At 39.7% G+C, this 144,179-nt stretch overlaps 1 protein-coding gene and 1 long non-coding RNA gene across 2 annotated transcripts; one reads left to right on the top strand and one right to left on the bottom strand.

Annotated features, from left to right (window-relative positions):
* Positions 1–39,545: 39,545 nt before the first annotated feature.
* Positions 39,546–138,560, top strand: LOC110562215 (disintegrin and metalloproteinase domain-containing protein 28). The gene is made up of 36 exons (XM_060391372.1): positions 39,546–39,597; positions 45,838–45,941; positions 49,240–49,316; positions 50,017–50,095; positions 51,259–51,335; positions 52,809–53,001; positions 55,138–55,209; positions 56,207–56,278; positions 57,690–57,859; positions 61,115–61,199; positions 62,563–62,693; positions 65,839–66,016; positions 68,562–68,651; positions 70,350–70,545; positions 75,287–75,389; positions 77,589–77,748; positions 80,075–80,155; positions 80,482–80,560; positions 89,261–89,369; positions 90,221–90,299; positions 91,028–91,096; positions 92,302–92,348; positions 115,281–115,414; positions 117,241–117,359; positions 118,609–118,685; positions 120,146–120,224; positions 121,019–121,095; positions 123,514–123,700; positions 123,907–123,966; positions 125,143–125,214; positions 125,472–125,638; positions 126,017–126,098; positions 126,735–126,865; positions 128,087–128,261; positions 136,316–136,401; positions 137,582–138,560. Exons 1-36 carry the CDS (start codon positions 39,546–39,548, stop codon positions 137,586–137,588), a joined length of 3,756 nt encoding a protein of 1,251 aa, XP_060247355.1. The 3' UTR covers positions 137,589–138,560.
* On the bottom strand, positions 88,302–110,948 carry LOC132656498 (uncharacterized). The gene is made up of 2 exons (XR_009594245.1): positions 110,762–110,948; positions 88,302–89,341 (listed from the first exon to the last, which is right to left on the bottom strand). It is a non-coding gene; the product is annotated as an uncharacterized LOC132656498 (long non-coding RNA).
* Positions 138,561–144,179: the final 5,619 nt, after the last annotated feature.

Genomic DNA, 144,179 nt, shown 5'->3' with positions numbered 1-144,179 from the left:
TGAGAGTACAAAACTATGGAAACTAGTATGGCAGTGCTTCATAAAATGAGAGTGCAACCACCGTATGGTCCAAATACACCTCTCCTGGGTGTATTCCTGAGGAAATAGAAGTCAACATTCCCCAGAGAATCTTGTACATCTCCGTATACTGTAGTGCTGTCACAGAAGCATGGATGCATCTTAGATGCTTATTAGCAGGGACAGAGTAAAGCAGGTGTGACACGCCACACTGGAATTTTATGCAGCTGGGAAAAATCAAATCAAATCATGAAATGCAAAGGAAAATAGGTGAAACTGGAGACCAACGTAAGCGAATAAGGTAAACTCCGACAAATATTGCATGCTTTCTTTCCACGTAGAATCTAGATTTAAGCCCAAAACCTTTCTGTGGAAAGGGTGTGTTACAAAAGAGGAGCAAGAGAGAGTAATGAGGTGAAAAGACAAATATCAAATATTGTATCCCCTGTGCAAAATCCAGAGTGAAACACACACACACACACACACACACACACACACACACACACGTACACACACATGCACACACACTCATATGCAAACTAAAATTACAGATTTTTTAAATGCAAAAAAAGAAACCCGTTATTTCATACAATGAACACACTAACCACATAAATCCATCATGGGAAATAAATATATGGAGGTCCAGGAGATGGCTCAGTGGGTAAAACACTTGCCAGGCATGTGTAAGGACTCAGGTTCAGCCCTCAGGGTGCATATAAAGCCAGAAGTGAAAGCACATTTGTAATCCCAGCATTCTTATGGCAAGAGGGCAGGTAGAGACAACAGCATCTGGCAGAAACCAGTGTAACCTCCTAAGAATCCAGCAACAAGTTCCCCATAACAAAGAGGACATGTCCTGAGAAAAAGCACATGGGAAAACAAGCTATCTTGGTTTAGGGACAATAGTAAAATTAGGTCTTCAGTATCATGTGAGACATACATACAGACATGCTTTTTAGAGGAATCACAACAAAAAAGTGACTGTTAACAATTTGAATATAACAAGGCCCAAGAGACCCACACTTTGAACACTTGTTCCTCAACTGGTGCCACTATTTTGAGCAGTTATGGGAACTCTGGAAGAAATTAGTCCTAGTGTATGGAAGTAGATCAGCAGGAGTGGGCTTTGGATGGTTATGTCAGCCCCGGGTCCTTATCTTGCTTTCTGGTTCCCGGTCTCCAGTGCAGTGAACATTTGCTCACATCCCTCCAAGCTTTGTTGCTCTGACATCCCTTCCTCACGACAGACTGAAACCACAAGTCAGCCTCTCCTTCTTGATCTGTTCCTTTTGGTCATTTTGATGACAGCAAGGTAAGAATGTCAGTACCGTAATGCAGACTAAGGCTGTGTGGCCCTGGGGTGCTTTGCTCTAGATATTACCACGTGCCACCAAATATCATGTCTCCATTTTGTGTTTAATCTTACTCTGTTTGCAGGAGAAATTCTCCTACCTAGTCAAAATCAGGATCAGAATACACAGCAGACTTGGATTCAAATAGAGCTTCTAGATTAAAAAGTGACTCTGGGCTTAATAGAAAGGGGGTGGGATCTTAGACCCATAGAGAAGGTCATAAATGTACTTATTACCATTTCAGAAATAATCTTTCCTCTCTTAGCTGGAGAGGTTTAAAACCACTGCTTTGGAAGAACACCAAATAATTATCTTATCTAGCATACATTTTTGTGGCCCTAGGGATAATATGTCATTATGGTGAATCTCTAAATACCTTAAGGTTAATAAGCAAACTAAAAGGCTGATTATTAAACAATGTATGGCTTTATTTCTGCACAGATAACACCTTTATAACAGTATAAACTATGTGAAGCTATGGGTTTCATAGGACTAAACGTTGGCAGATTATCAAGCATGACGAAAAGAAATTGTTTACTTTGTCATGATTTTTTGTTTATGAGCTAAATACATGGATGTGTGATATAAAAATCTATACATAATCTGTAAATTGTAATAGGACCACAAATTATTTCTCTTTTATTTATTTCAAAAATTCACTAGGTTATTGATAAAAGTATGACATAAGCATTTGTTCCTCAGTCAACTCTCCATTTCAAAAAATTGTTATGTTTAAAAATAATCATAGAGTTTAGAAATAGAAAACTTCCAACCTTAATAAATTATTAAGCTTAAAGTATATTTAGACATGTAAATAAGGTAATATATGATTATTTAGATATGTAAATAAGGTAATATATGTCACTGTAGATAATGTTTAAGCATTTTTATTAAGTTTGATAAATTTCACTAATGAGATTCACTATTTCTTAGAGTCATTTTTAAAGCTATACAATGACACAAAGTGTTGATCTATTTACATATATGAACCCAAACCTAAGAATAACCTACTGGTTAGTCAGAGTTCTCAACAGAGCAAGAATCAACAGGAAGTTGTAGACTCCCAAATATAAGCATAGATGGAAGAGGAGGTTTACTAAGTACTTTGGCTGTGATTACGAAGGTCCCAAAGTTCCATAACATGCTGTTCATTAGCTGAAGAACAAGGAAAGCTGGTAGTACAATTTGTTCAAGGGTAGAGGGCTGAGAACCTTGGCCCTATAGCTGAGGCAGAGGGAACAGGTATAATTCCTGAAAACAGATAATGGACATCAGAGAACAGGAGAAGATGGATGTCCCAGCTCAGGAGGCTGAGTTTGTCCTTTCTCTATCCTTTGGTGTCCCCTAACATTAAGGAAGGGGGGAGGATCTTATTTACTCAGTCTATTGATTGTGGTGCTAACGTTTTCCAGGAAACCCTCACAGATACGCACAGAAATACTGCTTGACCCATTATCTGAGCGTCCTTTTTCCGAATCGTGACACGACATAAAATTAACATCCACACACAGAAGGGTTTGCAGCCGTCCCTCCGTCCATCAGTGTGTGCAAACACTGTTGCCTTGACATTGCTAGGTATCCAGAAACCACACCCGGAACAAGAAAAGAGAGAATAGTGTTGAGGTGTTAATGTGCTGAGTGATACAAGAGGTTCTCATATACATTATTGTGGAAAGGGGGCTTCAAAAATTCTGTAAGTTTTCTGTTAGCTGTTTTCTAACTCAAACCCTCTGTACTAGCCAGTACGACATATTGCTGATAACAGCGGCCATGCAGCTCTGATACTCAGGACAACATTTCAACTCAATTGCTTTTTCCTAATGATAAGGGTTTCTTGATGACTTATGGCTTTAATTTTAAGATCTGCTATTTAGTTATAGGTTATCCTGTATCGACATTGAATATGGAATCCTTAATGGCAATAATTCTTAAATGCATTTCTCTCTGTGTGTGTTTCTGTGTGTGTGTGTGTTCCCTCCACCTGTGCAGGTGTGTTTGAGATGACGGACCCTCTAAAGCACAGACTCCAAATCCAGAGCTTTGAAGGTATCTTCAGCTAGGCTGATGATCAGAGTTATGGAAGAGCAGGATAAAAAAATGGAGAGTTTCTCTATTAAGAGCATGGGATTTTCTCAGAAATAAAAGAAGGTGTGAGTCTGTTCAGTTCAGGGAGCCTTTGGAGCACAGCGAAGGGCAGGTAAAACTGTATTTAGGTCCATACATTATAGTGAACTTCCGGACAACAGAAGAAGAAAAAAAGGTTTTCTAAACACCCAGAAAGGAAAAACAAATTCTCTGCAAAGAATATATTTAGCATTAGCATATACTTGCATATATATATATATATATATATATATATATATATATATATATATATGTATATATTTCTGAGAGAAAAATACAAGAATTCTGTTAGGAAAGATGGAAAAATGCAAGTAATGATGGTGACCACGTGAATAGGTAAACATGTGGAAAATATAAATGAGCATTAGCTGTTCAAAGTAACAATTTTAATATATAATGTTCATGAGCCATTAACTTGATATAAAGTAAAGGGTAGATAACTGTATGAAAAACAATCGAAGATTCTTAGATATTTGGGGAGAAGGATAGAAATTATGATTGACACTAGCTCCTGTGTTAGGATATATGTGCTACAAACTTGGGCCAATTAGCTAGCAGTGGAAATAGAACGCATAAATATCAAATTAGTGGCTTGGAAGAAATAATATAAATAAGAAAGCTTCCCTGAAAACATCATCATAAGCCTAAATACAAAATAATGTTAGCCGAACACCTGGCAAGTTTGATAGAAAGAAACAATAGAGTGCCTGTTTAAAAGTAGATGGGAAAAAAAAAAGCATAAAAATTCACCCTGAAAAAAAAAAAGCAAAAGAAAACTGGGAAAGTTATAGCACTATTAGGAGAAATATTTCAAGGCCATAAAACCATCACCTTCAAGCCACGTGTTGTCCTCCAGGGATGATGTGGCTACTGTCCTTTTGATTACCCTGCTGGAGAGCAGCACAAGATTGGACCCATTAGCATTTCATCATGGAGCAGAAAGGAGCCCTTTGGGAATGTTAGTGGTTGCTAGGGGAGGGCTCTTTTCTTCGTGGTATCATTGCCCATGTGCAGTCCATGCTCACATAAATAACCCCGGCTGAACTTGTTGCTTCTCCACACTGCACTTACATGGAAGAGTCCATTTGTTTCTGTTGTTGGTACACTCTGTGGTGAGGAGTACAGAAAAGCCCATACTTTGTAGAAAGGCCAGCACGACAAGGTGCAAATTTATTCCCAAGAATAAAACTTTAACCTGTACATCGAAAAGATGACAGGATTACCGAAAAAATAATGTACAAAAGTATCACCATGGTGACAGGATTAGAGCATGTTCCTGAGAAGATAAAAGGATCTGTCGATTGATATTCAATTGCACAATTCCAGCAGGCTCAATGCAGTTTAAACTGGATATAAAAACGCAAATTCTCCAACTACAGAGTGTCCATTCTGCTGAGCAGATGGTCCCATGGGTTAGAGTGCATACTTAGCAAATATGAGCACCTGAGTAAAAATCGCCACTCAAAGAAGCCAGGCATGGCTGCATTTTAACAATAATATTTTACATTTATTCTTTGGAAAATCCATACATGTACACAATATATTTTGATCATTTCCACCTCCAAGTCTTCTCCCTCCAACTCTTCTCAGGACACCCAACCTAGCTCCTGTCCAACCTCATGTCCTCAATAACTTCCTGAGTCCCTTTAGTGCTTAAACATGGGTATGATGACATCTACAAGGGCATGAACAACCTGCCATTGGCCACACCTCCCTCTTGGAATAGAACCTTCAGTGGTTCTATGGATGAGTCTCCCCACCTGCACAGCTGTACTGAACAGCTAATAGTGAGGTCACAGTGGACAGTCTACACAGAAGCTTTAAGCATTCAAATGCATCTCCTGGAGAAGGTGGCCTTTGATAATCCCAAACTCCTTAGGTTTTGAGTCCTCTGCAAAAACCAGCAAGCTATAACTGTGATTGGTTGAGCTGGTATAATATTGACAGCATTTGGAAATCACATTCATTGTGACCCAGTGCAGAAGGCATTCTGTCAGATAATCCAGGGGACCTGGGGGTAAACTGAGGATGAGGAAGCACAAAGCTCTTGAAGGGCAAAGAACATAGACTAGGGAGAGGCTGGGGCTCAGCTTTACAAGAAATCCTGGCTCTGTCAAATTGTGGCTTAGATCTCTAAATCTTAAGCTGAAAATGGAGGTATGGGATAGAGAGAGAAGGAGAGGGAAAGGAGGAAGAGAGGGAGAAGAAGGAGGCCAGAAAGGGGGAGAGGGAAAGGAAGAGAGAGCTGGAAGTGAAAGAAGATGGAAAGATGGAGAAAAGAATTATTCCTGACATTTTCCTTCACCCAGAGTCAGCCTCCTCATAGTCACAACCTCTTCTCACTCTTACATTCCTTGTTTTTAGACTCTATGCCATGCCCAATTCCAGGGTAAAATGCTATCATATGCCAGTGACAGGCCCTGCTCTGTTTGCTATAACCAAGAGTTTCCTCTTTGTCACCTGCATGTTATATTCTCTCTCTTTCTCTCTCTGTCTCCCTGTCTCCCTCTCAGAATTCTCAGAAAGCAGTTGTGTGTTTTTAGAGAAATATTTTATTTTAAATTGTGTGTGTGTGTGTGTGTGTGTGTGTGTGTGTGTGTGTGTTGGGATGGCTCTGTGCACTTGAGTGTAGGCACCAGCAGAGTCCTTAAGAGAGTGTCAGACCTCTTGAAGATGGAGTTACAGGTGGGTGCTAACCTCCCAGAACGAGTAATGAGAATCTAACCCAGGCCCTCTGAAAGAGCAGTAAGCACTCTTAAATGCTAAGTCATTATTCCAGCACCCATACTATAGAATTCTAATAATTTTGTAACTAGTAGACAGCTGCTACTACTACGATTACCTTCTGCTGCGTAAAAACTAGCCAGGCTTGAACCTACCTAGCCTCTGTGGTTAACTGAGATTGTCCATTTCAGGGTGATTTAGACACATACTAGCTCTCTCACCATCTGTGCGGTTATCTCTGGATCCCAAGGTCAGCCCCTCCACATCTTGTCCTTTGATGTATTCGCATTATCTTTTCTTTGACACTCTACATGCAGGTTAATTCTTATTTCTATATGTTTCATTTGTCAAAGATAACTTCCCATGCATACTATCAAGCTTTTACCCATCTTTTGCCTTTATTGTTGCATTGACAATTGTCCAGTGATGTTTTGATTCCTGTCTTATGGATCTCCAGGCATTCTCCACAGGTGCTGCTCTAAGAGTTACCTATACTCTCTTGGCCTTGAACAATTCCTCTTTAGCTCTCTGCTAACAGAGACCACTTTTATTCATGTAACAAAAATGTTCGGCGTCAGAGTTAACACTATGGCTGAGCTGAACCAGTTTGTGGGGCTCCTCCATTTCTTTTAGTAGTTGTTTCTCATAGAAGTTTTTATTTGGTGTGGGGGTGTCCGAGAGGCACGGTGAGTGTGTGGAGCATAGCTCAACAAGGAGGGGTCAGCGTGGCAGCCCTTGCAGCAGCAGAGAGATTAATGCCCCCAGGTTCTTGTGGAAACAAGAGGTTGACTCGATTATGTCTGTTTTGACAAGAAACTGAAACCTTCAGTTAGAGAGATGTATCAATGTTCTGGTCAACATTAAAAGGAGGTTCATTTTATGCTACAGCTTGGAGCTGTATCCTCTGAAGATGTGCGTGCTCAGTAGGCTTGATGCCCGGCTTGCAGTGCTCCTGGGATGTGGTCAAACTACTGAGAGATGGAGTCTAGAGAAAGAAAAATGATTTAATACATGTGCCCATAGGAAGTATTGGTACTGTGATATTCTCTCTCTCTCTCTCTCTCTCTCTCTCTCTCTCTCTCTCTCCTCCCTCCCTCCCTCTCTCTCCTTCCCAGCTGACAAGAGGTAAGGAGAGCTTTTGGTTTACTAATTATGCCTATGACTTAGGTCTGTTGTAAATTTCTCCTTTCCGGAGTTCATAGATGCAATAGCACAGGAAAGCTGTTTCAGAGTTTACAGGGTTTCTAAGAACATTTTTGGCTTTCAGTAGATACATCTACCTACTGAATGTTTCTATTTTGTGATATTTCACTGAGATCACATTTTCCTATTAGACCCTTGAGTGGAGGCTTTTTAAATATCATTTAGGTCCTGGTTTAAATTACCACATCTCTGCAGCAAGTGGGGTAAATTAAATTATTACATTTTTAACTTTGCCAGATCATGTATCCAAAACTTTTGGTGGGAATAGAGGGAGGGATTCTCTATAGGGCAAGTTTTCTCTTGTGCTGAAAAGTTTTTTTTTTTTTTAATGTAGCTATTATGGCACCCTAATTATAACCTAACTAGTCTCTCGACTAACCTCATTAGCAGCCTGCTGGGATATCACCCGATTTTAATGAGAAACTTCAGAAATAAGTTGAAAATAGGAGTCTCTGTGTCCTCCCAAGAGTCAGAAAGTCAGCTTCCAACAGTTGCTCCCCCAGACTTCTTCCCATTGATGCTCGGTTTTCAGCACTAAAAGAGGTTTTAGTGGTTCCAGGTTGCTGACACTAAAACCTCTTTTAGTGTCAGCACACATTTCCACTTAATTTTACTCACTGGGATAGTTTTCCCCAAAGGATTTTGACAACAATAGAAATGATTTTTATTTTACATTAAATATTTTCAAATGATTTTCACTGATGGTCTTTTTCTTAATTGGTTTTTGTTGTTGTTGTTTGTTTGCTTTTTCAAGACAAGGTTTCACGGTGTAGCCTTGGCTATCCTGGACTCACTTCGTAGAGCAGGCTGACCTTGAACTCACATAGATCCACCTGCCTCTGCCTCCCTGAATGCTGGGATTACAGGCGTGTGCCATTGTGCCTGGATTCTTTTCCTAAATTTCTAATGGCTGATTCTAAAATTTTTAAATTGGATTTCTTTTTATTTTTTTTTTCTTTTCCAATTCCAGTCTAACAACAAAGTCTTTCACTAAGGTCCTATGTCAGAATAAGCGAGTTTATGTTAGAGTCACCAACAAGTGGTCAGTGGACTGAGATAGCTACAATACACTTTTTATCCACTGTACCTGCTCTTGCCTGGGTGGCAGCAGAGCTTGTTGCATGGGGTGACGTGCTTACTCCTAAGCCAGGTACTAAACCTTCAGTTCCTATGGCAGAGGGATTTTGAAAGGGGGACATTTTCACTGGCCCTCAAAGCTCTGGGTAGGAAATGACAGACATGACTTTCAATTCATTTCATTATGCTAACTGAGTCGGGGAGACATGATCTTTAATGTCCCACAGGGCTGAAGGAGTGAGCGTGAGTATTTATGGACTTATTCTAATAGCTACCACATTTCCTATCATTTTTAACCTTTGCAGTCACGCCAACCGAAACCTCTAAATATTTTCTTCTTTTCCACAACACAAAATGCCAATGGCTTCTCCTTCCAGCTCAAAAATTGTTTATTGTATTTTCCTCCAACTACTTTTTCCCTTTTTTTTTTTTTTTTTTGCCATGACTTAAGTGCAGTAGATTCTTAAATTCACATCCTGGTTCGTATTTCATCTCATCTTTTCCCTCTGCCCTGAACTGACCCTATGATTGTGCTCAGATACTGACATACCCTCTCAGGCATCATTTGTTTACTCTGCATCAGCACCTGTCTTCTTCTTTTTTTAATAGAACATGTGGATAAGAACACTCCAGCCTTCAGGGAAGTCCCAGATTAGCTGGAAGGAGAAAGGTCAGACATTTCCAGTATAATGAGCTACATGTTCTAACTTGTGAGGTATATGATAGACAGTCTTGTAACACTCAGGAAGCTAGGGTGCAAATATCAGGGGGAGTCTGTGGGACAGCCTGCCTTACAGAGTGAGACCCTGCCTCCCCTTCCCCCCCACAAAAGAATTATAATTCCAATGTAAAAGAAGCAAAGCTTTAGAAATCTAGCCAACTCAAAATTATTATTTTTATAAAACTCTTCTTAAAATATAACAATTAATAATGTTAGCTTTTGAAACTTGGAATGAAATCTTATGTGTGGTCACTTTTCTGGTGAAAATAGTTCCACAGATGTTCGTACAGTCCATCAGATCTCTAGGGGAAAACCATCACAAAGAAGAAGGACCACGCTGCTGAACATTTTTTTTTTTTTCAGTTTAAATAGCATGTGTATATTTCCCAGCTGAGAAAAAAAAAATCAAATCTGGAAGTATGAAATGACAGATGTCAAGATTTAGTTTTTCTTAATTTTTTCTCAGTTGATTAAAAATGTAACAATTTGTTCTTATTGCTGTCAGAAACCCTCTCAGTTTGGAGCAAGTGGGCCTGGGGGAGTTGTCAGAGGAACTGGGAGGAGTGGAGGGAGGGAAGGATGTATGTGGTTGGGATATAGAAGAGAAGAATAAATAGAAAAAAACACTCTCTATCCATTTCAATGACAACGCATTTCTTTGAAAGGTACATGTGGTGAACCTGACTGAAACATTATACATGCTCATATGGATCAACCCATTTCATGGTTTCTATAAAAAAATATCTAACATGTATATTGTTGTATATCTGTTACAAATTATGAAAAATCCATATGGAAGCCATTCATGATGGTACATGTGTGTAATCCAGGAACACGGGAAGCAGTATAGAGGATTGCTATGAGTTTGAGGCCATTCTGGTGTACATAGCGAGTTCCAGGCCAGTCAAGGCTAAATAGTGAGGCCTTATCTCAAAAGTATTTTTAAAATGAAGTCTATATAGAATATAAATAAGATGAGTAAAGGTTATTTAAAGATACTTGTAGACTGGGAAGTTGGCCCAGTTGTCAAGTTAGAGCTATTACTGCCTTTGTAGAAGACTCCAATTTGGTTCCCAGGAGCAAAGTCCAGAGAGACAGGACTCCCAACAACCTGGTAACTCTAGTCCCAGGGCCTCTAATGCCCTCTCCTGGCCTCCATGGGCAACTGCACTCACACGCACATATACTAGTACAGACACATACTCATACACATAATTCAAAATTCTTTAAAAGAGAGAGACTTAGATGAGAGATTTGTATATGTTATTGGTTGCATATGGACAGCTTTATCTTGCGGCAGCTTGGTTTTCCAGCATTAAGGTTTGTGAATCGCTGTTTCTAAGTCATGTTTGGGTGGTAATAAGAAGCCCACACAACAGCACTTCTTTCTTGAGTTGTCAGGGTCTCCAAGTCAAATCCTTCATATGCATCTGTGTGCATGAAAGAAGAAGAGACACAGAATGAAGTAGGGAGAAAGAAAGGGAGGAAGGAAGGGAGGGAACAGTTACTGCAGTCAGTGTAAGTCGGAGTCAATCTTTACTTTTTCTAGGAAATCAGACCAGATAGTTGAGCTAAGTACCAAGATAAATAAAATAAAACCTATTAAAAAGTTAATATTTCTGAAAATCAGAGAACACGGATGAGGAGAAAAGATAGCTCATGAAGAATGACATGAAGTTCCTGTTTGTTTGGACACAGAGTCTCTGAATTCTGTGTTTTCATGAAACAAAGCTCAGTTTACAGAGGACACCAATTCTCTACCACTTTTAGACAACCCCCTTTAAAAACAGACATACGAAGAACCTGAAAACTATTTAGAAACCATATTAAAATTACCTCCCGAAACTTAAAGATAATCAGGTATTTGGTGAAATTAGAGGGCAAATTTATTAGGAGTAAGTCTATAAAGAGGCAGCTGTCTTCCGACATCCCAGTTGTGAGGCAGAAGAAACAAAGTGCTCTGAAGAACAACAAGAGCAGCAAAAAGACTACAGGCTTTTTGTTAGCAGGTGTGATGGCTAAAGTTGTCACCATGACAGAGTCTAGAATCCAGAGATATAATAAACCCTGAGTATAACTGCGAGGGAGTTTCTAGATTAGGTTAACTGAGGTGTGTGTGGGGGGATTCTTTCTAAATGTGGGCATCCTCTGTCCACTAGCTGGGGACCCCGATGAATAAAAAGGGAAAGTGAGCTACGAACCAATGTTTACTTCTCTGCTTCATGACTGTGGATGCAATGTGGCCTCCTCTGTTGCCCTGTACCTGTAAGTCCAAACAAACCTCTCCTTTCCTGAGGTTTGGTAGGGGTTTTGTGTTACAGAAACAAGTAGCTAATACGGCAGATGATACCCTAAATGAGGAGACATCTTAATCACACACTATTTCTTGTGAAATGCCTGAGGTGACTAAGGCACAGACCTATTTGTGTAGAGTCACCAAATCTGCCTTCCCTGTCACCATACTTCTCTACCAAACTGCGTTGGCCATGCCATTTTCTTTGTGCAATAAAGATCTATTTAACTTTTAAAATACAAGTTCAAATTTTGTTTTTGTTTTATTTTTACTTACTTTTTATTTTTATTTTTTGGTGGGGTCAGTCTTAGCCATATTGATGGACAACAAATAATCCACGTTAAAATTAGAATGGATTTGTTTAAAAATAAAATTTTGCTTAAAAATTACACGGATTATTTACGTTTTTTTTTAAAGAATGATGTTCGTTGGAAAGTGATATGGTCAGCTTGACACCTTATAGCCAGACACATCGTTTATGCAGCTCTATTTTCGTTTTCTCTTGGGTCTGAGCCGTGTGTTTCCCTCCCCTAATTTATGAATCTCCTAATTTAACCCGTTTCAGCTTGGGGCTCTTGACCTCTCCGGTTATTGTCTCTGAGGAAACCAGGAAGGATCACGCATCAGCGTTTCTGAGGAAGAATAATGAATGGGCACTTGGAGTGAGTAAGAGCTAGCCTTCCACTCTCTCCCACCTAGGCCACGTGTTTGCCTTGTGCCTCATTTCCCACAACTGGAAGCTCCCAGCTGAATAATCATCTCCGAACACGCTGAGCTAATTGAAGAAAGGTGCTATGTAAACACTAGGTACTGTTATTATGGTCATTTTCCCAGACCTTGGGCTTCCCACCCACTTCCTGTAAAATGACCCGGCAGCCTCAGCCTCTTCTGAGCGGGTGCAGGGCGAGAGCCGCGCCTCTGCTGCTCCCTAGTGGTTTCCCTCAGTTCTCGCCTGAGTGCTGGGGCCTGACAAATTATTCTCCTACAACAGGCTAGTTTTGAAGGAAGAAAGTTACACAAACGCTGTCTCAATAGTTTTTAGGTCTCCAGTTCCTACATCCTCCTACGTCCAGTCGCAGGGCACAGGAGGCATACAGGAGCATGCCGTCACATCAGCTTAACGTGACCCTGAAGACTGAAGCCAGTGTCTCACATGTGACAGGCGACCACGTTACCAACTGAGTTAAATCCCGGGACCTAGATTAATATTTCTATTTTTTTAAGGTCTAGTCTAGTTTTTAATTTTACTTGTGCGTGTGTATGCGCGTGTGGCTGAGTCGGTGTTGTTAAGGTATGTGCATGCCAGTCGGTGTAGGTGCAGGATGAGGTCAGGAGAGAGCTCCTGGAACTGGAGGAACAGCCAGTTATGAGCCCCTTTTCTTCAGTTCTCAAAACTCCTATCCCCGCAGAAGCTGCAATTACTCTTCTGTGAAAATGCTGTTCAGAACGCAGTGTGCATACAGACATTTCCTTCTTGGTAACCCAGCTACTACGAATGCAAATGTTTCTATCCTTAAATGAGAAAGAACCTACATCACAGACCGTTTTAGGGATTGGGGGGTGCTTGGAGGAATGATGTTTGCTGGGGCTTTATCTTCTCTCAAATCTACCACGATCCAGATGGGTGAGATCTATGCTCTTAACAAGAGAAGCTATTGGTTCCCACTGATCATTAATTCTTAAAAGGAAAGCATTGAAATGAACGGTGTTTAAATCTATTCATAAATTTCATCAGGCAAGGCTCTTCATTTCCCATAAAGGACAATGCAGCCGTTGTGGCTTAGGGCTCAGGAGACCGACCCTTGCTCTGTTAGTTTGTGTTGATTTCTCCCAAAGGTCCTGATACCTCTTTGGAGAACATTAGAACATCTTGGAAAACAGCTTAAAGATCACTGGCCTGGTTCTCTCTCTCTCTCTCTCCCTCCTTTTTTTTTTTTTTTTTTTTTTACTTAAGACCCAAATAAAATGATTCATATATCTGTGTCCATCGGTCTTTAATTCTTACTTTTTTTCTATTAGCATTTAGTAAATTGGTTTCACTTCAATAGTCAGTGATACAGACAATGAAGCAGAAATAGAAATCGTCAAAGTCCCCTCTTTGCTCATCCTTTTGAAATTCCTGACACTGTACAGCTAACTCAACGCTGTATGCTGGGAAACCACAAACCAGCGAGCTGAAAAAAGGCCTTGTAGTACACCACAATATACACAGCTCACTAGATGATGGTCAAGTGTGGCCAAGTGCTGAGTGAGATCCAGCTATTTGGGATTTTACAGCTGTTCAAAGGATAGAGAATGGCAGGTTCTGTACACCCTGAGCCTCAAAGTGGGCAGCAAGAACCAGAGGCTGGTAAAACCATTTAATAAGCCCAGAGGGGGACTGGGCCAGGTAGTGTGGGGCTGTGTGGGCAGAGGAGGGACAGGGGATTTGGATGTATGAACTCTCCTGATGAATCAAAGAAGGAGTGTGCAGGCGCAGGCTATCTGGTGCCCAAACCCATTGGTTTCTTTCCCTAAATGACAATATCAAGAAAACAATGGATCCAGTCATCATGTTTAACAGATGAAAGAGGGGGTTATATTTGCTACCATTTAAGTTTCAATCTTTACCTCGAGCACATAATTTTTGGAAGATAGTTCTGTTTTAACCGTAGGTATATAACGTAAAGCGTTCGTAAAATATATTCAAACATGAGTGAGTTTATTTTATGACTACTTTCTCCCTGCCAGGTACACATGCCTAAAGCACTGCAATTTTTAGGTCAGCTCCACTGTATACAGACAGCGTCAGTTACCAGGTACCAACCACCCAAGAAGTGAAATCCAACTTTTCAAGATGTAAAATCAACTTAAAAAAAAAAAAAGTCCATTCCCTATCCCTATTCACGTACCACCTTCAGGGACGAAGCTCACCTAGGCATGTAAGAGGCAAGATGGAAGTGACAGAACCGTGGATCTATTTTATTTGCTGTGAGAATTCTAAAAATCCTGTTCCCCAGATAACATAGTCAGTTTGAACGCCTTGCTCAGCTTACGTCGCCATGGTTACGTTTTTCATTTCATAACCTGGCTCACACGCCTCTGGATGGGAGTGGACCAAGAACAGGAAACACTCCTCTACACACCCTGTTTCCTCCCAGCTCAGCACCAGGAAGTGCTGAGGACGTGAAGGTGTCAATTCAAGTCAGCGCCTGGTAATTGCTAACATCAGTTAAGTTAGTTCCCCGCCTTGCCTTGGCAAAGTATTGTGCTCCCAACTGAGAAAACACACACACACACACACACACACACACACACACACAAAACAGACGAACAACAACAACAGAAAACAGTGGTGGAAAGTCAACTCACATTAAATCACTGTAGTTAGGCCAAAAGAAAGGTACTAGAAAGATATTTGAAATTTTTTTTCAAAGTCCACAAATGAAAAATATTTTAGTACATTTGGGATTCAAATATATTCAAATAAATGCTTTTTTTTCTAGGAGAAATGAATATATAAATATTTAAAAGGAGAATAGTGAGTTATTATTCCATACACATTAAATACCTAGCAGGAGAATCAAGAAATTTCTGGGGCCTAATCTGGTAGCTCATGTCTGAAATCGCAGGACTCAGAAGGTGGCTGACACAGGAGGATTGCCAGTAGCTCAAGGCCAGCCCAGGTTACAAAATGCATACTAGGCTAGCCTTGGTTACAGAGTAAGATCGTCACAAGCAAGAAAAAAAAAAAAAAAAGAATGAGTTAAAAATAAACAAACAATAGCAACAACAACAAATAAAGAGATTGGATAAGTGTTTAGAACTCATTTTATTATAATACTTATACATGAAACTGGTAAATATTTTTATGAAAGCATTAACAGCTCATAATGCAAATGGAAAATATCCTATGAAACCTGTTTTAGAAAACCATTTAATAATTGGAACTTATCTTGGAAAAAAAAATAAGGCTGAAAGGCAAATTACTGGGAAAATACCCTCATGGGGCCAAGTCTTCATGGAACCTGGAAGACTTGCTTCCTGGCCTTTGGGGGTTCAAGTGATAAAATATTTTTTGAGAACACTTCTGTTTGTGCTTTGAGTTGTGGTTTGGATTTGAGGCTTTTCAGTTGCCACTCTCTGTTTAGATGGCTCACTATGAGAAGAAAGAAGTTTACCTCAAAACTCGTAAGCATTTCTAACTTTCACTCCCTCGAATCCACAGGTATCTCCACCTGTAACCCTTGATGTCCAGTGGGTCTCTGTCATTGGGCACCTTAACAGCCCATGCCTGGCAGCCAGCCCTCAAGTGTGTGAGTGTCTTTATTTAGAAAAATCATTGGCCGTACTGAGGCTGCCACGTAATGAGCCTTCAACTTTACCAACTTCCTCGGTGGGAAAGTTGGTGGGTGTGAGCGTTTCCCCTTGGTAATTTATGCTTTAGTTTATTGGTAATCTTGAACAGACAATTGCTCCTACCCCATATCTGCTTTTCTTCCCTCGGGGGTACCCAGGCTTGTTGAGTTGTGCACTGGGCTGGACTGGAGAGGGAAGCTTAGACAGAGTGGGTGGGTGCAATCAGGATCTCGGTAGGTGTGAAGGGGGAGAAACGGCCTTCTGAGAAACAGTTCTCTTTATTAGGAGGAACAAAGGCTTATATTTAAACCTTTGGGGAGTGCGGTGAGGCCTTCAGGGCCAAGGATGCCGAGAATGCCTTATTTGCATGAAGAACGACTGCAGGTGCTTGCTGGATTTGTGCTACAGGGAGAGAGGAAGTTTAACCGTAACCTGGTGACCTGGCTGTGACTACCTCAAGGGCAGCAGAAACGGGGATCAAAAGGCTACATGTACTGGGACATGCAGGCTCAGAGCAGTGAGGATGCAGTCTTACTCTTGCCTCTTGAGCAGTGAGGATGCAGTCTTACTCTTACCTCTTGAGCAGTGAGGATGCAGTCTTACTCTTACCTCTTTTCGTTTGGGGATTTGGACAAGTCTCCACCTCACTCTTGCTCCAGGGAGGCTCCCCCAGTCGCACGGCTTTCCATCCCCATATCCCATTCATAACACTAAATATCTAAGAAAACATTATTTCAAGCAAAAGACTAGAGTTTATGTCATTAAAAAAAGGACAGTTAGGGGATGTGGTGATGAAAGTGGTCCTGGCAATTAGCATCACATACATTTCCAGCTTTGTACAGAGATTGTCACATATGGCCTACCCCACTCATCTAGCCTATTTCTTTATTTGCCTATATATGCCATCTTATTGATGTTCTTCACTTATCTGTAAACAATTACTTGGATCTCTTCAATTCTAAGGTTTTCTTTCATTTAGTGTGTGTGTGTGTGTGTGTGTGTGTGTGTGCCAGAGTATGTGTGGGAGGCAGAGAACAACTCAGGTCCTCAGTCTTGGCAATAAGTTCCCTTATCCCTTGACTCATCTTCCCAGGCTTCTCTTTCTTATAGATTACCTGTGCTACTGAAAACATTCTGGTTCTGCTTTTCTGAGAATGTTTTGGTTTCTCATACATTTTTGATGGGTCTCTCAGATGCAAAATTATTTATTGGTGGTCTTTTTTTTTTTTCTTTCAATACTTTGGATGTGCTAACCTCATCTCCTAGCCTTCTCTGTTTTGATGAGGGGAAAAAAAGGGATGGCAATTTCATTAACAAGAACTTGTCCACGGTAAGTTAAAAATAACTTTTCATCCAAATTCAGCTTTTGTCTTGGGTATACAGCTCACGATATTTTAAAATTTGCTCTTGAGAAATGACTGAGATTTTTGGATAGTAACATTTATGATTTTTGTTAAGTTTGGGGAGGGGTTAGATCCCTACATCTTCCACTATTTTATTGATTAACTTATGATAATGAGAATAAAGAACTCTAAAACTTGGCATTCAGCTAAAGTCACAGTGGTGAGTGGGTCATTCTGATGGGAGTTTTGAAACCCAGAATGCCAACCCAACTATGCATAGAAGGACTGAAGGATTGGGCTAGAGGCCATTTATGTTCTTTGTCTTGCTCTTTGTCTCTGTCCTGAGAATGTAAGTGAGGATAAACTAAAAAGAATTGGGAAAAGTTGTTTGGTGAAGGAAATCTCAAGACGACATAGCATTCAGGCTGTGGCATGCTCGCTGCACTTACCTAGATTCACCATGCTATACATATGAGGTGTAAAGGGAAGGCATGAAAACATGCAGTCTGGTGAAGAGAGCAGGATGAACCTACTTGAAGCTGAAGACATGGTGGGTTTGGAATAAGTGCCTGCAATTATTAAAATGTTTTCCAATATAGTCGTGCTAGATTCTTTTCTATAAACTTGACACAACTCAAGTTATCATAAAGGAGGCAAAGTCAACTCAGAAAATGCCTCCATAAGATCTAGTGGTAGGATATTTTCTTAATTAGGAGTTTATGGGGAAAGGCCCAGCCCATTGTGGGTGGTGCCATCCCTGGGCTGGTGGTCCTGGGTTCTATAAGAAAGCAAGCTAGGCAAGCCACGAGGAGCAAGCCAAGTAAGCAGCGTTCCCCCATGTTCTGCATCAGCTCCTGCCTCCAGGTTCCAGCCCTGTTTGAGTTCTTGTCCTGACTTCCTTCAGTAACCAACAGATACATGGAAGTGTAAGCCAAATAATAACCCCAAGTTGCTGTGGCCACTGTGTCTCATCACAGCAATAGTAACCCTAACTAAGACAGGAGTATTGCTCCAAATACATATCTGAGCTCAGCTACCTATGTGAGCCTGTATCCCGTGTGTGTGTCAGTCCTTGTGCTGTCTTCAGAGGATTCCAGAATAAAGTTTATCACAGTTAACCATGTCAATAATGTCAGACTTCACTAAAAGGAATTGTTTTTATGTATGCGTGTATATCTGTGTGAGTGGATGCCATGAGAGTGCCCATGGAGGGAAGAAGACCTCAGATGCCCTGAGCTGGTGTCAGGTAGTTGTGAGTCACCCGATCTGTGTGCTGGGAATTACACTCTCAGCCTCCGGAAGAGCGGCAAGTGCTCCTAACCACTGAGCCATTCCTCCAGCCCATAAACATATTCCTTTAAAGTGAGACAAATGTAATTTGTCTTAAGTATAAAGCCCACTGTCACCCACAGTATATGAAAAAGTCATTCTTGTCTATATTGAGATGGAACTAATAAAATACAGTGAAGGCACAGTAACTGGGTCCTATTAATACTTTTAATTTTTGAATCAATAAATTATAAGCTTTATTTGGGACTCAGGAACCAATAAATAAATTGTATTTCATTTAAACAGTTATTTAACGTATTATACCCCTTCACCACTTGGTATGTTATATAAGCCTAAAAGTAAAAGATAATGTTTTCCCCACCAAAGATAATGTTTTTAATTTTAATTTTTATTTCTTCATTTTTCATCCCAGTTGCAGCCCCCTCCCTCCTCGCCTCCAGGTCCCACCCTCCCTTCCTGCTTCTCCATCCCTCCTCCCCTACTCCTCAGAGAAGGGTTCCCCCATCCATCCACCCCAGAATATCAAGTTGCATCAGGACTGAATCCATCCTCTTCCCCTGTATCCTGGCAAGGTAGCCTTGTCAGGGGAAAGTCATCAAAAAGCAGGTAACAGAGTCCTTGTCAGAGTCAACCTCCTTTTGCCTTTCTAGGGCGCCTATAAGATGAGGACCGAGCTGCCCATCGGCTACATCTGTGTAGGGGGACTAGGTTCAGTCCGTGAAAGATTTCCCATCCTCACGAACTGGCAGGATTAACATAGTAAAAATGGCCATTTTATCAAAAGCAACCTACAGGCTCAATGCAATTCCTAACAAAATACAAACACAATACTGTAAAAACCTTAAAAGAACCATTCTCAACTTCATATGGAAAAACAAACAAACAAAAACAGAATAGCCAAAAGCATCCTATACAACAGATCCTCTGGAGGTATCTTCATCTCTGACTTCAAGTAAAGGATCATTTGAAGGTGCTTACATTTCTCTTTCCTTGGTGCGTCTCATAAATATTTGCACACTAGGTGGCAGCAACGTGTGGAAGATCTGACTGGTGCTAGCAACGTGGTGGCCACTTCTGCCCAAAGTCAGATTGTTCACCCCGTGCCCCTGCTGTTGTCCCCACCACTTTCTGTCACTGAGAATACCCTCTGCTATTGGCCCCGCCCCGGGAGTTTCCATCAGTGAGCAGGCACTTCCCAGCAGGCGCCCACAGAGACCCTTTAAGGACTCACCAGCCTAACCGACATGCTGTTGGGAGTTTCAGACGCTTTCAGTAGCCCATGTTACCTCGCGGGAGACTTACATTCGGCTTCGCATGCTTGCCCTTTGGTGATTTATTTTTATAGGTATATCATGAGCTTTTGGTGATAAGGATGTTTCTTAGATGCTTTGAATATGTTTTTGAGGCAGTGTTCTCTGTGAACTCCATAAACTCAACTCAGAATCTGCCCATCTCCATCTATTGTCTACTAGTTTTCTATCGTCTTTTTCTGTTTTCAATAAAATGGCTCCAACTATCCTGTCACCCCTTATTAAAATAAACTTGTAGTTTCCACAAATGAAGGATGTGTCTTCATCTGATGTTCATTGCATTCTGTTGTCATATTCTTGCTCGATAAAAGTTGGACTGAAAGTCCAGGCCACTCTGCCTCTCACATTAATGAAACTGTGATGGCTCCTAAGCAAAATTTCAAACATGTTTGCCCTTAGAAGATGCTCAGTCTGTATGCTCTCTGCTACCCATGCAGTGTGGACATCCTCCTCTGCTCCAGATGACGTTGTTTCTGCCTATTGTCTTTGCTTTAACACAGTTCTAATCTCTCCTTTCATCACATCTATGGCCAGCATGCCTCCAGATGCTCCCAGTAACTGCTGTATCATTTTGGGGGTGGACAGAGTTTCCTTTCAGCAAGGGGTGTAAGCAAATCTTGGGATCTGTTTCTTTTTCTCTGTGGTTTGAACTAAATATTACAACTGCTCCTAAAAGCATCCAGAAGCAGGATATAGGGTCTGCTGACTGACTCTGAGCTACCCAAGGTCATTCTTATAGATGGAGGGGACTAATCTTTTGTAAGCCACAAGCTAGAATAATGGCACTGAGGGGGTCTCTGAATACTTTATGCAAAAGAAGAGGGAAAGGAACGCCTAGGTCAGCCAGGTAACTGTATCCTCTCTACTATGCCTCTGGTTGCTCAACATACTCCCTGTCAGTTACTTTTTCATGTTTGCTAACCTCTCCCCCTTTACATTAAATCCAGTAGGATTTAAAAATGATGTTTTTCCTAGTATCAGGACCTTTCTTGAGGAATCATATCCAACATGATTCCTGAACTTTACTACCCAGGAACATAGCATGTTCACGAAGCATGTGGTTACTGAAGAGAAGAGTTTTCAACAGTGCAAATAATGGATCTTAAGTTATTTGAATTGGGAAGAACTGGGTCAACAAAGTAGAAGTACCTTGTAGGTATTTAATTCCCAATCTGTTCAAGCTGAACAGGATGGACTGGTCAGTGCTGCTCCTGTCGTTTTAGTGGATTTAGGGTCAGATTTTCTTCCCTGGAAGCACTGGATCCACTCCAGCCTGTTATCCTCAATGACTTCAAATGGTTCTGCCAGAGCTCTGCCTTCGACATCTGTAGACATCCTACACAGACATCCACTAACCGGGAATGGAGTCATTGCCTGTATCCTCCCCAGACCAATCAAAGCAGCCAGGGCTTCATGTAAACCCTTAGAAGAGATAATTCCAAGTTACTAAAAAGAGTATCTACTAAGAGCTTTCGTGCTCAGTATTGATTTTATCACTTTGTACTTCCAAGTTTGAGGGAAAAAAAAAAGGTCATTTCTGAAACCTAGGATATGAAGACTAACAGCTAAAACCACAGCTCAAAGTAATATAAGGTGCTAAGTCTACAGCAATAATTCCCAAGTGGAAGAATGTTCCCTTATGGGCAATGTGTAGAATCTATGTTGATATCCATAAATGGAGAATGGTGATAGTGCTGACATCTAGAGGTGGATGGCAAGAGGCACAGCTTAATAGTCAACAAAACACAGATATCTCCAACAAAGAATAACTCCACAGCTGTGTATTATGAGGCAGAAAACAAAATGGCCCTTTCTTAGGACTGCCTTTGAGTTGTCCATGCTCTGTAACTAAACCTTCCTCACACCTCTGTATGTAATCTGGAAAACTGATTAGTTAGAAAAGGCTGACTCTGGTGAACTTTGCTCTATTTTCAGTGAGTAGGTATTTGTTCACATCTAACCAGGAAAAGTCACACACACTCAGATTACAAGCAAGCACCACCACCCTTGGTGGTGCATATGCTGAGACTTGAACTCAGGTCCTCATACTTGAATGACAAGCACATTCCGGACTGAGCTCCCTTCCCAGCCCCTCGGTTGTTATTTGTATAGCTTTTCACTTTAATCTTGTTTCATAGCTTAATGTTTCAGGTTATTCAACCGGTCACTCATTTTCCTCCTTGGGACATAGGAAAAAGTAAAGTCAGAGCCTTGTCCAGTCATATTAGGGTGCTGTATGAGAAAAGTAATTCCCTTCCTTGAAGAGCCCAAGATCTGAGAAGTAGGCTTGAGGGTGGGGTTTTCCAGGAAAATGTGTTTAATGGAAGTCTCCCAGGTGTTACCAGAGGGGAGCTGAAGACATGTGAGTCCAAACAACAAATTATGCGTGGAATAAGCTAGAACCCTCTGAGTGGCATCAAATCACCTGGAGAGGCTTCTATGGGGATGGAGCTTTAGTACAGACCATACTGAGACCAAGGAGATATCTTTTCAAGTGTCAGTGATGCTCTTGCTCATTTGCATTTGAGAAGCTGGGACCTGGGATGGGGGTGGGGATTGGTAAATACTGACTTATATACAAAGTACCCATGTGTCTTGCCATCCCTGGAGAAGGGGTACAGAGTCTAAGAGACTTGAGACACATTGCTGGCATTGAGTGCTACACAGGTACATGGTAATTTATATCCACTTCCGTCTGCTCTTCAGCCTGGGGCCAGCCCTTCACTGCTCCCATTCCTGGCTCAAAGTGCAGTGCAGTCTTAGTGTATCCATTTTGAGTATCCCCTTATTATATTTTCCTTGGATCATTCTAAAGGCAACACAGAGGAAGAGATTAATCTTTTAAAATTTTCACAAAAAAAAATATATATACCTATGTTTTCCCCATAAAAACCTATGCCAGAAAAACAACAATTTCCAGCCTGTGAAGCTTCCAATTGCTGGCATCTGTGTTGTGGGAACTGGGTGGACTCGGAGTGGTTTCACTACTCACACTATTCGCTGCTGGTGGCTGTAAAGCTATAAGACATTCACAATATAATCCTCAGAAGGTTGGCTGAAACATCATAACAAGACTTCAGCACTCAAAAATGTTCTTGTCCACAGTCCATGTACAGCTGGCGCACATGCCTACTTGCCTGACTCATGTAACGTTCTGAGTGGGATCCCTAGTTCTTAAAGCAAAACAAAAACAAAAATAAGACATGCCTTCCTATTTCTATTTTCTGTTAATGAATCTCTATTAAAACATATTTTGTTGGGTTCTGGGCCAGTAATTCTGTTAGCATACTTTTTTTACACTATTATATTTTCATTTCTTATGCCTCTTTCTCTGTACTCCACCCTGATTCCTTCCAACCCAGGTAGGAGAAAGGTAAGTGGGAAGAGCGGGCAGAGTTCTCTTTAGCTACTTCCTGCTCGTTAGGATTGTTGGGTTCCTTGGGGCAAGTCCAATCTTCATTTCAGGATATCTTCAACTTCTTCTTGTCAAACTGCAACAACAGCAACCAGGAGCAGCGGGGGGGGGGGGGGGAAGTACCGCAGCCTTCTTCCTTCTTGGAGTCCCCCTCTTCTTTTTGGGCTCTGGTATTTATTCCCACTCCAGAGTCCTCAGATTTAAACTATCTGTAGCTGGCAAAGAGGCCCTCTCAGACCCTGCATGAGGCAAATAGTCTGCTGCTGTGGACAGTCTAAATCAGCCCCATATCCCACACCTGGGATCAAAACAACAACAACAAAATGTTTACAATAACATAATGAGTTTTTAAAGACACCAAACGTTCCACTCCACCACTCAGTCTGTAAAAACGCCTGCAGTTCAAGGACAAGTTCCTGAGTCCAGTCTTCAGCATGTACATTAAAAAGCCAGCTGTGGTGTCATTCATGTGTAACCCCAGCATTAGCCAGCAGAGACAGGAGGATCCCCGGCTTTACTGGTCAGCCAGCTGAGCTCAATTGTCAGGCTTCAAACTCCAATGAGAGATCCTGACTGGCAAGGATGTCTCCTTCACAAACATGTGCACACTTGTTTTGATAGAAGCTTCTTAGAGAAGAAAACAAGAATTTGACTCCACTCTGGTAGAACTTTTTTGCTGGTTTTAGTTAGAGCAGCGGTGCTCAGCCTTCCTTCTGCTGCAGCTCTTTAATACAGTTCCTCATGCTCTGGTGACCCCTTCCCCCCACAACCATATGATCATTTTCTTTGCTACTTTATAACTGTAATTTTCTACTGTTATGGATCTTAATATAAATATGGGATATTTGACCCTCAAAGGGATCACAACCCTCAAATTAAGAAATGCTGAGTTAGATCTTGTTTTGATCCCAAGACATCCCGTTGATTAAAAAAAAAAAAAATTCTAACTTAACGTGAAAACTTAGGAAATGTGTTACTGAATTTTTATTAGTGTGAATTTCTAGAGGGCTTTCTTGTTGTTCTTTTCGCTTTTGTGGGGTAGGAAAGTCTAGGATGTGCTTGTGTGGATGTGAGTGTTCTCTAATGCCTGTGGGAGATATTGGTAGGGATAAAACAGAAAATTGTCAAAAGAAATAAATGATAGACATATTTTATACTGACATCATGAGGGATGGTGTCACTTAAAGTGAAGAAATGTCTTGGCTAACAAGTGCAAAGACCGATGTATCAGTGGGTACTGTCAACGCCTAACCCTCTGGGGGGCTTCATTTACCCGAGGAGGCTCTGTATGCAGAGACACTGGACACTCATGATAGCTATGGTGTGCCAGCAGCCACTAAAAGAAAAAAAAAAACTCATTCAAATTCACTGGAGAAAATGCATAATTTACATATTACTTCCAAAATACCACATACAAGTTTTGTTTTTTTAATGATTCACTAACTAAATGGGTTGCTTTAACTCACTGAATCCTCTCACTAAGTTAATGAGACAAGTTCCATATCATCTCTGTGAGGCACAGAGAAATTACACATTCTAGCTAGAGTGGGCCTCTATGGTCAGATGGGCACTGGAAGTCAGAACAATATTTTTCAAGCATGACATAAACTTACTGAAGCAAAGTTGAAGGAAACAATGGGAGCCTCTTTGTTTCTTTTTAACCAATTATCTGTAGGATGAGTTCAATTGTAACAGAATAGAGGTGGGGATTTTGGTGGGAAGACAGCCAGGAGTCTTTTGAGCAGAGCCCATAATTTTCATCTGTTCTGCAGGGAGGCTCCAGAAGCCTCCCAAACAATATAGGCTATCCCCATTGCTCCTGGTTGCCTACCATAAGTGCATGGTTAAGACTATTGCTGAAGAACCCACAAACTGAGGTTATAGTCATCAAGAAATCAAAGTAGAACTAACCTGAAATCTTCCTCCCTTTTGGTTGGCTTTCATAGGGCCAGAGGGTGTTATGTAAGCAAAAGTTCATCAGTGTTCTTACTCAGCTCTAGACTCCAGATATTATAAAAATGATCGCTCAGGCAAAATGTGCCCTCTGATACAATGGTGCCATGATTGTTATGGGGCAAACAACCCCATTTTGGCTAGATTTGAGGCCTTCCTTTTAGAAGAGAAGTCATGCGTACTATTATAAACTTGGTCAAAAGGTGATGTCTGGAGGGTCATTGGTCTTAGGGGGAGACCTAGTAGGTTTGTTTTTGTTTTGTTTTGTTTTGTTTTGCTACATGGTCATATTGTCAGATTGATAAATAAATATTTATGTTTGTATCTATGAATCTTTTCTCTTCTCAGTTGTGATCAGAAAAGCTCCTTTGTATGGTGGGTACTGATTAATGCAGAGACTTGTAACTGGTTAAAATTCTTAGAATAAGTAGCTGGTGCATGCTCAGTCTAAATGGGACATCTGTTTTATTCAATGCTCATAGACCATGGAAGAAGAGGGGGTGGGGAAAAAAACCAGAGGATGGGGAGGAGAGCTATGAAACACTGCCTTCTGGATAGACACGGCCACTCTACCCATGAACACACAGTATTTATGCTCGGCTGAAAGTGACTTGTGCAAAATCAATGCAGTTAAAATTCCAGTACTGGGGAGGGTCTCACAAGGTCTCAACACTAGCTGAAGAGCTGTTGACAATAGATCGCTGCTGCAAGGGAACAGAGAATTATTTTACGTTGGTGACAAGGCCACTGGTAGGTTGTCCACGCTGTGGTGGATGGCCACATGCATCGTGGCATCACTAACTGGATTCAGTGGGTTATAAAAGATATTAAAAAGGTTGTGAATTTAGGAAGAAAACATGATCTAAGGGTCCAGGAAGAATTCAGGAGTGTGAAGAATGAGTAAGGTCAAAATATATCTTAAACATGTAAAATAAATAATGATTAGAAAAGTATCTGTTTTGTGGATTTAAGGGAAAACATAAAATGCCAAACATGTGCTACAGGTGGGAATTGGCAAGTCTTTTAGCAAGGCTGCCAGGGTCCTGTTACTCATTGTTTCTTGAAGGCGAAGTGCTGACATGAAAAGTGAAAGTAAGCAAGTGGGGTGAGATTCAACTCCCATCTGCCTCCCTAGCTGGAAATGTTACAGCTCTAAGTAATGGGAGCCAGGTGTGGCTGCAGGACCCTGCAAAATCAGTCTGTTGACAGCGGAGCTGGAGAGACATTGATAGGCCGGATCAGAGCGGTGTGGGTCGCTGTGATGAGCTGGAAGCCGGGATCGAATGCCTCACATTTTCAAATGCTTCTTTTAGTAATCCTTTGTTCCTTCTACTTATGATACTCATGTAGTAATTTATCATTTTTCAGGCTATCAGTTGGGGTCACTTTTAGATGGTAACGTATCAGCACTGTTTCCAACAACATATTAAAGCTAACTGAAACCGACAGTGTGCGTGTTTGTGTGTGTTAAATAGAAAAGTATTTTGAAAACATTATAAATATGGTGTAAGTATTAGCATGGAATGAATTACAAGGAATGATTTCATTCACTTGCACTATGTTTGTAGGAAGAAAGGAGCGAATTGACTACAGTCTGACATACAACTGGCAAGTCAAATATTTACTGTGCTATATATTTCTTTCATAGTTCTATCACACCCAGTCTTCACCATATATTTTGACATATTTTAAATGTGAAGCCTCAATAAGAACTATTTTTATTTCTAGTTCATTTATAGTCTCTAGTACATTGCCTATAAATAATATAACAAATAATAGTAAATTCCAAATTTTGCTCTCCCTGTGCTAGCTAAAAAGATCATTAAAATCAGAGACAAGTCCTCATACCTGATCACTTCATTTCTTTTGTTGTTCTTTTTACCTTTATTTCTGGCCCAATAAAGTATTTCGTGTGTTATGAGTAAGTCTAAGAAACAGAAATTTCAAAGTATCAATTCAAGACTTCTATGAGATTTATAGTAAAGTGATTGAATTTAAAATTTCACATTTATTTATTTAGTGTCTGTATGTGTGTGTGTACTATCAAGGGTGTATTCTACAAATTTAAGTCAAATTAGATTAAGAACTCCTGGCAATAAAGTCTTGTAAGATTGCATATGGCCATGTAAATCTTAGGGTTCTTATAACATATGTAATTTGTAGAAATATTGAGTGATATGGCTAAGCTCAGCACATAAGATAATTCTAATACAGAAAGCTACCTTCTTAGTGCCAGGAGGGAAATTTCATTTCATCTCCAGAAGGTAACATATTTTATCCTTGTGCCGCTGGCTCCAAGTTGTGGAATTGATATGTTCTAAGTGTGTATTTTTGTATGCCTGTATGTGTATATGTACATATGTACTAAGTACATATATGCATATGTGCATATAAATATTCATGTGTGCATCTTATAAGAAGAAGCACTGCCATTAAGTTTGTTGTCACCTTAGAGTGACAGGTAAGTGTGTCTATTGCTGTTTCTCTTTTGGAACATATTTAACAACAACTTCTGAAATGTAACAGAAGATCAGAAAAAGGTATGCTTGGCTGTCTCTCCTGTCGGTTAATTTTATCAAACTCTCCAGACTGAGGACTGACCTCTTTCTGGAATCATCCACAAATTCCAAAAGGAAGATTTAAAGTCATCTTCAGGCTGGAGATAGCTCGGCATTCAAGATCGCTTGTCCTTGCAGAAGATCTGTATTCAGTTCCAAGATTGGATACCCTCATCTGACCTTAGTGGCCACCAGGCCACGTGGCACAGACCTCCATGCAGACAAAACAATCGTGTGCACAAAATAAATACATTTAAGAAAGCCCATGACTTAAGATAATTTCATCTGGCTGTCCTGATGTCCAGAGAGAATTTATGACAAACAGGTTAAGTAAGGCATCAGAAATTTTACGGTCACTTCCCTGAAGCAGAGCCCTAAATCTTTAAGTCAAAATGGACCCCACATTCCTGACTTCCTCTGTGTCTATGTTTTTGAAAACTTCTGAATAATTACAGTTGAGAAAGAGGACGTTCTAGGAAATGGGTGAAATGATCCAAGACCGGTCTCCTGGTCTACTGGGTCTTCCTGATGGAGGAAACAGAGTGGGAGTCTTGCTGGCAGCCAGCCCTCACCCTGTCCCCGCCTGGCTGGTTTGCAGGAGTGAGGGCATTAATTACAGCCTGGTTATGGCAGGCCTCCTCCTGTGTTACTGCTTGCCTTTGAAACACAGAGTCAGTATACTTTCCAGTACAGTGATTTTGTGATGGGTCCACAGGCGACACTACCCACATAAAAGCCTTGTTTTGTTTTCTTAAGTTTTTTATTTATATGAGATGGAGTGTACAGCACTTTTCTCATGCTTTAAAGTGTTTTATGAACCAAAGGAGACTTCACTGTTACTTACCCAGACACTAAGGGAAACTGAGTCATGTTATAAAGCTTCATATATATACATGTGTTTGTATGTCATAAAGTTCATATTTTCATCCTCTTCGGCAATAATACCCTCCTTCTTAACCCCATTCAAGTTCAGACTCTCAGGGTTATCATAGTTTGTTTCATCCTCTTCAAAACTCATCTCAAGAAGAAGAAGAAAAAGAAGAAAAACTTTAAAAATGCTTTCCCAGTTGAGATACAGATGTCCATTAAGGCAGCTACCTACTTTTTCCTGTAGAGCTAAGATGCGGGTCAGAGGCAGAACAGCTGATTCCCACTTTGGTGATAAGAAAATGTTCAGCGGTGGCACACACCTTCAATCCCAGCATTCGGGAGGCAAAGGCAGGTGAATCTCTGTGAGTCCGAGGTCAGCCTGGTCTATAGAGTGAGTCCAGGACATCCAAGGGGCCAGGGCTACACAGAGAAACCCTGTCTCAAGAAAAAAATAAATAATAATAATAGAGAAGAAAGAAAAGAAAAGAAAGAAAGGAAGGAAGGAAGGAAAGAAGAAAGAAAGAAAGATCTCCAATATGCCTTGTCTCTTTGCCTCTTAACCATTATAAATGGGGTTTATTCGGTTTCTGTATTTGTGCATTAATCTTATATACAATATCTGTGAGAAACTGAGGCATAGAGAAAAGGTTTGCCCTTCAGTGTTGCACGACACCAGGTAACCTAATGAAGGATGGAATGAATGCTGGAGCTCAGGCATTTGATTGTGGGACAAGAGAGACATCTGATGTTAGTTTTACATGTATTAAAACAGACATGCCAATAAAGAAAATCCAGAGGAAACATGTCTGCTAAAGTTCTAGGGAAAAAGCAAAAGATGGTTCATGGTACGTTGAAGCATTTAACAAGGGACATATAATCAAAAGCATGCACAGAACTTAAGGGAACAAATCGATGCATGAGTTTGGTAAAAATAGGGAAGCTTTATCTTCAATAAACTCAGTGTGGGATTCACAGCACGAATCCACAGAGAAGGCTGCTGTCTGGAAAGGCACCCAGCTCCAGGAAGAAGAAATGTAGCCAGCTCATAGAGTCCTCGCATGGAAAGTGCACATGGAAAATCCGCTGGCCACCTTCTCACACCATCTCCCTATCCTCTTCCTGGGCCTCCATTGGTCAACCCCTGTAAGCCAGGAACAAAGTCCATCTCTTCAGGCTGGTAGGAACCAGCAGAATGGAGCAGATTATTCAGTGGATCCGAACAAACAAGAGCCACACTCCAGAGGGTATTGTGATTTTAAAAAGGGGCGTCCAAAGTAGGAAAAAACAATGAAGAAACTAGCAAATATAGTATTAATAGAAACTAAGGATACAGAAGCAGGATCTCAGCCCCAGGGGGTGAGGGTAGAACACAGAAAGGGAAAGTCCAGTCTCAGAGCAACTTTCCTAGCATGGGGTAGGCACTGTGACAGTGAAGAGGGAATTCATCAGCCACACAGCAACCGTGGTGATAGAGGGGCCTCCCAGTGGACAAGAGAAAACTCAGCCTTCACCATTCTCCAGCTGTCAGCTCCTCTCTGAAGTCCAGAGCCATTTTCACACTTGTCCTACAGGATGTCAATTTCTTCCAAATTGTTTAGAGATTCTATCCTAGCAAATGTTTGATCAATGACTTGAATTAAAGTATGTGTGATACAAAATTGACTACCAATATTTAGTCTATTAGGGAAGCGAATTTGACCTCAATATCATTTTGATGATGGAAGGATGAGGATATGTGCAGTCAGGTATTTGTAGAGAAATGCTAATGGTCAAATCTCTGAAATGGACAGGTAAACTCTTCTGGCCACTTGCACAGCTGAAAATCTGCCTGAAAAGTTGATGAAATATCTTTAGTAGACTTAAATTATGATGTTAAGAAAAATATAATAAAAAAGAACAACATAATAAATTTAATATGGATTAAATATTATGATCAAATCTAAGAATGTGTTTGTTTGAAAAGAATTCACTTAAATATATATTTAGAATTTCTTATTTTGTATGAGTTGTCTCTGAAATGATCTTTAAGCAGGTAAGGCATAATCATTTTCAGGGGCTAATTGAGCTAGTAGGCAAAAGTTAGAGGAAGGCTTACTTTTAAAATAAATAGTTTTATATCATATGTATACATTATTAAAAACTCTTCTATAAAATAAGAATTTTGAATTTCTTCAGTGGGGTAGGGAAAAATACACCAGATATAACACAATTTTATCCAGTTCATCTTAAATCCAGCTAGCCTTCCATTCTAAAACTAGCCTCCTTTCCTTTCTCCCTCCCTCCCTACTTCCCTTCTTTCTTCTCTTCCTTCATTTTGTGCTTTCACCTTTTCATCTCTCTTTCCTTCTTGGAGTCTTCCAAACTATAAACATTTAACTAGAGGAAAATATTAGCTTGACATTTCTCTCATTCTTCAGACCTTGGCTTTACAAGCAACATACATTTATGAACAGTCTCTGCTCAAATGCGCCATTATCTCTCTGTGAAATGGTCCTTGCGAAAGACATCTGTGACCACTTCATGCTCAGTTTCTGGTTCTGAAGTTAGTTTGTTGAGGATATTTGCTGCAGCTGAACACTTATTTAGGTAGAAACTCTCTTCTGTAGATCCTCTCCCTAACTTCTCATCCTGCTGACTTATTTATTTTTAGGTGTTTGCTCAAGGTTTGGTTCAAGGCTTGGTTTCCCCTCATTGTATTCTTTGAGTGAATGCAGTTGCTGCATGCTGTCACGAGAGTGGTTACAGCATGTTCATCTTCACACCCTACAAATTTCTGTACTTGGCTGGTGGGAGAATATTGGTGAAAATGTTATGTACATCTTTTCTGTTTTTCACCTCAAGTGGTGGGAAAAAAAGCCCATCAACTTATAAGGAGAGTGTTATATATATTCTCTACATTAATAAATACTTCAAAGAGACCCAAATCAACAGTGGAGGGATGTGCCTGTGTACATATGTGGTAATTACAGATAATTACATGCAAAATAGTCACAGCTCACAGAAGACTGTGAACTCCAGAAGTTGAAGTTCAGGTCCACAGGAGATCCTCACTCAGGGGAGTCTGTTTTGTTGTGCTAAGGGCCTTTAGCTAACTAGTTGAGGCCCACTTACAAGGCAGAGCATATTCTTGCTTTACTCATAGACCACGAGTTAAGTCTTAACCTCGAGCTAAGACACCATCACATGTCCGTACAGAAGAATAGTTGACCAAATGTCTCAACATCAAGACTCAACCAAGTTGACATGTGAGACTAAAAACCACAGTTTCATGTGTCAAGTTCTTAACTTTAATTTCTTTTTTCAAACTCTTCTCTCAGTTCTTAATGCCCGGCTGCATTTATTTTCTCTGCTATCAAACCACTTTCAAAGATGGCTTTATTATTGCTCAATTCAAAATAAGTTCAATTCATGTGTATGCAAATGTCTGTCATTCATGCACAGTACTTGCATCAATATCACCCAGTGACAGGAGTGATTGCTAAACTTTGGAGAAAGTAGAGACATGAATCAGCAGGGATGACCCACTCTTCTATTTCAAGTCTCTCAGATTTGCTGACAGTCCTGTACCTACGTAGACACACATGACTCATAAACAGGTAAGAACAGAATGCAAAACATGTGGAATAAAGGTTTACGTGCTGAGTTTATGATTACAAAGAAGAATGCTTGGGGAAAAAAAAAGTAGAACCAAAAAGTCACCAATCACAAGCTACTGAATCACAAAAGAAATTCAGGGAAAGGGCTGTGAGCCTTTTACTAGCAAAAATAATTATAGCACTACGGGTTCTTATTCAAATATAGGTTCCACCTGTGGTAAGCTGAGACTATTTGATTTTCAGCTTAGTAAATACAATTTTAAAAAAGAAAGCCGTGAGACTGTGTTATCAGCTTTCAGTTACCTATATTTGAACAAGGTGATACTTTCTTGCTTAGAGTCTAACTTATGATCAGCCACCAAGCCCTCAAGCTCTGGATTAGAAGGCTAAGTATATAACTATGCCATGCACCTTTGGGTCCCCTGTAGTTGGATGTGACTTCTCCCATTGTACAGGGATGTTCTGAGTATGCTCAGGCTGACACATCACTTATATCTTGGCAGAACAGTGCTACCTAGAGTGAGGGCACATGTTGCCCATCCACAGAGATGTGATAGATATATCTGTGTCCCCTCCCTTCCCTCTTATATGGTAGTGAGACACAATTGAGTCAATTTTATGAGTTTCATGTTTTTTGTTTTTTTGTATTTTTGGATCAGGAGTTAGGAAGGTGGCCTAACCACAAGTCGCATTCCCTCCCCACTCTGTTCCCACAGATGTGGTTGTCTGGTCAAAGAGCTCTCCTCACTTCCTGCTTATTCATGTGTGCCTGGATTCCATTCCGTTTCATCTACAGAACCACTCAGGTAAGCCCATCACAGGAACTGGGCTTCACCTCCCTCTCTGATGCCAAGAGTCTTCTTCCCACAGGTCTGGTTGTTCAGAGTTGCCAAGGTGGCTGGGTGGTCCTGCATGGCATACGGTGTCCTCTTCCCTAGAAGGTGGGAATATGGGTCATGTACTGGGTCGCTCTCATCTGCCCATCTGTAGAAGGTCACGTACTCAATTGTCTTCTTAATCTCTTCCTCACCAACAGGACACATGTGAACACATAAAATGGTGAAGTGTTATCGTGTACTGAGCAACCTGTCATCCACCTTAGTGAAGGGATAGGGGTTCAGCTCTTCCGGTTCAGGACATGAAGCAGTTGGTCAAAAGTCAAGACAAGGTCTTTCCTTCATCTAAATTCTTAAGTGATTAATTTTGAAGAGTATCTTTAAATAAGATAAGCATACAGAGAAGACAACACAGTAATATATTTATTTAACCATAGATAATCTCTAAGTCTTGAGAAGTCAACCCAAGCTGGGTCAATCTTTTCTTTGTCATTATTTTCCTACTTCCAGATTCTCGGAACTAGTGCAAATTTAATGATGCATTTAACTCTCACTTGATTTACAGGCTCATTCATGTGTTTGAATACAAGGTCTCAAGCTTCTGCCTTTGCTTTGGAAGTTTGGCAGACCTTTAGGATTTAGGGCTCCAACATAGATGTTAGAGAGGTATAGCCTACTCCCACTTCCTGCTTGGGTTCCCTCTACTACATGATCTGGTAAGATGGGAAAAAAAATCACACCACCGTCTCTCATTGTTATGGCTACTCCGGTCACTGCACCTTTCCTGCTAGGATGAACTGGACACTCTATGAACCATGAACCGCAATAAATGTCAATTTTTTAGGTTGTTTCTGACAGGGATTGCGTCACTGCAACAGGAAAAACAAACAACATAGACCTTGAACACTCTTCCCTCCCCTCACTTCTCTGGGTCTTTCTCCAACATTTTATTTCTTGAGATGGGCACCAGGAAGGAAAACAAGAAGCAAAGGGACACTGTATCCTATTGCAGATGCTCTGCTCCAAGCCGGCCTTTCATAAAACACAATTAAACGCAGCAGCTTCTTAGGTTAGATATGTGGCAGAATGAATCCACAGCCTCGGTTTCTCTCTCTCTCTCTCTCTCTCTCTCTCTCTCTCTCTCTCTCTCTCTCTCTCCTGGTTGGTGTTAGCAGGGTGTTTTCTCTAGCAGGAACATTCCAGCCAGCATCCCTGAAGGACTGTTTCATGATGACCTCTCAGTGAACTGTGCTCCCTCAGTGAGGGGCACAAGAGCTGGACAGACCCACTCGTAGATGCCTCCATCTCCTACAGTGCCCCTGAGCCTCGATTTCTTCATATCTTATGGAGGTTTTCAATATCATAATGCTTTCGTTAGCATTGTGGTATGGAACTGGAGAGATAACTCAGCAACTAAGGGTGCTTGTTGTTCTTGCAGGAGGACCTGTGTTTAATTCTCAATATCTACACCCCCCAAACTCACAGCCTCCTTTAACTCAAACCCCAACTCATCCAATGCCTCCTTCTGGCTGTGGGAGAGGTGTGAAGAAGGCTATGCATTCATCGTGTCACGCAGGGCTCTGGAATTTCTTAACTCTCCCAAAGATCCACTTTGACAACTTCTGTCATTATTCTTTCCCCTCACTTCTTTTCCTCATTGTATTTTTTTTTTTTAATTCTAAGTTTAGCTTGGCCTGGAACTCTACTCTGACAGTATTTTATGCTGTGACTGCAGAACACTTAATCATTGCTCTAGGAGTAAAGCTAGTTTGTCCTATGTCAGAGCAATGCTGGGGAATGTTACTCCTGCGGATGACTTGGCACCATTCGGAACACTACTATGATCTCATATCACAGGCTTGCGTGCTGAACCAAGAAAGCAATGGTGCCCAATTCCCCGATACTTACAGATGACAACATATTCTTGTTCAGGACAGTTGGTGATCAGGTCCCCATGTCACATGCTATGTAAGGATTATGGTCCTTGAAGTATAGTATGGAAGAAATTTCATAAAATATGTTTAATTTTTTTGTTTTTCATCTTCCTCCTCTTCTTTCCTCTTCCTCCTCCTTATCACCACCACCACACCACCAGTAAGAGCAGCAGCAGCATTCTTTAGCTCAGGCTGGCCAAGAACTCACCATGAAACACAAACTTGCTTCAGACTTATAGCAATCTTCCTGCCATAGTCTCCTGAGTGCTGGTGTTATAGGTAGGTTGAAAATTCTTGAAATGTTTAGTAAAGAAGATATTGCCCAGTCCACGGAGATAATAGGTATTGATCCCAGCCAATGATGTTGAAATCTAACTGAAGTAGCACTTCCTTATGTATAGAAGCATAGTTCAAGACAGCCCATACAATAAGACATGAAAGTAGAAGTCAAAGTGTCTAGGAGAACAAAGATGAGTGACAGAGCAGGGTGAAAAACCTGGGCCTCCATTTTCTTTGCTGCTACAGGAGGCAGAAAGAACCCAGGAAGATGTATCCTAAATATCCTGTTCACGAAAGGAATGTTCAGAGTGGCTCCTGAGTACAGCACCTTATCTTGTTTTCTTCAGAGTATTTCTTTTACCTGCTATCTTGTTACAACCAGATGCTAAGCCTTGATGCTTTCAGAGGTTTTGTCTCTAATGTTCAAAATGTGATCGCTAAGGCTGATTGCAGTAGTTGGTTCACAGTAATATTAAATAAGCATCAAGTGACAAGACCATGTGTCTTTTAAATTTCATCTTTACCATACCTAGCTGCTAACCCTTCCTATTTTTGCTCCGTAAGTACTTAGTAAATATATCCCTTTCCTTCCATACATTTTTTTTGCTTCTGCCCTTGTTCAGACTCCTCTTTCTTTTTTATTTGTAGCTAGTTCCCTTTCTTTGCTGTAGTCTAGCTTCAGCCATTCCGTCATGATTTGAACGGATTGTTCTTATGTTCAAAACTTTGATGCAATGTTATGCTCTTCCTTATTGTACTGTGGTGTTTCATATCTACCATATAATGATATGTCTCTGCTCTTAACATACTCTTCCTCCTACCATTTATTTTGCGTTCTTCAAGAATTTAACCAACCATGCCGACAAAATATGTAAGTAATAACACTGTTTATATTAACAAAAGACGGACAAAACCAATGTGGCCATTAAAACATATCCATTCATCATTCCATATGCTTATGTGGTTCATCTTCTAGCAAGTACTGAAGAAGTAGATAGTTAAAAACTCATTTGGATATTGGTAAAAAAAAATTAAAATGTTTACTATTAAAGGGCTTTATAAATAAAACTAAACTCTGAAGATTGACCCCAGACTGTGAAAATTATAGCTGGAAACAAGTCTGGTCAAAAAGCATGGATGACCGCAGGAAATCTGAAGGCTACTGAAAAGCAATTGACAGTTTAAATGGGCCCCACATCTTACCATGCAAACTGTAGTCACCCAACCCCATACTTCTCCAGAGTGCTCTTCCAACATAGACAAGCAGATGCACAAGCTAACCCAGCCACAGTCTTTATTTCCTACGGTGCCAAGGTTCAACATGAGCCATTTTATTCTTAGCAGGATCTACTGCTCTGGGTTTTCTGATAATGACAAAATACGACCAATTGTAAAATAATGCATTGTAATATGCCCTTTTCAGAGTTTCTCACAGTTGCTTCTTTGCTGAGCACATTGCTCTTTCCTCCAGGAAGTTCCCCTTGCACAGATGATGAACTCTGACCTCTGTCCATAGCTCTATTCTAGAACTAATAAAGAGGTATTATAATGGCACAGGGTACATGATCACATTCACTTTCTATAATTCCATGGCAGTGGTCTTGTTTATCTCTCTTACCAGACTGGAAGAATCTCAAAACAGTGAGTGGATCTTTTAATTGTGATCTTAAAGTATGACACACACTAATGTGACTGTAATTAATTAGTATAACTACTACACTAATTAATGTGTAGTAAAATGACTGGAGAGAAAAATAAAATGAACATAGCATTGAACTAACTTCTTTTTTTGTAATTTTTATTTTCTTTTAATATTAGTTACAGTTTGTTAACTTTGTATCCCTGCTATATCCCAGTCCCTCTTTCCCTCTCAACCCCACCCTCCCACCCTCATCTCCTCCCTGCCCCTTTCCAAGTCCACTGATAAGGGAGAACCTCCTCCCCTTACATCTGATTCTGATTTATCAGGTGTCTTCAGGACTGGCTACAAAGTCCTCCTCTGTGGCCTAGCGAGGCTACTCCTCCCTGGGGGAAGGGGGATGTCAAAGAGCCCACTTCTAATGACTCTTTATACCCATAGAATAATGCATCTCTCAACCCTCATCACACAAGTTTCTGCGTGCTGTAGATTGTAATTAACAGAGATCTACAACTGAGCAAAGTGCAGAGAATAAGATACTGAAAACTTCTCCACTCTGAATGGGACATGTATATCAAACCCCCTACGTTCAGGCTCAGGGATCAGTTTAGAAAAGGAAGACGGAAGTGTAAGAGCGGAAGTGGTGGATGATTGCAATGAAACTGTGTCTTCCAGACATAGCAGGGCCCATGTGAACTCATGTGATTGTAACAGTATGCACAAGACCCGTGCAAATTCAAGCCCAGCCAAAATCCCAGCATAATGAACACAGATGAGCAGGAATTCTCTCCCGTAGCTGATGAACCATTGACAATTGCTAGCTGCTGGGAGAGGGAGAGTCAGTTTTCTTAGTTGAAGGCCAACATCCCAGAAAATATGGTCACATACTGGATTCAATGGGTTTAAAAAAAATAGAGGCAATAAAGTCAGATGAGTAGGAACAGAATGGATCATGGAGGAGCTGTGAGAAGGGATAAATATGGTTAAAAATCATTGCATAAAATTCCAAAAGAACTAATTTAAGAAGTGAATATATCCTTCCTGTTGCCCAGTAATGAGAAAGCTGTAGAACATGGGTTGAAGAGACGAGATACCTACCAGTAGACCCTAAGTCTCCATTTTGAAATGTTCTGCAATTGGATCACCATCCTCTTGTGTGGTGTTTACATGACTCCAGAAAGGCAGTCCTTTTTACTGAAATCTCCCCAGTCACAAAAATGTGCTTCATATTGAAAATGATGCATGACCCATGTGTCCTAGCCATGGAATTTATAATAACAATTTCTTCTCGGAGCTATTTCTACTCCATAGGCATCTTATCATTGGAAATAAGACTGCGTTTGAGAGTCAGATAATGAAGTGAGAAACATGAAGGTGTGTGACCAAGAGCTTAGACGGAATCGAGTTCAAATTCCACCCCTTCTATTTTCTGTATGAGTAATGTGAGCAAACAGCCTAATCCTCTTAATCTACACAATGGAGACAACGAATCTTAATCTTGTGGACGCTTTAATGTTTTTAAACTTCATTTTTTTTTTTACATACAAAATGGAGGCAAAGTGGTATTTGAAAGACAAATGTGTCAGTGGGACTGATAAAGCAAGAATAATAGATTAGTAGGGTACCTAACATTTAATAAGAAACTAAATACAGTGTTTTAGTTATAGAGCCCGACTTCTGCACACATCCAACTTAGTCTCATAACAGCAGTGAGAGCCTGGGACCCTGCTCTTCCTCCATCCTTAAGTCATCTTCTCCGATTTACCTAGGCCACCAGTTAGGGTACAAACACTGTGGTGGTCTGGAAAGCCTTGTACTTATGGTATCAGAAATTATTTCAGGGGAAGGGAATCCTCTTGAGGTGGATTCAGTTGGCAAAATGCTTGCTAGGCACGCGTGAAACTCTGTATTTGATGTTCTTGCATCACTGCATAGAATTGAGCATGAAGGTATACCCTGCAAGCCCAGTACTCAGGGGTTAGAGACAGGTGAACCAGGAGTTCGTGTACGTCCTGAGCTACACATCTTATTTCAGGATAGTCTAAGCTTCTTGTGAGCATTGTTGCGTGAGGATACAGTGCGAGGTCGTTGGAAATCAGAATTTCACAGAGATACTAGATGTAACTAGAAATCCCTCTATAAAACAAATGCGCATATGTAAAAGAATAATATTCTCCGTAACTTTTTATTGATTTAGCTGAAAATTAGAAATCTACATATTTAAGTCTTACATATAACACATGTACACACAATATGCCTGGCTGTATGCTACACAGCACGTGCATATTCCAAATGTGTATGATATACAGCCTGGTACATTTATCAAGATATATGTCAAGGCAGTTACCTCATTGTGACCTATTGAGCTACAATAACACATTGAAAACTTGCTATTTTACTTTCGAATGGGGAACACAGAGAAGAAAGAGAGGGAAACAATAGCTCCTAATACAGGAAATTTTAGAGCCAGCCAAGAAGTGGCCAGGACTTCCGCCTGCTGTGCCATTGTGGCAGGACCACAGCTCCCAAGTTGTGCAACACCTTCAGTAAACACTTGCTGAAGCGTACACAATGAGGCTGGGAGTGTTGTTCTGTCTCCCTTAAGAGGAGGCTGGGGCAGAAGCAAGCTCACCTGTGTGAGCGGAGGCAGGCACTGCTCCTGGGATCGCAGCATGCAGCAATGGAGTCTTCTGGTGCTCTCTTTCCTCCTTTCTCCAGTTCCAGGTAGGCGTTAACCCTTCTCTGGGTTCTGTTCAGCATGTCATGGGACTGCCTGTTCATCCATCTGCTTCTTTTCTGATGGTATATAATACACTGGGTAGCTGTTTGTTTTTGTCTTTTGTTTTGCGTTTTTCTTCCCCCTATGACCAGTTTTTCTAACCATCTAGACTGGTTTTACTCTCTGGTCTGAGAATTGTAATGGATGTTCAGGAGAGTAATCAAAGGTTTTCCTGAAACACTTATATGTCAGCTCTGATATCTTTAAAAGAGAAAGGGAAGCTCTCACACATTTAAACCACAAATGTGATCTTTGAGTCCAAAACCAAAATCTCTCAAAACTAATCGTGTTAATCTTTAGTTCCATAAAACAGTAGATTTGACTGGTTATGGCCACTAAGACGTGGGGAAAGGATCTGTTCTTAAAATTGGGGCCAGTTCAGCAACTTAACATTACTTTGAGCTGCACATTTTTATGATTAAAAGTAATAGATACAGTTAATTGTCAGGATTTTGTGCCCAGACTTATAATTATAAAGCATTGTGATGTTACTGGGGAGAAGTTTCAGTTCAATGTGGCTTCATAGTCCACTGCCGTTTCACTGGCAAACATGTAAGAATTTAGACATGTTCTAGCAAGCGTGTCTTCCCATTTTATAAATTCTCAGCTCAGTTTCGCATGCCTTGGATCTGATGACACATTTCTGTGGCTTGTTCTATGTCTAAAGCTTGAATCTTCATGCTAGCTAGCAAATGTTTTCTTGAACCATAGACTATTTGCTGGGATACAGGAATGAAAAAATTCTAAACAAAATTGAAGCCATCAATCATAAAAGGGTTGTCCTCTTCCCTAATCTACTCTGCCTTTTTTATTTCTAAAAATTTACTTCCCCTTTGTTTTCCAGACTTGTAAAAATCATACTTAATATCTGTAAATATTTAGTATACTAATATATTCTTAAATACATGATCCCTTGACTTCAAATTCCTAGAGTCACAGATTTCAAAGAGTAGGAAGTCTTCCCTTTATAGAAATTTCTTTATAGGAATTCTTTCTTTACACTTTCTGAAAACACTATCCCCAGGACTGTGGGAGACACCACTCTCAATAGAAGCAGAAGGACTACTGGGGATCAAGGAGAGAAAGGATCAGGGAGATCCAGTAACAGGCTCATGGTTAATGGTGGGACCTATGCATGCTACTGCCTTTTCACTCAAATCAGACACCAAACTGTTTCTGCTCCTCCAACTCTCCATCAGCAACCTGACAGCAAGAGATGTAAAGCCTTGTGTTTGAGCCTAAAAGTGTGACATTATTCCAAGCATGTGCTACTAGGAGTTCTGATTGCTCTCTAGTAAGGGGACATTAACTGACTAAGGCATCATCCTGCCCACTGAAGGACCCTTGCTACACCACCCATGAAGACTGGTTTCCCAGACAGAATGCAAGAAACGAAGTGAAGTTTTGTCTTCTTATCTTGTCCTCTTCATTTCTCCCTCCCCGTCATCAATTCACTATTCACGTGCCTCTGATGTTAACTTTTACGTGGTTCCACTGGAAGTAAAGGTGATATGTACAGTAGGTCTAGATGTTTGTAATGAGCTTCTCCATCCCCTGAGGAAAGTGACATGGGATTTCATCATAGGAAAAGTAAAAAACAAATATTTAAAAGGACATGGAAGGTGTTTGGGAAAAGAGAAAGTAAATTAACGCATTGACAAAGGCAAGTCTCCATCCTGTTTCATGAATACGTCCAGAGAAATAGTGGCTTCAAAAATAATTTGATTTCAAAGCAGCAACTATTTCTGGCCTTTATAAAAAGTATACTTTGGAAAAAGTATGTCAGGGTGCACAATTTAACCTATTTAGCCAAATAATAACTTATTAGAATATGAGTTCTTGTCTCCCCCATACTCAATTTTACTGAATAACATTGAGAAGTGCAAGCATCTAGGGGACAGAGAATCAGTGCCATTGCACAAACTTGCACTGAAAGCTGAATGTCTCATTTGAAAAGACAATCCAGAAACAATTTTCAGTAGATTTGGAGGGAAATGAAGATGCCAATATTATGTACAAATGTCGCAAAATGGACCAGAAAGAACAAAATTCTAGACCAAGGTCATCTTCATCAGTCTCATTAATGAGCTTTGCTTGATTTTAAACTAATGAACAATTAAAAGAATCCAGTCCACAGCTGCACACTCACACACATTTCTAGCTCAAACCAAACTTACCGTTTTCTCTCTCAACCCATTTCTGCCAGTCAAAAAACTAACCCAACACATGAGTTCTGTGGGAGAGAGAAAGCAAACAAGTATTAAAATAAATTAATAGAAACATATTGTGTTTCGCCTTGTATTTGCGTAATCCCTGGATGGCAGTTAGCTCTGTTTGTGTCACTGGCTTCCTAATAATTAACGTGATTTCATTCACCAGGGAGGAGGTTGCCCCATCTCCATCAAATGGGAGTTCGTTGAGGCAAACAATACCTGTGTCTACTCCATTCCTTTCTGCGCTGTGGAAATCCTGACATCTCAGATATCCTATTTCAAGGGCCTTCTCGCTTTCAGGAGAATCAGAGCCTTCGAGGAGAAATCTTATCTGTTTTCTTTAGAGAACTGAATTGTGTTGCAAGGATTTGAAACGAACTGGAAACTTACTAATTCATATCGCTAAGAGAAGTTGCTAAAGGCTTAAAAAAGAAATTGTTTGTTTGTTTTGGTTTCCACTTGGAAGTGTTTCCTCACCAAAGATTGTGTTGGGAATAAATTCTGTAGCTTATATGTTTTGACTCTGTTTTTAAGAACTAGTTGGTGACTTCTGGTTTTATGAAACATTGGGCTTGAGACTAACTCAAGTGTGGGTTCAACATATACAACACAGAAAACAGCTTGCTGTTGGATAGGGTCACCTAGTTTCCTGTTCACTTTTTTTCTCAAAGAGGAGTGGGGTTACTCTAATGTTTTGTTTTCATAGGAAGGGCCAGGTGGGTGTTGTCACCACTGAAAGGAAACTTCAGTTGATTTTCTGATAGAATCGCACATGTTGTGGATGAACCCTATGACACATTCTTTTTTTTGTCATTTTAATAAAACTCAAAAAGTTTATGTGTAGGGGTGTTTTATTTTTCTGCATGTACATCTGCTTGTAGAGGCCAGAAGAAGGATTGGATCTTAGAGACAGTCTCTAGGTGGGTGCTGGGAATTAAACTAGGGTCCTTTGGAAGAGTAACAAACACTGAGCCATTTCTCCATCCCTCCAAAATGGTATTAAAAATATTTCTACTTTTTAATTGTGTGTGTGTGTCTGACTGTGTGCATATGTGCATAGAGTGCAGATGTCTACGTAGACCAGAAGAAGGCACCAGATGCCCCAGGGCTGGAGTTTCAGGCAGCTGCGAACCACCTAAGGTGTGTGCTAGAAAGTGAACTTTGCATCCTCTGGAAGAGCAGGAAGTACTTTTAACCACTGAGCTATCTGTGCAGCCCCGCTCCTCCTTAGTATGGCATTTAAAGAAAAGGAAATTATTGAGGCTGCAGCATCAGTGAGAGGTGGCTTTATGACCCAATGTCTATGGTGCTAATTGCCCTGATTAGGCACCTTAATACCCCAGGTAGCATGCTGGCACCTTATGGTGTGTTTGTTCTGTGTTCCTGAATTAAAGGAGGCAGCAGGGAATTGTGCCCATGCCCTTAGCTCATTTTTGGCAAGAGCTGTTTCTCACCTCTTGGCATCTCACTGCTATGAAGTAATCCTGAAATTTTTAACAGGAGAGAATGACCATCCCACATTTTAGAACTTTAAAGCATTTTTGTAAACCATACTATTACTTTCCTTCGACAGCATTTAAAGTTAATTGCATATATATTTAATAAAGATTTGTATTAAATTCCATGAAAATAAAGAGTGCAGTGATTACCTCATGACTACAAGAAATGAGCAACTCATCTTCATGAACTGGGCTTAGTGATGCATGCCTATAAGCCCAGAGTTTGAGAAGTAGAAGAATCTTGAATTTGCAGTTAGCCTAGTGACTCCCTGGCAAACAAAGGACAAACAAAAAGACAAAAAAATAAATAAAGAAAAGAAAAGAAAAACTTTGTACAATTGCTACAGAAGTGTGACAATGGCTTTTTGTCGTATCTGATGAGAATGCATCTTTTTTTTTTTTTTTGTCATACACATTTTATTGTTGTTATTTTTTTTTCAATGCAGTTTATTCAGGAACATTGAACAATCCTCGGACCCCGGGGAAAGCCAGCCCACAGCTTAAATAGCCTCTGGGTAGCCAACCCAGGCGTGCCACGGGGGCAATGTAGATAGGTCCACATACATGGAAGCAAGCCAGATCCTCGGCCTTAGCCAAATGTGGAGTTGTTCGTGACAGAGAGCCCTCACCATCGGGAAGGTGGAAGGCAGAAACCAGCTCCATCTTTAAGGCATAGCATTCCGCAGCTCTCTACAGTTCCCCCTTTTTGTTTTAGACGCATCAGGCAAGAGTAGAGGTCTGATCTCTGATATTAGAAATAAATAATGCATCTTAATGAGCATGGCCCTTTTGAAGACACTATAGTGGTTTGTGTTTATTTGTATAATACAGACTATGTGACACATCTTAGACACAGCTTAATCTGCCACCACTTTTGCTTAATTAATTAATTAAAAAATTCCAAATCCAAAATTAAGGTATTAAAGCATAGCACTATCTCTCTAAATATTATTTATTTATATACATTCAAAATTCTATGGATGTGAATATTTTACCTGTATGTATGTCTGGTGGCCAAGGAGGCCAGAAGATAACATCAGGTCCCCAAACTGGAGTTACCCACAAATGTGAGTAGTCATGTGGGTATTGAGAATAGAACCTGGGCCTTCTGAAAAAGCAACCAGTGCTCTTAACTCCTGAGCCATCTCTTCAGCTCTAGCCTTGTTTCTGAAACATTTCCTAGAGCAAACCCTAAGCCATAGCAAGGAAGGTTCTTTCTTTCACTCCCTTAATTGTCATTTGACTTTGAATGCATCCTTAGAGCTTAATGAGCTTTTCTAACCTCCCAGGTTAAATTATTCTTGTGCTATCAAATAAATTAAAAACCAAATTAAAAAGGTGGCATCACTAGAATTTTCTCTTTTTTTTTGCTTCAGTTCTCAGAAAAATAAAACCAAGTAACTTTTATGCTCTGAGAAATCACTAGGCTAAGCTATCCTTCTAAGTTGATCCATGGCAACTATGCTCGATGAGCACCTAGTTATGTCTGCTACTGAGTGGAACACAGTAGTATGGGTTTATATAACCATTAGCGCTTGGTCTGAGTATCCAATGAGGAACAATTACCTTCAGAGAAGCTCCAAAACACAACACAGAGAAGAAAAAGCTTTTCCAAACCCTGCTGCGAGCGTCCTGCCTCTTCCCTCCAAGTTTGAATAAGTCTTCATCCCAAGGGTCTTCATCCCTTTAACTGCCTGTAGCACCTTGAGAAATATTAAAAATCACATTCCCTCCAGAGCTACCCACAGAGAGCTGAGGTCAGAACACGAAGACAACCAAAAGAAAAATTAAGAATCCAGTTTAAAATATTGGGAAGTCCTGGATTTCTCTTTAGCCTAATTTCCAGAAACGTCTTGGACATGAGCCTCCCCAGTGAATTGGTTGTCTGAGTTGAATTTCTTTCTCTCAGTTTGACCCCAGCCTCCAAGTAGTCCTTCCCTGGTCAGTGACTCTGTTTATATCCCCTTCCTCTCTCATTTTCATAATTTTTTTTCTATGCCCCAAATGAAGGCCTATTAATATTGCTCATGCCGGCCCTTTCTATGAGCCTAGCACCAGAGCCTTGAAAATTCCAAGGAGTATATGTTCAATCAGAAATGGTATGTGTCTGCTTCCATTCTCAAAGCAGTGTGGTCTGGAGAATAATCCACTTCCAGGAGAACTGGATTCTACCTAGACTTTACCTTGTCTCTTCTCCTGCTAGGTAGCTGCTGCCCAGATCCCAAAGAGCAAAGGGAAAATTGACAAGAAATACTGCCACCAGAGAGGCCCTTGAAAATATCTCCTTGAGAAATATTAAATGTCAGACACTAAACACTTTGGGCTGGATGGGTTGCTAGTATTATCCAGCTCTCATTGTGTCTGGAACCATTGACATAAATCACTGAAGGCCCCTGTGGGACATCAGCCATTGGAGTGAGCATGGTGGCCATTATTGAACAGCTATGTCTTCTCTTCCTTTTTTTCTCCCCAGCAAGTGCAGTAAAAGAACTCCCTGAGGGCAAAAAATATGAAGTGGTTTATCCTGTGAGACTTCATCCATTGAGTAAAAGAGAGACCAGAGAGTCAGAGCAAAAGGTTAGTACATCTATGATGGTCTTCGTTCTTGTACACGCATCCTCTGTGTATGCCTGTGTACATGTGTATACATGTGGGAACATGTGGGGGGAGGTCATAGGTCATTCTTACATTGCTTGTCTTGCTATCCATTTTGTCAAGACTGAGTCTCTCAATGGACTGGAACACATTCACTCAGAACTAGGCTGGCCAGGAAGTCCCAAGATCTACCTGTCTTCATTTCTTCTTGGCTGGGATTAGAATCATGGACCATCATGTCAGGCTTTGAGAATAGGTGGGTTCTGGGTGTAGAACTCAAGTCCTCGTGCTTGCACGGCAAGCATATCATCAAACTGAGCCATCTTTCCAGGTAGCTCTTCTAGGTTTTCAATGACTCTCCCCTGGCAACTCCTCTGGTATTTTAGATTATACATAATTTGGAAACAAACAATGTTAATGATTATATTAGTTTGTTTCCAAAGCTTTTATTCTTCACTAGAACCCAAAGTTCTATTGGCTCCATTTTATACATTAAGGTTCTGAGAAGCAAAATGCATAGTCCCTGGTCATGGAGTTCAGACTTTGATATTTGATAGTAATCCGTGCTGTATGCTTTCAAATAATTACATATAACTTACCTTATCTTATTTCCTTATCTGCTATCTATCCACACATACATAATTATCACCTTAAATTAGAACCAGAAAATAAAAATTGCAAATAAAACAAATTGACATTTTTATCTGCAATTTATATCTTTCCTATGTAGACAGCATTAAAATTTGTATAATTTTTGTACTGTAATGAAAAAAACACATTGTCAGCCAACACTAGCTTAAATTTTTTAATTAGTTGCAAGAGTAAAGCTAAAACATGATATCCAGATTGGGGCATGATGATGCACACTTGTAATTCCCAAGGGTTTGTCTGTATGTCTGTGAGGTGGTATAGTGAGTTCTAGGCCATCCCTGGCTATGTTTAAAGGATCTACCTGCAGAGTAGAACCTAGTGTTCCACAACAACACTATTCTAATTACCTACATCTGCAGAGTCAGGAACATAGAGATAAGTGAGACATTACTGATAACTGGAATAATATAAAATGCAACCAGTTGGGAGTGCCGAGCCCCCTACCAAAATTTTCTTCATGGAGTTTCTTCCAACATCAGTTAGTGCTAGCGGACCTTTAGTAGAATCCATTTCTCAAAATATCTTCATCAGAAAAAAATCCCCCTAACTCTTATGAAATCCATCTACGCCAGTCATCTTCAACAACACTTTCTTCAAATAATTCCTTGCGGCATCAAAAATGTCAGGTGCATCTTTTTCCTGAGTGTGTTGAGGAAAAGTTGAATGCAGGTAAAGGTTTTATCACACCGGTGAAGTTATTTCCTCACAAATCACGCTTTTAGTTGAAAGTTATATTGTGGTATGAAACCACGGATTGCTTAGTGGCTGTGGTAGATGGTCGATTAGTTTTAAAATTATTTACGTGCGTGTGCCATGTGTCTGTGTGTATGCATGAGCATGTGTGGGTAGATGGCTGTAAAGGCAAAAGAGGTCATCAGATCCCTTGGAGATGGGGTTCCAGGTGCTTGCGGTGTTAGGAGTCTAACTGAGGTCCTCAGAAAGAGCAGCACCTGCTCTTAAGGAATAAGCCATTTATCCAGCTTCACAATGCTGAGTTTTGAGTGGTTTTGAAGAGGGATGTGTTTGACGTGATGGGCTTAGTTTTACTGGAAACACACTGCTTATCTGGGTGACCTCCTAACAGCTACAGGAGATCTACGTTAGCCTGGTGCAAGGTGACCTACTGTGAAGGGTGAATGCATGCTTGCATCTTAGTTTGCTGGTTTTCCTGTTGGAAACCCAGACTTTAAATAATCCTTTGCCTTCAACTATACATAATAATGGCGATGCTCATACAGTACAGAAGATGGAAGATTTCACATATGCAAAGTGAAGTAGGCTGCGAATGAGTGCTCTGTGTTCAAGGCTGTGATTTCTCTGCCTGTTGTAGCCACTGTGTCACATGCGTTCTGACCCTTTTTTAAGGGTTGTCTTGGTTTCTGTGAGTGGGCTTTTTCACCTCTTCTTTGCAACACTAGCTATTTGATAATTTGTGTGGTGTTGTCTTTTCCTCTCCACACCAATATTTGTTTCTCTACACCTATGGATTCCCTGCTACTTTAAATGTTTACACACACACACACACACACACACACACACACACACTTTGGTATCTCTCCTTCCCCCACTTGATCATCTCATGGTTTCTGTGAAGCCAATGTGCCATATTTAAGTGCAGACTAATAGAATCATTTCCAGAAATCACACTTCATGACTTAGACAGTTTAGTTCTTGATTCTAAAAATGTTGATTTTTACACAGGTAGAGTGGTGTGAATATACTTGCCTGGATGGATGGATGGATGGATGCATGGATGGATGGATGGATGGATGGATGGATGGATGGCTGTTCGTATGTATGTGTGTATGCATGTATGTGTGTGTGTGTGTGTGTGTGTAAATGCAACCTTTCCTTTCAGTATGAAGGAAATTTAAAAAATTCCATTGATTGATTGAGTGTGTGTGTGTGTGTGTGTGTGTGTAAGTACAAACACGTGTGGGTTCTCATGCTTATTTGGAACTCGGGATTGAAAGGCAGGAACTGTATCTCACCTTCAACCACATGGACGCTCAAGTTTTCAGGCAAGTGCCTTCCCACTGAGCCACCCACTGAGCTGGCCTTAGTTAAAGGTGCTTTAACTAAGCACCTTTGATATATCCCTAACCTTACCCCACTGCTCCACACTCCATCTCCTAACCTGTGTTCAGGAATATAAATATTTATAGCCAGAAACTATTGCTGACCAAAATAAAACCTTGCCAAACATATCAAGGCTTACATAAAGATATCAGAGAAGGGACACCAGAATGTGGCTCAGTGGTAGAGTCCTCAGCCAGCATTTGTAAGACCCTAGGATCAATTTCCAGCACACACACATACACACACACACACCCATGCTTGCACACACAAAAACACATACATGCAGATATACATATACACGCACACACGTGACACACATACTGCACATATACATACGAATATGTACTCATACACACATATGCACACATAGGCCCATATACACACAGAAGGGAGATAAGTTGTCTGTTCAGTTGGCAGATTAATCTGTTGCATAAAGTCTAGACAAACAGTTGGTCCCACTGCTAGAGAAAAGCAAGCGTTCCTTGCTAAGATTAAATCGACAGAAACTGCCACCTTTGGATTAACAGTAAGCCTTTGTGTATTTCTGCAGGAAGCATTTGAAACTGAGCTAAAGTACAAAATGACAGTTAACGGAGAGGTTGCAGTGCTTTATTTAAAAAAGAACAAGTGAGTATGTGTCTGTCTGCTATTTCCCTCCTCAACGAGAAGTTAAAATGTGGACAGTGGCTGGCAAAGCTGCCCTCAGTTTTAGTGCTTCCAAAACTTGACCCACCATTCTTCACTCCTAAGAGACAGACTCCAGGAGTCCGTGAATTATTTTTTTCTCTTCAAGTAGTAGGAACACTTTAGGTAAAATAATAGTTTACTAGGCCTTTGCTGCTCTATAAAGAAAAAAAAAAAAAAAAAACAATGAGGTGCCAGGAGACAGACTTGATTATTTTACCAAACGATGGAGTGGTTCCAATATAACTTGTATGTTTGTCTGTGTCTTGAAGAGGGCCTTACAGGACTGTCCCCTGGAAAGGGCTGGGGCAAGGGTAGCTCTATGCCTTATGCAGAACTGGTTGCAAGGGCTCGCTTCTATTACTTTTGACCTCAGTTCTGCATCTCAAGTTTCTCCTGGAAATAGCAACCAGGTCCCCTGTGAAAAAGGGCTTGTTCCACAGCCCTCTGGAATGGCTCCAACACCCTTCCCCCTGCTGCCCGGCCAAATGAGCAGCGCTTTCCTGTGTACACTTGTCTGAACATAGGAGAAGCTGAGGAGCTGAAACTGGTCTGAGCAGCCTGGGAAGTCTTCTTTGTTTTCGGACTTCACAGTTGACATGTGTAAATGTGTAAACCATGCTCTTCCCCTTTCTTTCTCCAGCAATCTCCTTGCACCAGACTACTCGGAAACATACTATAATTCCAGAGGAAAACAGGTCACCACAAGCCCACAAATCATGGTATGACAACCTCATAGGTCCCTTGATAATGGATTTGTGCCCTGCAGACCTAAATATAGTCTTTGCCAGGCAAATAGGACTGAAACTGTTTTACAGCCTTGCTGCTATTTTATTTGGTTTTGTTCTGCTTTGTTTTCCCCAGCAGCAATAATTTTTTAATAAATCTTCTCACATTATTATATTTGTCTAAGAATGATGAAGGATGACCCCAATAACCTGTTCTAGCTTTTCAGGAAAGCAGGCAGGAGGAGCATACGGTTCCTTTAGAGTTGTTTTCTGCCCACGGACCCTATAATGAGAACAGCTAAGCATGTCTGTTAACTTTTTGCTATCACACCTCCAAATTATGTTGTGATCTATCACACTCAAGGCTACTTCTTAACCATCAGTTGTAGCACTGATGTTGCCCTAAGTAACTCCATTCTTGATCTATCTCCTGAGCTCCCCCTTGCTCCCATGGAGCCCCTAACTTTGTAGCCAAGAATCCTCTTCTGGGCTCCCTTCTCTGCGGCAAACCTTCACATGTTTTTTGGTTCAGCAGGCCAACACCACATCTCTTCCAAGATAGAAGGGCATGACATGGAACAGTCACATGAAGCAATAGCTCTGGTACTTTGCTCCAGATAGAATCATGACGTGTAGTGCAGGTTCATTGAAATAAAGTTTGACTCTTTGGACAAACAAGCTGAATGACCCATAGGTTTATAAAAGGGTGGAGCAGTGGTCAGTCCTAATTGAAAAAAATATATATATATAATGAGCAATGCATTTTTGAAGAAGAAAAATAAAGGCCAGATCTTTGGAGAGTCAGATTTTAAACTTAGCTAACTAAAATAAAATTTTTTAAAAATAGTGCTCAACTGTTTTGTACTATTTCAGCAACACTAATATAATATATGGAATACACTATACATAGTGTGCAATGCTATACAGTAGACTATATATAATATACAAACTGTATAATATAAGCATTGGGGGGTCATTAACTATCATCAAATTGTAACACACAAAAATGCTTGTATTTAATTTTTTATAAAAAGTCCCTAGCATTTTATAAAAGTTAGAGAAGAGTGGTCCCATTCCAGGATTTCAGATTCTAATTGGTCATGGAGTCTAAGAATGTTGAAGAATTTCCTTTACAAAATATCGTTTGTTTCCCTTAGGATAGCTGTTATTACCAAGGACATATCATAAATGAGAAAGTTTCCGAAGCCAGCATCAGCACGTGTCAAGGTCTTCGGTGAGACTTCAGGATTCATATCCCACTGACGCAGAGCTCACGTTTGATAAGTCTGAAGACCCTCGAGTATAATCAGTTATAGAATATAGTTAAGTGTGATTACTAAAGGCTACAAAATTTTGAAATTTCACATCAAAGCACCATTTTTTTAAAGCATAGAAATTATACAACTGAACTCTTCAGTTTTTATTCTTTTGCTTGTTTAAAAATGAGGATTTTGGGGGGACTCAAATTTATAGTCAGACTCTCTGAGGGGGTGTGGCTCCTCTTCTTTCTCTCCTTATCTTTATTTCCCTTTAGGTTTATTCTTAAAAACAACAACAAAACATATACACCTTTTCTGCCTGTTAGTGACTCCCCGTATGTCTGTCTATCCTATGGTAGCTCATCAACACCAAGAACTGATGAATTGCCTTTGTATACCTTAAAGAATCTAAACCTCTGTGTGTTCTAAACCAAGCAAACTGATCATCTCCTAAATCCATTATTTTTCCTGTGTTCTTGACCTCACTGATGGGATAATCAAGTGATAACTTACCCAGTTAGTAATCATGAAGTCTGTGAAGACTGCTTGTCTCGCCCTCCAGCCTCCATCTCCTTAACAAGCCCCAGGGGCTGTATATTCTAGTGATTTCCTGTTTGTTCACTGCATCTGCCTCTACTGTGAAACATCCTACCTCAGCTACGTAGTTGAAGTATGTGAAACAAACACCCACAGTTGCTGTCTTCCAGTTTTAAACCCTATATACTCATGCATTCCCACTTCATACTAATTACATAGAATTACATACTTATGAACTTGCTAGACAATTACATATACATTTTTTTTTTACTTCTACACACCCATTTTCTTCGTTTTGAATATAAGGTTCATAAAGAAAGAGACTACAGATCTCCTTTACCCTCTGCTTCTAATTCAGTGCTTCATTTAGAAGAAGTCTCCTTAAACATAATGCAAACTGATTTTAAACCACAGGAACCCTAGATTAATTAAGGAAGGAAAATGCAGCTGGATTTGCAATCAGCCATTAACAGGGAAGAACAGAGCCGGGTGGCCAATGAGTGGGCTCAGATGTTGGTACCAGGTTTTGTGAAGGAGTTGGAAATCTTTGCTGACCACACACTTCGTCTGCTTTCTTTCCACCCCGTAGAATTCTTCTATCGGCCATTATATCTTTGTATATTACAGACTGAAAAGTGAGGCTACTTAATTCAATGATTTTGGGGGGTTCACAGCTAGAATTTTAATTCCATATTAGACTCCAAAGCATCCCCAACTTTCACGGCCCATGCCATGTAGGAACAGGATGAAGACAGGGGGCTGATTCAGAAAACATTGTTAGTATCAGAAGCACATAAACTGGATTATTTTCTTGTAATATGATTAAACAGGTCGTGAGGACTTTGAGGACTCTGTGCAACTCCCAAAGCAATACCGTTTTGTTAAGGAGCTCTAATGTTCATGTTCCCCAGAGGCTACTTCAGTCAAGGCGATGAAAGGTATTTTATCAAACCTTTGAGCTCAGAGAACCTCGATGAACAGGCTCATGCCCTCCTCAAGGATGACCCCAGTGAAGTTCAAGAGAACAGCAGCTGTGGAGTGGATGAGGTGTCATGGCTACAAGGGCTGCATCAGAATGTGGTCCCACCTGCCACCAGACTGATTGTACGTAGAGTTTTGTGGTTACCTGTACTTTTGTTTTGTGTCCTAACTTGGGTTCTGATCTTTTTGCTTTTCTTCTTTTCATGTGTATGTGTGTTGTATGTACATGCATATTGCGTACAGATGAATCTATCTGTGCTTGTGGAAACCCAAGATTGATGTTAAATGCTTTCCTCAAATGATCCCCACCTTATCTATTGAGGCACAGTTTCCCAATGAACATAGAACTTGCCATTTTGGATGGCCTGGCTAGCCAGCTTGTTGTGGCTTGTTATAGGAATTCACTGTCTCCGCCCTTTCTGTATTTGGATTAGAGGCAGGCCATGACACCCACCAATCTTTTACAGTGGATTTGGGCAGCTGCATCCAGCACTCACATTTTCACAGGGAGGGTTTTCATCTACTCAGCTACCTTTCCGGCCCTTGGTTCTAATTTTGGCAGTGTGCTTGCTTCACATTTTATAGCCACTACTGAAACTAATAGTTTATAATTTTACTAATGGTAAAACATTGCTGTACATTAATAATTTATTTACTGAGAATCTGTGCCTAAACTATTATCATCAACAATATGCAAGGGCTAAAAAGAAGCCTGAAATATAATATGTGACAGCTAGGAAGAGACAGAAGGTCACAGTACTCTCTAAATCTCACAATGCACACTCTTCTTGTGAGATGTAACTGTAATGGATTTCTCCTTAGAAATGTCCAGTGTACAAGGGATGGAGTAACACAAGCACACAAACAACACAAGCACAGGATCTACCTGTAGGGAGATAGAACATTCTTTCCTGTATGGAATCCTGTTTTGACGACAGAAGAAAAGACAACCCCAGCTGTTTTCAGCTGTGTGGTACGCATTAAAATGTTTCTGTTGTTTTACTTTCATTGCTTGATTATCACTTTCAAGTGTTCTCAGAATCTGTAAGCACCAGGCAGACTTGGTTCTAAGAAAACTCTGAGGTTGTCCTCTTTGCCATGGATTTGAAGTTTACTGTCTGTATCTAGGAACCCAAGAGGACTAGTCCTGGTTACATGTTTCTTTCAATATCATTCTGGTTCTGTTGGCACCAGCCTCTGGACTTCTATCTCAATTATTTGGGGACTGTGTAGGAATAACCATGCTTTCCTGGTTGGTCATTTGATATTAAAAGTCTTGGCCAAACTGTTCACTGCCTTTTGCTATGGAATTCTTCCCAGGCAATCTCATCTTATCCTACCCATTCTCTCCTTCAGTGGAACTCTGTAGGGCTGGGGTGTAGCTCAGTAGAATTCTTTCTAGGGTGTGTGAAACCCTCATGTCCACACCAGGTGCTTTGTAAGCCATTTGCAATAGTGTGTGCTTGTAATCCCCAGCACTAGGAAAGCAGAGGCAGGAGGCTCATGTGTGATGAATGCAAAGCCAGCCTGGGATACATGAGTCCTTGTTTGTAAAAAAAAAAAGGGGGGGGGGACTAGGTGGGAGGAAATGAGGGAGGGGGCTATAGCAGGGATACAAAGTGAATAAACTGTAATTAATACAAAAAATAAATTTAAAAGAAACACCGTGACAAAAAAAAAAACCCACAGAAGTTGGTATTTTACTTTTTTTCTTTTCTGAATTATATTGCAATTGGTTTTCACTTCTTGGATTCCTGTTTTTATGAGTATTGTGTATAGTCGAAGTCTTTAAAAAGCCTTTTTCTAATTGCCTATTTAAAATCACTATCTGACCACCCAGCCAATCACTCACTGAATCCACCCCACAGTTCTAATTACACTTGATGCTTGTGTGTTTATGTTTGTCTCTTATGATCTGCTAAGCTAATGGACCATTGTAGACTTATCTATCCTGGGCTCCAGAGTGCTATGAGGGCATAGAAAGTGTTAGTAAATATTTTGTTCCTATGGATAATGGGAGGTAAGTATAAACCTCACTGGATAACAGATGAGTCTATCAACATATTTGTTTCTAATGATGGAATCATATAAGACCATCACTTTCCTTCATTTTCTAACATTCCGAGCCTTGTTTGTATGCATACCTGGATGTTGTGGTAGAGTTAAAATAGTAATATTGTCTGTCTTGATTCTCAGATACAATCCAACCTATTAACAGTGAGAGATACTGTCTTAGTCATGCTCTTCCTTCTATTTCAGAAGTTGAATGATGCGATGGTTCAAGAACCTAAGAAATACATAGAATATTATTTGGTCCTGGATAATGGTGAGGTAATTACAACAGATAATGCATCTCACAAGATTAACTTATTATATGAGATAGAAATGTCTAGATCCATTTTGAAGTATCAAGAATATGAAGCATATGGAGAAACTATTCTAAGTCTACAAAATTGATATTTATAATGAAACAATGAAACTGACAGATGTTTCTTCTCAGACATAAGCAAATGACAAATACACACAAATAATATTTTTGGCCCTATATTACTCTTTTTTTTTTTTTACTATCTTTAGAGATCCAAATTATTTTCTTTTTAAACTCATTTGTGATGTCATCCTTGATAGTTCATTTGTAATGTTGGATTTGTTCTCTGGAGGGATCATCATATAGACAAAATCCCAGTGGATGGGTTCTTTGGAGAATGGCAGAGCTTGGTGATAGGCACCATCTTTTCTAGGAACACATTTTCCAATTTTGAGTTCCTAAACAAGTTATCTCTGTGTGTTTAATGCCAAAAAAGAAAAACAATTTCGATATCAAAACGATCTGGAAATTAATTATCTCAGAATTCAAATCTCTGGTCTTGTGTTGGGCTCATCCACTATGCAGTGATTTAAAGATAGTAAATCATGCTTTGTACTGATTAAGAAACCGTGACAATCAAATTAAAACATATTTAGAATAATCACTCACTTTATTTTATCGTGGTTTTGCTCCAGACAGAGTTTTGCGATGCAGCCAATACTGTCCTTACTCATGGCCCTCTTATGCTGGGTTGGCCTTCCACTGCTCAGAGTATAGGTATGCCAACATGCGTGGCTGAATTTCCAGGAGCTGTATGCTGACCTGCTATTTCAAGGGGAAAAACATGATGTTATTACCAAAATTTGTTAATTTACCTGAAAAAATGACTCAATTTGCTTTTATTTTTGAAATATTAATAACTAGTAATTATAATCACTCTACAATAAGTTAAATTGTCTTTTTATCTTTTGATTATGTTAATTTCTATCATGCTAATTCTGTCTTTTTATTGTCTTCTAGTTTAAGAAGTACAATAAAAATCTTACTGAAATAAGAAAGATAGTGTTTGAGATGACCAATTACGTCAACATGGTAAGATATAGTTCATTAAACGTCACGTCAAATGCTTTGTGAAGAGCTGTCTTTGAGTGTTTCTGTGGATGAACATGAATCTAGGATGGGAAGGAAAGCAAGTCTCTTGAGGTTAAGGTGCTAGGCCTCTGAGGAATGACCATGAATTTTACTATTTCACTAGATATTAATACTATGTGTTCTTAGAACCAAAATATAACAAGTCAAGTTTTTTTTTCATTTTTAAAATTATTTTTATTATTATTACAGTTTATTCTCTTTGCATCCCAGTCATAGCCTCTTCCTTCATCTCCTCCTGGTCCTACCCTCCCTCCCTCTTCCTCCCCTATACCGCTCCCCTAGTCCACTGATAGGGGAAGTCCTCATCCCCTACTGTCTGACCCTAGCCTGTCAGGTTCTATCAGGACTGCCTGGATCCTGTTTCTCTGTGGGCATGCTAGGTTGGGCAATTGGATGGAACTAGAAAAGATCATCGTGAGTGAGGTAACCCAAAGACATGCAAGGTATATATTAGCCATATAATATAGGACAAACCTACTAAAATCTACAGATCTAAAGAAGCTAAACAACAAGGAGGACCCTAGGGAAGATGCTTAATTCTCATTTAGATAGACACTGGAAGATTCCAAGATAGACACTGGAAGAGGTAGAACAGAGGGAACAGGATGGGAGTCTACCACAGATGTCCTCTAAAAGACTCCATCCAGCAGGGGATAGAAGCAAATACAGAGACTCACAGCCAAACTTTGGACAGAGCACAGGGAGTCTTCTGGCAGAAAGGGGATATAGAAGGACCTGGTGGGAACAGGCGTCTGACAAGGAGACCGACAAAGTCAAAAAAGCTTGGCCCAGGAGGGAGATGCAGAAATTGATGTATCAACCAAAGGCCATGCATACAGAGGACCTAGATGCCCTGCTCAGATGGGCAGCTCAGTCTCCATGAGGGTTTCCTAGTAAGGGGAGCAGGGGCAGTCACTGGCTTGTACTCATTGCCTGCTCTTTGATCACCTTTCCCTGGGGGAGCAAGATAGCTAGCCCATAAATCAAGCTTTATTTTGAAGGATTTTGTTTCCCAAAATCCGCTTAAGAAAATACTGATAATCAAATTCTGGTAGGAAATAATTTCAAGGAGTTAATTAAGACAAGAAACAAATAGGCCTGTCATCACTGGAACTGTAACACCTTTCTTACTCACATTATTTCAGTCAATCTCTAAACAACCCTCAAGAAGTTACTTAAATGTAATGTAAAAAAAAAACAAAACATTTTACCTGGAGAAGTACAAAAATGCTCAAGGTGATAAAGGAAATGACACACATTACTGTTTCTGAAAAATAAAGTGCAGTGGAAATATTAAAAGATTATTTCACTACTACAATTGATTGCTTTGCATTGTATTCTTTCTGGACAGCTTTACAAAAAGCTTAATGCCCATGTGGCATTAGTTGGAATTGAAATTTGGACTGACGGAGATAAGATAAAGATAACACCAGACCCCAACACCACCCTGGAGAACTTCTCTAAATGGAGGGGAAGTGATCTGCTAAAACGAAAGCATCATGATATTGCTCAGTTAATCTCGTATGTACTCCTTTCTCTTTGCACAATGAGAGTGAGATCTTGGGGTGTAGGTAAGATGTAAGGATCTCCACACAAGGTTGTTGTTGTTGTTTTTAAATACGCTCTGATGGGTCCTTGTTGAATATGTTTTTGCTTTGTCTCCAAGTATTGGCTTTTTAAAACCTAAAAATGAAAACAAGGCAATCATTTATCAGAATTCTGTTTTATTTGGGTCTGCACAAAAGAAGGACAAATTTACTTCATGAAACAAAGGAATTAAGACTGTTTAAAAGAGATGATTGACTTCAGCCTTGAGTTAGGGGAAACTTCTAGATTCAAAGTAAGATTGAGTATTATGTTAAAATCCCCCAACTTAAAACTGTTCTGCTGAAAGGCCATTTAATAACAAGAGCTAAAGCAAATAAGAGGTAAAAGAAGCTGTGGGCTTTGGTGTATAAGATCAAGAATATGCCTCTGCCCAGGTTCATAGTTTCAATGGGTGTCAGACAGGAGGAAGCTGCTGGTGTGGACCTGAAATGGCTAGAGAGTTTGCTTCCTCAGGGAACAGTGCATGACAGGGAAGTGAGTGGTCCTGTCGAAGTAATTTATGTTTTGGATTGATCACAACAGATCAATTAAAAAACTGTGTGTTTAATATAAGCCTAATTCATATATATGTGTGTGTACATATATACATATATATGTATATATACATATTATTATATCATATGTGACATCTGGGCTAGTCACTAAGTTCCTGGATGGGAGATTTACTGTTCCATTTATAAGTTGCAGATCTTAGCATTTACTAGACAGATTAATACACCACACACACACACACACACACACACACACACACACACGACACCTGGCCTAGTGTGGCTAGAACAGGCCCGGCTGTGTTCTTCTATAGAAAATCTTTCATGTGGACAGCACGGACATCTGCTCAGCACAGTAGGATCTTTAAAAAGGTTTTAGCTTCTCTCCTACCTGGCTCATTGTGACACACAGCCTTAAGGTCAACACACCACCACAGTGGATGTTTGCTTGCTCTTGACCACAGTGGCTGTATGCCCCTGACCTAAATAATTTCATGATCTTAACTAAAATTCCGCACCACCCATTTCCAAGGCTGCTCATCGGTCTGTGAGCACTACAGGATGGCTCACTGAAACACATGGCTGGAGACCAGCAGGCATAACTCCAGCTTGGAAGAGCCCCTGCTTTATTGAGACACACTTCGGGGTGGAGCCTTCTTTGAGGAGGAACTTAGTGAGTTCCTGAGCTATGACCTTAGCAGCTAGAAAAACCTACATGAGTTGAACTCCTCTCAGACTGGCTCCAAAGTCAGTCAAATTGCTGTGTATTCATACACTATAGAGCAACGGCGTAGAAAGATGAAAATCGTAGACAAGATTTAAATGTGTAGATAAATGTTAATGTGATACTGAGAACGGACTTTTTTGAAGAGATCAGAGCAAACAGAAACACCACACACACACACACACACACACACACCACACTAATTTCCTGGATGGGAGGTTAGCTGTTGCATTTATAAGTTGTAAATCTTACCATTTACTAGACAACTTAACACAATACCTATGTTCAAGGACAACCAGATAAAAGTAGGAAAGTCCTATTCATAGAGAACAGAAGCCAAGATAGGTACTTACAGAGGGTGGAAGGTTTATTTTTATAATTGCTATCAGTTGATACCATACAAATGTAGAATCAAGTATCAAATTATATGTAGTATGAGTTTAAAATAGTTTACCAATGTGAAGAATGTTTAAATATGCCAAAATACAGAAGTATAATTTCTAAAAAAAATATGTAAAAATCAGATTAACTAAAAATGATTCATCCAACAGGGGATCAAAGCAGATGCTGAGACTCACAGCCAAACTTTGGGCAGAGCACAGGGAGTCTTATGGAGGAAGAGAAGGGTGGGATTAGAGGGACATGGAGGGGACAGAAGCCCCACAAGGAGATCAACAAAACTAAAAGATCTGAGCCCAGGGGATCCTGCAGAGACTGGTGCACCAATGGAGAACCATGCATGGAGAGGACCTAGACCCCCTACTCAGATGTGGCCAATTGGTGGCTCAGTCACCATGTGGATCTTTGAGTGAGGGGAGCAGGGGCTGCCTCTATCATGAACTCAGTTGACTGCTCTCTGATCACTCGCCCCTTATGATGTAGCCTTAACAGGCCAAGAGGAAGAGGCTCCAAGCAGTCCTGATGAGACTTAACAAGCTATAGGCAGATGTCAATAGTGGAAAACTAACCCTTTCAGTGAACTAGAGGAAGGGGATGAAGGGAAGAGGAAGAGAGGGTGGGACTGGGGAAAGTTGAGGGCAGGGGCTTCAATTGGGATTATATAATGAACAAAGTGTGAAGAAAAAAATGAAAATTTTAAAAATTTAAAAAATGCCATCTTATGCAAAAAATAAATAAAAATAAAAAGATAAAATATACAGGAAATGGAAAGTGAGAGGGAAATTTTATTAATTTTCTCATATTTCATGTTATAATCAATATTTTACCCCTTTGATGTTGTTTAGTAAGACAACACAAGTTGAATCAACTGGAGGAATTAAAAATTTGACAAGCACTTAAAATTTCTCTAAGTGAACAAGGGTCAAAGCCTTGTGCAGAGAGCAAAAGACATCAGCAAAGGAAGGCATGTCACCACTGCTAATTTGAAATAAAGAAACTCCAAAAGCAAAATTAAATTCACCAAAAGCCGTTAGCAAACAAATGCAATTGGTCTAAACCTGTTTGTGTTCAATAGCAGAATACATAATAACATAAATACTTTAAAAATCTTATTCTAACACAAACACTATATAAAGAACCTAAGAAGAAGTAGTTAAAGTATGAGAAAGATATAATTTTTTAAAAAAACACACAATTTAGCTCCTAACCAAACAATTATATACCAGGGAACATTTATTAGGACCAAGGACAAAACAACAATAACAAAACAACAACAAAAACCAGAACAAAAAAACAGTTTCTTTTATTGACGAGGGATAAGGGATAAATTTAAAAGAAAATTTATAATAGTCATGAACTTTTAAATCCAAATGCTTGGATTTCAAGTCTGTGGAAGACAGTATTGGGAAAGGCCCCTTTTAATATTTTAAAACCTTAGGAAATACTTAAGTGATGGTTGGCAATTTAAATTTCTCCATTGCTTGTTTAGAGTTCTAAATTAATTGTTTGGTTTTTTTTTTCTCCCTCTTAAATATGTTTCTTTCTTCCTTGCAGCTCAACAGATTTTTCTGGATCAACAGTTGGCTTAGCTTTCATGTCTTCGATGTGTTCCCCTTATCATTCTGTTGGCGTCATTCAGGTCTGTTTGAAGATTACCTGTTGGTTAAGTTACATGCAACTGCCAAATTTTCCAACCCCATCTATAGAGAAGATTGTTAGGGCTGTCCTACAGACTGTTTCTTGGTAAATACAGTAAATTAGTGGCAAATGGTGACCTAATCTTACATTCTGGAATAAATCCAATGTATTCATAAACTATTATAGCAATTTACCGTGCTAATGCATCTTCAGGATCTCTGCAGCAGTATCTGCCCACAATTTTATCTTTGTGTAACATGATTGCTGTAGGTTTTGTTGCTACAGTAAACTTGACCACCTTCAGGGAGTTGGAATATATATTCCCAACTCTGATTTTCTGCATTATCTGAGCAGAGCTGGTGCTTATTTCTTCCAAGATGTTTAACCCAATTAACCAGTAAAACTGTGTGGGGCTGTAGTTTTCTTTTGGAAAGAATTTTGGAATCAAATTTTATTGATTCATTCAACTCTTTGGACTGCTCAGACTATCTATACTTGAGCAACCTTGGTAATTTCATCATTCAGAAAATATGTCCATTTATTTAAGTGGGCAGAAGTTAATTGATAATATTCATCACAATATTTTCCACATGGAGCTAACTTATAAGCACATGCCTTCTCTTATTTATGATATTTATCATATGTGCCTTTTCATTTTTGTTGTGGACAATTTCTGGAGGCCTTTATCAAGTTCTTTGATTTTAAATACCATGGTCACTTTCAGTGTTTTTTTTTTTCTCCCCTCTAAACTTCATTGATTTCTGCCCTCTTATTAATAATTATCTTTCTTCTATTTATATTAAATTTAATTTGTTCTTTTTTTAATGCAGTCAGTGCTGTATCAATACATTGATAGATGTTGTAATTTTTTCACTTTAAATACTTCATAAATTTTCTTTTGGGAAATGAAAAGTAGGCATTGGAATACATTTACAAAGTTACTGGTTTGTTCATTTTATCTTTCAATTACATCTTTTTGCTTCAAGGGGTTTGAAGCTCTGTCATTAGGTCTTTACATAAGTATAATCATTGTCTCCCTGAAGAACTGACCCTTTTATCACATCACTGTCCTCACAAATGTTCATCCCTGAAGTACGGATTATTCTGGAGCCTACTTTGTCTAATGTTGTCTAATGTCGGCATGGTTACACCAGGTGTTTCAATGATAAATCTCTTTCCTTGTTCATGTTTTTTTGGTATTTGTGTGTGTGTGTGTGTGTGTGTGTGTGTGTGTGTGTGTGAAAGAGAGAGAGAGAGAGAGAGAGAGAGAGAGAGAGAGAGAGATCTTCAGTGGAACTCAACACCAGGAAAAGTGTGTCAGCATGAGAAGCACATGATGCCATTTTCCCTGTCATTTCCAATAGGACCACAGTAACTACCATCTTCGAGTCGCAGGGACAATGGCCCATGAAATGGGCCACAACCTTGGCATGATCCATGACTACGTGAGTTGCAAGTGTCCATCTGAAGTCTGTGTAATGGAGCAGTCACTAAGGTGAGGGTGCTGGGGCTATGCTGTGTGTCCCCAGTTTTGATGTACTGGGATTGGTACTAACCTCAGGGTCATACTCAACAACTTGCTCAAGATTTTATGTCTTAGAATTAGAAGAATTTTAATAAAATTGGCAAGGTTACATTTTTATGTCTTTGATATTCATGGCACCCAATAATAAGCAAAGAAAAGTGTCACCGGGACAATGGTTTGTATGGAAAAGCAATCCAAAAGCAAGGGATAACCCAGATTTTAGGAGCCACCATGAAGCAGCAGGACCCCCAAAGCACCAGTTGTGCTCCTGGAGTGACAAACAGCTCACAGAGGTTCTCAGCTCTGGACTCAGACACAGTGACAACAGCCTTGGTGACACTTCCTATGAATGCTGAGTAGGCAACAGCAGATAAACCATTCACAAAGCTAAATGGTATTGGCCACCAGACATTGCTGTAAGTTTTAAAAGTTCATTGATTTCACTTAATTCTATCTAATTAATAAGTAATTGAGTATTTGATGCTTTTGATGGTGGGTCTGTGACATATCAGCTTACCTACACACATACACACACATATATAAATTATTTATTTACATGTGTATGGTTGTTTTTGTCTGCCTGTACGTCTGTGTACAACTTCTATGTGGTGCCGTTAGAGACCAGAAGAGGGCATTATATTTCCTCAGACAGGAATTACAGATGGTTGCGAGCTGCCATGTAGGTGTTTACTGTCAAGCCAGGATACTCTGGAAGAGCAGCCAGGGGTGATCTTAACTGCTGAGCCAACTTTCCAAACCCTGTACTGAATTTTAAAGATCTTGTCATACTAGAAACACATTTTTCTCTTTGAAGTTGGGACAGCTCATCATTTTATCTTGTGTTACCTACATGGCACATGGCACCAAAATATACTTAGATTTTTGCCAAGTTTTTCTTATACTCAGAATGGGTGATTACAAAGAATGAGGGTTTGAAGAAAAATTTCATGATGTCCCTCATCAGAAGAATAAATTGAGAAAACGTGGTACATTTACACTATGAGATCTTTCTCAGCTGTTAAAAAAAAAAAAGACCTCAGAAATTGGAGAAAATAAGAAACAGGACAGGAACATAACACAGAGGATATTTGACAGACTCTACCCAGTAGGATATTAAAGCAGTTGCTGAGACTCATACCCAAACTTTGGGCAGAGTACAGGAATCTTATGAAAGAAGGGGGAGATGAAAGACCTGGAGGGGACTGGAGCTCCACAAGCAGAGCAACAGAAGTCTAGGTCCAGGGGTCTTTTCTGAGACTGATACTCCAACCAAGGACCATTCATGGAGATAATCTAGAACCCCTGTTCAGATGTAGCCCATGGCAGCTCAGTCTCCAAGTGGGTTCCCAAGTAAGGAGAACAGGGACTGTCTCTGACATGAACTCAGTGGCTGGCTCTTTCATCACCTAGCCCTGAGGGGGCAGCAGCCTTACCAGACCACAGAGAAAGACAATGCAGCCAGTCCTGATGAGACCTGATAGGGTAGGGTCAGAGGGAAGGGGAGGAAGATCTCCCCTAACAGTGGACTTGGAAAAGGGCTTGGGAGGAAATGAGGGAGAGAGGGTGGGTTGGAAAGGAGTGAGGGAGGGGGCTACAGCTGGGATAGAAAGTGAATAAATTATAATAAATGAAAAAATTTTAAACATTTTTTTAAATGCTGGCAATAAAAGACATCATGAAATTTACAGTCAAAGCAATGAAACTAGGAAAAATAAATCATCTTGAATGAGGTAACTCTGATTTAGAAAGACAAATATAATTAGCCATCATCAGAGAAACTTCCTTCTGCAGCAGAGGGGAACATATAAAGAGACCTTATGGCCAGACACATAGTGAGAAATATTGGAACATTCAGCCCTCAATGGAATCCAATTCCTCCTCTCAGAGCTCTGGGAACCCATGGAAGAGGAGACGGGGAGTTAGAGACAAGGAGGGTAGAAGACACCAAGAAAACAAGGCTCTTTAGATCAGCATGAACAAAGCTCCTCTGAATTCACGGAGTGGAGCAATATGCATACACCCTGCATGGGTCTACACCCAAGTCCTCTGCATATAGATTTTGGTTTCCAGTTTGGTGTTTTTATGTAATTCCCCAGTGCGCAAACAAATGGGTCCATGATTCTTGCGCCTTCTCTTGGGCTCTTTTCTTTCTGTTGGTTTGTCTAGTCCAACTTGATGTAATAATTTTTGCTTTATCATATTATATTTTGTTATATTTTAGTATTATCTCTTAGAAACCTGTTCTTTTCTAATGAAAGACAGAAAGGGGAGTGTATCTGGCTAGGAGGGAAGGTGGAGAGGGACTAGGAGAGGCAAGAGAAACCATAATCACACCATATTGAATATATTATGTAAGGGAAAATCTATTTTAAATAAAAGAGAAGAAAGAGAAAAGAAGGAAAATATATTTTTCAATAAAAGGGGGGAAAAGAACGAAAGAATTTCTCATGGGAAAAAAAATGAAAAGATATTTATATCCCTGTCTTGGTGGGAAATTTTCTAAGCAAGCTTATCTTGAATAAATCACATTCTTATCCTCTCTCTCTGCACACACACACACACAGATACACACACAGTGCCTCTTTTCTGTTCTCACCTATCTGCTCACACTATTAGGTTATTTTTTTCATGTTCCTTCTACCCAAAATATTCAGCTTCCCTCCAGTTGCAGTTTGTGTTATTTCTCCCAGATATTATTTCATGCTTAAACCTCACCGTCATTTATGAGAGGAAAAGAATGTCAATTGATACTTATTAAGAGGCTATGAATGCTTAGCTCTATGAATAAATATGTAAATATGATTCTGTTATTCCAAAATAGCCCACAGATTAGAAAGATGAAAAGAGCAGGCCAAAAGTGGTTTTTGTTCTCAGTAGAAGTGGTCTGCATGCTACAGGTTGAGAACAGTCATGTTTCCCCATTAAGCTGAGATATTTACAAACACACAAGTGGGTGAATTTTGAAAGGTTGATGTCCTCATATCTTAACCCCTGATCAGTGCATTGGATCTGATCTCTGGGGTCATTTATGAGTATCATGGTAGCTGATATGGGCCATTACTTCCCTTGCGGAAAGCATGATTGTACTGGTTGTTCTTCTTCTCTATCTACATAGGTTCCATATGCCTACAGACTTCAGCTCCTGCAGCCGTGTCAACTACGAGCAGTTTCTTCAAGACAAATCATCCCATTGCCTCTTTAATATCCCATCGCCTTCAGACATCATATCCACCCCGGTGTGCGGGAACCAGGTAGTAGAAATGAATGAGGACTGTGACTGCGGCACCCCCAAGGTAAGCCTAGCTAAGAACATAAAGCATACAAGATTATGTGGTCCAACAACATAAAACTGAACCTTTGCGGGGGGTGGGGGCGCTTTTAATAGGTAAGTAGTTTTCAGGCTAGTATGAGAGGGTTTGCAGAGTTTAATATTTCTTTATCGTCCTCACTAGATTAATTTTCATCCTGACTGTGTGTCATCCTTTGCCAATACGGACTTTGGGGTCTTCATCCCTAACATTCTGTTTGAAATTATTCAGCTAGCCCAAGCAACTGTGGACCCGTGAGTGTCACTTTAGGTGTAGTGCTATGGCGGTATTTAGAGCATGTCAATCATTTGCTTCCCTAAACTCACAAGCTGACCAGAGCAAGAGTCAAAATCTAGACCCAGGTCTTGTTTACTGACTCCCACACCCACTTTCAGAAGGGATTACCATGTTACACACCCCATATCTGTCAAGACTCAGAAGTTGTTGACATCACAGTGTCTGTCCTGATTGCATCTGATTCACAGGCCAGCCTAATGTAAATAGGGTTCTGCCCTAACCCCTTTTATTGCACTTAGCAGGAGTGATGGATGGATTCCTTCTGGGGGTTGGCTTTGCAATGACCTTAGAATAAGATTAAAGCTTTATTTGGTCTGTCTGCAAAGATGCTCTTCCCCTGATGATGCTGATATTTAAATGAAAGGCAGTAGTTTTAACTCTGAAAACATCATAATGCTTAAAATTTAGCTTTTCAATAGGAATCTTGACAGGTGCAAGATGAAAGTTGCCTGAGCACTTTCTCAGAAAATTGAAAATAGCACTACCTCAAAATTCAGCTATGCCACTCCTGGGCATATATCCAAAAATGTGCCCAACCATTCAACAAGGACATTTGCCCAACTATGTTCATGGCAGCTTTATTTGAAATAGCCAGAATCAGGAAACAACCTAGAATGGATACCAAAATTATGGCACATTTACACAACGGAATGCTACTCAGCTATTAAAAACCAGGAAATCATGAATTTTGCAGGCAAATGGATAGAACTAGAAAAGATCATCCTGAGTGAGGTAACCCAGAAACAGAAAGTCATGCATGGTATAGTTAGCCGTACTAAAATCTACAGGCCTAAAGAAGCTAAACAGGAAGGAGTAGCCTAGGGAAGATGCTCATTCAGAAGGGAAAACGGGATAGACACTGGAAATGGTAGAAGAGAGGAAACAGGATGGGAGTCTGCCACAGCTGTCCTCTAAAAGACTCCAACCAGCAGGGGATTGAAGTAGATGCAGAGACTCACAACCAAACTTTGGGCAGAGCACAGGGAGTCTTATGGAAAAAGCAAGGGATAGAAGGACACTGAGGGGACCGGAGCCCCACAAGGAGACCAACAAAGCTAAAAAAAATCTGAGCCCAGGGGGTCATGCAGGGACTGATGCACCAACCAAGGACTATGCATAGAGAGGGCCAAGACTCCCTGCTCAGATATAGCTGATTGGCAGCTTAGTCTCCATGTAGGCCCTTGATTAAGGGGAGCAGAGGCTGACTCTGTCATGAACTCGGTTGCCTGCTCTTTGATCACTTGCCTCTGAAGATGCAGCCTTGCCAGGCAACAGAGGAAGAGGATCCAGGAAGTCCTGATGAGACTTGATAAGTTATATATAGGAAGATGGCAGAGGAGAATTCCCCCTTTCAGTGGACTAGGGGAAGGGGATATGGGGGACAAGGGAGAGAGGGTGGGACTGGGAGGAATTGAGGGAGGGGACTTCAATTGGGATGCATAATAAATAAATTAGAAAGAAAGAAAGGAAGGAAGGAAGGAAGGAAGGAAGGAAGGAAGGAAGGAAGGAAGGAAGAAAAATAAAGTTGCCTGAGGTTCTAGGTAAACTCTTGAGGTCTTGTTTATCAATAGGAATCATGACAGCTGTAATGGAAGTTGCCCAAGGTTCTAAGTTCTCCTGCAGCTGTGCAGAAAAGGTTTGGATCTCTCAAAAACAAAAAGCCAAGACCAAAAGAAATTATACTGCTTTCATGGGACACCAGCCGTTTGACATTGCAATACGATGTCCCTTAAAAATGTGTTGAACCACATTAGTAGATATTCTTGGGATACACGGCAGAACTGAATTAATAGCCAGAGAAAGCATGTCGAAGACCAAATTAATAACATTCAGTATCTCTAGTGAGGATGGAAATGAGTTGAAGATGAGACGGAAGCATAGCTGATGCATTGGCTTAATTAAGTTGGATTTTTCTGAAAACTATGATTTCCTTTTGTTTTTCTTCATATTTTATCATGAAAATAAAAACTATTAGCGTTCATATGAAATACCTGAGGAAAACCTATTTGTTTAAAGGGATAAAAAGAAAATATCCAGTAAAATATGTATAAGAAGAAGTCAGGTAAAAGCAAGCCACCAGCTGTCCAAACTCCTCCTAATGTCTTGGGTTACCTTTAGTGTAATGAAGGAGAATTTTAAATGCTACCAAGTAATGTGAACATGTGACAAATAAACTTTATTATGAATTTTTTTACTAAATATACTGCTTTCATCTGTGGCTAATGTTTTCTAGGAATGTACCAACAAATGCTGTGATGCAAAGACCTGTAAAATTAAAGCAGGTTTCCAGTGTGCCCTGGGAGAATGCTGTGAGAAATGTCGAGTAAGATGCATGTATACCATTTTTATACTTTTGATTATTTTCCATATTAATGTTTTAGTGATCATGTTAAGCCAAACAGGAACACATGGAGCTCCATTAAAAAAAAAAAAAAAAAAAAAAAAGAAGGGGGTTGACTGTGCGGACCACAGAGGAAAGCCATGAATCATCAGTGGTGGGAAAATGGGAGGCTGTCGGCTAATGGCCACCAACTGGCAGTTACATGGGATGAATGGAGCTGGGGGTGTAGTGTGCGGCAGGCAGGAGTGTGTTGCCCAGAGGATATGCAAAATTAATGGCTACGATGGTGGAAGTTTGCCGAGAGTAGACTCCAGGTGTTCTCTCTAAAATTATACACATACATACACAAAGGTATTGATGCTAATTTGCTGACCATAATAATTGTTTCACTATACAGATGTACACACACACAGCACACACACATACACACACACACACATACATACACCCCAAAATGCCATGTTGTTTACCTTAAACTCACACAGTATAATTTTTAAGAAATTAAAAAATGTCACTATTTAGTAGGCAAACCAACATGAGCAAACATGACCGACTCCAAGGCCCTTGGTAGTTTGTCCCTTCTGCTGGGTCTTCTACTGGTGGCCTCCTTTGACCACATCACATGAACTGATCGCATCTACCTGTATTGACGGATCTGTTAGAAAAGTATTTTGAATCGACTGGGGCTTTTCCCAAATTTAAGACCACATTATTTAGATCTAAATTACCCTCACTACACGGAGAAAATAAAAAGAGCAGAAGTCTACATTGGAGGGACCAGAGTACACTTCATGTGAAAGGAGTGTTTTTGCTTTCTGGAAAATAGAATGAATTGATTTCAGATTTAGAGATTTAGAAAAGAAAGAATGGCTAAATGATAAGAGAGGGGAGCAAAGAAGGGACTTGGTGTGGTTCCTGGTAAGAGAACCAAGCTGCTTGGAACTGTGGGAACTACATTTGGAGTCTCCGTAAACTCCTCCGGCTGTAGCATGGTCTAGCCTGTAACTGGTATTAAAACAGGTGGAATTTGTTTGGTGCTTGAGATGGCCTGGGCCTACTCATACAACTAGTAAATGACGGACCTCCTCTGATTTGCTGAGGTGTCAGAAGAGTTCATTTTATCAAGGTTGCTCTAAGGAAGTAAGGGCAAAATGTACAGTACTTTTGCAAAAGAGTTCATGTAGCCAGAGGGCACTTGGTTATTTCTTTGTTCACATAAAACATTCCATAGCAAGAATTGACAAGAAATGCCTGAATCTGCAATGAAAAGGACTGAGGAAACTTGATGCCTGGGAAAGTCTTGAGGTATGCAGATCTGGTGTTTGCAAAGCTGTCTCCCTTTCACTTCACTAGCAAATCCTAAAGTTGCAGACTTAAATCATGACAAAGAAGCGTTCAACAAAGGGAGAGATCCAACTCCCTGCTTTCCATCTGAGACATTGCCTACCATGCCTCTTATTTTCACTTAAGTTCTTTTAGTGTTTGTCTTGCAAATTCAAAATATTAATTGTTTAAAGACTTAAAGGATTGGCCAACATCAAAACAGGTGACACGACATGGGTGCAGTGCAAAAATAAATAAAGTAGAATTATGTCCCAGAAGACCAAATGGATTGCTTGCGCTAAAAGATCAGAACAAAGGGCAGGATGGCACATACCTTCTATTTTTGTTTCCTTGCAGTTTAAAAAGCCTGGGGTTGTGTGCAGAATGGCAAAAGATGAGTGTGATCTGCCTGAAATGTGTGATGGTAAATCCAGCCACTGTCCCGTTGACAGATTCAGAGTCAATGGCTTCCCTTGCCAAAATGGGCACGGTTACTGCTTGAAGGGCCGCTGTCCCACCCTGCTGCAGCAGTGCCTGGACATGTGGGGCCCAGGTAAGGAGCTGTAGCAGGTGCTTTCCTTGCTGCTGTGACAAAGGAAACTTAGAGACTTAACAAAAGGAAGGTTCATTTTGGCTCCTAGTTTCAGAAGTCAGGGGTGATTGAGGAAGTTGGTTATATTGTCTCCCCAACCAGGAAGCAGAAGAAGATGAGCCCTGCTCAGTTCAGCTTTCCCTTTTTTAGGCACTCTAAGACTACAGCTCTTGGATGATGCCACCCAGACCCAAGGTTGGCTTTCCCTCCTCAGTTAAACATTTCTGGAAACACCTTCATACATTTTCCCAGAACTGTGTTTCCATAGTGATTCCCACACCCATCAGGTTGGCAATGAGGATAAGTGTCACCAGAGCAAATTCCTCTCCATGTCTACATCATCCCAGTGATAGTGTTTGACCTTGGCCAAAGGACCAAACTGTCCCATTCTTTCCAGAAATCATGTCGCTTCTCAAAATTATAAATAAGTAAATTTTAAAGTTTTAATTGGAAAGTTTCATCCATAAGTATACTGTATTTACTACAATTCCATCTCTTCCTTTATCTAACTCCTCCCACCACCCCAACACACTCAGATTCATGACCTTTTTCCCTATAATTATCATTGCTACAACAACACACACACACACACACACACACACACACACACACCTACTGAGTCCATTTAGTGTTGCTCATACTTATACCTGTGTTTAGAGCTGACCACTTGGGATTTGCATAACTTACCAAATCCACAGCTATTGGCTCTTGCGATTTTTCATCTAGGGGTGGGATCTTGTGGAGTTTCCTATTCCTATTGTGTTTTGAATGGTATGATCATCATGCAGGTCTTGTTTAGGTAATGGCATGGTTAAGGTTTCATGGGGTCATCTCTAGGAGACACTACCTTGCAGCAGACACCTTGGTCTTCTGGCTCTTACATCTTATCTGTGTTTCCAGAGCCTGAGGTGTGGGGCTGCTTTGTAGCTGTGGTAACTAGGAATAGGGACCCATGACCATGCATTCTCTGCATTTTGGCCATATTTGATTATATTTCCATCTCTATCTGTTGCAAAAAACAAAACAAAACAAAAAAGCTTCTTTGATACAAAGGTGAGAGCTACAGTCATTTGGGGGTATATGGATAAGTGTTTAGAATAAAGTTAGGAGCTGTATTTATTTAGAACAAATGGTAATAGTAATTTCTCCTCTAGTGTCTATGAGCTCTCCAGCCATGGATTACTGGTAGTACCAGGCATAAATTCCCTTGCATCGTACTAGTTATTAAGTTTAATTAGATAGCTGATGGTTAACTCCAAGATATAAATGCCACTATTGCACCCTGGGAGAAATCTTCTTGGGCTGATTACTGTGGTCAAAGAGTAACAGCTGTGTGGAACTATTCTCCCTTGGCAGTTTGCAAAGCACTTTCTGGTGCCTCTGAGGGAAGGATTCTAGGATATAGGGACACATGTTGTATAATCTCACTTAAATATGTGTTTCTGCGTGTAATTATGTAACACTGAGTGATAACACTTGTTTCCAGGAGCCTTAGACTATTTAAGAAATGCCCTGGCGACCATTTACAGAAACTTCTCTTGAATTGTAGCTCGCAGGCATCCCATAGACCTGGCCCCTATTACAGGCCATTGTCACTACCCTTGACTGCCTACCCGATCTTGAAGGTAACACCCTATTGCTGCGGACACCACACACCTCAGACACAGAAAGTGGAGGTATCAAGCTGGACAAGGGCATTTTAAGACTAAACTATTAGAAGTATCAAATAAAGATAAGGCTAATTAAAATTTCCTTTCAGACTGACAATTTCTTGCTTTAATATATGTTGATGCTCTCACTGTTTGAGACATGCTTCTCAAAAGTTTTTTTTTTTCTTTTCTTAATTTCAAATTCATCTGTACACACAGGAATGGCAGTGGCATTGGTGAATAGGCCGTAAGCCCATTTGGGGACAAAAAATAAGTAGAGACCCTGGAAATGCAAAATAGCACTGAAGATGCTTGAGAACTTTTCCAGGATCACTTTTGTTCACTGGAAGATTAGTGGCCACACTAAGGAAATCATAGCATGGGCTTTAAAATAAAGTGTGACGTAAAGACAGCTGAAAACATTATGCCCAAAGTTAAACTTCATACAAAAGCTCGATTAGAAAGTCAGCTTTAGAGTATACAAGTGTGCTCAGGCCCGTGTAAAATCTATAAAAAAGTTGAAATCCTAGAAAGAAATGGTATCAAACTGCTTATTGGGGTATAGGTAGGAAATAGGGAGCCACTGATCAAAGGTTACAGAATTTTACAAAATGAAAAAAAGCAACATTTAAAAAAAAAAAACAGTCATTTGTCCCTCCTGAATGGCAAGGGTACACTACCATGTATTGAATTGCTGTGGCCTGACTCTCCATGCTTCCAGCCTCCTACTTAAATGGCACAGGGAATGTTTGGTTGAGAAAAGGTAAAGTTAAATATTCCTAATGACATTTCAAGAATGTCATTGCATGCCAGAAACTTCTCATAATTCCTAAAGATACACTTCAATCAAATCTGAGGACAGAAATTAAAAAAAAAAAAAATCTGTTATCTACAAAATATCCAGAAAAACAAGACACCACAAGATCCTGTAAATAATTCTGGATAAGCTCCTCTACACCCAGCAAGTATAGACTTGCTGGGTAAGATACATTCCAAGGAGCAATGCCTTTAAGCCATCTAGAGGTGCTCCCTGTGTGCTGGAGTTTGGCTTTAGCCATCCTGCAGACACTTTCCGAGAGCTGGTATTCTAAACTTAAAGGTACTAACAAACCTGCTTCTCTGATTAATCTCCTGTATCCTTGCCTCGCTTCCTTAGATGACAGAAACCCAAGATAAGAAAACCCTACATGCATAAACAAAACTCACCATGCCTCTCTATTACCTAGAAATACATGAGTATCGTTGTGTTTAGTTTTATTATTTATTATTATTATTATTATTCTAACTGACTCTATTCCAAGTCCTGTTACCCCCTCATTCAGGGATCTACTATGTTTTATCCATAGTTCCTTTTCAGTGCCTGACTTAGCTGATATGAAAATTATCTGTTGAATTAATATCGGGCATATTTATTGGATAAGGGATGGAGAAGACCATTAACTTTTTTATTCAATGGTAGCCACCATAAAATTACTAGAAAAGCAGATTTGTCTTCAAACTCTGTGATTCATAAAAAAAAAACACAGTTATTTTAAATTAATCTGAAAAAGTCTGAACGTGATTTCATAATAAAAGATCACATTTTTAGCTTCAAGATATTCCTGCAAATCAAAACTCACCAAACTGAAAATGTGATTATGATATGAGCATATGTTTCTTAATAGAAAACAAATGAAAGTGTCCAACCAAGAAAAACCAAAACTGTTTTCACTCCATAACTCTACTGTAAGTATTAATGAACATAAATGAATCTTTGACCTTCTGCATTTGTGAGTTGGCAAAGACTCGCTGCAGGTGTTAGGAGAGGTGGGACAGGTCATTCACTTAAAGCCACACATTGCTGGCAAAATATGGATTAGTGAAATGTTTACAGAGGTGAAAATTTGGAAAACTAGACACACAGCCAAAGACACCGCTTTGCCCTCTTTTCCCCTAGTTGCTGATTTTAGAAATATTTATCAATGAGAATTTTTCTTCCACCATTTTTATGGCAATAAATAATTGAAGAGGAATTTAAAATCAAAGAATAAAGATAGATCAGACAAATGACAGTGCATTAATCTAATGCCAGCCCTGCTTCTCTTGTATGGTAGAATATTTAAGGTCTGAAAAAAGCACAGGATGTTACTGGTTGAGCATAGGTAGCTATGAAGATGCCTGATGGTAGGTACATAAATGATACTTTCAAAAATATTAGAATTAGTAACCCAGAAGTTAGGGATTTTGATTGTGATGTTTTGTTTGTTCATGAGTTTTGTTATAATGTTACTAAGATCCAAATAATAAGGAAATATAGTCATAAATGTTTTTATCATCTTGAATATTAAAACGTGAAATTCATTAAATATTGCAAGTTTATAAATAAATATTACAGTTGTTCTTGAAAACAAAGCAAACTCATTATAAATTTTTGTTGGTTTTACTTTTGTTAATTCTCCATCAGAGGTTTACCTAAGGCTTGCCAGTGTTTAAAAATTATTCATCATTGAGGGAGGAAGCTTATAGTCAGGCATGGGGCTGGCTTTAACTTTGGAGAGGTGAGTGAATCTGGCTTAGGTATTGTTCTGTGTGACTTGGGTTGAGTTTCCACTTCCTTATTGATAACCTGAAGAAGACAGTAAGAACAGCTAATATTTATTGCCCACATACTACTGAACAGGCCCAATTCTCATTGGCTTACTTTTATATCAAATATAACATATGTATTATATATTTAAATATCTCATCAAACCTATGAGTTATAGTGTTGTGGTATACTATATAATGAGTAGAAGGTATGTGTTTAAAGTCTATATAAAACAGAAAAATAATTTTATATTTGGGGTTGGGTCCTATTCTGTAGCTATCGCAAGGTATATTTGAAAATACCTCAAATTATTTAAAAAAAAGGGGGGGCTATCCAAATCATTTCCAGTCTCAAGGATTTTGGACAAGGGATATTCGGTCTGTCCTTCTAATGCTAACTTTATATTTTGTTAATACTCCATACTATTACATTTCTTCTCTATTTTTTTTCCTCCAAATATACCGCTTTCATCTGTGCCTAATCCCAGGAACCAAAGTTGCAAATAAGTCATGTTACCAGCAGAATGAAGGAGGGTCAAGGTATGGCTACTGTCACATAGAGAACAACACACATATGCCCTGCAAAGCTAAGTAAGTGGCCATATTGTTTGAATCTCCTCCCATTAATCCCCACCAGAACAATGGCAAATTTCCTCCTATATTTGCTGGTTTATTCTATTTCAAGAGAAAGTGATTTCCAGGCTGGAGAGATAGTTGAGAAATTGAGAGCAGTGGCTGCTTTCACAGAAAACCTAGGTTCAATTCCAAGCGTCCACATGGGGATTTCCAACCACCCGTAGCTACAGTTCCAGGGGGGACTGGAGCCCTCTTCCGGCTTCCTTGGGCACCCAGCATTCAAGTGGTACACATATATACATGCAGGCAAAACATTCATATACACACAAATAAAATAAACTAGAGGACATATATAATTATATTTAAATTTGTCATGACATTTGCATGAGAAATACTATACTAAGAAAAGTGAACAGCAATTCACCCAAAGAACTCATCTGAATATCAGTATTGAGAGCCTGAAAAAAAAGAATAAAAACCATACCAGATGAACTTTAGATTTTTGTATACGTTTTTATTCTGCAACTTTAAGACTAGGAAAGCCAAGGCTCTGTTACACAGAGAAACCCTGTCTCGGAAAACAAACAAAACAAAACAAAACAAAAAATTAGTTGTGATGTAGAGACCCATTGAAGGGATCTGGGCCTCAAGGACAAACTGTATAGTGTGACCTTTCCTTTATAGGGACTCAGAGCAGATTAAAAAATAAAACACTTACAGAAAAGGCAATACACAGGGCTCAGCAAAAGCATACATTGGGTGTAAATAGGAAAGTGCAGGGACTCTCCATCCCTCCTGTATCACCTGTGAGTGTCCTTTTTACCTTTATAACTGTGTTAACAGAAGATAATGGCTAACATGATGCTCAGACATTTCATCCTCCTTCTTACACTACCTAGCCCCCTAGTACTCACTGCCTGTGGTGGGCAGTTATTTCCACATTTCCTGAGCCCGGCACCATCTTTACAGGTTTGTTCTGAATCACTGTCTGATTCCCAAAAAGCCCCTGAAAAGCCAAGTTCAGAACAGTGGCATCCTCCTAAGTTTTCCATCCATATCTTCTCTAACCCTGAGGAAGAACAGAAAAGTCGCATCCTCTCTTTTCTGGATTATATGTTCACTGGCCTCTAAATTGTGCATAAAGCAATTGACTATGGATTTATTGGCTTTGGCCTTTCTTACATTTTCTGCTGGTTATTTAATGGCGTCCCTGGGTGTTGAACAGTTCCCTGCCAGCAGATTTGGATGGACAACTCTGAGGATCACAGTTAATGCTTGGAAATGGCAGGAGACCTCTGGCTTTGAGTAGATCATTCTGTTGTGGAAAGCTGAGGCTTTTATTCTTTTAGAGTTTATCTGAGGAAAGTTCAATAACAAAAATAAAAATAAATGGCTAAGTACCTGTGTGAGATCAGAGATCTGCTTTTTTATATCTTCTAGCTCCATCCCCAAGCACTTCTCTTAGTCAGCAATGGCTTCACCAGCTCCGTCTATCACATTTAGTCCTAATTTGCTTTCTATTTCTGTGATGAAGCTCCGTGACCAAAAGCAACTTTTGGACAAATGGATTTATATGGCTTAACCTTCTATGTCACAGTCCATCTCTGAGGCAAGTCGGAGCAGGAACAGAGGCAGAGGCCATGGGGGAGTTTTAATTACTGCCTCATTCCCCGTGACTTGCTCAGTTTGCTTTCTTATACATCCTAGCACTACCTGTAAAATGGCACTGTCCGGAGTGAAGCTGGGCCCTCCTACATCAATAATTAATCAAGAAACTACCGTACAGTTATGCCCACAAACCAGTCTGATGAACAATTCCTCAACTAAGGTTCTCTCTTCCTAGCTGACTCTGGTTTGGGTCAAGTTGACTAAAACTAATTGTCATCAAAATTGAGGGGGGAAATGCCCAGCAATGGGGCATGCTTCCTTATTCAAGGCCACTTCTACAATTTGGGCTCTTCCCCCATTAGCAATAACTTACACAATTGGCAAAAATGAATTGTAAATGGATCTGTATTTGAGAAACAACACTTTTGATAATATCTGAGAGTCTTGTTAATACAGAATAAGGACACTGTACATAGGTATAACTACAAGTCACTGCTATAAGAGAAATATTATTCATTAAATATTAATAGCCAAGGCTGGTGTGCATTTGCGTAGAACTGAAATTTGAATGCTAGGATAACATTTGTAATTTGTTGTCCTTTGTAGAGATGCCATGTGTGGGAAGTTGTTCTGTGAAGGTGGGTCACGTGATCTGCCTTGGAAAGGACTTACAGTGTCTTTCCTGACATGTAAATTATTTGATCCTGAAGACACCAGTCTAGGAGTAGACATGGTGGCCAATGGAACCAAGTGTGGAAATAAAAAGGCAAGTTGAAATTGTGCTTCCAAAATTCATTATCCCACAGACGTACCTCGATTTTAACTCAATACTGTTTATTACAATTTCTGTAACCATAGTCCATATGCTGCTAGGATGATATAGGTTGTCGAGGAACAAAAGAAAAACTAAAAGAGACTGGAACAGTTAGGGCAATTGTTAACTCACACAGTGGTAAGTTCAGAAATGCAACAATCTGCATGGTGAGTTTGGTGATGGAATGCCACCATCAAGGACCAAAGTTGTCTATCCTTGACCTCTGCCATCTCCAACACGCTGCTCTGCCATTTATGCTCATCCAGCATGGCAGAAGCAGGGCACATAAGGGTGTCCTTTGTGCTCCTTTTCTTAAGAAGAGGGAAGCTTCTCCTGAAGCATCGCATGACCACCAACATGGCATGAGTTTTCATTGTGCAGAGTTTTATCACCCAGTTGCTTGTAGTGTACGTGACAAAGGACAGGGAAGTAAGACGGTTGACTTATGTTCCTTTGAGCTTTCTAAGACGAAGAAAGGACTTGGTCAGCCCAGGAAGCACAGAAATACCTACTCCATTAATAAAGTCAGGTGTCTGTAGCCATCTTTCATGTATGTCAAACAAGTCAAATTAGCAATGGCTCTTGAACTTTATGTCAATATATTTGGATTTTTTCCTGTTCAAAGTTTCCCTTTTGCTTTTAACGGAGCATTTTATTCAAGTACAATCCTACCAGGAAGCTCAAGTGTAAGGAAAGAACGAGAACAGTGCCACCCTCCACACTTGTGACCATCTCCTGTCTTCCATGGAGCACCATGTTCACAACATCCTGTTTTGCCTTTCATTTATTCATCCCTGCACCCATCCCTCTGACAGCATTCACTAAGTGCCCAGCATGTTTTAGAATCATGCTATCAAACTTTATAAATATTTGGTTAGGGCTTTCTTTCTTTTTTATTATTATTTGAGACTTTCAGACATGTGTATAGTGAATTGTGATCCGATAAAACCCTATTTCTCCCTTCAACTCTCCCAATATCCTTTCCACTGCTCCTTCTTATAACATCATTTTTATCCCCCTCACCTTCATCCTCCTCCTCCTGCTCATGTGTGCAAGGTGTAGAAACATCCACTGGAGCATGAAGCCTACCAGTTATCACACTCAAAGAAGAAAATTCTCTCTACTCTCCAGCAGCCATCATTTGCCAATAGCTCTTTATTAAAGGGCAGGGCTTAGAGATCATCTATGAAAAAAACTGTGGCTGGTTTGATCTTATATTGGTCTTGTTCGAGAAACTGAACCAACGACACCACATATACACAAAAGAAATTTATATCCATCTATAGAGACACTTAAACACCCATGCCAATTGCCATTCTATGCACAATTGCTAGGACATGGAATAAACATGGATGTCTATGAACAGATGAAAGGATAGGAATGATGCTGCATGTATAAAATAATTATTAGCTGTAAAGAAAAATGAAAGCACAAAATTTGCAATGTTAAATGTATAGAACTAAAACAAGTTATTGTATAGGATCCAGGTTTTGTTCCCAGCACCCATTCAGCTCACAATTGTATGTAACTCCATTTCCAGGGAATCTCACACTCCCTTCTGGCCTCTGCCAGCACTACCACAAACACATGGATAAAAATAGTAACAGTAAATTTTAAATCAACATAGCAGGATATCTGCACATATGAACTCAAAGCTATTACGACATCATGAAAGACCTGTGTAAGACCTGTATAAGTTCGAGCAAAATCCCAAGAGATAGAAGGAAGGTAGCTACAGAGCCCCACTCCTATGAGGTACCACTGGAATTTGGTAGCTACTGCATGGAAGTGTCAATTTTCTCTAAAACACACTCCCTGGAAAGTTGAGCACACTCTAGTAGAAGGTCATGTATCTAAGAATTTTTTATTCTAATTTGCAGAGCACAAATTAGTCCCGATTTTTTTTTTGTTTTGTTTTGTTTTAAAGATGCAAAGTTGAGTGGGTAAGAAAGGGGCTGGACCTGGGAAGAATCAGGAGAATAAATATGATCAAAACACGTAGGAAATTCTCAAGGAACAAAGAACTGAAAGGGGCAGGGTGGAGATGAGGGAGGGAGGGTGGGATTGGGAGGGACTGAGGGAGCGGGATACAGCTGGGATACAGAGTTAATAAAATGTAACTGATAAGAAAAAAATAAAATTAAAAAAATGTTCTTTAAAAAAGGCAAGTCTGGGGACAGAACTGATGAAAAATTTAAGACTCAGTTCCAGCCAGTTGTTGACAGAGATGGAACCACTGGAGATGCTTTGTGAAGCTTACGTTTACACATCATTTCAGGTGTGCATTAATGCAAAGTGTGTGGACATGGAGAAAACATACAAGTCGGCCAACTGTTCCTCAAAGTGCCAGGGGCATGCAGTAAGTTTGGGGAACAGGTACCCCTGGTTTGCTGAGCCTGACGCGATTTTAGTTCTGCTGTAATGCAGCAGAAAGACCACCTTCAGCACTCAGTGGTCACAATACTTGTGCTTATCTGACACTCAGAAGCAAATGGCATGGGAAAAACTGCCTCTGAGAATCCGCTACTGAAATCCTTGTGGGTCATCCATACCTCATGTGGGCAGGTGGAAGCCAGCAGAGCAAGGCTCTCTCTCATGGCAAAATCAACTTCATCGTGGAGGAAGGGGACCTTGAAGGGTGTACTACGTTTCATGGTGACACTCACAGCATCTTTCTTCTGCCAGGTGTGTAACCATGAGCTCCAGTGTCAATGCAAGGAAGGATGGGCCCCTCCTGACTGCGAGGATTCTGCTACAGTCTTCCGTAGGTAACAATGCGTGACTGACCTGAGAAACTATCCCCTTCTGGCAAGATCTTCCTATGTGTTTGTCTCAGTTACTTTCCTGCTGCTGTGGTAAAAAAAAAATACCCCCCCCAAAAGAAATGCCAGGCTTAATTTGGGGAAATCATGGGGATAGGAAAAGCATGAGACAGCGGCTCACGTTGAATCCACAGTGAGGAAACAGAAAGATGAACTCTGCTGCTCACCTCTCTTCCTTTTTTTGTAATACTATTTCATTACAATTTGTCTCATAGAATGCATTTGGTTGCATTCTTTCCCCACCCAAGCCTCTCTTAGATCCTCTCTACCTCCCTACCCACCCTGCTTCATGTTCTCTCTCTCTCTCAAAATCATAAAGAATACAGCAAAACACAAATAATACAAAGATTACCACAACAAAAACTGCACAGAACCTCATGAAATCTATCTTGTGTTGTTGAGCAACTACCCCTGGACATGAGGTCTGTCCTAGAGTATGATTATTATATCCCAGTGAAACTCCACTTGAGAAAACTGACTTTCCCTTTCCAAGTAGATAACCAATTACAAATAGCTTCTTGGTTAGGAGTGGGACATTGCTTAATCTTTCTCTGCTTTCTCTTCTCTTGGCTGGGATTTTGTCTCTCTTGAATGTATGCAGGTAGAGTTCATTTGTGTCAGTTCTGCTCTGTCTGGATGGTCCCGTTTTCTTGGAGTCATCTACCGCCTTTGGCTCTTACTGTCTTTTGCCTCGTCTTCTGCATAGATCACTGAGCCTTGAGGAGAGGAATAGATAAAAGCATTAATTTCAGATCTGTTTCTAACCCAAGGAATGGTTCTGCCCACATTTAGCCTAGGTCCTCCTACCTACTTTAATTTAATCTAAATACTTCCTCACAGATACTCCTAGAGATTTGTCTTCTGGATGATCCCAGATCTCTCAGCTTGACGGGGTTAATTTACTATGTTATGTAGGGTTCATGGTCTGTTTTCTATCCTCATCAAGTTACTGTCCTTCAGCTATGGATCACGTGATATTCATTCCCAAAGTCTCCTTAGCAACCAACATTCAAACCATGTTTTCCACACTCTTATATTGTCAATCTTTATACAAAATGACCTCTTCAAACTTTTCATTTGTAATATTACTTTTACACCAGGTTTTCTTGCTTTCTTTTTTTTTTTCATTTCCACAGTAGACACAATATTAAGTAATATTAACTCATGTGACTCTCTGAGAACATGACAGGGATCTGAGTTATTTCTTTTAATTTGAAGTGGGCTGTCCCAATCATTCACATGCTATCTACATTTCACTGGACTCACTTTCTTTGGGATGTGTCGTCTTTGTTAGACCAGCAGATAGGCTGATTGACTGGCTCACATGGGTTTTCCTTGCACTTTGGAGTGTGTGTTGCTCCTACTGACACTTCTTTGGGTTGAAGATAAGGCTCTGGGTAGGAGGCAGGTCTTTTGCTTGGTCATAAAGGAGGGAATGAGCCAGAGTGGGAACTTCTGCTGCCCATTGCCATCATGAAGAATACTGCAAGTGCAGGAGAGAGCTTCTCTCTCTCTCTCTCTTTTTTAAGATCAGACTTTTTTTTAAGATTTATTTATTATTTATACAGTGTTCTGCCTGAACACCAGAAGAGGGCCTCAGATCACATTACAGAGGGTTCTAATGTGCCACCATGTGGTTGCTGGAAATTGAACTCAGGACCTTTGGAAGAGCATCCAGCGCTCTTAACCTTTGAACCATGTGTCCCACCCTCTTATTTTTTTCTTAAGCTCCCTCCTTGAACTTCTTTCTTTGCGTGGCTCTGAGTGGTTGTCTGGAGCCAGATTTGTCCAGCATTGGGTACTCGTGCCAAGCCCTAGTGTGTCTAGGGAGAGATTCTTGAAGCTCTGTCCCAGGGTTAATAAAGCAGGATTATTCTGTGTTTCCAGAGGATAGAAATGGAGATGTGATTAGGGATGGGCCTGAACGAACCATTTTTCTCAAGTTCAGATGCTTTTTAGGCATTTCAAACAAAAAGAATCACATTCAATTTTATTGTTGAGGCTTCAACTTACTTTCTGTTTGCCCAAATTCCTTTACTTCCTATCTTCCTGGAGATTCTAAACTTCATTACTTTTTAAGGTTATATAATATTATTATTCAATACATTATTATCATGTGATTATCATGCTTGGGGTGAGGTTGAAGAGTTGATTCAGAACAGAATCAACTATTTAATTAGAAAACTCTTTGATGGTTCCATATTTTCCTGAGTTAACGTTAAACTTTGCTCTTCTCGAAACCTTTATTTTTTATGTGTATATTACACTACGGGAGTTCTGAATCCTTTCTGGGTTGGTGAGGATTCCACATACAAATCTGACTTAACCTGCTCATTGATCCATTCCATAAAGCTAAGAAGAAATACTGACCTCAGTGGATCACCAAAGCCATCCACAAGCACAGAGAGATGGTGGGCTGACCCCTGTAGGCTGCAAGAGCTCCGGCCTTGGGAAGGGGCCATAAGCTCCACCATTCAGTGAGTAGTTCTTATTGCTCAGCTCGGAGAAGAAACAGCAGTCTGTGGCTCCAAGATCACCCTTAATATAAGTGATGTTTTGGAAACTTGATCCGAGACTCTAAAAGCACAAGTAAAACTAACTTCTATAACTGTTTGTAAAACTCATGCCCAATAAACAACTTAGGACAGTAAAATTTGCTAAGCCTGTGAGTAATCTTTCAGGAAGACTGTGTTCACCCAACTTTCTAAACTGCATTTAAGAGCATTTATTTATGTCACTAAGCATTTCCATTTATATTCTGTTAGCATGGAATCCACAGAAATAGATACCAGGTGATACTTTGGTACATTTTGTAACTTTGAAGTCAGTTTAAACTGTTTCTTCAAACATTTATCTTTTTTTTTTTTTTTTTTTTTTTTGAGAAAGGATTTTTCTATGTAGCCTTGGCTGTCTGGGCCTCACTTTGTAGACCAGGCTGGTTTTTAATTCACAGCAATCCACTTGCCTCTGCCTCCTTGAGTGCTGAGATCAAAGGCATGCGCCACTATGCCCAGCTTCTTCTTTTTTGACGGGTGGGGGTTGAGAAAATTCTATTTTATTTTATAGTCTGTTGTTACTTTTTCCTGATTTCTATTGGAATATTTCAAATTTATTCAGTGAAGTTTGTACAGTCACTCTGCATGAATTCTTTTCTAATGAATCATTTTGTGTCTGTGGGTTGGAAACAGTTCGGTTTGGAGACATAAGTGTGTAAGTATTTTCCCAGTGTGACAAATAGCTTTTAAATAATTAAATATATGGTATATAAGTCACTTCTTATAATTGGAGTCTTGGCCTAGCAAAAGTCTCTGAACAGATTCTAGTTTCTATAAAGGTGGATGACATGTTTCAACGTCACTAGGCAGTGACTCAATCAAAGGCTCGAGAAGCATGAGTAAAACTAACTTCTTATGAGCCATAATATCTGTAAGACTGTGAACATGCTGCATACGTGCATTGTCAGAAAAAGTACAGTGAAGAACATTTATCATTTCTGCGTGGTAAAAGGTACCCATAAATCCCTTTGCCAGATTTTCACCTGTGTGGTGAATTTCTGTCTGTAACCTGCCCGTAGTGTGTAATAGACCAGTGCTCATCTGTAGCTGACTATAACATATCCCATTGTCCACCGTCTCCCATCCCTGACCAGCATCCTTCTACTTTCTGCTTCCTAATATGTAAGAAGATGGGGATTTTTCTAGTTAATGCTTAGAATAATTATATGGTAATCAGAGACTATATTATATGGAGCGTATGGTAAAATCCGTTGATACTTACTTTATGGCACATAATCAGATGTGCGCAGGTATTCTGTGTATGAACAGAAAAAAAGTGTTAACATGAACTTTGCACTGTGTGCTCCTGTGGCTATGTATGTTCTGTGTGCTGGGTTGGTCGGTACCATTGCTCCTATACAATTCCAACTAATAGTTTATTTTCTTTGTTCTATTAGTTATTGTGTAGAATCTTAAAAAAATAACCACTCTAAAGCTGTATTTGTCAAGATGTTTCCGCAGTTAAGAGCACTTGCTGCTTTTACAGGGGATACTGGCTTGATTCCCAGCACTCACAAGATAGCTCACAACCGTCTGTAACTCCAGGTCTATGGCATCTGTCACCCTCTTCTGGCCTCTCCAGGCACTACATTCACATAGTGCATGTGCAGACATGCATGCACTCATGCAATAAATAAAATAAAATAAAATAAAATAAAATAAAATAAAATAAAATAAACCTTTGACTGAAATTTTATATTATGACTTGGTACTGCCAGTGAATTTCTGATTGGTATTTGTGTTCACATCTAGAATGGCTATGTTTTCGTGGTAGATTTATACTGTCATCACTGATGCTGTCTATCTCCATTACCCCTTGACTCTCAAAGTCTACAGTTCCCAGAAACTAGGATGGCCAAGGCATAATCCTTTATCTGTTGGTGTTGCTACAGCACCTTTACCTTTATAGTCATCCTTTCTGAATCCTGAAACTTTTATCTTTCAAGAGAAACATGCAGTTTTAAAATTCTTTATATTTCGCATACCTTTGGGTTTAGCTTTATTTTTCAAAATTAAGATGGAAAACAAATTACTAATGTTCTGGGGCACAATTCCTTAACTATGTTGTGCAGTTTCTATGCGTCTTGCCTCACCTCAGCTTGTTTTTACTCTCTTTTTTTTTTGAACGCTATTTTTATGTTGTTTTATTTATATCTTTAAATTTTATACTATTTCATTTACTTTACATCCGAAGGTGCCCCTTCCCTCCTCCCAGTAGCCCATACTTCCCCTCCTTCCCCCTTTCCCTCTCCCTTTTCCCCCAGAAAAGAGAAGTCCCCCTCTCCCAGTATTAACCTTCCCCAAGCACAGCGTGCCACAGCAGAACTGAGCATGTCTTCATCCCCAAAGGCCACGCAAGGTAGTGCTGCCGGGGGAAGTGATACAATAGAGTTCCCGTTAGAAACACCCTCTCCTCCTTTGTCAGGAGCCCTATATGAAGACCAAGCCTGCCATCAGCTACATGCATGCAGAGGACCTAGGTCCAGATCAGGAATGCTCCTTACTGGATGTCTCAGTCTCTGAAAGCCCCCATGGGACTGGCTTAGTTGTTTTTGTCCGTCTTCTTTTTATTAACTTAAATTTTATTTTGTATATTAATTACAGTTTATTCACTTTGTATCCCCAGCTGTAGCTCCCTCCTTCCTCCTCTCCCAATCCCACTGTCCCTCCTTCTCTTATCTCCTCCTATGCCCCTCTCCAAGTCCACTTCCTCCCCTTCCATCTGACCCTGGCTTATCAGGTCTCACCAGAACTGGATGCATTGTCTTCCTCTGTGGCCTGGCAAAGCTGCTCCCCCATTCGGGGGAGAAGGTCAAAGAACCAGGCGCTGAGTTAATGTCAGAGACAGTCCCTCTCCCCCTTATTAGGGAACCCTCTTGGATACTGAGCTGCCATGGGCTACCTCAGAGCAGGGGTTCTATGTTATATCCACGAATGGCCCTTGGTTGGAGTATCAGTCTCAGAAAACAACCCTGTGCCCAGATATTTTGGTTCTATTGCTATTATTGTGGAGCTCCTGTCCTCTCCATGTCTTACTATCTCTTCCTTCTTTCCTAAGATTCCCTGCACTCTGCCCAAAGTTTGTTTATTAGTCTCAGCATCTGCTTTGATACAATGCTGGGTAGAGTCTTTCAGAGGCCCTCTGTGGTAGGCTCCTGTCCTGTTTCCTGTTTTCTCCTTCTTCCATGTCTGTCCCGTTTGCTTTTCTGAGTGAGGATTGATCATCTTACCCAGGATCCTTCTTCTAGCTCACCTCCTTTAGGTGTACAGACTTTTTGTAGGTTTGTCCTATATTATATATCTAGTATCCACTTATAAGTGAATATATACCATGTGTGTCTTTCTGTTTCTGGGATATCTCACTCAGAATGATCTTTTCTAGTTCCCACCATTTACCTGCAAATTTCATGATTTCCTTGTTTTTAATTGCTGAGTAGTGTTCCATTGTGTAAATGTACCACAATTTCTGTATCCATCCCTCCACTGAGGGACATCAGGGTTGTTTCCAGGTTGGGATTCATATCCCCATCCAGGTTCTTCCATCTTTCCCCCAACACTTCCACAGGACCCCCAGAGTTCTACCCAAAGCTTTGCTGCAAGTCTCAGCATCTGTGCCGATTGGCTGTTGCCTAGAGACTTACTCCCAGACCACAGTCAAGTTAGGCTCTTGTCTGAATGCATAGCAGAGTATCACTATTAGTGTCAGGGGCTGGCTCTCTACCGTAGAGTAGGTCTCAAGTTGGGCCAATTAACCAACTGGCCACTTTATTAACCATGTTTCCTTTTATTAATTTGGAGGGTATGTATTCTTTTATTGTTCTCCTAAAAATTTCCACTTCTCTTTATTTAAGTAGATTTTGCTTTTAGAATAGTTTTATATATACAGTCCCATTGAGCACAACATACAGAGGTTTTCTTACATTCTTGAACCCCCACTGTAGAGTGAGGTGTTTTACAGTCAGTACATCTTTATTGAGACACCATTGTCATCCAAAGCACAGTTCCTCTTAGGGTTTACTCTTGTTTCCTTTGCTCTCTCTGCTTTTCTGTGTCTATAAACTTGTCCTCCTCCTCTTCCTCCTGCTTCTCTTTTTTTCTTGTCAGTCCTGGAGATTACACCCAGGACTTTGTGCATGCTAGGCAAGTGCTTTCTCATAAAGCTACAGCTGAACCTTCTTTCTAGGATCATTTTTTTCTCTGTATTTTCTTTAAATTATATTTGTGTTAATATGCTGAGACTCCCATACAACACATTTTGATTGTATTTGCTCCTCTCTCCAAGCTCTTCCCAGTTTTACCTCCCAACCCTTACTTCTCTACCCACCCAACTTACAGGCATTTCCACCTTCTTCTCTTCTTCCCCATCTAGTCCTGTGAATGGAGGTAGGCCTACCCTGGGGCATGTTGACCTTCTAGGGCTCACACCATTAAAGAAAGATAGCTCTCCTTCCTTTAAGTTTTTCTAAATACTTATGACTACATTAATGGCTACAATTTTTCCCTATTCTTTAGTACTTTCATGGATTGAGGGAGTTGTTTTGTAAAAGCTTCATGGTGTATGCTGTTCAAGACTGCTGTTATCAACAATAGAAGAAGCTATACTTGCTGTTTAATAATTTCTATCTTAAACTGCACATTCACTATCTGTTTGTTTTAACCCCAAGCCACAACTTTGTTCTCTGAGACTTGAAGTGTTTGTAAACACTATTCCATTTGTGTCCTTTGAAATGGTGTTTTTAAAATACTTATTCTATTATTCTAATGTTAGTTCAAATGTAGCCACTCACCCTAATTCTGAAGCTAAGTTGTATCTAGCAGAAATGCCGAAGAGTTTTATTTTCCTTTGACTTCACTGAATAATAATTTTATGCAAGTTGAAGAGAATTAGGTATTTGAATAAAGACCATTCTCCTATCTTGAATTCTGCTTTCTGGAATGTCTGCCTCTGCTTGTGTGTTATCTGTCCACACCTGTAAGCTTTTCTTGCAGTTTTGGAACTGTTATTCTTGTAACTGGATTGCTAAACTGTGTACCAAAAGCAGTGACTACATTGTTCTTCAGACGTGTGTACCTTCTGGTCTCTGGTGGTTTCAGATGACTCTAAGGGAAATAAACACATGAGATTGCAAAGGATCCAGGTTGAATTTATTACTTAGGCCAATGGGTAAAGAACAAAGGCGAAGCTTGAGTATTCTCTCGATCAGCTTTTTACTCATGCCTCAGCTGTTTGTTAGTAGGAGCAACAGCATCTCAAGGTTTTAATTTCTTTCTTATTTCACTCTAAGGCTGGATTTAAAATGCCATTGTTCCTGTTTTACCATACTCCTTAACCCCCATATCTTCATGTAGTCTTCCAGCCTTCACTCTCCTGTTACTGAAGCTACCCTTCTTCCTTCTCAGAGTTCTCAGGAAGAAGACATTTAATCCACTTCCTATGAAAGGTTTCCTATGAATTTCTCTTTTACTTGCTCTTTATAAACATTAGCACCACAATCATGATCAACAACATTTTTTTTAAACCAACTCTGCTAGTTTTCTTGATTCTCTGACAAAATATTTGGTAAGTGTCATATGGAAGGAAGGGCTTTCTCTGGCTTACAGTTTTGAGGATATGGTCCTTCACAGTGGGCAAGTGGATATGGGGGAACGAGGTGGCAGGTCACATGGTACCTAGTTATGAGAGACTTTCCAGGAAGCCAGGTTTATTTGGTAAAAGCTAGCTAAAATTTGTGACAAATAAAAATGTCAAACCAGGTGAAATGACATTTCATTGTAATTCTGTTACATGGGAATTTGAGGCAGGAGAATCACAGTAAGTTTGAGACCAGCCTGGGCTACATAATGAGTATAAGGCCAGCCTGGGCTACATGGCTGTCTCTTTTCTGAAATGGAAAGTAAAGGGAAAAAGTATGGGAGGGAAAGGAATGAGAAAGAAAGGGAGGAAAGAAGGAAAAGCAGGGAGGAAAGGAAGGAGGGAGAGGGAGAGGAAAAGATGGAGGGAAGGAAGGAATTGAAGAGGAAAGGAGACAGACCAAAGTTAGGCAAGCTTCTCAGTCCTCAACAGCGTTCCTGTGCTCTCTGTTGTAGACTTCTCCATTGTGGTTGGCGTGCTCTTCCCCCTGGCAGTCATATTTGTGGTAGTTGCTATAGCGATCTGGCACCAAAGTGCTAGAAGGAAGCAGAAGAGAGTTCAGAGGTAAGCCTTCATGTGCTTTGGGGGTCCTTTAACCTCTAACTTGACACTGGAGTCTATTAATCCTTCGGGTTTAATTTTCTTCAAATATTGGAAAAAAAAAACATACAGGTCTGTTTTTCATGGACCAGATACTAGGTATCCCTTTGACTGGACAATCTTTCATAGCAAGATTGTCCTTTCCTCCTGTGAGTGGCTATTTTTGTAATTAATGCCCAGAGTGATATTGGTCCTTGTTAAATATTTTCACATGAGAATAGAACACATTTAGTGATTGAAAGAGTGGACACAGTGTAGGGTCTTTTTTTAATCATCATCTCATTGAATCTGTGAGAGGACTTCATGAAGCTACTGGTTATGGAATTCACTTTTAATGAGTGTGGGGAAAACACAAATGTTAAGAAAGGCCTTTGCTTTCTACCAAAGTGAGTAGCTCAGGCTTGGTTGGCAAGCAGATCCTTTCTTTTGCAAACATCATTTTCAAACAAGATCTGTTTTCATCACTTTCTAAGACTGACTTATTTTGGTGGGACTTATTCATACAAAACAACTCTTAAGTAAATACTTAATGAATCAAAAGTAGTTAAATGTCATGGTATAGATAAACATTAACTTAACACCATCGTTCTTAAGGATCAGGGTTTTGCCAAGAAACAAAAAGGAAATGTCTAGTGATGGTTATTAATCATAAGATAATGGTAGTTAACTTGCAGCTAAGCACCCAGGGATGATCTGGGGCAGAAGGAACAGTGGTAACAGAGCATGGCCCTGTGGACAAAGGAAATTGTCTGTCCTCTGTTGAGTATCCATGGCGTGCTGAAGGTGCTGTTCAGTTCACACGTTTTTCCTTACAGGCCACCATCCGCCACCGATGCCAGGCTATACAAGCAGAAGTGTAAACCCCAAAAGGTGAAGGCGGTTCAACCCCAGGAGGTGAATTCCAGTTTGTACTGTTTTTTTGTGGAGACCTGAGTTTATGATTTACCCCCTTCTTACATTGTAGCCATATGTCTCTCGTTTGTGCATAGCAGTGCTTAGAAATCTACCTCACATCAGCAAATTGCAAGGATTGTGAGTTCTGAGCCCACACATTCAGTCAACTTCCCCTCATGTTTTGTTAACAGAAAAAGAAACCTAAAAAACAAAACAAAACAAAAAGATGTGCATTAAGGACTCATAAAATACAAAAAGAATAAAGTCTTCTTCTTTTCTTCCTCTCTCCCCTCTTCTGTTCCCCCCTCTCATCCATATCCCTTTCCCTCCTCCCTTTCATTCTGTCAGTTTTGCCTCTAAGTTTATTCTTACTCCTGGTAAATTTCTCTACACATAACATGATATGTATATTTGTATGTTCAACCATGCAATATTATGTAATGTGTCTGACACCTACAGCCCTTGTCATGTCTTCTGTGTTTAGGGCTTTCAGCTGAAGTAGGTTGATAGCACTGCATCAGTGCTGATGTTCGTGACGGAAGTTATCCCTGGTAACCCTGAGGAAATCCTATAAACGGTCCAACTGGGCTGCTGTGTTCGCTCCTTCCTTACTTATCTCAGGGCGTCAGCTTCATCCTCATCATATGGGCTGAGAAAGTGTTGCTTCCCTGAGAACTGTGCTGAGGCAACTGGTGGTTTCATGGTAAAGTTTGGCTCCTTCGTTTTAGATGAGTCAGATGAAGAAGCTCCACGTGTCTGAGGTGCCCACTGAGGAGAGCGAGCCTCCACCTGATGTCGTGAGTTAGCAACTTCTCTTCTCTTCCACCCATTCCAATCTCAAGGAAATGTTCTTGACTGACATAACCCACAGGGCTCTACTACTGAATCATAAGAGTGCTGAGATTTGTATGCCTAATTTAAAGTCTTCCACAAAGCTTCTTTAAAGTGCTAAATGTGGGGATATACCCTTCTATGATTTTACTTCTGAACTTATTCCTAAACTGAGACGCTAAAGCTGAATGCCAATAATGTAGACTATTCACATCTTTAGTTGGGGTTTCTATTGCTGAGCTGAAACATCTTGACCAACATCAACGTGGGGAGAAAAGGGCGTGTTTCTGTCCAAGTCATGGCAGGAACTGCAGCTGAAGTAATGGAAGAGTGCTGCTAACTGGACTGCTTTCCCTGGCTTGCTCAGCCTGCTTTCTTATACAACTCAGGACTAGCTGCCCAGGGGTGGCACTGCCCATAGTGGGCTGGCTCCTCCCACATCAATCATTGATCAAGATGGTGTTCCACAGGCCTGCCTATTACAGGCCAGTCCTATAGAGGCATTTTATTTACAGGGATTTTCTCTTCCCAGAGACATCTACGTTTGTATTTAGTTGGCAAGTACCAAGCAGCACAGTTCATCTGCTATGTAGAATCCATGTTTGGCCTAGGTTGATGCAGTAAAAATAGCACAGGCTAGATAGATTAAACCTTTATTTCTGCCCATTCCTGAGACTGGGAATTCTAAGATTGAGGGGCTGGGAGTTACTGGTGTCCAGTGAGGGCTGCATCCTGGTTTCTTAATTGAGGGGAAAGGAAACTAAAGAGAAGAAAGGGGGAGTGGAGAAGTTTAGGGAAGGAGAGATACAATAATCTCTTTATATCTTTTCACTTAAGGACATTAATTCAATTCTGACAACTCCGCACTCAAGGTGTGAATACCCCAAAACTAAGCATCACACTGGAGTTTAGGGCTTTAACACATGATGTGTGCGGATGCACAAAATTAAGTCCGCAGTAACCCTTATTGTCACACAGCTGTTGATACTCTGTTCTTGTCTAGATTATATCCTTGGAACTAACTGAAAGCATCAAACTCATGGGTTTAAAAATGCCCTCGTGGGTGAGTTTGTAAAGTCACTGCCCCTGGAAATGAGTTAAACATTTTCAGTATGCATACAGCTCTTGAAGAACCTACTCCAAGCTGATTTTCCTTTTATCTTCTTACCAGCTAATCACAAAGCCGAATTTCCCACCACCTCCAATTCCTGTTTCCTCGTAAGTATCAGATGGTCACTGATGGATTTTCTGTCTACTAGCTCTAATCCACCGTCTCTCTATCAATTCTCCTGAGGCTAATCCAACATCATCAAAGCACACTTGTTCTGGGGAACCTCCTTCTGTAGTGATTTCACTTCACTACTGAATCTTTATTATTAAAAAAATTAGTTCTTTTATTTTATAACCATTGAGAAGTAATATATCTATTGTATAAGGTAAAAGTCTTCCAAAGAATTGTTTCTGGATGCTCATTCTCGAATATATAAAATTGGATATTTATTAAAATATTGTTATTTTTGTAAGGGGTAAAGCATGGAAAGTCTGACATACAAAGGGAATCTGAAATAATAGTAAAGTGTTTTATTTTATTTTTTTAAGTAAAAGGCAGTAGTTCCTCATGCCCAGCCCTCTGCTGTAGGTAGAAAAGGAAGAGCTAAAGTTCCTTTTTTCAAGATGTTCCATAACTTAGTGAGCAAACAAGTCACATATTCCTGGTGTATGTAGCTCCTCAAATAGTATTTGTGCCAAAGTTTGAGATGCTAATGAAAAATCATTGTGATGTCAACATGAATAGAGTTAGTGAAGCAGAACACTGTTAGCTGTGTACTTGGAGTATGAACTGATCCCTGGAAATTGCATAGCACTTAAGTGAGTGGTGAAGAGGTGGGCAGTGATTTCATGAAGGAAGTAAGCTTGGCTACAATGGGGAAAACCTGTCATTCCTACTGACTGACTTATTTTTCTGTTTTATCTTAGTAACAAAAAAGTGCTTCTCTTTTTCCTATTTTAAAAATAAACCTACTTTTGCACCCCCATAAATGATCTATAATGAAACCATTATTGTCTTCTTTTTCACCCCTGCTGCCAAGGAGAAAAGCCCTGACCGTGTCATCTAATGTGTTTACTGTGGGGCAGAGACTGGCATAAATGCCTTGATTCTGAGTTTTCTCCACAGCTAAGAAAAGGGAGACTGAAAATTTCTCTGCTACGAAGTCGTGGTGACCCCAGCTCCTCATTTTCTCATAGCAGTGTACAAGGATGATGGGAGTTGATGCAACATCCTTCAGACAGCTTCCCTACATCCACAACTCCCCGTGCGCCTTATCCTCTTGCTAGGCTACTTGCGTGGACCACTTTCCGATTCCCCCAACTCCTGCCTCTGTCTTCTTTCTGCTAATTACTATCACCAGTATTTGAATTCCAGATGGTAAGAGCCGTCTCACCTTCTATCCCGACCTTCTGCTGCTTCTAATTCTTCATTGCTGATATATTAAACAACTTATAGAGAGTAGGGTTTCATTGAATTCTTTTAATTTAGCTTCACCTTACATCTATCTATTTAGCTAAATTATTTTTTAGTACGCTTTGATCATCTGAGACGTTTTTCTTTCTTTAAGGGACTCAAATGCAAAGGTCTGAAGCAACAGCTAAGCCAGGGTGGATGATCAGATGATCAGAGTGGAAGCCTCGATGGAAAAGAGATATGAGTACTTCCTTATTAGTACTTATAGTACTTCCTATCATTCTCGACACTCAGAGGTTAACATCTCCTAGTTTGTGCTCTATTTTGAAGAGATTGAAACTTTCAAGAAAGATAGACCTTTGAGAATCTTTGTGCTAATTTAATTCCATACTCCTAGGAAGATGGCTAAAGGAATGTATAAACTATTAACTTTAATTAGCTGGATTCCCCCTTTTTTTACTCTGATGCTGGCTAACTGCTCAAATATTTTGAAGACCTTAATTTTCTCATTTGGAAGGGACTGATACATGCTCTAATGAAAATAAAACAGGACAGAACAAAACAAAATCATAAGACATTGGGGGGGGAGTGCGTTCATTATTAAATAAGTGGCAATGTCTTGATTCCTGTCTCTTATCAAATTAGAGCATTCAATTAAAAAAAAATCATGTCAGCACTTCCTGTCCTATATGTCTTTGCTACCCTTTATTCTAAAGCATTTATTAACTTTGCTATTTTGAGAGTTTTCTATGATCCAGTAAAATATGTTTATTAAAAAGTTTAGCCACAGATATTTGTATGCCAACTACTGCATGTTGGAAGCAAGCTTCCCTTTCTAAATAGAGAATGTTTCTGTTAAAGAAATGAACATCAACCAGAAGTTACAAGCTGTTGACCTGTTGACCGGGTTTGGAATGCAGATGTGTTTTATTTGGTATAAATCAAAGATGTTGACCACACGAGTCTTTAAAAAAAACTGTTTTTTTTTTTATTAGAAATAAGTTTTAAATTGTGAGATCTTGCATGAACATCTAGATTTCTGGATTAAAAAAATAATCAGATGGTTTTTCAACAACAGAATCATACTGCCCGTACCTTCGGCTTCCATGACAGATGGTAGAACAAATATGGTAGGCTGGGTACCAGACAGCCACTGCCTTGCTTTAAGAATTTTGATTTCATCTAGCTGTCCATTTTTAGAACAATTGGAATAACCCCATACATGTTATGCTTACCCACTCACAACAATTACAATTTCCTTGCCAGCAATTTGTAACCGAATGGGTAACTCCCCATTTTGTCCCTGTGAGCTGAGGGAGGAGGTATGTTGGGAAATTTCTGAGGAATATTTTCCCATTAATCCTTTCTTCTGGTTGTTGACATCTGGTACTGCTGCAGCTGTGCTGTGATCTGAAGTCAAGGATGATGTGGACAAGATAGAGCAGAAAGATAAACAAAATTCGGCTGAACTTCCTAAGATGTTACTGAACTGGTAGTTTAACAATTGTTGAACTGGGTCCACATTTTGCTGGGACTTCTTGTACAATCAATAAATTTTCCTTGTTGTCCAAGCAGGGTCGAGTTGGGTCTTCTCTCATGTGAAATTACAGTCATTCTAATGAGTGAATCAGCTTTGCCATTACCAAGATGCATGCTCTTTTATTATCATGGTGGCATTTTCTTTTATACCTGTGTTGTATTTATCGCCAACATCACTTGCCCCGACAGTCTTTCTGTATCTTGAGCAGACTTTATGTTCTATAATTCTAGTGCCCAGCTATCAACTCTCATCATGGGAGGCTTTCTTCCCATGTGGGAGTTTCTTAACTATGGAGCTCCTCAAGTATGGTTGAGTCTCAAGGATAAGACCATAAACTCAAACACTTTCTCCTGACCTGGGAATGCATTCTTATTTCCTATGAAGTCTTAATCTGCTTCTGAGTAACCTTTAAAGCCATGATGTTTTTGTTTGCTTGCTTGTTTGTTTGTTTGTTTGTTTTTCCCCTTGTCTTAATAACTCTTTCCCAGGCCAGATTTACTCCAAACAATGACATGCCAGGCATGGTGACCCCAGCCAACTGAGCTATCTCACTGACCCCACATTGTGTAATGCCTGTGTGATGTGTGTGTGTTCACACACCCATGCATGTATGCATGTGTAGCTCAGAGGATAATTTAGTGAGGTCAGTCGGTTCTTTCCATCCATCTTTATATGAGGTCCATGGATTGAACTCAGGTCACCAGGCTTGGTCTGCAATCACCATTACCTTCTGAACCATCTCACCAGCCCTCACTTTATTTTTCATAATGTTGAAAAATTAAATATCATGAACCAAGATCTTTCAAGTAGCTGCTTTTTATGCCTGGAGATAGAACTAAGTTTTATACTCACAAAGAGCGGTGTTTGAACATACTGTGGTTTAGTAAATGATGCTACTTTGTCCTTCATTGACCAAATAGTTCAAAAGTTCTTAATGCATCTAAAAAGCTCTAAGCATGTGGGACTGACCTCTCTCTCTCTCTTTCTCTCTCTAACACACACACACACACTACACACACACACACACACACACACACACACACACACACACACACACACTGTGTGCTTTCTTTTTAAAAATTTTGTACCACAACCAATGTGCTTGAGATTACCAATAGCTAGTCCCTTCATTTATCCCACATACCCTCTCCTCACTGCGGTTTGTCTGACTCCTTAGTGGGTTTGGAGAACTTCTGTTTGTTTTTACAGTTTCTGATTTTATGTTGTCAAGTTACTTCCTTAATTTTGATTTATTTTGTTACTGCCCATCATACTTGCCCATTTGGCAGTGATAATCCTTTTGAAAACCTGTTTACTGCCAAAATTAATGTAGTATAGCTTCTCAGCCATTGGTTAACTTTTTAAATATAATTTTTTATTTACTACAATTTATTCACTTTGTATCCCAGCTGTAGCCTACCCTTGTCTCCTCCCAATCCCATCCTGTCTCCCTCATGTCCTCCCATGCTTCTTCTCTAGTTCTCTGATATTGGAGGACCTCCTCCCCTTCCATCTCACCCTAGCCTATCAGGTCTCATTAGGACTGTCTGTCATAGTCTTCCTCTATGGCCTGGTAAGCCTGCTTCCCCCTCAGGGAGAGGTAATCAAAGAGCCAGCCACTGAGTTCATGTCAAAGACAGCCCCTGTTCCCCTTATTAGGATGCCCATTAGGAGACTGAGCTGCCACGGGCTACCTCTGTGCAGGGGTTTACGTTATCTCCATGAACAGTCCTTGGTTGGAGTGTCAGTCTCAGAAAACATCCCTAGGACAAGACTTTTTGTTCTGTTGTTCTCCCTGTGGATCTCCAGATCCTTCCAGGTCTTTCTATCTCCCCCTTCTTTCATAAGATTCCCTGCACTCTGCCCAAAGTTTGGCTATGAGTCTCAGCATCTACTTTAATACCCTGCTGGGTAGAGTCTTTCAGAGGCCCTCTGTGGTAGAATCCTGTCTTGTTCTTTGTTTTTACCTTCTTCTATGTCTATCCCATTTGCCTTTCTGAATGAAGATTAAACATCTTACCCAGGGTCCTCCCTCTTGCTTAGCTTTTTTAGGTGTTCAGATTTTAGTAAGATTGTCCTATATTATATGTCTAATATCCACTTATGAATGAGTATATACCATGTGTGTCTTTCTGTTTCTGAGATAGCTCACTCAGGATGATCTTTTATAGTTCTTTTTGGCTAATTTTAAGGACAAAATTCACACAGTGACAGACAATCATACATTGTCCTCTAGAATTTCCTTGTGTTAAAGTTTGGGTTACTGGATGAGCAGATTCTAAGAAGGATTATTAGCAAATTGATTTTGAAATGTTTTCATGTTACTGTTGGCATGATGGCAGGTGAGAAAGCAAGCTTGGGAAGCATGAGGAAGGGGGCTCAGTATGCCTTGGTGAAGGCTTTAACTAGCCACACTCCATGTTTGACTATGGAGCAAAACCTACATGGGTGTCAAGTTGGAGCCCAAAGTCTATAGTATCTGAGGACAATTGTATCCTCAAGAAGTATGCTTTTTCCAGGAGGGATAAGTCTTTTTTTTCTCTAATCAAACTGTAATCTCCTTCAAGGAGCATGCATCTTCGTGACCACAAAGCCCAACACAAGTTAAACCAAGAAATTAAAGAATAAACATTTATTCCTACAGCACGTAAGGAGAGTCTGGAGTTGTATCTAAAGCAGTAACTCCACACTCCAAACAAAGGAAGTATGAGGATTTTATTTATAATTTCTATTCACAATGACATCAAAAAGTAGTTGGGTGTTGACTGTTTCCCAGGGAATGCTCAGCTTAATGTCATCACTACATAAAGAAGATGACAGACACATTTTTGGTTAGTGCTTAGCTCAAGGTAATAGAACATATATTTAAAAATCAAATGACAAGAGCTCCTTGAACATACTGTTTAACTCATAATGATGACATACAGAAATGACTCTAAACATGCTCAGCTAATGTTAAAAAGATGACTGGCGGGAATGTCTCTGTGTATTCTCAGCTTTCGCCACAGTTTTAACTGGGGTTGGGAAGGAAAGCAAGGCTGCTTTGAAGTGAGTTAATATAGAAGTTTACATCTAAAGGTGTACCTAGTAGAAGCTAACAAAATGACAATTAAAATAAAGACAGTGCCCACATCGTACAGTTTATCACAACTCACACACACAAACAGAAAGCAGAAACAGGAAACAAAAGAATAGATAAAGATATAAGTTGGTGAAAAGTGGTCGATTACACAAAGATAGTGACATGAACCTCTGCACTGTTCCATTACCTGAATGACTTGGAACATGGTGGTTCTTATCTAGATCCAGAATACCGCCAACGTGTCAGCAGTAAGTCAAAGGACTGTCCACTTGAACTGATACTTTTCAAACTGAGGACTGGTAAAGAGTAGGGTCACAGGAAAGTCAGTGTCAAATGCCCAGCCTGAAGAGCTTGATATTTTGTGTCCTGAGAGATGCTTTATCTCAGCTCCAGGCAGTTTTCTAAGTGAAGTTCATGGATATCATCCCATTTTTATTTCAGTGAATCTTTTTCAGTGTGGCTACCTGTCAGGAATTAGCCAGGGATGACTATCAGCTGGCCACATGGTTCAGTCACAGCTCATGCCACAAGAGCAAGCCCCAATGGGCTTAGTGCTACCTAAGCATCGTTCATTTTAATCACCAAGATTCATGAAAGTCATAACTGAAAAAAATCACAGCAGCAGCTACTTTCCTTCTTAATATCTATCTCTCACATCTTCCTGTTCTTGGACCAGACCCACATTGAGCCTCTTGGTTGAGTACCTCTGCTATTACAGCACTTAAAATGTATTCCATATCCTCTTTCCCAAACTTGTAATAATTGCAGCTGTGTCTGAGGATCTGCTCTCCAGATGCATCCTTCCAGGGATAAAGCAGCAAACAGAATTGTCTATAGTGGTGAACAGGATATTGAGTTTGAGTCCTTCAGGAATCCCTGGCAGTGAGAGCTGGAGGCTGGCTCAGGTTTGGTCTAGTGCAAACGGTATCAGCAGTGAAAGATTCCTGACGAGGTAGTGATGAGATGGGTACAGTTCTGACCACCGTATATGAGGTGAGCTGGAAGTTTTGATTGCATAGCCATCAAGCCTCCTTCTCTACACCCCTGCTTCAGCAACATAAGTCAGTGTCATAAAATACAAATAGCCTATAACATTTGATATTTGATTCAGTGGCTTTAGCTACATTCACACCATGCAGCTATGACCTCTCTCAGTTCCTAGTCCCTGACAATCTTCTCAAAGTGTCCTTTAGCCAGTAAACAGTAACTCCTCATTACTCACTCTCCAAGTCTCAGATAACCTCTGTTTTAGTTCCCATGTCTGTGAATTTGCCACACCAAATACTTTGTGTAAGTGAGTGGGATCAGAATGTGTGTGTGTGTACACGTAAATTTTTGTTTGATGCTTTATTTCTGGAAGGGTGCATCTGCAGGATGTATATTTATATGTATACATATGCATATACCATACATACATATATACACACATACACATATAGATCATTTCCTTTAGGGCAATGCTTTTGAGCCTCATCCGTGGTTGCCATATTTATTTAGACCACATCATTTTTTAGAGTTTAATCAACCTGAGCTCTCCTACTGCACTTATTTCCTGCATCAGTCAGCTTGCTGCAGATGATGTGTGTGACTCCATGAACTCATACACATCAACACCACTTGTGTTCTTGCTCATTTTCCAGCTGAAATATTGCTTTCTACTTTTCATTTTGTCTTGTGCTTCTTTGAAGACAAACTTAGTTGATGGTTTTATACTCTCTATCCCTCGTATTTTACAAACCTCATTTTGACTCTGAATTTATGACATCTGCCCCTTAACAAGAACTATCTTCAAAGTTGTTTTGGGAGGATTGACCAAGCATCTATATTCAGTCTTATGTTGACATTCTAGTTCTGTAACCATAATGGGAAAGACAGTTTTAGGAAGTTCACACATTCACCTAAGTAAAAAGAAAGAAAAAGAAGAAGATGTTTGTGGTTATCGGCCTCCCCTTGATGTCCCAATAACTTTTAAGAAAGGAAGTGTCAGCCGCTGGGCAGCAAAAGTTGTGATGTTTATCTTAGAGAAAGCTTCCATTCAAACACAAGTGTTTTGACTTAAGAGAGAGCACTCCCACCCTGTGTAAGTCCATGCATGCCACTGAACTGACCTTCTACACTCTTTAGTTGCTATGGTAACTTGCTGGGACATGTGTGTTGTTTGTGACTATAAATGGCATGGGACCTTCCGGATCCAGCTTCAGCAAGACTTTTTAAAATCTTTCATGGTAGTAGTAATACTGAGTAGATCCACCAAAAAGCTGAGGAGTCAATGGGCAGAAAAAAGGAATTTAAGAGGAAACCATGCTACAAAGATGCTGACAAGAAATAGGAAGACAGAAGAAGGAAATGTTTGTGTCAGAGAGATCACCACACTCAGGAAGGATCAGCAGTCCTGTTGCCAACAGCCAACTTTTAGCCTGATGCAAACCGTTTAAGCATTCTGATCAACTTCAGATTAATTCATGTATAAAATGAGATAAAACTCATAATGTTTAGCCTGGCAAGGAAGGTTTTATAATTTGAATGTTAAATGTTCTCAATGGCCTATGGAGTAAAGGCTTTGGCGCTTTTGGGAAGGGTACAACTTTTTTAATTAAATTTTTATTTTTTATATTAATTACAGTTTATTCACTTTGGATCCCAGGTATAGCCTCTCCCTCTTCCCCTCCCAATCTCACCCTCCCTCCCTCATCTCCTATGCCCTGAATTCAGTGGCTAGCTCTTTGACCCCCTCCCCTGGATGGAGGAGCAGCCTTGCCAAGCCACAGAGGACAATGCAGTCAGTTCAGGTCGGAGGAGACATGATAAGCTAGGGTGCAACTTTAAAAGAGGTAAATGGGACGGCCATCAGAAGAGGGAGAAAACAGAGAATAGGATGAGAACCTATCAGAGAGGGCCTCTGAAAGACTCTACCCAGCAGGGTATCAAAACGTACGGTGAGACTCTTAGCAAAACTTTGGGCAAAGTGCAGGGAATTTTATGAAAGAAGGGGGAGATAGAAAGACCTGAAGGGGACAGGAACTCCCCAAGGAGAGCAACAGAACCAAAAAAAATCTGAGCACAGGGGTCTTTTGTGAGATTAATACTCCAAACAAGGACCATGCATGGAGATAACCTAGAATCCCTGCACAGATTTAGCCTATGGCAGCTCAGTCTCCAAGAGAGTTCCCCAGTAATAGGAACAGGGACAGTTCCTGACATGAACTCATGGGCTGGCTCTTTGATCACCTCCACCTGAGGGGAGAGCAGCCTTACCAGTCCACAGAGGAAGACAATGAAGTCAGTCCTGATGGGACCTAATAGACTAGGGTCAGATGGAAGGTGAGTAGGACCTCCCCTATCATTGGACTAGGGGAGGGGCATCGAGAAGAAGAAGGAGGGAGGGGGCATTGGGAGGGAATGGAGGAGGGGGCTACAGCTCAGATACAAAGTGAATAAACTGTAATTAAGAAAAATAAAAAAGAGGTGGAGCCAAAGGAGAAGCAGTCAGGTCATTGAAGTCCTATTTAAAGGCATTGGGAGATCCTGGTCCTCTCCTTGTTCTCCCCTTTGCACCTCAACGATGAGGTGAATGGCTATGTTCTCGCCACCATAAACTCTTGGCTCAAAGCAACATGGCCAACTCACTATGGACTAAAACATCCAATCTATAGATATTTTACTCTTTGTTATTTGATTATTCTGGTGGTTTGTTAGAGCTGCTTCTTATTAACACTGGGGGTTTTCTAAGAAGCATGCAAAGGAAACATAAAACAAAATATATAGAAAGGCATTCTGCTTATCAGGAAAGGTAGATGGTATATATTATATACATTAATGGTTTGTCAGGAAGAAGACTATTGCTGAACGTGGCCAATAAGACGGCCATTCTGTGCATGTTCTTATGTCACATACATTTAAGAAGGATGCAGATCTGGAATATTTAGTGATTTTACATCTCACACCCACAGGCCTTCTTTGATTGTTCCTTTATTTCCACTTTGGTAGGCTTTTAGAATTTTTCTTCATATCTCTAGTCAGTTTCCTTCTCTTTTGCCAAGTCTAAGTCTCAGTTAGAGCTTCTATACCAGATTAGAGTTTCTCCTTGGTTTGAGGCTCTGCGGAATGATGACTTTGGATTTATATCATGAGAAACAAATTTTCACAGAAAACACATGTAATACTATAGTGTTAAATGAACAAATTCTATTTTATCTGTAACATTTATAGACGTTCAAGAACTTTATGTTGCTGAAGTAAAATCATTCCAATTGAAGATCAACTTCTAAAATTACTTCTCACCCCCCATAATTTATTATTGAGATGAGTAATACTCACTGTGTCAACTAACAAAAGGCTGTCTTTAAAGCTTAACATATTGTGCAGTTATGGTTAATTGGTTATTTTCCATAGTTCTCCAACATAAATGTTTACAAAACTTTGTTCACCATGTTGATATTAGGGAAAAAATGTTGAACCCTCTTTTCATGCTGTCCAGCCTGGTTGTGACTCTTAATGTAAATAAATATAAAGATGAAATAATTGCTAAAAGGGAGATTAATGGCTACAAGGATGCACAGAGAGAATATTTACCAGAAAAAAAGGAGGAAGAAACTCCTCAGCGACATTATCATGTAAATATTGAGTTAAATTTTCACATCACTTATAAAGGAAAAATGGTTTTCCCGAGAGATACTAGGACCCTTAATAAAAGTCACACTCCTGGCAAAAGTATGGCATGTTCAGTGAAGTGGTTCGCTATAAGCAAGCAAAGCAAAGAGGTTTGTTTTGAGTAGCTTTTCTGTATTTGTATTTGTCACGCTTCATTAAATGTGCACACACGTTATCCATATAAAAATTTAAGAAAAAAAAAGCCTTCATAACACAAAGAAAAAGAAAAAAGTTGAAAAAAATTGGAAAATTCAGAAACTGTAAAGCCAGGCCAGATGAGCCGCCTGAAGTATCAAACACACAATGTTGCATGTTTATGAGCAACACTCACTACCCAGAAAAAAAAAAATTAATTAAACAGGAAAGACAAGTAAAGGCAGCCAATGCACGGTACTGCCATAAAGTGAGAATATAAATAGCTATGATGAAAGACAGGAAAACCACGGAAGAAAAGTTGGAACACACAGTGCATCAGAGGAACCGGAAACTTTCCAGGATGTCCTCGCTGTTTGACAAAGTTAGAAGAGCTCTCTATATCTTCTGCCTAGATTCTAGGCCACCCTGGTGGCCTACGGACACTGTGAATGCAGTCAGGGGCTCCATTCATGATCCGCACTTGAATCGCACTCATTTGGAAATTGAGCCATACTCTCTCTCTAACAGAGAGCTTAGAATAGAGCATCCACCACCCATCCCTTTCTTCATTAACTATGCACTGCTAAGAGTAAGGGCAGAAGTGAAGACCCCTTCTTGTGTCTTTGTTGAGTTAGTGTTTCCCTACATAGACCAGGATGCAACAACTCATGATCCTCCTTCCTTAACTTCAGCACTGGGATTATGGGCATGAGAGTAAATATTTCCAGTTGAACTGAATTCCAGGAATTGGGAGTCCAGACAGTAGCTGTGATATTCATAGCACAGAGTAAATGTAAAGAGTTTCTTTCTTTCATCTGTAAAGTTTAGTCACAGCAATTCTACATTTTGTATCACTGTACAGTCATTATTTTCAACATGCTTAACGCCCATTGAATAGATATTTTAGTTCCAGAAATTATGAACATCAGAAATAGCGAGTCTGAAATACAGAGAATATGAATATAAAAAAATTGACAATACTACCTCCCACAAAAAAATAAGCACAAAGAAATACTTGAAAGACTTACATATAATTACTTTTTATTTATTCCTCCTTAGACTTATTGTATTTTTTTTCGATAATTTATACTTATTTAGGGTATGAGTATACCTTTACTCTTATCTATATTTGTCATTGACTCTGTTTGGAGTGATATTAAATAAGAAAGCAACATAAAAATTCCTTCATGTGCCCAAAACAATCAACTTGGAAAATATTCATCATGTAATGTAGGCATCAATATAGGCATCAAATTTTTCTAAGTAATATTACAACACCAGCATTTCACATTATTAGGATTCTGGACTGCTTTGAGAGGAGTGTATGCTTTCAGTGTGGAATCCCTCAGGGCATGGCTGTAAAGAATTTTTCATGTGCATATTTGCCAGTCATGGCTTCTTGACCTATGGCACTTGCTGTATTGCAAGTGGAGATGATGCAGAAATAGAAGTTTTGAGTTCTTCAGTTTCTCTGTAGACCATGCATCTTTCCCTGAGACTCGCTCAGTCTTTAAGGTTGCATGCAACAGGCTATCACCACAGAAGCCACACGAGCTGTGTGGTCTAGAATTTTTCTTCTTAAAACATAAAAGGAGACATAAAAAGGAAGAATTCTAGCTGGGGTGGCATAAGTAGGCTTCTACCAAAAAAGGGTTGTTTTTTTTTTTATATTGGTTACAGTTTATTAATTTTGTATCCCAGTTGTAGCCCCCTCCCTTAATCCCTCCCAATCCCATCCTCCTTTCCTCATCTCGTCCCTGCCCCTCTCTAAATCCACTGATTGTGGAGGTTTTCCTCCCCTTCCTTCTGTTGTTTTAAGGTTCCACTCCACAGAAAGATCAAGGTAAATTTGGCTATGAAGAGAATAAATGCATGTGCACCACGGTAAAAACACTCACTGGTCACCAGCAAATCGCTGGTATGACAGAATTCAGGTTTATTCTTGTCCTGAAACTATATACTACACAAAGAAAAAGTCAGGGCCTACAGTAAAGTCCTCAAAAACAGTCAATACAAGGAAGAAATAGTCACAGAATATTTTTACAGCCATATTCTCACATTTAGTTTCTACATATTTAGATATATGTAAAACTTGTAAAAACTGTGCATCTATATTTAATATTTTGATATTTGTGCTCTTTTAAGTATAAAAGACTATATCTTCAGGGATCATTCTTTCTTTCTCTCTCTCTCTCTCTCTCTCTCTCTCTCTCTCAGAACAGATATTGTACAGTCTAATTTTATTTCAATATCTCTGCATCAGTGTTAGTAACTTAACTGATTTACCACAAATTTTATTGAACACCCACAGTGTCAGAAGAAAAAGATTCTAAGATTCTTGTAATAATTAGGATGGCATCAAGGGTCAGGCTCCATGTAGTTTCTTTATTGTGTCCACAATATCCAAAAGACTTCCTCTTCTGATACAAACAAAGACACAGACATACAGACACACACACATAAATATAGGGCAAAAAACTTAAAATAAAATATAGTTGATAAAACTAATTAAAATATAGTTACTCAAATCTTATTCAGAATTACTGTAAAACATATAGGAAGTATTGTAATTTGATTATATCATTTGAGAAAGAAATAAAACTTCATCCTAACTCTAGCATGGGTAACTGGGGAAATACAGCCAGTGAACTAAGTGGAGTGAAGGACACAGAAATGAAGGACAAGGTCCCATGAGCAATCATGGGGGTGTTCCACTCTGAATCAGCTCCACTGGAATCTTGTTACAAGCACAAAAACTGTGCTTTATTCAGGAAATGCAACAGAGTGCAGAGCTCTTACCAAACCAATGGGGCTGTGGTTATTCCAGGGGGGACCTTTGCTTGCTGAAAATCAATGAGGAGGTATCTTCCAAGGATGCATTTTTAAATAAATAAATAAACTCAGAGATGGGTCAAGAAGGTACTCAGGAGCCTTTCCCAAAAGAAGAATCCTTGCCTTGATGCTGAATTCAATTGATACATTGTATGGGGGCTCTTTGTCTACTCCTAATTTAGTCTGAAAGACATTTTAAAATTTCTTCTATATAGAATATGAATAAGCTTTAAAAGACATAAATATTTGCTCCTAAGTAAAGCCATATTATTAAAAGAATGTGTTAATATGCAGGATATTATTGTTACCAAGTCAATTTAAATTCTGCAAGTATGAAACCAAAGTAAAATAAAGAAAAATATTGAAAAGAGTGTTTAAGGAAATATATAGCCTCTGGGATTTACAATATTAATGAAGAGGTGAATATTATTTCACAAAGCAGAAATTTTCATTAATATCTTGGAGGAAAAAATTTAAAAGTTAGGATTTTGTATCTAATCAGACTCATGAGATTATAGGGGTTACTTGAAAAGTATTCTGGGGGCATTTAAGGCTGCAGAAATTTAACTTTATCAGAGCTTGAAGCTTCTGTACATTAAGTGTGGGATCCTGGACTCTGAAAGACAAAGACTGAGTGTTCTCTCTCAGACATAGATCCTTGCTCCAAAGGGTTAGAAATATCTAATTAAGCAGAGTGTAAGGAGAACCCAGCAAACTTAGAACATAATCCACAGATGGAGAAAGGGCTTAAAAGAATAAGTGTGGGGCAGGCAGCAGGACCCAGGAAACAAGGGAACAGGAACACAAGGGAAATGACACAATGGGGAAAGAGGAATAGGTGGCAGGGACAAGAGCAGGAAAATTACATCAATATCAAATATGTATATTTGACTTTGTTATATTCCCTCAAGACGATACCTACATAATATTTACATTGTATTATCTCTTACAGATAAAATTACATAAAACATCAGGAAGACTTCTAAATAAATTAATAAGAATAAGAAACCCATGTTGTACCATAAAAAGCCTAAGAAGAAGACTAATCAGATGTCTGGATAAACTTCATATGTCCTAAAATCAAGTTCTGTGATCAAACACAAAATAAAAGCAGAAATTATGTTTGTAACTGCAGTGATTCAAAAGCCTTGGTTCATTGTATGTACCAGGATTTTTTTAAGATGGCAGAGATCTACTGTGAGATTTCCATCTCCACTAAGTGGCACACTGGCTTCTCACCAAAGGCCACTGAGCATTAAACTATGGTTTCTATAAGTACAGTATGTAATTTTTAATTTGTATTTCATTTAAGTCCTTTGCTTAATAGGTATATATGACCACTGACTACTGTGAGAACAATTTAAATTTAATAGAAGGAAGGACAGGTGGAGAACAAGGGCATGAAGGGCAGAGACAAGTCTTGTATGAGAGGTATATATAGATATGAAATAAGAAATATGAAAACTGGGCCAGTGAGATGGCTCATGAGGTAAAAAGCTTGCTGCTAAGCATGACAGCCAAGGAGTGATTCCCACACTTATGTGACAGAAGGAGAGAATGGACTTTGTCCAAGTTGCTCTCTGACCTCAATAATATGTGTTGTGGTAGGCACACACACACACACACATGTGAGAACACATACAGAGAATAAATACCTAAATCTAAAACAAAGACAAAGCAACTCAAATAACAAATCTAGACAGCAATGTTACCAGTAAATTGAAATACACCAGTAAATGACAAATTTGAGACAGTGAGAATAAACCAAACATGGAAACATTGTTTACAAATAACACATACAAGCTATAATCAATGCCAAGACTAAAGATAAAAAAAATAGACTTTAGGCATTTAATTATTAAACTGACTTACACTGTGGATGAAAGTTCTATTAAGGCTGGAAGGAGTAAGGGACAGAAAGGGAAGTTATTGCACAATTTCAAAGGACAATCTTGCTTTTCACAGAGGAATACAAAACTTTATATAGCTCTCCTACAAGTCTGTAGAAACATCATAAATCGGTATTTTTTCTTTCTTATTTTGATAAATATAATTATCCTAGTGATTATGAATTTTGGACACCCCAAAGGAATCAAGTGTACACCCCCCCACACACAAAATGGAAAAATAGTGTGTTTCCATACTGCATCAAAAAATAAATAAGCTGTAAAAGGGCAGATTAAATTGATGGTACACAAATTTTGCAGATAGTTGAAAGATGACTACTTTGAACCCCAAGATAAATTCTTACTATTCAACCATGCTTAATGAGAAACCTGGTGTTTAGATAAATATTTCTACAAGTGTCTCTAGCATACTACAGCAAAAATACAGATATTTCCTTTTTTTCTTCCAAATTTTTATTTTTTATATTAATTACAGTTTATTTACTTTGTATCCCAGCTGTATCCCCTTCTCTCATTCTCTCCCAATCCCCACTCTCCCTTCCTCATCTCTTCCCTGCCCCTCTCTAAGTCTACTGATAGGGGAAGTCCTCCTCCCCTTTCATATGACCCTAGTTTATCAGGTCTCATCAGGACTGGCTGCATTGTCTTCCTCTGTGGCCTGGCAAGGCTGCTCTTCCCTTGGTGGGGGTGGGAGGTGGGAGGGAGGTCAAAGAGCCAGCCACTGAGTTGATGTCAGAGAAAGTCCCTGTTCCACTTACTAGGGAGCCAACTTGGATAGTGAGCTGCCATGGGCTACATCTGAGCAGAGGTTCTAGGTTATATCCGTGCATAGTCCTTGGTTGGAAAATCAGTCTCAGAAAAGTCCCCTGTGCCCAGATATATTTGGTTCTTGTGGAGCTCCTGTCCTTTCCAGGTCTTACTAAATCCCCCTTCTTTCATATGATTTTCTCCGCTCTGACCAACGTTTGGTTAAGAGTTTCAGCATCTGCTTTGATACATTGCTAGGTAGAGTCTTTTAGAGGCCCTCTATGGTAGGCTCCTGTCCTGCTTCTGAGAAAATCAACAAAGATAGACAAGCCCTTAGCCAATCTAAGTAAAAGGCAGAGAGAAACTGTCCAAATCAGTAAAATCAGAAATGAAAAGAGGGACATAACAGACACTGAGGAAATCCAAACAATCATTAGGTCTTACTACAAAAGCCTATATGCCACAAAATTTAAAAATCTAAGTGAAATGGACAATTTTCTTGATAGATTCTACTCACCAAAATTAAATCAAGATCAGGTAGAAAGACTGAATAGTCCTATATCCCACAAGGAAGTAGAAGTAGTTATCAAAATTCTCCCTTCCAAATACAGCCCAGGGCCAGATGGTTTCAGCGCAGGATTCTACCCTCAGAGAAGAGCTAACTTCAATTCTCTTCAAATTATTCCAAAAAAATAGAAACAGATATTTCTTATAAATCAATTCACCTCGAAGACATCAGAATCCTCAAATTATATGCTTAGTAATTAAGCTCAAAATACAATATAACTAAACTAAGGGGAAACTGCTTAATAATAGTATTCAACTTATTTGCTGTTCCTAAAATTTTAGTAGACTGACCAGGGAGAATATGAACAGCACAATTACAGAACATTTGAATAAGGCTATCAACTAGGCAACTAATGTAAGCTAATTATTACATAGCAATAGTGTGTTGGCCACAGAAAAGTAACATTTTTTCAAAGAACATAGATCCTACATCAAGGTCTTCATGTGAGGATTGACCTGCCTCATATATCTCCAGAAACAGAACTGTTATAAAAGATGTCCTCAGAACACAACAAAAATACAATCAAATTTTATTTAAACAAGGGATCTTTGGAAACCCTAAATTTTCAGAAGTCAAATGTCTCATGAGTCATGACTCATGAGACAACAATGTCTCACGAGTTAGAGAAATATATTATAAATTATTTTTAAATGACTGATAATGAAAACTCTGTGCTGTGTAGTCTTGGAAGTGAGGCTGTTTCATGAGTGATTTTAGACTCGTTTACTTCAAACAACAAAAATAAAATAAATTGACAAAATAAATACATGAAACATAATTTTAGAAGTTAAAAAGGGCAAGTCTGCCTACAATAAAATAAAAAGTCAAGTGTAGATTATTTAAAAAAAATTTAAACTGACAAGCCTTTACAAAAACACATCAACTAGGTAGAGAAAGTAAAAAATACCAACTCATGGATTTGGATGCCTGAGAATGGATCCTTGGCTATCAAAAGGCTGATGAACAGGTCTTAGTAAATGCAAGTCCTAAGTAAAATAGAAAACTATCCTTTAAGAACAATTGCATCAGATAGATGAATTAAGTGTTCTTTATCGTTTTATTCCACGAAGCACAGCAAAGCCCCACCCAGATAGAATCTATAAAGCAAGTATAAGGCTGTAAAAATGAAGTGCAGAAGGCAGGCTTTCTGGAACCTCAGATGAGAAGGGTGAAAGGGTGGTGAGTTCCCTGAAATTTCTGTTTACCCAGACTAGATTTGAAGAAGCCACTAACACAAATATATCAAAAAACAAAACAAAACAATCTCCAGTGACAGTCTATCCATTCGGGCCAAAAGATTAGAAGAAGGAAGAGCCAGCACTCCATAAAACTTCTAAACAATTTTTCTGCTCTTGCCAGACCAGAAATGATACAGCAAAACACTGATAAACATCTCCAATGAAATAAATGCAAAATCCCCAACAACAACAACAACAACAAAAAAAACTTTACAAATTGAATCTCATAGCACAGTTAAATGTTTATTCATTATGACCAATGGGATTTATATTAAAAATTTCCATACACAAAATAAATGTAGCTGCCATATAAGCAGAAATGAACATAGAAATTTGTATTATTTTAAATAGGCATAGAAAAAGCTTAAGATGACTTTCCTTCATGAATAAAGTTCTGAATGAATTAGCCATGAAAGGATTTAATCTCAGTACACTAAAGCTTATGATAAACATAATCAAAATACATACCTCCAGCATCATACCGAATGGGGAAATCATTTCCTCTACCATTCGGGATAAGACAAGGATGTCAACTCTTAGCTCACTTATTCCACATCGTAGAAAATCTTTGTCAGAGAAGTTAGGAAAGAAGAAGAAAGGAAGGTTTTATATTAATCAACAGAAATGATGGGGCTGGAGTGATAGGTCAGCAGTGAAGAGCACTTGCCGCTCTTTGGGTTTCAATTCCCATTGCCCACGTGGTGGATAGCAACTATGAATCATAGTTCCCCCGGGGATCTAATGCCCTCTTCCGGACTCCATGAGCACTATGCTCACATGGTGTGCTTACTTTCAGGCAAACATTCCTATAGACACATAAAAGAAATAAATCTCTAAAAATTAAATACATTGAAACGACAAAAAAAATGGAACTACACCCACTCACATACATTCATGGGTTGGATAATATGATTTTATTAAAATGTCTGTACTACCTAAACAATTTACAAATTCAATGTTGCAATGATAGTCTTCACAGAATGGCAGACAGGGAGACCTAAAATAGACATAGGAACACAAAGACACCCCAAAAAAGCCAGAGAAAAATGAAGAAACAGAACTGGAGAGATCACAATACATGATTTCAAAACACGTCACAGAGAAATATAACCAAAGCAGTATGCTATTGTTTTCAGAAGAACACTCAGATCATCGAAACAGCATAGAGACCAAAATAAAATAAAATAAACCCACCTGATCCACAGCCAACTGACTCATCAAAAGCAAACAAAACTAAAATCACAGGAAAGATGATGTCTATATTAAATTGTGCTGGGAAAATTATTCATGGGTAGATATTAGTATTTGATCCCATACCTCTCATCCTGTACTATAAGAACCTGCAATGGATAAAAGGCCTACACAGAACACCCAAAACTCTGAAACTACTAGAATGAGATATAGATAAAATGCATAAGACACTGGAATAAGCAATGACTTAAAATATTTATATATATAATATAATATATATATAAATAATATTTATATTATATATATATTATTCCAATGGCACAGGAAACACAGCTGTAAGCAGCTAAGTGGGATTGCATCAAACTCAAAATCTGCACAGTGTGGGAACAATCAACAGGACAAAGCAACATGAAAGGCAATACACGGTTACTGCCTGCCTAACTGACGCTGATGTTAACTTAATAAATAGGACTCAAAATTAACCAAAACATCAAGCAGCCTAATTAAAATGAACAAATGATCCAAATAGCTTTTTCTGAAGAGAAATAAGGGGAATGGCCCATAGATAGGTAACAATGTTTAGTGGAGTCGGCCACAGGGAAATGAAAACCAAGACATAATGAAATGTCATTGCCCCATTCAGAATAGTTATTACTAAATTAACAAGAGCTGGAGAATGTGGAGACAGGAGCTTTATGGAGATGTCAATTAGAAAACCTCCATGAACAACAGAATGCCCATTCTTCATTGAGCCGGAAAACCATGGAGGTTCCTAACAAACATAAAATTAGGCCCACTGTGTTATCTGTCTCACTGTGTATATCCGAAGGAAAGGAAATCACCATCCTTAAGACACCCATGCATTTTCATGTTTATTACGGTAGTATTCAGGACAGCTAAGTTATAACTGTACAGTAGCTTGCTACGACCATCATTGACACAACTCCCTTTCCTATGGATTCTCAGATGTTTGGACAAGTTCAGCTTGGAAATATTCATTGGATAATTCCAGTATCCTGTATCTAGTATCCAAGGCAACACATCCATCTTTATCCTATCACCAGTCAAGAGCAAATAAATTCCTGGGCAGTACATTACTTCCCACCTTAAACTTGTCAGCCATCCCACTAACTCCTGCCTTCTCAGTCTCTACATAGGCTACATTCTAGAGACAACTGAAGCCATTATGAAAAATGTCTACAATCAAATATCTGCTATCCTCTGGTTTTGATACTAAGCACTTTCCCCACCTTAATGACTTAAGAGACATATAGTTAGCAGTTCATAAAAACTGGAGCAAATCTCTTAACTTCTTTGAGTAATAGATTCAATGAGAATGATAGCGTGAATTTTCACTTCATAGCTATTGCTATAATGAAAAACCTTTAAAAAATATATGAAAGTCATTAAATATAGAAGGAATCATTGTAATTTTATGAACGTGCAAATTCTGCTTCCATTTCTAGTTAGACAATGTTTAGACACCAACACCAAACCACCCAAAACACTTTATTATGAAATATCTGAAAAATGTTGCAATCTTTATGAGAACAAAATTCTCTGTAATCAAGATGTTAGTTAAAATTCTTTAATTTTATGGTCATAAGTTAATGTCTATGTTTAGTTGATTCTTGAAAATCATATTCAACAAAAGTTTATGCATAGGCCATTTCTCACTATCCTCCAGATGCATTTAGTAAACAACTTCTTCACTGTTATTATTACAGTTTTAATTTATAGACTGATATTAAGCTGTTTTGTAAATATGTACACAGTCTCCAAGTTTTTTTTTTCTGAAGACTTTACATGGAGTATTTGTTCACTGAATGTTGTTGAACATTGATCGTCCAAATGTGTGCATCTAAAGGTCATTCCAGGAGATGCATCTCTTGTCTTTGGTGGGTTGACAGACTGCAACTCTTTATTAATCCACAGGACGGGAAGTCGCCAGCCATAAAACCCACACAGGGTTCAAGCTAAGTGCTGGAACTCATTCCAGACCTTTGTGTCCCTTACTGATTCAGCCAATCAGTCCCCAAGTCTGACAGTTTTATGAGCTAAATGTTTCTCAGACTTACATCTTTGTTTTCTTTTTCTTTTCTGATGTATCTTTGTTACTGTTGTGTTTCTTTTTAACTTTTGAAATTAAAATATAATTATATCATTTTCTCTTTTCTCTTCCCTTCATCCAACCCCTCCATTAACCCCGTTTCTTGCTCTCTCAGGTTCATTGATACTAAAACATTTGAGAATAGCATGCAAGACAAGAAAAAGTGAAGTATTAAGACAGTCCAGGAACTTTTCAGCATAAAAGACCAATTAGTATACATTATTACTGTTTTAATGACAATTAGCAAAGACCATAAGTGGAGTGCCTATCTTCTGGACGACTAAAAAGAAATATGTGATTTCACAGAGTCAGTTCAAGAGAAGGATGAAGATGAACAAAGACAGACAGATCCAAATACCACAACACAAAGTCTGGTCAGTGGTTACAAGTCATAGCTTTGCAGACTGGGGAAATCTTCTAAAAGGAAGTTTAGCATGGGAGCCAGGTGCTTGAAAGCCACAGAACCATTGTGAAACAGTAACTTCTAATTGATTTGTCCTTTTCAACTGGGTATAACTATTTTTAGAAATTAATTCTAGGAATCAAAACAATGCACCTAGCTACACATAACAATGGTACACAAAGAAATATTTAAAGGTCATTAAAGTATCATCTTACTGTTCAACATCATGAAGATTTTTAGATTCTAATGCTACACAAAAATATCAAGTGCTTTCAAACCTTTATGCCATGGGATTGACGTTCTTTTACTAGTCCCTTCTTTATATCACTGCATAAGAGACAAATGAAAATGAACTGTGCAGATGTCAAGAGAGCTCATCTCCTGCTGTTGGGCCATCAGGTGATTAATTACTTATCCTCTCTGCTTCTGTTTAAGAAGCGAAAAAAGAACATTTGGGTAATCAGGAAGACATATTCGGCTGAAATAGAGCTCATTGTTTATTTCAAGTAGATTCATATGCACACAGTTGGGTTGAAGCTAACAAGGTTCCGGCTATTCACAAATGTAGACTGCATTCTGTATGTGTGTGCATCTGCCTATGTGTTTGTGTAACTCCTATGAGCTTTGAAAGAAAATTTGCAGTTGATATTACCAGAATCTTCATTTACATGTAAAAACAGAGAGGTTTATATTAGTCAAGTTTGCAAAAATGTGTTTGCTCTTATGTTCTTAAAATGATGTCTGAGTGTCTCCCTTAGGCTGGGGAGGTGTCTAAGTTGTTAATTAAGAGCATTAGCTGCTCTTCCAGAGGACCTAAGTTCACACAGTGCAACTCACATCTGGAACTCCTGTTCCAGGTGATCCAACACCCTCTTTGGCCTCAAAAGGCACCACACATGAGTGTGGTACACAGGCATCCAATTCATGCAGGCAAAGGACCCATATACATAAAAGAAAAGAAAAAGATGGCATGCTTTCTGGGCCAGTTTCTTAAAATATAGGCACAATAGTGACCTCTTAGTACGTTTGCAAATGTATGTGTATGTGTTTGGGCCCATGAGTCTCAGTCTTCACATTCCCTTCAGGGTGGAACCCAAGGCAAACAGCTGCCCAGCTGTGCGCCCTTAATGAGCCTTCCCACAGATGTAAACATTGTTCTCAGGGGAGGAACATTCTCAGATTTTGATGCTGCGGTTCATTGGCCAGTCCATAGCACAGTTAGGAAATACCCCTTACCTCACAAGTGAAATTCGAGACTTTATGTTCCTTCTTAATTTCTAAAGGGAACTAGAGGGAGATAAAACTGGCCACTGGAGAGACCATAACTGTATGCTGCCTGGGACCTCTCAGCTACCCACAGAAGCCAACATGTCTTGGGTCCTGCTTTCTGTCCTGTGGTTCATCATTCAAAGCCAAGGTAGGTACAATCATCTTATACAAAACAAAACAACAACAACAAAAAAAAAACCCCAGATTATTTGATGAGTGTACCCATGAGAAAATGGCCTTTTTACTCACAATGTAAAGGGCAGTACAGTTTACACAGTATATTTTCTGTGTGTTTCTCTACTGAACTATAACTTGCATACATGCATATTAGTTTACAGATACACACGTATGTGTAATGCTATTTTTAGGTCACATGTGAAACATGTGCTCTAAAGCCCACTATAGCATTTTTCAATTTCACATACTTCCCTAAATAAAAATCATGTTTGTATACAATGTGATTTTTTTCAAAATAGAAGAAACAAATGTTGATTATTGCTATATTGACAATATACTGGTAAATAAAACTGTATTAATATAGTCATTAAACAAAGCTATGTATGAGTTGGGTTTCAGGATATTTCCCTAAGAAAGATTCTCGGTTGTAGAAGATAGTCAAAAGGAAAGTCCTAGAAAGGTAACTGTTTCTCCCTTTAAGCCGATTATTGAGAGATGAACCAACAAGTTGAGAGCTTTTATCTGCTCCCTTACTGCACCATGGATAGATAAGCTAAGTGCATCGATGCCATCTCTGGTTATCTTGCTAGAGGTGTCATCATAATCATGTTAAAAAGTCAAATGTTGAGAACCTGCACATTTCTACTTATAAGCGTGCACAACAATAAATCTCCTGTTGAACTAGCTAAAGAATATAGCTAGTAGTCACTATTTGTTCAAAAATACTATATAAATGTTTCTATCTAGGGCTGGCTTTAGCTCCTTATGTCTCATATATTTCTTATATTGTTAACCCCTAGTGAGGATCTAAGAATGGTAAACTAGAATAATGCTGATAATAATTGCACAGATATTCAGACATAATGATGGAACCCTTTCAAGTCCAGTTAGTCAGTCCTTGTGAATGCTGCAGTCATATATATGGCTGTGATTTGCCAGATAATTTAATTATGTCACACCCTAACGCATTCTGATTGACATAGTAAGTAAGAATCTGTCTTGAAGCTGTGGAAACACAGCTTTCCACAGTAAGATTAACCTTGTGTGAAAAATTGCAAACCTTGGAAAAGCAGAAAGGAAGTGTTTCTGTTTTCTTATAATGCTGAACAGAGTTTCACAGCTTATGTATGCTAATCTAGAAAGACAAAAAAATAATAGGGAGGCAAAGTGGCTTTCACTGGGCCTTTCAGCTAGAGCTGCAAGCCACCTCTTTTTGCCTCTGAGTCAGTTCTTTCCTTACCATTTGTAAATAAGAGAAACATCTCTCTGGCTCAATTTAAAGTACATCAAGAAGATACCTTTACCTATAAACACTTTCCCCATGTGTTCTCTGTTCCTTTAAGATTTCTCTGGAAAAGGTCAATAAGAGCTTTACATCCCAAGGAATCTACAGTTTCGAGGGTAAAACTATAAAGAAATGTCATCTTGGTGTATTATCAACAGAGTTGTGAAATCACTGGGTATAGGGTCTTTCCATATTGTGGAGTGGGTGGTGAGTGAAATTGCACTTTGAAGAGTATTGCAAAGGAATGAACCCAGTTATTACAGGTAGAGTCCTGGCTTTCCTCAGTGTCCCTGATCCACGATGAAGTGCTTCTCTATGAGGAGACACCCAGTTTTCTGTGTCTTTCTAGAAGTTAGGGAGACAAGAAAAAAAATATTTTGTCATTAAAGTTGAAGCCATCTGCGTGATTTGTTCTGAACAGTTAATTCATGTCCATACAATATAGCAAACAGCCAAGCAAACTAGGAAACAAAGTCAGTCTTTCTTATCAGTGTTTTCTGGCTTCCTTTAAGTGATAGATACAACATCAACCCCCAAGTTAAAGCACCATGAAATAGTTCAACCTAAAAAACTACCCATTGCCCATAGAAGAGGAATTGAGAGCAACGAGACAAATAAATATGGTGAAGAGGTAAGTTATGTTTCATGATTATCTGAAGACAAAAGCAAAGAGCTTCCGGGAGTAGTGTGACATCACAGTCATTGTCCAGCAGCTTCATCTTGCAGTCCAGCTATCAGCTCTGTGTTCGCAGATTTGTGGATACGGTGCTCATGGGGCACACGGAAGGATTATTGGGGTGTGAAGTTTATTAAAAAGGTTATAAAACACACAAACAGATATGCAAACAACAGCATGGCTAGGTGTCCAAGAGTCCATGCCCCAGCACCACAGACAGACAGCATGGGAGATTGCTGAAATGGACACAGGATCAAGAGGAAAGTTTGGACATCCACTCCAAAGTTGGTTTTCATGGCAGGAGCCTACAGCCAGGCTCTTTGATTCCCAGAGAGCATAGAAATAGGCTGGGGAACAGGATGCCTTGCCATTGCTAGCCCTAATGCTTCCCAGGCCATAAACTTACTCCCTTAGGTGGGAAATCTGGACATCTAGAAGTCTGTTGTTAAAGCATCACAGACAATGCTCTCAAGAGGAGGCTTATCAGTCTCTGTGAGAGGGGAGCCTGAGCATCAGTCTGGTCTGAACACTGGGGAGGAGAAAGAAAATGACTTCTCAGAACTTGGTTATAATTTAACATCAGAGGACCAGCTGCCTTGTTTGATAAAAAAGGTCAAGATCTTTTGATGTGTCCTCAAATCCATTGGAAGAGAAGAAGGGATCACAAACAAGGCAGATAGTTCTTCAAGGAAGCCTTTTCACACTCCTGTCTTCTCTTCAACTACCCCTTTTCCTGTCTCCCCATTTTTCCACAATGTAGAAAGGTATTCTACCATGTTGGCAATATTCTCTCTTTCTATAATTTTTTATCACTTGATTCATAGTGGGTTTTAAAAACCATTTTAAAATATATTTCAACCTGTTTTGAAGTAAAATAGATACTATCTTGTTCTATTGATACTTTATTATGGTATAAAGGACAATATATTATACTTTAAAGCAGACGGCAAGTCTCAGGGTCACAGATTAGAGCCTCATTAATCATTGTGGTTGGCAACTGATGATATTTTAGAACGTCCATATTAATGTGAAAATTACATTCATTTTAGATGTAAGAAATAGATAAGATGTAAGAGAAATACTTTCCACTTCTGTGTTCTTGCTATTACAATTCATAGTGTACATAATTGGTGTGCTAAAATAGTTATAATTTTTGGACTGACTGAGAACTATGTGCAATAACCACATCATTAAATATTTTCAGGAAAGATATGCACCTGAAGTTCAATATCAGATCATACTAAATGGAGAAGAAATCACCTTTCACCTAAGGAGAACCAAGTAAGGACAATTTCTTCCTGAAAGCCTGCCCACTGGTTGTATCAGCAGAATATTGGGAAACTTCTACCTAGCGGTAGCTTCATTACTGTGACTGTGATAAAATGACAAAATCAGGTTAGGGAAGGAGTGGATTGCTTTAGCTTACAATTCGATGTAGCAACTCATGCCTGCAGAAAAGTTACGGTGGTGGCAGCTTAAAGCAACTGGTCCTATTGCATCCACAGTCAGAAGTAGAGTTAGAAATGTAAGACTGATACTCCAACCAAGGACCATTCATGGAGGTAACCTAGAACCCCTGCACAAAAGTAGCCCATGGCAGCTCAGTGTCCAAGTGGGTTCCCTAGCAATGGGAACAGGGACAGTCTCTGACATGAACTCAGTGGCCTGCTCTTTGATCACCTCCCCCTGAGGGGGGTGCAGCCTTACCAGGCCACAGAGGAAGACAGTGCAGCCAGTCCTAATGAGACCTGATAGGCTAGTATCAGAGGGAGGACCTCCCCTATCAGTGGACTGGGGAGGAGCATGAGAAGTGATGAGGAAGGGGGGTGGGGTTGGGAGGGGATGAGGGAGGGAACTACAGTTGGGATACAAAGTGAATAAGCTGTAATTAATAATAAATAAATAAATTTAAAATAAAAAAGAAAGAAATGCAAGCATGCTTCCTGCTCAGATAACTTAGCCTAATCTTCTGCACTCCAAGTTCCCAAACTCAGGAATGAACTGTGTCATGTAATGCATGTTCAGGGTTAATTGAGACACCCAAGGCAGTCTCCCATAAATATGTCCTGAGGGGCTCCTATGCCAAGACAAGAGGCAGAAGCAGCAGAACCTCCAGAAGCAGGCCTGTCTTACAAAGTGAGACATGAGACAAACATGAGACCCTGCCTCAAACAAGGTGGGAGGTGAGAACTCACACATGAGTTTGTACTCTGATCTCCATGTGTGTGCTGGAATATGTGCAACTGCACAAAAACACACATGTACAGAGACACCTCCCTCCCCCAACCACCCACATAGACAAGAATTTATCCCCGAGCCCGAATCAGGGTACACAACGCAGCAATAAATTCTAAGGGAAGAGTGAAGGGGCATCACACAGTTTTCTACTCTCAGTAAGCTTCCTTCATTAGTCCCTTATTCACACCAGTGACATAGCGCCCTCTAAAGACTGTGTCCTTGCTCCAAAGGATCCCTTCGGGGCTCTCCCTATTCATGTTTGAAGACAAAAGAATCTGTAAGTGAAAAGTAACTGAGTGATTTTCCCCCTTTCAGGGTTAACAGGTGTAACTACATGCTTTGATGTATTTTAGCAGGAAGTCCCAGTGCTGGTAAAAGATCGATGGTCAAAAGTCCACCAGGCCTCACCGTGCACACAATTGTTCCAATAGCACAGAAGATGTCAGATGAATCTGTGTTTGTTGGTATCATGAGTAGATTATGGGTCTTTTCACTCTGCACAGGCATCTTCTGGGAGCAGACTACACTGAAACATCTTACTCATCCAGAGGAGAAGAGGTGACCAGACGCTCTCAGGATGCGGTAGGCTCTGAACACATCCTGGGATTTTACCTTGTAAAAAAAAAAAAAACAAAACAAAACAAAAAACAAACAAAAAAATACATAGGATTGAAGATAACTTTTAAATGCATCAAGTGACTTGGAAGAGACGTGGTATCCATGGCCAGTGAGACGACAGGAGGGAAATCACAGAATACTTTTCAAAGATAGGAACGAACACAAAATGACACACATACACACATTGCTCATGTACCTACACATTTAATTAGACATCCCCACATAATGATACTTACACACTCACAAAAAAACTTCACTTTAATACATTCAAACATACTTGTTAACAATGCACTTGTGTTCACACCACACACACACACGTATGGCAAATAAAATGGTAAGCAAATCCAGCTAACTTAAACCTGATTCTGAAAAATCTGCCAATCACAACATAAATCCTGTGAGCAAGGCTTCTCACTAACATCAGAAGATCAATTAAGAACAGCCTCCTGGATTCAATCTTAGTCCAGATAATGTGTTAGGTGACAGCTCAGATACTAGACATGGCAGCTACAGGGTCAGCTCTGGAGCAGCTTGGGAAACCTTTGATGTCCTTTCTACCTTCACTCCTGGGGACTGGGGAAGCCTGGTCAATCCTTGAGCCTGCCTACGTATGTATCCAAGATTCTAGTTGTCACAGCTCTGACCTATGTTTTCTCATCAATGACATATACTCATTTATAACTCTGTGTGTACGTGTGCACGTGTGCCTGTGTGTGTGATGTCTACACTTCTACAGTGCAGTATATTTCCTACTCCAGAAACCCTGCTACTATGAAGGCCACATCCTGAACTCAAGGGGCTCTCTTGCCAGCATCAGTACATGCGATGGGTTGAGGTAAGAACTGTCATACAGAAGTGATTGATGCTGAGTGCCTCTTGTCACACAGCCCTGAGTCTTCCTCCTGTCTTCTACTGTCTTCCTGCCATCTGAGTCACTTTTGTTCATCGCTGCATGTGTGAAGAATAAACTATCATGGTACAGTCACTTCATTAACGATTGTTCTGGAAGTCAGTCCCAGCTCTTTCAAAGCTACACACTGGACCCTGGTGACATCTGTGTCCATTAACAACCTGGAATCAATTGTGTCATATTTTTTTTAACTAACATGTCATGTGTGTAGCTTCTTATCTAGCATGTGATTAAAGCAGAAAATAAAATATGTGATTGCTATTTTAGCATGGTTCATATTTAACATGATCTCACTTTTCCTATATTATAAAAATGCCCCCTTGGACATACTTTTTATTTGTTTTTACAATGGCTTTACAATATTTCAGCGTATGGAGTAACTTTCTAATTCTGAACTAAATGTTTTAATGGAAAAACTCCAATGAACCTTTTTTGTTCTCTCTAAGGTTCTGAGTGACTAAATAATCATTTACTCCATTCTCCAGTCTACTCATAGAAACTGCCAAGAATTGTTTGATAAATGAATAAGCAAACTATTGGAAAATATTAGACTAACAGACTCATGCTGTTAACTCCAATGTCTTTGAAATTGCTTCACTTTAGTCATTTTTGAGACTACACTGGGTAAATGACATAAGCTTCATTTTGTTCTTTTGTCACTTTGGTTGAAAATAGCCTCTTTTTCTCACATAATATATCCTGACTATGGCTTTCCCCTCTCTACTCCTCTCAGTTCCTTCTCCACTCCTCCCAGAGTTCTGCCCCCTGTTGTCTCTTATTAGAAATAAATAGGCTTCTAAGGGATAATATAAAATAAAATATGGTAAAACTAAAACTAATGCATTGGAAGGATAAACCAAAACGAACAGAAGGAAAAGAGCCCAAGAAGAGACACAAGAAAAATATACAGACACAGAGACCCTCTTATTCACACACTCAGGAATCCCATAAAAACACTAAACTGGAAGCCATAATATATATGCAAAGGGTATATAACCCAATCCCTGAAAAGATTCATTTGGTGACAAGAGATAGCCAGTTGGGGTTCTATCTTCCCAATTATTTGATGATTTCAGATCCCCTTCATCTATGTGTATATATGTATATGTGTGTGTGTGTATATATATATATATATATATATATATATATATATATATACATATTACTGTGTTAGATTTTCACACTACCCTCAAAGGGTCCTCAATTTTAGCTATCTCTTTCAGTATTTCCACCTTTGCCCTCTCTTCTCTTCCCCTGTTGAACCAGCTGTTTCAGTATCTCCCATCTATTTATAAAATCTATTCTATTTCCTTCTTCTAGAGAAATCTGTCTTTACCCCTGTCACGATATCCCATACCCAACCTTTGTGGTTCTACGGATTGTAGTTTAATTATCATTGACTTAACAGCTGATATCTACATATAAGCAAATATGTATCATATTTGTCTTTTGGGGACTGGGATCCCTCACTCAGGATGTTTTTTTTTTCTAGTTCTATTCATTTACCTGTGAATTTTATTATGCCATTTTTTAACAACTGTGTAATTTTCTATCGTGTAAATATAGCACAGTTTTAACCATTCATCTGTAGAGAGCTATCTAGGTTGTTTTCAGTTTCTGAGTGCTGGAACTAGAACAGCAATGAACATGGTTGAGCACGCGTCTGAATGGTAGGATAAAGTATAGATTAGGATAGATAGGTTCTCATCTTTCTGGGGAGCCACCACACTGATTTCCAAAGTAGCTGTATCCGTTTGCACTCCAACCGGCAAGATTAGTGTTCCCCCTACTGCTCACCACTGTGAACTTGTTTTATTGATATCATCCATTCTGAAAGGTGTAAGATGAAATCTCAAAGCAGTTGACTTGCACTTTCCTGATGGCTAAGGGTGTTGAATATGTCTATAAGTGTTTCTCAGCCATTTGATTTTCTTGTTTTGAGAAATCTCTGTTTAGCTCTGTACCCCTTTTTTAATTATTTTTTTCTTGATATATAGAATTTTTTAGTTCCTTATATATTTTGCCTGTTAGTCCTCCATTGGATGCATATAGTTGGTAAAAAATATTTTTCCATTCTGTAGGCTGCCATTTTGGATGAATGATTGTGTCCTTTGCTATACAGAGGGTTTTCAGCTTAATGAGGTCCCATTTGTTAATTGTTGACCTTCATTCAATATTGGGAAAATACCAATTGTAGTTTGAATGATTGATTGTTAGTTGTGAGGACGATGATTGAAAATATATGTGAGAAACTGATGTGGAAGGAGACTATCACTCCATTCTGAGTGGTCTGTTTGAATGGGTATGTCAGAGCATCCTCTAAGACAATGTCATGTCCCACAGAGGGATCTTCACTCATCATAATCAGAGATATCAAATAAAGCCTCTACAAAGCTCAGACGAAGGAGAACATGCCGTTATTCCAAACAGCCAGGAGAAACCAGACACAGCTAATTACAAGCAGGGTAAGAAGGATGTTGGCAGGAAACGAAGCCATCTTCGAACTTCTAGGTCACTCAAAAGCTCAAATGTAAGTATAGCTTTCTTTCATAGTATGCATTTTGTTTGTCTAAGCAAGGATCTAAGACAAACAGGTGTGTTCAGAAATGACTGGTCTATGCAAAGTCTGTGTTTAATTACTTCTTTTACTTGCGTTGGAGGAAAAAAATGTAAGTACTTGAACCATTGTGAGTAGAGATGTTTATTAAAGAGGTTCTCTTGTTATTTGTAACACAGGCAGACTTACTTCAAGGACAGAAGTACATTGGTCTCTTCTTGGTGCTGGATAATGCCTATGTGAGTACCAAAGATGGGTACCTCTTAGTTCTCAACTTATAAGTTAACTTAAAAGTCTTTTTAGTTAACAACACATTTTTGTTCAGCTAGATTTCTTGGCTGCTTTGGTTTCCTTGTTAACAACAGTTTTCACACCCACCATCCATTTGTTATCAACAGTCACCAAATATTTATGTAATGGCAATACACTTCATGCCAGGTACCTATGTTCTAGTCTGCTTTCTGTCATTCTGGTAAACTCCATGACCAAAAAATACTTGGGGAACAAAGGGTTTATTGTGCTTGCAAGCCACAGTCCATTGTCGAGGGAAGCCAAGACAGAAACCCAAGGCAAGAACTGAAGCAGAGGCCATCCAGAAACACTGCTGTTGGCTTACCTCCCTGGCTTGCTCAGCTACATTTGTTATGCAGCCCATGTTCAGCTGCCTAAGGGTGGTACAGGCCATGGTGCCTAGCCCTCTCACATCAACGAAAGCCCACAGGCCAGTCTGAAGAAGACCGTTCTTCAATTGAGGTTCTTAGGTGACTCCAAATTGTGTCAAGTCAACAAAAACCGACCTATAAGCACATACCCATTAGCAATCAATCCTAAAAGTTTTGAAGAGAAGTATTTTAATAAAGTATTAGGTTGTTTTAATATTTTACCACAACCTATAAATAACAATTTAACATGTGTTATGTAAGTAGGAACGCAAAACTATGCACAACTTACAAAAATATAAATACAGAGAAGCTAGAGCTTATGTTGCTCCATAATCAAAGCTGAATTAATACTGAGCTGGTTGAAAATGTTTAAACTACTGGTTTTATTTATTCAGCTTAAAGATGAATAGGAAAATCCAGTTCTAACCCTGTAGTCCCAGTATGGAAATCTGAAGCAGGACAACCATAAGTTTGATGACATGCTGACTACATAGGGAGAATCTACTTCATACCAAACGAAACCAAACAAAGAGAAAGATGAAGAACATCACAATTTGTTATGAATGTCCAATTCTTATCTTATAAAAAAACCCCTATATCTGAAGTAGAACTTGTTGAAAAAGAGTATATATGTTAGTCACGGATTGATCAAAAGTTAACTGTTATGACATGTGACTTTTCTATTTAATCCTTGATCTTCTCACTTCAGTTTTCTATTTTAATTTTTTTTCTTTTGCGTTTTGTCATTTTCAGTATAAGATGTTTAAAGGGAATGTAACCCAGATGAGGAGCTTTGTGTTTGAGGTGCTGAATCTGCTCAATGTGGTAAGACATTCGTCATGTATGTGTGTTTCCACACCTGTGCTTGGGGCTTCCCTGTGGCTTCCCCTCTATGGGGGCAAGAATCACCTAAGAATGAGAGCTCATCAAGATGAAAAGATCATAGGCAGCAACATAGGTATCTTCTAGAATTTCTGCTTTCAAAACTGAAATTCATGATATGTTTTGCATCCCTTAATCTATCCCTTGTGGTCACCTAGAAGTAATCTTGTGCGTTTTCATGAAAAATGTTCTTTCCACAGATTTATAAAACCATAGATATTCAAGTGTCTTTGGTACGAATGGAAATCTGGTCTGATGGTGATAAGATAAAGGTGGAACCCAACACTGGTGTCACATTAAAAAACTTCATGAGATGGCATTATTCTAACCTGGGAAAAAGGATCCATAACCATGCCCAGCTTCTCAGGTGAGTTCGTTCTTGCCAGGGCAGGGTCATGTGGGCAGACTAGATGGTTATCTCCAGCATTTCTTGACAAAAGAAATGAATGAATTTCTGTTCATTTTTCTCCAATAAGCTGTGAGTGGTCGGATGTTCCTATCATTAGCAATCAGCTCTTGAACTATTTGAAGGTTAAGATCAATAAAAGGTTAAAAATCAATAAAACAACGCTTGGGCGCAAAATATCCACCTGTAATTGTGGGGCTGTGATATAATAAAGGCTGTTCTGGAGCATCCTGGACATACAGAAGGTTAGGGGACAACAAGGGAGGTCTATGACATCATTACCAAAAGCTCTCCATTTCAGAGAAAGATTGCAATAGGCTCTCTCTACCTTTTACACAGTGGAATTGGCTTCCTTGGTGGACGTGCAGGAATGGCAGCTGCAAGCTCCTTGTGTACTACTTCTTCAGTGTCAGTGATTGAGGTTTGTACATTTCTACTAAGACACCCTGCATGGTACTGTACCAAAGTAACCACCATACCTGAACTGAGAAGTCAAAATAGAAATAAGACCATTATTGTACTATGAAATATTAGCCTTGCCAAAGGCCTCACATTTCATTTTCTATTAGAGAATAAAAAGACCATGTGTTGAGGCAGAAAGGGGAGCCAGGTTCTCAGAGAATTCTAAATGAATTGTGTGGGATAGCTGTACAGAGGTCAGACAAGGAAACAAAGGAGTGCATTCAGCCATCAATGTTCATCGCTACTCATGGCATAAGAATTATAACCACAACTGTGTGAATGTGAGTTCATACCATGGCACCTAATAGCACTTTACATAGAGAATGCAATTAGTCCAGCTCTGCTGAGAATTCAGGGTCTAGAAGCTCAGTGTTCGTTGACTGAGCATGAGCGATGACCAAACGCTCATGCTCATGTACCAATCCCAGAAGGTACAATAGGCCAAAGCAATGCCAGAAAAAAATGAGTCTAAAGACACACTATCCTTCCTCCCTATTTTGACATGTCTGTTCATCTTGGACATTTCACCTTGACAAGAACTGAGAAATAACTGAATAAAATCGGAAGTAACAGATGCTTCTATTTTTTTTTCCAGGCTAAAAGAAAGAATGCTGTGTCTCTCGTAGCAATAATGTCGCATGAGTTGGGTCACGCCCTAGGCATGCAGGATATTCCATACAATACCAAGTGTCCGTCTGGCAGCTGTGTGATGAATCAGTACCTGAGGTGAGACGGTATTATCCCAAGGTAAAAAAAAAAAAATCCCCATTCCCAAGTACTGTGCAGATGTGGGGAGAGAGTCTTCTTCCAAAGGCTGGGTATTCTAATAATTCAACCTCCAGTTGCTTTGTGCATGTATTTGACCAAATTCAAGGCTCGTTCACTAAGATTTTAAATACGCCACCTTAGAGTAACTCTGTGCCGACCCTATCATTTTGACTTAGGGTTGTTCTAATTTAAGGTGGCACTATGTTTTCCTAAAAACTAGATTGGTTAAAATGATAGTTTTATTCCAAGATTACCCAAGATAAACATGTTTTGATCCCCAGCATCAACTACGCCTTCTATTTTAGCATAGTCACTATAATTATCTGATGATGCCAGTTAATTTACCAAGACTTGGGATATAAAATGGATGTGGTATCTTTTGTTCTTGAGACGCTCACAAGTAAGACATTTGCCCGTGGATGACAGGAATCTTCATTTACTTCCTCTAACTAGATCATGAGTGTCATCTCCTACTACCCCTCCCTTAGTATGGGATGAACAGATGGTAACAGTGGTAACACTAGTCTCTCTTGTTGCTTTGGAGAGTCTTGAACTCCTGTGATGATCAGCTCCAATTGCTAACTTGTCACAGTATAGAATCATCTGGGAAGAGATTCTCAGTAAAGTATTGTCTGCATTGTGGTTCTTATTGGGGATTGTCTTTGAAAGTTCATTGATATGGGAATACCCTACTGTCTTTGGGTGGCCCTTCTCCCAAAGGGTCATGAACTATGAAAGAGTAGGGAAATAAAGAACAACAAGCAAACAAGTGAGCATGCATGGATTTATTTCTCTTTGATCTTCACTGGATATGATATGACTAGCTGTTTTGAGTCACCTTTCTCTCCTAAGGTTTTTGGTCTTGTGTTTTTTTGTTTGTTTGTTTGTTTGGTTTGTTTGTTTTGTTTTTATGGTCAGGACATTCTATTACAGAAACGGAACTAGAATATTTGAATTCTTTCTTCTTTGCTTCCGGATTGTTAGGAGAAAGCATTCAATTAGAATATTAAATATGCTTCATCACCTACCCTAGATAGCATGGAGACGTCCTGGACTTTGACTGATTTGATGTTTCCACTGAATTGGGTCCCACAGTGAGATGCAAAAGTTTCTTTTGTTTACATCTTACCCACAAGCTTCTATACTGTCTATCATACTACTCTGTGTTTTCTGTTACAGTTCGAAATTCCCGAAGGATTTCAGTACCTCGAGCCACTCACGTTTTCAAAGATTCCTTTCATCTAGAAATACAAGTTGTCTGCAGGTGGCACCTAATCCTAAAAATATAATAAAGCCAACATGCGGGAACCAAGTTCTGGAAACGGGAGAAGACTGTGACTGTGGCTCTCCTCAGGTATGAAAATACGTGAGGTTTAAAGTTGTATTTACTAAGATTTAAAACAGAACTGTTGAGGTGAAAATTATGCACTCTGATTTTCCATTTCCTTCTTTAAAGATTTTATCTTGCATTTTATTTGTGTGTGTGTGTGTGTGTGTGTTTATGCACATAAGTGTGTTTGTGTCGATACCCTTGGAGACCAGGAGATTTCTTGGAACTGGAGAGACAGGTGATTTTGAACTGGCAAACATAAGTGCTGAGATCTAAGCCTTCATCCTTAAGATTGTGAAGCATGCACTCTTAGCTGCTGAGCCACCTCTCTAGGATCCTTTCCTTTTTCAGTGCTCCTTTAGAAAATTTATTCTGGTATTTATAAGTAGAGAACCTAGGTCTAGACCACGCACTGTCCTTGGCTGTCCATAGGCCCCTCTGGGCCCTGTCTGATTGGCTCTAATGGTCCTTGTTCCCACTCTTCCACCATTACCTCTGTCTATTTTATCTCCCCTTCTTATTGAGATTTCAGCATCCTCTCTAGGGTCCTCCTACTTATCTTCATGGGGTCTGTACATTGTAATATGTCTAGCCTGTACTAGATGACTAAAATCCACTTTTAAGTGAGTACATACCATGTGTATCTTTCTAGATCTGTGTTATTTCACTCAGGCTCATATTTTCTATTTCCATCCATTTGCTTTCAAATTTCATGATTTATTTTTTTGCCTAATGGGTGTCTGAGGCTTCAGGTGGAACCAATGGTCAGAGGAGTTGGGGATATCTCTGACATGGACTATGTAACCTGCTTTTTGATTCCTTCCCCCTGAAGGGACTGCACTCCCAAGCTGCAGGGGAGGAAGACAAACTCAGTCCTCCTGTGAATAGATGAGCTGGGATATCTGGGTAGGGGGAGCTTTCCTATTCTGAAAAAATGGGGGAGGGAGAATAAGTGAGGGTAGGTGGGTCTGAAAGGAGAGGAGGGAGGGACCTATGACCAAGATGTAAATTGAATTAGTTAATTAAAAAAATTATCCAGGAGACAAATGATATCATATTAGCGTGCAACAGATTTATTAGTGTTTTGCTTTTGATTTAAGTTAACCATCCTATGAAAAACACTTTAAAAAAACAGAATCTGTTTATGACATGATCGTATAAAGCCAAATATAAAGAAGTGAGCCATTACCCATAGCATGCCACATTCCTTGTAGACACTGGATTCAGAAATTTCTAAGATTCAGGCCATGTTTGGGCATGTGTTAGACAGTCATCACAGATCTAAATGGAAGGCTTCCTCATGGGTATTTTCTTTTTTCACAAAATCAGCATGTGAAGTCATCAGCTGAAAACACAAAAGAGGAAATTTAAAAAGCAGTCTCAGAAAAGACCTTTGTGCCCAGATTTTTTCTTTTTCAATTAAATTTTTATTGTTTTATATTAATTACAGTTTATTTACTTTGTATCCCAGCTGTAGTCCCTCCCTCATTCCCTCCCAATCCCACCCTCCCTCCCTCATCTCCTCCCTATCCCTTTCTAAGCCCACTGATAGGGGTGGTCCTCCTCCACTACCATATGGTCTCATCAGGTTGTAATGTCCTCCTCTGTGGCCTAGCAAGGCTGCTCCTCCCTGGGGGTGGGGGGAGGTCAAAGAGCCAGCCACTGAGTTCCCCTGTTCCCCTTACTAGGGAAACCCACTTGGATACTGAGCTGCCATGGGCTACATCTGAACAGGGGTTCTAGGTTATATCCATGTATCCAATCCTTGGTTGGAGAATCAGTCTCAGAAAAGACCCCTCTGCTCAGTTATATTTGGTCCTTGTGGAGCTCCTCTACTCTCCAGATCTCACTAACTCCCTGTTCTCGCATATGATTTCCTGCACTCTGCCCAAGTTTTGGTTATGAGTCTCAGTCCAGATTTTTTGTTCTGTTGCTCTCCTTGCTAAGCGCCTATCCCCTCCAGGTCTTTTATCTTCCCCTTCTTTCATAAGATTCTCTGCACTCTGCCCAAAGTTTGGCTATGAGTCTCTGCATCTGTTTCAATACCCTGTTGGGTAGATTCTTTTAGAGGTCCTCTGTTGTAGGCTTCTGTTTGTTCTCTGTTTTCTTCCTCTTCCGATGTCTGTCCCATTTGTCTTTCTGAGTGAGGATTGAGCATCTTACTCAGGGTCCACCTTCTTGCTTTGCTTTTTTAGGTGTACAGATTTTAGAATGTTTATCCTTTATTATATGTCTAATATCCACTTATAAGTGAGAATGTACCATGTGTGTCTTTCTCATTCTGGGATACCTCACTCAGGATGATCTTTAGTCCAACCAAGGACCATGCATGGCCAACTTCTACAGATATTTAGCCCATGGCACCTCAGTGTCCAAGTGGGTTCCCTAGTAAGGGGAACATGGGCTGTCCCCTTACTGACATGAGCTCAGTGGCTGGGTCTTTGATCACCTCCCCCTGAGGGGGAAGTAGCCTTACCAGGCCACAGAGAAAGACAATGCAGCCAACCCTGATGAGACCTGATAGACTAAGATCAGATGGAAGGGGAGGAGGACTTCCCCTAGCAGTGGACTGGGGGAGGGGCATGGGAGGAGAAGAAGGAGGAAGGGTAGGATTAGGAAAGGTTGAGGGAGGGGGCTACAGCTGGGATACAAAGTGAATTGTAATTAATAAAAATAAATAAATTTAAAAAACAAACAAACAAAAACTGCATGAACCTATAGCTTCTAGGCTCCTCACAGTGACACATCTAAAACAGTGGTTTTCAGCATGTGGGTCATGACCCCTTTGGAGTTGAATGACCCTTTCACAGGGGTCACCTAAGACCATTGGAAAGCACAGATATTTATATTATAATTCATAACAATAGCAAATTACAGTTGTGAAGTAACAACAAAAATAATTTTTTTGGTTATGAGTCATTACAACCTGAGGAACTATATTAAAGGGTCTCACGACTAGGAAGATTGAGACCTCTGCTCTAGGCTGACAGTTACTGTGAGTTTGCTAATGTTTATATAATTTCAAGGTATCCTCGGCATCAGCGAATGCCTCAGACCAACACCCACAAATGGTTTCCTGTTTATTTCTTCCTTTTTCTGAGACAGGATTTCATGTTGTAGTCCAGGATGGCCTCCAGAGCATGATCCTCGGGTCTCAGCCTCATGTGTGCTAGAATTTCAGGCACCTCCCATCATGGGTAGCTCATATGAGACTTGTAAGAGAATTCTACTTTGTGATCTTCTGTTATTTTTAGGATCTAAAAAGATACCCATATTAGAAAATACTTAAATGAGACAATTTGCAAACTGCTCCACAGAGAACAGCCTCTTACTTGTTGTGAAAAACAAACCCACAACATAGAGATTGGCACTATTCTTAAAAGCTCATAAGTGCCAAAGAAGTTCAGGGACCATAGCATGGGAACTTAGCTCTTACTTTTTTTTTTTCTTTATTAATTACACTTTACTCACTTTGTATCCCCCCCATGGTTCCCTCTCTCCTCCCGTCCCAATCCCTCCCTTCCTCCACCCTCTGCATGCATGCCCCTCCCCAAGTCCACTGATAGGGGAGGACTTCTTTTCCTTCCTTCTGATCCTAGTCAATTAGGTCTCATTAGGAGTGGCTGCCTTGTCCTCTTCTGTGTCCTGGTAATGCTGCTTCTCCCTCAGGGGGAGGTAATTAAAGAGCAGGCCAATCAGTTCATGTCAGAGACAGTCCCTGTTCCTATCACAATGGAACCCACTTGGATACTGAACTGCCATGGGCTACATCTGTGCAGGGGTCTTAGGTTATCTCCATGCATAGTCCTTGGTTGGAATAGCAGTCTCAGGAAAGACCCCTGTGCTCAGATTTTTTGGTTCTGTTTCTCTACTTATGGAGTTCCTGTCCTCTCCAGATCTTACTGTTTCCCACTTCTTTCCTAAGATTCCCTGCACTCTGCCCAAAGGTTGCCCATAAGTCTCAGTATCTACATTGATAGTCTGCAGGGCAGAGCTTTTCAGAGGTCCTCTGTGTCAGGCTCCTGACTTGTTCCCTCTTTTCTCCTTCTTCTGATGTCCAGCCTCTTTGCCTTTCTGGATAGGAATTGAACATTTTAGCAAGAGTCCTGCCTCTTGATTAGTTTCTTTAGGTGTACAGATTTTAGTAGGTTTATCCTACATTATATGTCTATATGAGTGAGTATATACCATGTGCATCCCTCTGCTGCTGGGATAGCTCACTCAGGATGATCTTTTCCAGATCCCACCATTTACCTGCAAATTTCATGATTTCTTTGTTTTTTATTGCTGAGTAGTATTCCATTGTGTAGATATACCACAATTTGTGCATCCATTCCTCCACTGAGGAACATCTAGGCTCTTTCCAGCTTCTGGCTATTACAAATAAGGCTGCTACAAACATGGTTGAGCAAATGTCCTTATTGTGTACTTGAGAATCTTTTGGATATATGCCTAGGAGTGGTATAGCTGGATCTTGAGGAAGCACTATTCCTAGTTGTCTGAGAAAACACCGGATTGCTTTCCAGAGTGGTTGTACAAGTTTACATTCCCACCAGCAGTGGAGGAGGGTTCTCCTTTCTCCACAACCTCTCCAGTATGTGTTGTCTCTTGAGTTTTTGATCTTAGCCATTCTGATGGGTGTAAGAACAGTGGTCCAAAAAGCAAAGACTAAGCTCTTACTTTGAAAAGCTCTCTGGCAGCATAGATAGCATCTTAGGTTTCTGTGTCTCAGTGCATTCTTTTGGAAGTTTAAGTTATGTATCAAATTCCTAACTTAGTTTTGTCAGCATTGATTGCTTATTTGGAAGTATTTTTCATATTTTCTTTTGTGCTGACTAAGATTTTCTTTTTTACATAGGTTATAATTCTTTGATTTACCTTTGATGTCATTTTATTATTACCTTTTCCAATTATCTTAGTGATTTATCAAATATTTTTAAGAGCTGACCTCAATTTTTTTCCGTGTACATAGGGAATTATATCCAACACACAATGAAAATATGTATATAATTTGTGGTTTTATGTTCATATAGCTTTTATGTCTCATGTATTTATTAAATTTCCCATAAAATACACATTCTGAATAATCTTTGCTCTATCCTTCATTTTATTGGATCTGGTTTTGGCTATTTGTTATCTGTATTTATTAAACATAACGAGCTGTCTCTTATCTGCAGTGGAAATTTGTGGGAAATCATGTTTTAATGCCTCAATTTTGGCTTCCAAACTTATCCGTTAATTTTGCTACTTACCAAAATATCAGAAGCTGTTTTCTCCCTTAAATTCTTTAATTTGATGGATTGCACTTCTTTTATCAGTATGATTAGGCAACTCTTACATTTTGGACTAAGAAAACTCACATAGTTGGAATACAGTTATTATATTGATAATCTGGAGTTTAATACAATGCATGTTTGTGCTGTGTGTGCATCTTTGTGTGCGTGCGTGCACGTGTGTGTGTATGTGTGTGTGTGTGGGTATGTGTGTGGGTGGGTGAGTGATCATTACACATCTCAGTAACACTATCATTCAGGTATGGTAAGAACAAATTTTAATTTTTTTCTCTATTTCTACATCATTTGAATAGTAAAGAAATGTTCATCCTTTAAAATGTCAACAGATTTAACTGCAATATCTTCTGAGCAAAATGTGAGGAAATTCTTTGTGATTCTCCCCTCCCCCTTTGATCTTTGAAGACAGTGTTCACTGAGCATAGCATTTCTTCCCAGTATTGACTATCCCCAGTTATCATCATTAGCAATGTACAGCAGAGCAAATGGGCTAAAAAGGGGGAAATTTCCCTGATGAGGTCTGAGAGCCACAATCCATGTGTATAGAAATGTGGATGCAGAGGACAGTGTGATTGTGTCCAATTAGCAGGAAATGGTTGTGGTTTTAACTCTGGATGCTGCAAGTTCCTCAGCCCTGGATTTCTGTCCAGATTTCTTTTTTATTATATTATTATTATTTATTACAATTTATTCTATTTGTATTCCTGCTGTGGCCCATTCCTCATCTCCTCCCAATCCTAGTCCCCCTTTTCCTCCTCCCCCATGCTCCTCCCCTAGTCCACTTATAGAGGAGGTCCTCCTCCCCTTCTATTTGACCCTAGTCTATCAGTTCTCATCAGGGCTAGTTGCATTGTCTTCCTCTGTGGCCTGGCAAGCCTGCACCCCCAACTGAGAGGTGATTAGAGAGCCTGCTACTGAGTTCATGCCAGAGAAGGTCCCTGCTCCCCTTCTTAGGGACCCCACTTGGAGACTGAGTATATGGGCTACATCTGAGCTGGAGTTTTAGGTCCTCTCCATGCATTGTCCTTGGTTGGGGAATCATTCTCTTCAGGGCCAAGGGCTCAGTTTTTATGTCAGTTTTTATGGCCTCCTTTTAGAGGTCCTGTCCCCTCTAAGTCTTTCTATCTCCCCCTTTTTTCATGATATTCCCTGCACTCTGCCCAAAGTTTGGCTATGAGTCTCAGCCTTTGCTTTGATACCTTGATCAATAGAGCCTTTCAGAGGCCGTCTGTGGTAGGTTCCTGTCATGTTCCCTGTCTTCTCCTGCTTCTAATGTCTATTGTGTTTGCCCTTCTGAATGAGGATTGAGCATCTTCCTTAGGGTCTTCCTTGTTGTTCAGCTTCTTTAAGAGTATAAATTTGGGGAGGGACATTCCTGAAAAAGGGGGAGGAAGGGAGGGATTAGAAGGGAAGGAGGGAGGGAACTAGAGGGGGGATACAAAGTAAATAAGGTGTAATTAAAAATAAAATAATTTTTTTTTAAAAAAAGAGTATAAATTTTAGTATGTTTATCTTATGTTATATGGCTAATATCCACTTATAAGTGAGTATATACTATGTCTTTCTGTTTCTGGGATACCTCACTCAAGATAATCTTTTCTAGTTTTCATCATTTGCCTGCAACTTTCATGATTTCCTTGTTTTTAATAGCTGAGTAGTACTCCGCTGTGCAAATGTACCACAATTTCTATATCCATTCCTCTGTTGAGTGACATCTAGGTTGTTTCTAGATTCCAGCTGTTATGAATAGAGCTGCTACAAACATGGTTGAGCAAATGTCCTTATTGCATACTTGAGCCTATTTGGATATATGCTTAGGAGTGGTATAGCTGGATCTTGAGGTAGCACTATTCCTAATTTTCTGAGAAAGCACCAGACTGTTGTCAAAACAAAACAACAGCCTATATGTTGGGAAAGGATCTTTACCAACCCTATATCTGACAGAGGGATAATATCCAGAATATATGAAGAACTGAAGATGTTAAACAACAACAAACCAAGCAATCCAATTAAAAATGGGGTACAGAGCTCAACAAGAGAATTCTCAATAGAGGAATATCGAATGGCAGTGAAACACTTAAAGAAGTGCTCCATGTCCTTAGTCACCAGAGAGATACAAATCAAAACAACCCTGAGATTTCACCTTACACCTGTCAGAAGTCAGAATGGCTAATATCAAAAACTCAAGTGACAACACCTGCTGGAGAGGATGTGGAGAAAGGGGATCCCTCCTCCATTGCTGGTGGGAATGTAACCTTGTACAACCACTTTGGAAATCAATCTGGCCAGATTTCCTTTCCAGTGCACAGACATGAGTTTCTTCCTGTGTCCAATTAGAAAGCAGTTAGCTAACCCCATAACATTTGATTGCATGGCTGTGGATGGCCCCACATTTAGGTATCTATGGGTTAATGAAAGTCAGTGAAAGCCAGGCATGGTGGCAATACTCAGGAGGCAAAGACAGGCAGATCTGTGAGTTCAAGGCCAGCCAAGTGTACAAAGGAAATTCTAAATCGGGCAGGGCTACATGGAGAGACCCTGTCTCAAAACAAACAAACAAACAAAATAAAAGAACAACAAAACAAAACAAAAAAACCCACAAGGTTGAAAGGTATGGAGAGGAGCAGGGTTAATCTGGCAGGAATTAGGGAGAACAGTAGGACTAAATATGAACAAAATAAATTATATGAAATTCCCATATAATTAATATTATATTTTAAAAAGTGACATTTCCTTTCACGGGTGTGGTGCACTAAACGCTGGGATTGTTCTGTTTGTTCTTTGAAGGAGTGTACCAATCTCTGCTGTGAGCCTCTGACTTGTCAGCTGAAATCCCAGCCTGACTGCAGAGAAGAAGCATCCAACCACATCACGTGAGCATCGTCTTCTCTGTGTTTCCCGAATGAGGCAACATCTTCTCATTTTTCTTTGAGATGTGAAAGGGTGTCCCACTGGGTTCAACAATGCACTAAAAACAAAGTTCACTTACACTTTTCAAATGACTTAATTTTGTAGTGAAGAAAGAATGCATTTATACACAAAATCAAGGCTGTGTGGTTGATCATACACATATAAAAAATGGCTTACTCTGACATTTTTAAGACGAAGGAGCCTAGAACTTGTGCTAAAATTGGTTATAAATTCCTATAATTAACAAGTTAATATGAAAAGAACTAAAGCATATTTTGGACAAGCCTTGATTGATCAGCACAATTCATTTCCCTTAGAGATGTTAGTTATCATTTCTAAGGTAGTCAGAAAATCAATAGCACTTAAAAACTCAATGTAAAATTTGACAGTTTTATTCCCTTTAAAGTGTCTCAGTGGAATACAATCCAGGTGTTGTTTTGGGGTGCTTTATAGGCAAGTGAGTAGGGAAACCAGTGGCTTGGCATTTGAGATTAGGTTTTTGTTTGAGTGTAAAATAGTCTCTGTATATAAAGACTATAACAGCAACAGATGTCAGAAAGCTGGGATTCAGGAGACATGCCTTATTCTGGGCTCCTTTCTCAGACATTTCCTGGAATTAAAACTGCAACGAGAGTGAAATAGAATGGTCAACCCCAACACTATTCAGTATCACTTCCTCAGGAAAGGAGCAAGGTCAAAGAAGAGTCAAGATTCCTTATCTATTTACTAAATAGTGTTGAATATTTCAGTGAATTATGATGTGGGTTCACTGGCAGAGATTTCTGGAAATCATGCCCAGACACGAAGCAGTTTTAAAAGTAAAAAGCAGAACAAAAAAACTTAGTTCCTTAGAGGGCTGGAATGATAGGTAACTACACCCTTTTCTGTGTAGAATGGGTAGTTCAAGATCAATGGAATAACATTGAGTTTGGACATTTAAATTCTAGTCTTAGTTCTGGAAAAACACTGTGGGGTTTAAGACAAGTTACTGAATTAATTCCCTTCCTTCTTGTTCCATGGAACTACTTATGTGTTCTCTTGGCTAGTGCTGTTGAAAGTCTGTAAATTTCCATTTGTGTCAGCTCATAATATTTTATCAGTATAATAATTATTGCTTTTGATTTTATGTCTTTCTTTAATTAGAGAATGATCCAGTGTCTACTTCACTGAGGAGCTACTTTGCCAGGACAAGAACCTGACTACCCCAGGGATCTTCCTAGTTTCACTTTGTGCTTCTGTATAGACAGGCCTCTGTATGCTGTGTTCTGTGCGCCTCCCACAGAGTCAATGACTAAACAAGAAGATCCTGAAATATGCTTGTATCTGTTGCGATCACGTAGACCATAGACATTTTCTTCTTGTTATTCCCTACATAATACAGTATAACAACTATTTGCATAGCACTTTTGTTGTTTCAGTGTTAGAAGTAGTCTAGAGATGACAAAATATTTAGAAAGATTTCAGTAGCCGTATGTAAATATACTCCAGTTCTTAAAAAGGACCTCCAGAGATTTTATCTGTGTGGCCCTGGAGCCAGTCCCTAGTGGACACAGAAGCAAGACCCTTGCTTTTCTCTTTCCATTCTGCTTTCTGTGTTTCTACCGGTCCAACCAACAGGTCAATAGCTGCACTTAGCAAGCTGTCTATTCGTTCATGTCTTATCTGCAGTGTGAATGGGAGAACCCTGAAAGTGAGTTTTAGTTTCCATCTTTGGAGAACAAAAGAAATGAACCTTTGCTGAAATACTCCGCCACTCCATTGAATTATTAAATTAACCTCAAATCACAAAATGAAAGGTGGTTTAACTCTAAATCTCTTTGCTAGTGAACAGTGGGAAGAAAAAATGCCACCTGCTGAGGGAGGGTGATAGCAGAAAAGAGAGCAGAGTCACAGCCCCTGGCTGTCCCTCAACACCCATTTTGTCTAGCATCCTATATGGGCCCATGCTTTTTTGTCTTGTGGGGATATTGGTTACATTCAAACACTTTCTATGAGAGCAAAGATGGTTGCTCACACATTTATCTATTTTGAGAGGTCTGTGTTGTTTGCCTCTTAGAGGAAATGGAAAGATAAGGCTTCATTCATTGGTTGATGTAATAAATCATGCTTGTAACAAAAACAATGATTTCTGTGTGGTCATTTTTTAAAAAAGATTTATTTATTTATAATGTATGCAATGTTCTGTCTGCATATACACCTTCACATGAGAAGAGGGCACTAGATGTCATTATAGATGGTTGTGAGCCACCGTGTGGTTGCTGGGAATTGGACTTAGGACCTCTGGAAGAGCAAATAGTGCTCTTAACCTCAGAGGCATCTCTCCAGTCCCCCTGTGTGGTCATTTTTAAAAGGAATATTTTTAAATTTATTCATGAGTCAAGATCCTGGTTATCATTTACTTTAAAAATAATCTGCCTCAGATAGTTACACCTTATATAGATCTGGGCAGCAGGGGAGGGGGCAAAGAAGGAAGCTCCTTACAAATTCAAAGCCAAGAGAGGGTATTTTCACAAAAGGGCCACACTTAGCCCCAAACGGTTTTAAAATCTAAGTTCTAAGAAGTTGCTGGACTAGAATGTCCTGCTGAGTAAATTTTATCATGAAAAGCTCCACTTTTCTGTTGTGTATTTTCAAGACTGCGTTTTACTTTTCTCCCTTCCCTCCCCCCCAAACCTTCCCATATACCCCTCCCCACTCTTCTTCAAATTTGTGGTGTCCTTTTTTAATCAATCATTATTGCATGCATTTAAGTATTTGTATATGCACATATATTAGTAAATATAGTTTGTTGAATCCATATTATGTCTCTTGTGTGTACGTTTTCAGGGCTGACTGTTTGGGACTGCCCAAGCAATGGATGTGGTCTTTCCTAAGCAGGCCCACCTCTCCCGCCCCCCGCTTTACTCTCCAGCCTATATTTGTTTGTGTAGAGTTGAGGCCTCTTGGCCTTTTCCTCATCCGCTGTTACAGAAAATGAACTTAGCTATTTGGATGGTAATGAGAATGCACAAAATTGACCTGTCGCCCCGTCAATAATGTAATATTTTCTAGGAAATTTATGAAATTACATAGGACAGGTAGTCATTGCTAGGGTCATAAAACTGTTCAGAGAATCATTGCAGGGCGTGAGAATTCAATGCTGATTTTGTTAGTCTCTGAATGAGTGACATGTCACAAGACCAAATTTCTGCAGGGTTTGCTTTCGGTGATGCCAGTGTGCGTGCAATTTCGTTCTACGTGCTGCACTTTTAAGGAATTTCTTTTGGTGCACACAATTCTATTTCCACCCCCGCCCAAGCGCAAAACACTATCATGCCTCTGTAAAGTCCATAAATGTTTCAGAGTACTTTCATATTTTTGTCTAGTTTGATACTTAATTAAATGAATAAGTTATGCCAGGAAATATTTTATGGGGGAGAATCTGTGCTCAAAAAGTCTAACTGGCTCGTCTAAGGTCTCACTGAAAACCTAAAGTAAATATGAAGTGCATGTTCGTGCTCTAAACCTTAAACCTAGAATGTCCACTGTCGAATTTCTTTTTGATGGCATTCTCGCTAGAGATGGACTGCCCATCCTATAGCCTTTGGAAAGCAATTAATGATTGGTGCTGACAACTGTCCATCCTATAGCCTTTGGAAAGCAATTAATGATTGGTGCTGACAATGTGTGGTGATTTCTAAGAGCACCAGGTAGGACTAGAAACTGCCCAGGAGCTCAAACATTCACACACACACACACACACATACTCACATGTACACACATTCTGAACTTACATCCCCCCACCCCCACTGGGCACTCATGCCTTCCACAGGTGGCCACAGAGCTGATAACCACAAACTATCAGGTCTTCATTTTGTAGTAGTACTTATTTCTAGCTATGATTAGGAGTTCAGTTAAGTGTTTGTTTTCCTGGAGTAGCTCTTTGCATAGATTTTCTTAGAGAAGCAGTCGTTATGATGTGTTCTTAAGAAGGGATTTCTCCATGAACTGACACAGTTGGACAACAGAAAGTAAGTGAGCCCAGCCCAGAAAACACAAAATGATGGGTTTGTTGTTGTTGTTATTTTGTTTTTGTTTTGTTTGGGATGTTCATTTGTTTTGTTCTAAGCCTGGAGAGTGAAAGGAAAGGGTCAAATATTGCACATGAAGTTAAAAAGAGTCGATCAGAGGAACTGAACATCTGGGCTATGGTTCGGAGAGCAGATCACTTCCTGTGGGAAAACATGACCAGAATTCCTCCTCAAAATATTTTTTTCCCTGCCCAAACCAGACAACCAGATGCAAGAAAATCTGCTGAGCCATGTAAGGGGGATTTCCAGTCAGTGCGACTTCCCGATTCCCTTATCCAAGCAAGCACAGTCAAAGTAACACAGCTGTCTACTCTGAGAACTAAAATTAGTCCAACCAGGGACCGACCACATTTGTTCACTTTCTTCTCCCAGCTCTCGCTCAAGGGGAAAGCAATTCAGTATGTTGTACATATTCCTCCAACCTCAGCCTAAAGCCAAACAATTCAGGATTAGAGCATCACAAGTTCAAAACCACCCTGGGCTACACACAAAGTTCCAGGATACTCCAAACAGCATTCCAAAGAGTGATCAATCATGGGTGCGGATAGATGCGTAGAGGGGGGTGGGATCAATACGCAGCTAGCGATTAAGACACTTGCTGCTTCTGCAGGGAACCCAGATTAGGCACTCTCGTAGTGGCTCCCAACTGGCCATTAAGGCCAGCCCCAGGAGGTCTTATGCCCTCTTATCGCCCTCTTATGGACAGGAAACCAGATAACGTGTGGCACATATACATACAGGCCAGCGAGACACTCATAAAATAAAAATAAAAATAAAAAATCTCTTCTATTTTGGGAAGAGGGAAAGGAGGGAGCAGCTTTTTTTTTTCTTTGTCTTTCTTTTTTCTTTGCCTTTCTTCTCTTCTGTAGACAGGGTCTTTGATCATGGCATGGCCTCCTACCCACCTGTGAACTTACTGCCAACTGACCATTGGTTGACTAGTGTTCTAGACACAAGTCCTCTGCCTCGAAGGCAGACCCCCAGCATTTCAGACAGATCAGGCACATGCCCATAAGAGATTTCCCCCGGGCTAAGACTTGCCTTTACAGTATCTTCACGCCATCTTTCCAAGGTTTGGAGATTTTTTACATTAATGAAATCTGAAGGGTCGTTTCCCCCTTGCATGTGTGTTTTCCCTGAACCAGAGCAGCTTTGCTCACCCTCACTGCCAAGACTTGCCGTTGTTCTTTCTCTCAGAAATCGCATTCTTTTCATTTTATGCTGAAGTCTGTGACACATCTCAAATAAATGTCCACGTGCGGTGACAGTTAAAGGCCAGTGTTCATTGTTTCCACACATGCAGCCAGATTTCTAGGACTGCTGTTGAAAGATTAAGTAGCCCCGTTTCTCTTGGTGTATGGTAAAAATGTGTGTAAGAATCCCTTTCTGGCCCATCTCTTCTCATCTCTTCGTTATGCACCTATCTCATGACCTTATTGGTTCTTCCAGTTGCTCTGATGACTAGTCATGTTACTTGGACACCATGATATCTTAAAGAGTCTCTTGGCTGTGCAGCCATGCTTAACCTTTCCCTCCTGATCAAAGCAAAGGACCCTGTCAGTATCCTGATGCTCTGCCTTCCCCAGCTCCTGTTATGCAGTGACTATCTGGGTCTTCAGAACATCCTCCTACCAGCAAAAGATTGTCATGAACATCCTCCCCATCCCCGCGCTTCATCTTCCAAATGTTGCTCAGGCTTCAATTTCGTCTCACCATTTCGGTGTAGAGAATGGATCTTTCAGCTTTTTAACCTAGGGAGGTGGTGGGTTTTGGGGGGGATACCTCACATTTATTACTAGTAGAAAACTGATTTTGTTTGTTTGTTTCTTAACCTATTGTTTATTTGTTAATTAGGATTAACTACTGTTTTCATTGGATAAACTGAGGTATAGAATAAATAACAAGTATGTGTGGGATACACTAGGGTACTTTTCCTGGCCCAGATATTTGTAGACAGTAGATATACAGCTGCTGTTCCATGAAAGAAGATTCACCAGTTTTCCCAGCACTAAATATCAAACCCAGGTGTCTGTGCGTGGCAGCTAGGCATTCTACCTACAGCAATATCTATGTGTTAGTGGTGTGGCTGGCTGTACGTTGAAGGGGACTTTCTCTTTTGAATTAAGAAGCACATGCCATGCTTCTCTTTTGTTAGGCAATTGTGACATCTGCTGTCAGAAGTGAAGAACTTAACATCTCATCAAAAGTGGGCTATTCTTAATGAAAAGGCAGATGTGTTGGGAACTTCTAAAGAAAGGTGAGGCAGGTAACAGTCAGTTTTCACCTCCTTGCTGAAAGTCCGGTTTTAAGCAAGTAGACTTTTGGGTTCAAATTTTGTGGGCAGCGCCAGGCTTATCTTTTTCCTGGCTCTTGACATTTTTCTCAGAGTGAGTGGTGAGAAATTTAGTGACCACTAGGTGGACAAATATTTGCAGCTCTTCACTTACTTTAGGGGGTTTAGAAAGCATTGTCTCTTCCTTCCTAGCTTCTTTGGTGGTTTTGCAGACATGTATAGATAGATAGATAGATAGATAGATAGATAGATAGATAGATAGATAGATAGATAGATGAGATAGATAGATGAGAGACAGAGAGATAGATAGATAGATGATACACAGATATAGACAGAAAAAATGATAGTTATAAATGAAGGATAGATAATAGATAAAGGTAGATGATAGACAAGCTAGATAAAAATAGACAAATAGATTATAGAAACAGTTGATAGTCATATATCTATATGCTTGATAAGTGACAGATAGATAGGTGGAAGATAGATAGAAGATAGACAGATAGAGAGGTAGATGATATAGAAATGATAGAGAGATATACAGAGAAGTAAACTTTCTTTTGTGATAATCTAAACAAAATGTCCTACTCTCTCCACCAGCACATGGAACATTTCACTCCAAAGCAAAAATATAGCTCTCCCAGCTTATTCTCCAGACCGCGTGAAGATGGGATCAAGCAGCAGCCATGGATATTTACTTGTTTTCCAGCAAAGAATTCACTTAACACAGAGATGTGGTAGTAAAGTTAACTTAAAATTTCTGGATGGCAAATTGAATCCTTGGCTCTAATAACTGGGGAATCTCATTAATATTTGGAGGAAATGCAGCAAATATTCCAGGCCTTAACTGGAATGAAGTAAAATGTTTTTGAGAAGGAGACTTCATTAACAAACCAGCAGCTTAATATGACAAAATGTCCTCACAGACAGTGAATGACATTTTTAAATGTGCATCTGACATGTACATAGCTATGCACATACCAAATCTGTTCCTTGTGGGTTATTATATATGATCTTAGTGGCCATCATTAGAAACTGAAAATTAGCTTAATGTCACAGGTTATGAATAATGATGTTTAGAAAGAATAAATAACCATGGCATAACATTTGGCTAAAATATAAAATCATCATGAGAAAAACAAACCAACAAGCAAATGAACAAACAGACAAACAAGAAACAATGACAATAACCTCCCCCCCCCAAAAAAAAATCCTGAAATAAACAAAAAACCACACTAAATGGAAAACTAAAAAGAATAATGAGAAATAGTTCTGGTTTCCCAGAGAACATGAAGAAATTGGAAACAGTTACCTATCTTTTCCCAGTTGTCCTAAGGTTCACCAAGGTCCAAAAATAGCACTGACTTTCACTCTATCAGAA

This window comes from Meriones unguiculatus, chromosome 9 (genome assembly GCF_030254825.1).
Source record: "Meriones unguiculatus strain TT.TT164.6M chromosome 9, Bangor_MerUng_6.1, whole genome shotgun sequence".
In the NCBI taxonomy this organism is placed as follows: Eukaryota; Metazoa; Chordata; class Mammalia; order Rodentia; family Muridae; genus Meriones; species Meriones unguiculatus.
The sequence above is the reverse complement of the archived record's forward strand: the minus strand, read 5'-3'. Positions and strand labels throughout refer to the sequence as shown.

Coding starts and splice junctions, on each gene's coding strand:
- LOC110562215 (XM_060391372.1), top strand. CDS start 39,546: ATGCAGCAATGGAGTCTTCTGGTGCTCTCTTTCCTCCTTTCTCCAGTT. Junction 55,210..56,206: donor TGGTCCTGGATAATGGTGAG/GTAATTACAACA, acceptor ATTGTCTTCTAG/TTTAAGAAGTACAATAAAAA. Junction 117,360..118,608: donor CAAATAAATATGGTGAAGAG/GTAAGTTATGTT, acceptor AAATATTTTCAG/GAAAGATATGCACCTGAAGT.